Source organism: Musca domestica, unplaced genomic scaffold (assembly GCF_030504385.1).
Source record: "Musca domestica strain aabys unplaced genomic scaffold, Musca_domestica.polishedcontigs.V.1.1 1, whole genome shotgun sequence".
In the NCBI taxonomy this organism is placed as follows: Eukaryota; Metazoa; Arthropoda; class Insecta; order Diptera; family Muscidae; genus Musca; species Musca domestica.
Genome location: NW_026712114.1, coordinates 6616540 through 6760718, shown reverse-complemented (window position 1 = coordinate 6760718; position 144179 = coordinate 6616540). Strand labels below are relative to the sequence as shown.

At 34.7% G+C, this 144179-nt stretch overlaps 3 protein-coding genes across 7 annotated transcripts; 2 read left to right on the top strand and 1 right to left on the bottom strand.

Annotated features, from left to right (window-relative positions):
• The first annotated feature begins 35979 nt into the window (after positions 1 to 35979).
• LOC101887803 (acyl-CoA Delta-9 desaturase) lies at positions 35980 to 42139 on the top strand. Of its 3 annotated transcripts, none has more exons than XM_005185154.4 (4): positions 35980 to 36171; positions 40618 to 40909; positions 40984 to 41506; positions 41575 to 42139. In XM_005185154.4, the coding sequence occupies exons 2-4, from the start codon at positions 40633 to 40635 to the stop codon at positions 41891 to 41893; spliced, it is 1119 nt and encodes a 372-aa protein (XP_005185211.1). In that variant the 5' UTR covers positions 35980 to 36171; positions 40618 to 40632; the 3' UTR covers positions 41894 to 42139. The 3 variants fall into 3 exon arrangements, with proteins under 3 accessions (XP_005185211.1, XP_019892893.1, XP_005185212.1); XM_020037334.2 differs by lacking the exon at positions 35980 to 36171 and adding an exon at positions 37001 to 37176; XM_005185155.4 differs by lacking the exon at positions 35980 to 36171 and adding an exon at positions 37002 to 37180.
• A 10005-nt stretch (positions 42140 to 52144) lies between these two features.
• LOC101887512 (acyl-CoA Delta(11) desaturase-like) lies at positions 52145 to 119368 on the top strand. Of its 3 annotated transcripts, XM_011294909.3 has the most exons (6): positions 52145 to 52295; positions 52368 to 52497; positions 110972 to 111276; positions 116538 to 116874; positions 118082 to 118267; positions 118337 to 119368. In XM_011294909.3, exons 3-6 carry the CDS (start codon positions 110976 to 110978, stop codon positions 118653 to 118655), a joined length of 1143 nt encoding a protein of 380 aa, XP_011293211.1. In that variant the 5' UTR covers positions 52145 to 52295; positions 52368 to 52497; positions 110972 to 110975; the 3' UTR covers positions 118656 to 119368.
• A 2917-nt stretch (positions 119369 to 122285) lies between these two features.
• Positions 122286 to 124493, bottom strand: LOC101887344 (probable enoyl-CoA hydratase). Its single transcript, XM_005185151.4, has 3 exons — positions 124302 to 124493; positions 123464 to 124228; positions 122286 to 122678 (listed from the first exon to the last, which is right to left on the bottom strand). The coding sequence occupies exons 1-3, from the start codon at positions 124402 to 124404 to the stop codon at positions 122452 to 122454; spliced, it is 1095 nt and encodes a 364-aa protein (XP_005185208.1). The 5' UTR covers positions 124405 to 124493; the 3' UTR covers positions 122286 to 122451.
• Between the last annotated feature and the right edge of the window lie 19686 nt (positions 124494 to 144179).

The following is a 144179-nucleotide window of genomic DNA, read 5'->3' as shown; positions in this document are numbered from 1 at the left end:
TACTAGAAACCCGCATCGCAGTGGCCGAAAAATGGCTAGTGAGCTGAACATATCGCAATATTCCATTCGGCAAATATTGAAAAATGAGCTCGGGGTAAAGCCATTGAAATTCCAAAAAGTTCAAGAACTTGCACCGCAATAGAAAAAAATAGACTCAAATGAGCTAAAGAGTTGAGTTCTGGTGACCAACCGAATGTACACATTTTTAGCTGACCTCTTTGGCAAGTAAACACGATCATGTGGTTTGTTTAAAAACTGCTGGACAACGTTCGTTTTCTCATCGGAGAAAACTAAATTCGGCAGTTTACCACTTTCGGCCAAGGGAAGCAACTCTTTAGCTCTTTTGAGTGTATTTTCTTTCAGTTGCGGTGTAAGTTTTTGCACTTTTTGGAATTTTAATGGCTTTACTCCGAGCTCATTTTTCAATATTTGCCGAATGGAATATTGCGATATGTTCAGCTCACGAGCCATTTTTCGGCCACTGCGACGTGTGTTTTCTGTCAAGTCGCTTCTTTACTTTTAGGAAACATTTCCGCGGATGTTGCTGTTTTCTTCCGTCCACTTCCTTGACGTCGGGCTACGCCATCAGTATCACGGTAACGAGCGATGGTACGAGGCACAAAAGATTTATTCACATTTAAATGCTGGAGTGCTCTAACGATAGCCACTTGCGGTTTTACAGCCAAATTGGAAGAAATTACACTATCACGCTTGAATTCCATCACGAATAACTTGTTTTCTGGAAAATCCTCACCAAAATGCTTTTGTACGCTTGTAAACAATATAATGAGCTGTCACTGGAATATTTTTTACAACTTTCGGACGAGTGGCTTAGAAATAACAGCAGAAGTTGGGTGCAGTTTTTTCTTCTCACCCTGTACCTAGTGAGGTACATGGTCTCCTCCTAATATCTCAATGATGAATTCGATTATTTCGTGCACTGATCAAACCTAATAAACAACATTAATATGATGAGGATGATTAAAGAAATGACCACTCATTTGAAGAAACCCTCAAAAAAAAAGAAAATTGAAACCACAAAAATATTTGAGGTAATTTTATATAACCTCCTCCTCCCCCTTCGCTTGGATCCCATCATCAAGGCAAAGAAAAATCGAAAAAAGTATGGGTGTTACTGATACACATACAAAACATTGATAAATAAATAATCATCGTGTTCATTTGTCATAATTAACAGTTAAAATGAAATTAAGTTTCACTCGGCAGAACAGACAACAAGGTAAGGTAAGAAATGCAACCACATCAGACATTTAATGCTGCAACAACCACAACGAAAGCTGGTCCACAAATGAGATACGTCAAAACGCAAATTCACAATTGATCGAATGGGATACTGGCGCCAATAAAGACACACACACACAACAACCTCCCCAGAAACCAAAGGTAGAAGGTAAGTATCGGCGGCCTAATGAAATGAATAACCACAACTGGACATTGCCTTTGATTCCACACATTCTCTCTCTCCACAAGCTGTTCATAATTTCCATGACCATGGCGATGGGTTGGTGTAAATGTATGCCATGTCTGCCACAAACCATTTGTCTGTCCATCCGCCAGCTTGCCTGCCTGCCTGCCAGCCAGCCTGTAATTTAAAAGAGTTGTCAGTCACTCAATCCATCCAAATGACGAAGATGTCGGACCAATCGACTCAATTGCTATGGCTGGATGTGTGCATCATCCAGCAGCACTGCACCACTGAAGGGGGAGAAAATGGGAACACAGTGAAGATATCCTGAGGCGTGTTTTCCAAATTGTATTTTATATTATAAATATTTGGTCATTAATCACTTCGAGAGATGAGTTTCTGCTGTTGTTGTTGTGGATTTTTGTTACAGTTCGTTAGTCTACTGCTGGAGAATGGATGTAGTGGTGGTGCAATGGCAAGGTGCAAGGTATAGCATGTAAGTAGATAGTTTCGATTTGAAATTATTTTTCTAAAGTCGTTTATAAATCTTCTAGGGTTCTCCTAGGCAAGTAGGTTTCTGGAAAATGTCCTCTATAAAAACTAACATAGATAATAACCTCAGCTCTATATTGCTTCAGAGATTATATATGTTTTGATACAGACAAAACGCGACTGATCAAAATAAATGTTTTATACCCTAGGTCTTGCAATAGTATTATTGCAATAGTATTAAATTAGATCGAACGGGCCACCTGCCATACAACGGAGCAAAATTTTGAATAACCATGAAGGTCATAATCTCGGAATGAACATTTTATCAACACAAGACCTCATGTGAAGATGGGATATATCTGTCCACTACTTCCGCCCCCACAAATAGTTTAAAATTTTGAATAATGAAATGCTTATTCCTCTCAAAACTGATATCTATTTTTTCCCAACGAGATTTGATATGAATAACTCCTTCTCTTAACTACAGACATCAACAATGTATGCATATCGAATTTCAGGATGACAGCATTATCTGTTCACCCAATATTAAATTTAGTAGCATTTAGTCCTTTTTGTACAGTTAAAGTACGCATTTTTAGAATATTCTCTATATCTCAACCTCAAAAAAAGTGACCTTAATATCAAATTTCAGTACTTTAGCTATATTCCTTTACTTAAGACCAAATATAGAACTGCTTAGTACTTTTCGTACAATTTCCAAGACCACCCCCATATCTCAATTCCAGATACCTCAATACCAAATTTCAAGATTCAGGTCTTATCCTTCCACCTAGTAAAAAGTTCAGTACTCTTTGTACAAATATAAGACCCATTTCCAAACAACCTTCAAATCTCAAACGCAGATACCATCAGTAATCTAAATATCAAATTTCAGAATATTATCAGTATAGCTTCACCCAATACCAAATATAGTACCATTCAGTAGTTTTCGTACAATTATAGTTCACATTTCCGAAAGCACCTCCGGGTGCACAAGAACAGAGATCCTAATAGCAAATTTCAGATTTCAAGCACTATCTGTTCACCCAATACCAAATCATACCAAATATAGTACTATTTAGTACTATTCGTGCACTTGTAGTACACATTTCCAAAACCACACCTTTATCATAAATCTACTACTAACATTTACCCTAATACATCCGTTACTCTCATTATAAGCTTCAGAATTCTAGTTCAGCACTTTTGTCTAATGTAAAATAGTACATATTTACTACATTTTAGTACCCTTTTAGAACGAATTTCTAAAAACATAGCCACGACAATACTGACCCCTTCAAGATTATAGGTTTAGACGTTTGGTCCGGGCTTCTTTGTCTCGAATTTCAGACAATTCCGTAGATATATTGCAAGAAACTCATAAAAATTGTATATGGAATATATACAAACGCCGTGAACTTATAAGGCAATTGTTTCTAGAACTATCGGTTCACATATTGAACTACAAAACACGAACTGCAAAATTAATCGAAAATGTATCTAAAATCGTTACTATATCAATGTGCACGAGGTAAAACTTTATGGGGGCTATACGAAACGTGGATCAAAGGATTACCACCTATTACGAGTTCAAAATATCGTACTTCTCAAGTCAGGCCAAAAGACGTCCTTGATATGATTTTAGTTGGTAATTTTTGCGAAGTTTTCCAAGAGAAGAGACTGAAATGTAACATTTCGTGTTCGTAGTAGGCTAAGAACATCTTAAAGTTTAAAAAGTATCAGTCGGTTTTGCCCACAGATGTATATCCTTTGCCAATGTTCTGAACCTTAATGGGAGATGTTCCGAAAATGTTGGCCAATATTGACCACTTCGCATTTTATATAAATAATAATATTGAGGTGCTCAAAATCGAACACTTATTTACAATTCTATAGAAATAATTGTTAGACAAAAGTTTAACCAGAAGTAGTGAACCAAAATAGCTATTACATAACAGAAAGTTTGAGATACATGAAGTTTGATGAAAAGGAGGGGACCGATATATTTCATCTTCACACCAGATCTTGTCTTAGCACAAATATTGGGATGTGTAAAATTTTTGGAGAATCGGATACATCGTTTTAATATGTCGCATCTTTTCAGGGGATGTCCATATTTTTATATCCTCAGCCATATATCCTCATGCGGCCAAAACGTGGATCAAGGAAATAACGGTAGGACCAAATCTGATTTGGTCCAAACTTGGTACAAAGTAATATTATTGTCAAACATAGATCGAGTTCGGAGATGGGCAACATCTGTCATTTCCTTCTGGAAACTTCCCACAAAAGGTCAACATTTTTTAGGAAAATAATTTATCTCATAGAAAGAGATAGGATTTTTCAATTTTGTGCAAAGTTTGAAAAACCCAATATTTTTGTCAGTGCCAGGTCAGGTGCGAAAATGAGCAATATTGGCTCCATTAAGAACCTCCCCCACAAAGGGTCAAAATTTTAAATAATTATAACTCTTATAAAATGTTACGTAAGGGTCCTATTGACTTCAAATTACACACATCTCAATATATTTATTAGCACAAGATCTGGTGTGAAGATGGGATATATCGGTTCACTACTATCATAAAACGTTAAATTAATATTCAGACTTGGCATATCTCAATATTTCTATCAACACAAGGTCTGTTATAAAGATGGTAGAGATCGGACCATTCTTTCTGGTACCATCCTCACAAAGAGTCAAAATTTTGAATAATTTAATCGCTCGTAACATGTGAAACACGTCCGCGATTTCCATCAAACTTCCTGTATTTCAATATTTCTTTTAACCATAGATGTAATAAATATTAATAATGGTTCGAAAAGTAAAAAAGTGATTTGATCGAAACCCGCTTCACAGTGGCCGAAATATGGCTCGTGAGCTGAACATATCGCAATATTCCATTCAGCAAATATTGAAAAATGAACTTAGGGTAAAGCAATTGAAATTCCAAAAAGTGCAAGAACTTACACCGCAACCGAAGGAAAATAGACTCAAAAGAACTAAAGATTTGCTTCGCTTGGCCGAAAGTGGTGAACTGCCGAATTTGGTTTTCTCCGATGAGAAAACATTCGTTGTAAAACAGTTTGTAAAAAACAAAATGATCGTGTTTACTTGCCAAAGAGGTCAGCTGATAATGTTCACCTTCGGTTGGACACCAAAACTCAAGCTTTGGTCATGGTGATGGTGTGGGCCGCCATAACAGCTGGACAGTGTATTAAAGCCTTGGACATTCCATTCATTTCCAGCGCACTATGGCCACCAAAATCTACGGATACCAATCCGTTGGACTATTATGTCAGGTGTATTTTGGAAAGCAAGGTTGGCACTAAAACATACAAAAGTGTCGATCACCTCAAGCAAGCGCTTCGCCGGGAATGGGCCAAAATACCGCAGACATTTGGGCAGAGTGTGACGGTTTTATTGGCCGTTTGAAGGCCATAATTCATGCTAAAGGTGACCGATTCGGACAAATCTAAACTTATTCTAAAATTTGATGATATTTCCTACATTTTTTGCTTTCATTCAATACAATTTAAAAAAAATAAGGCGTTTGACTTTGTTGCAGTCTTTTTTATCTCCCTGTATGTAAACAATCTGACATTGTGTGTGGGTATACATCCGTTTTCAAACCCGACTGATACTTTTAACTTGTTTTCCACGATGTTGTATAACTTTAAATGCAAATATGTTAAATTATTTTGACATCATTCTCCAAATTCCATCCTCAACATACCTTCCCTCGTATTGGGTGTAAGGAAAAACCTGAAATGAAAACACAGCAAACACCATGATTAGTTGTTATTAATAACAATGAAATTATAAAGTGATCTGGTTATTGTTGTTTTAGTTTTTGTTGTTTCTCGTTGTTGTTGTTGTTGTCGTAGCTGTTATGGCTGTTTGCGTTTTAATAACCATTATCATTATGTACTTTAAAAACAGTTTACCAGTGCTCATCGTTGATGAATGCTCATCATTCTATGTGTTCCACTACGTGTCTCTGTCTGTGTGTAACAATGTGATGTTGTTTTTGTTGTTGTAGCGTCACTTAACTACATTTAAGCAAATTATGGCCAGGAAAACACGGCGATATAAACCAAAAAAAAGTACACCTAAATTAACTCATCATTCGTTTCATGATCAGCAAAAAAAGAAACAACGGCTTTGTCGTGGTGGTTATGGTCGGTCATCTTCTTTCTCTCGTTCTGCTCTGGTCTGCTCTGCCCGTCACCATAACTCAATTCTTCTCAATGGCTGCCATCATCGACATTATAACGAAACAACTTTTTCCATTCTTTCGTTTTACGTTACATTGCCATCCTCCGCCGGTTCGTCATTTTTACGTTAGCTTGTTATCACATTGTTTACTTTCAAGCGTTTATTATTAAGGAAATTAATCGACCAGTGTCAGACCAACAACATGTCAGACCATTAAGCAAAGGCGAACCACCAAACGAACGAACGAACGAAACAATCTCTTACTTTTCTGCAGAGCCTACTTCGTCACTCCGGGACAAGCTGCAACGAAAATATATGGCTTATTTCTTTTTTTTGTTGGGAAGCAACAGGTTGTTTTGCTTGTCGAATCCCTAAAAGAGGCAAAAATTGTCAGTACCTTGACATATTAACAAACAATTTATATGCAAATTAGAATTTGCAAGACACCACCACAGATCGGGAAGAAAAAACAAAATCCAAAGGAGTTTCACTTAACAATATATCTTCAATGAATGGTCCGTAATGGGAAGCCAGGCAAATTATGAAGAAAACAAGCTTTTTTGGCTGATTGCTTCACACCATCGACAAGGGAAGATTGAAGTCGGGCGCATGCTCAGAAAATATCGGACTTAAGAAACGGAATGCTAATTAATCCCAGAGAGTTTCAAAATAGTATGTTAGGCTGTAGTAGAAAATGATTGGTAATAATCGCCAACACTGATCGTCGTCGACATGGCTTAATCCAGTATTATATGGATGCCCAAGAAGATTTATTCACATTTAAATGCTGGAGTGCATGCTTGAATTCCATCACGAATTACTTTTTTTCTGGAAAATTCTCGTCAAAATGCTTTTGTTCGCTTGTAAACAATATAATGAGCTTTCACTGGAATAATTTTAACAGCTGTCGGACGAGTGGCTTAGAAATGATAGCAGTCTGAAGTTGGTTGCATTTTTTCATCTCACCCTGTATATAGAGGGCCGAAGTATTCAACTTCATCTAACACTGAACATTTGTTTCCAATTTTTGTGGGGAAGGTGCCAGATGAAGTGGGCCCATAGACTCCTTATTCACATCAGATCCCTGCTTGAGATAGATACTTAGATATATCGTAAGAATGGCTGACTTGTTTAGCAACTTATGCAATACATAAATATAGGGGTGGCACCAGAAAGGGTAGGTGGATATCCATCATCTTCACACCATATATTTTGTTAATAAAAATTTGGGATGTGTGAAATTTGAAGAGAATCGGGTACTTATATCTCAGTTTCTGAGATATACAATTATTCAAAACGTTGATCCGTTATGGAGAAGGAGGGGTGCGATTTATTTCATCTCCATACTTAATCTTGTGTTGGTAAAAATATTGAGATGCGCAAAACTTGAAGACATTTCACATTTTTAAGGAGCTATAATTATTCAAAATGTTGGCCCTTTGTAGGGGATGTACCAGAAGGATGTAGGCCAATGTATCCCATCTCCATACTAGATCTTGTGTTCGTGAATATATTAGGATGTGCCAGGTTTAATAAGAATCGGGTGCTCATTTCGTTTTTTACGAGCGTCATGGTTATTCAAAGTTTTAACCCTTTGTGGGGAAAGAACCAAAAGGAAGGACCGATGTATTTCATCTTAACACCAAACCTTGGGTTAATAAAAATATTGTGATGTGTGAAATTTGAAGAGAGTTGGATGCTTGTTTTGGGTTTTATAATCGTTTTGGTTTTTCAAAACTTTGACCTTTTGTGGGGAAGGTGTAAGTAGAAATGGTAACAGATCTTCTGTTAATGTACATATTGAGATTCACCAAGTCTGAATGAAATTGGATGTTAATTTTGCGTTTTAAAAACTTCGTGAATTTTCAAAATTTTGGCCCTTTGAAGGGGAGGTACAAGAAGGTATCCACATACACACCAGACCTCGCGTTAATAAAAAATATTGCGGTGTGTGCAATTTGATTACCATCGGACTCTTGCATCACATTTTATAAGAGTTATAATTATTCAATATTTTGACCCTTTGTGGGGGAGATACTTGATGGAGGCGACCGGTATTGTCCATTTTCGCACCTGATGCAAATATCAAGATATGCAAAGTTAAAGCAATATTGTATATCCTTTCTCTTTCTGTGCAGTAAAATATTTTCTTTGTCGACCTTTTGTGGGAGAGGTACCAGAAGCAGTAGACCGATGTTTCCCATTTGATAATTATATTACGATGTGCCAAGTTTGAACCAAATCGCATATTGGCACCCATAGAAATTGAGTTTTATGTCGAAACGTGAACGCACATTTAAAAGTTTATGTATCGACAGAGTCTAACGTTGTCGAAAATGTGGTGCTAGGCTTGGAATGTCATATAACAGGTGAGGGAGGTGGTATTTTTGGCTGAAGCATTCAAATAAATGTATGTCGGAAGGTAAACTTTCTGGTAAAGAGTTTAGATGTAACTAATATTTAGAAGAAAATGCACTCAAAACAGCTCTTTCCATCCACATTTGTGACTGTAAACTCAAAAATTTTATTTAAAAAAAAAAAAAAAATTGGATTTTATCACTTAATTTTTCCCTGCTGTATGATTTAAATTTATTTTATGTATTATGTCTCTTTGATTTGGCTTTCCGGGGCATAAATGCGTGACTATATAAAGCCTAAAAGTATGCAATGATTTTTGAAAAATATGAACAATATCAATTAAACGAAACGAGACACCCTGTCGAGTACCACCGAATACTTTACGTATTCGGTTAGACTTTATGTATTAGGTTATGGGGCCTACGGCTTGTTATTAAATGAACACAGGCGCTAAATATTAGTAGAGAAGAGCCAGTGAGTGAACGGCTAAAGTTAGAATAATTTTCAAAATTCTAACTTAAACCGAATTAGTAAGTCAATGCATGCGTGTCAATGTGGGTATGTAGGGGTGAGATAAGGTTGGATTTATGGATATTGGGTAAAGGGATAAAGAAAGAATTCTGATATTTGAAGGTTTTTTTTTAAAATTCGAATTAAAATGGTACGAAAAAATCCTAAAAAGCACCAAATTTGGTACTATTTAATTTAAAATGTAAATGGTCAGACCTAAAATATTGACATTTGGTATAAGAATTCGGTTTGAGAAGAAGGGGGTCTTGGAAATGTGTACTAAGTAGTACAATTTGGACTTGGTTGAGCTGGAAGTTTGAAATGTTGTTATTGGGGTCACTGTTACTGCGTAGGGTTATGAGTTGGAGGTGGTTTTGGGAAAGGAGCTAAAATGGGACGAAAAGTATTAAATGGTACTAAATTTGGTATTTGGATAAGCAATAAAGTTGGAAATCTAAAATTTGGTATCAGGAACACTTTTAGTGCGGTGAGGTTGATATTTGGAGGTGGATTTGGAAATTGGTACTAAATTGGTATATAGAAATGGGATACAGCATGAAATCCCAAATTTGGGTTTTTGAAAATTGAAACAATAAGTATACAAAAGGTACTGTATAAACATTTTAACCAATTTTCGCATCTGACCTTAATCGATATCAAGTTTTAACTATATAGGGTACTTCCTTCGTTCAGTATGAGATTTTAATATATTTATTTGGAAAATTGTAGAACTTTTGTGTAGGACTACCAGAAATGGTGGACCACCGCATTCACAAGCTGTAATTTACACAAACATGTTGGAAAGCACTAAAATTTGGGGAAATGCGGAGAACTCTTATTTAAAATATTCAGATTCTAATTAAAGACTGGTAAAAAAGTATTAATCGGTTTTTGCCGATAGATGTATGTATACCCTCTGCCAATGTTCGATTTTTGACTTCTTCAATACGATTCAATTCAAATTCGGCGATTCAAATATTTTGACTTCTGTTTTGATCATCCAATTGTTGACCCCTATGGAATAGGCTCCGAAGGAATTGGTCGTATCGGGTGTAAGTAAATATGATATAGATATTGCGATGTGCTACGTTTGGACTATATTGATTACTTCCTTCACTTCATATGAGATATGTGATAATTTGTAGAAAATGTTGAAATGTGCGTGAGCTACCAGTTATAGACGAACGGAGTATACCGAAAAATACTGGTATGGGCAAAATTACAAGAAAATCGAACATTTATATCAAATTTTATGCGAAATCATTAATTCCATATTCATTTCAGGTTTCTGGTTGATAAAAATATTTAGATATAGCATGTTATAAAGAATCGATGAAAGTATTGAAAATTGTGATCCTTTGTGGGTGAGGCACCAGAAGGGGTGTTAGCAAAAATGTTTGGAATTTGAAAAGAGTTGAATGCTTATTTCGTTTATTTTGAGCGTTCCGTTTTTCAAAATCTTGAAACCTACTTAGGGGTGGTACCAGAAGTTGATGAACTATTGAGATGTAGCAAATCTGAATGAAATCGAATGTCAGTTTCTCGTTTTATAAGCTTCGTGAATATTCAAAAATTTGACCCTTCTAGGGGGTAGGTACCAGAAAGAGTCCGCCGATATATCACATCCTCACAGCAGATCTTGTGTTAGTAAAAATAATGGGATGTGCGAAATTTGAAGAGAACTAGATGCTTACATCGAATTTTATGGTCGTTTTGGTTATTCAAAATTTTGACCCTTTGTGGGGGAGGTACCAGAAGAAATGGTCCGATCTCTGTCATCTTCATAACAGATCTTGTGCTATCGAAAATGTTGAGATGAATGAAATATAAAGAGAACCGGATGCTTATTTCGGATTTTATAATCGTTTTTGTTATTCTAAACTTTGACCCCTTTGCGGGGGAGGTACCAGCTGGAATGGTCCGATCTCTACCATATTCATAACAGATCTTGTGTTGATGGAAATATTGAGATGTACCAAGTCTGAATAGAATCGGATGTTAATTTCGTGTTTTATGAGCTTCATAATCATAATGCATAATCAAAATTTTGACCCTTTGTGGTGGAGGTTCCAGATGGAGTGGACCGACATATTCCATCTTCACACCAGACCTTGAATTAATAAATATATTGTGATGTGTGTAAATTGAAGACAATCGGACACTTACATCACACTTTATAAGATTTATAATTTGACGCGTTGTGGGGGAGATACTTGATGGAGTTGACCGATATTGTCCATATTCGCACCTGACCTAGCTCTGATGCAAATATTAGGATTTGCAAAGTTGGAGAAAAATAGGAACATTCTTTCGCTTTCTGTGCATAAAATATATTTTTTGAAAACTTCGATCTTTTGTGGGCGAGGTACCAGAAGGAGTAGACCGATATTGCTCATCTCCGAACTCGATCTGAGTTTGACAATAATATTACAATGTACCAAGTTTAGATAAATCGGATACTCCCTTCGAGAGTTATCGTCAGTCAGCTAGACAGACCTACGGAAATCGCTAGATGTCCTGAAACAGATTTTGTCCAAAGAGACCTAGAGTCTAAAACTGTTATTTCGATAAGGCACGTTTTGGCCGTATCAAATGATATATACCCTATGTAGCCATATTGTATAATAATAAGATGTACTAAATTGGGAGAGAGAGTGTGCCCATCTAGATGGAGGAACATACTGACATTGCTAGAACGACTTCAAATGACCACAAACAGATTTCTTTTTAAGAGACATAGAGTCGAAGCACACTATATTAGATAAATATTTGGCCTTATAAAATGATATATGTATACCCATAAGGCCGTGGTATAAAAATGCTATATTAATTTTCGGTTTTACACCACTGTGCAGCCATCAACCGGTATAAATTTTCTGATAGGTCCTAGGTATGTGTTATACAAATGTAGGCAGATTAGTTGCTGTTTCACAAAAAAAAACAGCATTGTCACCGAACACACACTCACATACACAGAGAGGAAAGAACGCGACACACGAAAAACGAAAACGTGGTAGCGGTGAACTTTGGATCCACTCAAAGATGTTAGACATTCACCCATTACTTGTTTATATTTGACTAGCATTTAGCAACCACAACAACAACGATAACAATAAAAATAAGAATAATAATAATTCTGATGTGGCTATGACTAAATGTGACATGCGATTCCAGACAATGGATAGCTCAGCGATCGAATGGAATTCAATAACTTGGCTATTGCTCGAATGACAGGCATGTAAAACTCGGGCGTAGACAGTTGGTAACAACAACAAAAATGTGTTAAATATTCTGTCTGATAATATTAAATTGGGTTATGTCATTTAGATAGGCAGCTTCTTCAAACAGGTTGGGCTGGGTTTGAAGCAGTTACACGCGACTTTGGCTAATGGCCATAATCGCCTGTTTGTGACCCCTTAAATTTAGGCAGAATTTTATTTGTTTGTGTACTGTTAGAAATTATATGTTTTTTTCTATTTGCCAAGCGTATAACAACAATAATAATATGTCTGTGACTAAACACGACATGCACTTCTAAACGACAGGTACACGTAATGATATTTCAATATTATTGCCATTTCGAAAACAATTTAAAAAATTACTCATCGTCGACAACTTAGGACAAAATATAACGGACTGAAGTCCATCCATACAAAGCGTTCAGACTGAGTGAAATTAATTTTTTTAAATGTTAAATTTTCAATACGTTTATTAGAACTTTAACCTTTTGAGGTCAAAAGGAAGCTTCATTTTAAAAATACTTTGAATAAACTAATTAGAAGTAGGTCAGCACACGGCTGGCTAGGCGGATTGGACAATGTATCATCATATAACAATCTCTTAAAAAAAACGAGATTTATGAACATTCTGAAATTATTTAATATGGTTGGAGTCCCAGAACCCATCATCAAACTTTTATTGAAATTTCCAAATTTTTGAAATCTCTCGAATAATCCTTGGAATTTTTACATTTTATGTAAATGGTGTCTTCGGGTATATTACAGATAACAATACGAGTATTATTTTGGTAGAAAATTTTAACAATCAAGCGAGTTAGAAAAATGGCCTTCGACCCTTTTCTAACTAAAACTAGTAAAGAAAGTCCTAAAGTCGGGCGGGGCCGACTTTATGATACCCTAAAACACTTTGCTAATTTAGTAGAGCTCCACATAACAATTAAAAGTTTTTATGGGAAAATTCCATCATACACGCTATGATTACAATTATAATTTAAAGTTCAAAGGACTACATATGCCGAAGCATTTGTATCTTTTAAATTCGGACTTGTATTGCCCATATGATGCACAATTAATTTGAAATAAGATAAAGATATATATGGAAGCTATATCCAAATCTGAACCGATCTCGATAAAATTTGGCAAATATATTTCTGAGCTGTAGTTGATATATTTCCCTGAATATCGTTGTTACGGAGTGCATATTTCGGCTGTGGGTAACAAATACAACAAATCGGATGAACAATATATATGGGAGCTATAGCTATATCTGAACCGATCTTCACCAAATTTGGCATACTACCTTCTAGACTCAATTCAGTCGTATGTGCCAAATTCCATCTCATTTGAGCAAATATTAGACGTTTGGTGGAAAATAAAAGGTAAATCGGACGAAGTTATATATGGGAGCTATATCCAAATCTGAACCGATCTCGATTAAATTTAGCAAAGCTATTTCTGAGCTGCATTTGATATATTTCCCCAAATATTGTTGTTACAGAGTGCATATTACGGCTGCGGAGGACAAAAATAACAAATCGGATGAACAATATATATGTGAGCTATAGCTATATCTGAAACGATTTGATCAATTTTAGCATACTTATTTCCGGGGCTAATTTGGTTGTATGTGCAAAATTTCATACTACGTTTGGTGCACAATAAAAAGCAAATCGGACGAAGATATATATGAGAGCTATATCTAAATTTTTACCGATTATCTCCAACTTCAATAGGGTTCTCCTTGGGCCAAACAAATATTGTTTGGAAAATTTCATCTCAATCGGATAATAAATGCGACCTGCATTTTGTTCACAAGAACACATGGATAGACGGACGGAAGGACAGACGGAGTGACATGCATAAATCAACGTGATGAAAGTGGTTCTATGGAGATCCTCAAAAGTAACTATGGGTCTATCTACCAGCCTTCTCTATGTTACAAGCAAATGCGCAAATATATAATTCCCTGACCATACTTTGGTGTAGGGTATAAAAACTTTGATGATCTGCATAGAATCACATTTGGAGTCGATTTATGCATATCCGTTAGTCCTACTGTTCATTTATTTTTGTAAACAAAGTACAGGTCGCGTCTATTGCCCGTTCGAGATGATCTGTCCAAGGACAAACCCTATTGAAATTGCAGATAGTCGGTCGAAATTTAGATCTTAGATGCACAAAATGAATATTGTGTAAGAAGATCTCAACATATTCAAGCTGTGTCATTTTAAATTACATTTTTTTTCTCTAAGTGTTAACGGCAAAACAATGCGCACACCTCCCAAGCATGTGTGCATCCGTTGAAGTCTAATCAATGACTGAATGCGAGAGAATATATACACACACGAATAGAGATCACCGCAAACGTACTGCTTTGTGCATCTATGATTTAGATATAACTCCCAAATATATATTCGTCCGATTTACCTTTTGTTGTGCATAAAATGTTTAATATTAGTCCAAATAGGATGGATGTAACATATACGACCAAAATCAGCGTAGAAGTAAGTGTGTTAAATTTGTAAATCGGTTCAGATAAAACTATAGCTCTCATATATATTTTAAATCGGATTTGTTATTTTCGTCTTCAACAGCCGTGATATGAACTCCATAATAATGATATTCGGGTAAATGCATCAAATGCAGCTCAGAACTACCTTTGTCTCAGTTCGGAAATACCTTTGTCAAATTTTATCGAAATCGGATTTGGATATAGCTCCTATAAATATATATTTACGCAATTTCAATTTTATTTAGCACCAAATGGTTAATATAAGTGCGAATTGAATGGATTTCGGCACATACAAACGAATTAGCCGGGAAGAAAGTGCTGTGCTTTGATTGATTTGCGTGAATATATGTTCAAACAAAAATGCCTCCGCAAATCTAGTAGAAATCGATTCACATCTAATGTGGAATGTGAAGGGTATCATAAAGTCGGCCCACCCGACTTTAGTCTTTATTTACTGTTTTTTTTTAAATTCAATATTTCACTTAACACCTTCTTGCTGAATGAGATCCTCCGTCCAGTTTTCAAATCGATAGACTCGTCTGCACTTTGATGACTCATTCTGTAATCTTTTAATAATTTTTATATGCGTAAATATGTTTACTGATTAAGATTGTGGGGTCGCAGACACTTAATTCGTAAACATGTTGATCAAATTGCCAGTGGACAGGCCAAAGGTTCAATGTATTTCACCATGAAGAAAATAATTTCTTTTCAAAATATAAATGATGAAACAACTAATAGGGCTTGAAACCAATTTCAAATACACTTCAAGATTCCCTTTGAAATTTTGATACTAAACTTACAAAATCGAAATCATGTTTGGAAATTGTCAAATACTCAGATTTATTTATCCATTTGTGCATAATGTGAAGATGAACTATAGAAAGAACAAGTAAAAAAGCTGTTAAATACCCTCCACCTCCTTTACGAAGAGGTGGACCTGCACAGACAATTTTCTGTCTTAGGCTGTAGTATCCATTACGAACTTTAAATACCAAATTTGAAACAATTCCGGCGAATAAATTCGCTAAAATCATGAAAATACCGAATATCGGGAGGTACCGTTATATGGGGGCTATACGAAGAGGTGGACCTGCACAGACAATTTTCTGTCTTAGGCTGTAGTATCCATTACGAACTTTAAATACCAAATTTTAAACTATTTCGGTGAATAATGTCGCTAAAATTATCAAAATACCGAATAATGGGAGGTACAGTTATATGGGGGCTATACGAAGACGTGGACCTGCACAGACAATTTTCTGTCTTATGCTGTAGTATCCATTATGGACCTCAAATACCAAATTTGAAACTATTCCGGTGAATAATGTCGCTAAAATCATCAAAATATCGAATATCGGGAGGTACCGTTATATGGGGGCTATACGAAGATGTGGACCTGAACAGACAATTTTCTGTCTTATGCTGTAGTATCCATTATGGACCTCAAATACCAAATTTGAAACAATTCTGTTGGAAAAAAGCCCATAAAATCATTAAAATACCGAATATCGGGAGGTACCGTAATATGGGGGCTCTACGAAGACGGGGACCTGCACAGACGATTTTCTGTCTTAGGCTGTAATATCCATTATGGACTTCAAATACCAAATATGAAACAATTCCGGTCAATAAATTCGCTAAAATCATCAAAATACCGAATATCGGGACGTACCGTTATATGGGGCTATACGAAGACGTGGACCTGCACAGACAATTTTCTGTCTTAGGCTGTAGTATCCATTAAGAACTTCAAATACCAAATTTTAAACTATTCCGGTGAATAATGTCGCTAAAATCATCAAAATACCGAATATCGGGAGGTACCATTATATGGGGGACTTTACCAAAACGTGTGGGGGCTACATGGTCCATTTTCAATACCAAAAGTCCTGCAGACATAACATATATTTGAGCAAAATTTTATCAATCTACTTCAATTCGTTCGGAAGCTAGAGTGATTTCCACAGACAGTCAGACAGACCGACGGACGGAGATCGCTAAATGGACATATAATTTTTGTGCCGATCAAGAATAAATATACCTTGTGGGATCTAAAATGTTTATTTCGAGGTGTTACGAAGGGAATGACAAACTTAATATATCCTCCATACTAGGGTGTGGGGCATAAAAACGCCGGCACGCGGGTTTCATGTCAAAACACTGGCACACGTGAGTAATATCTGTGATAAAATTCTGTGGTGTTTGGCCATTTAGAGTCTATCCAAAAAAAAAAAAAAAAAAAAAACGTTTTTTTGAAGTCTTCTGAACCTCCCCAGTGCATGAGTCCCCAAGTCCATATGAAGATAAACAAACCTTTTGGCTATTTTAGTCATATTTTTTTAATAAATTATTTTTGATAAATAGTATTTCTTCTCCTTAAATTTTAATATATTTATGGTCGATATAAATGTCTGCCACAATCTGGTCTCAAAACTTATCTCCCTCGAAAATTTGAGATGACTAACTACCAGGCCAAGTCCAAGCAAGTGGTTGGTTAAACCCTTTAAGTAATTAATTAAATTATTATAGACCCCATGATAAGACCCCAAGAATAAGACGAAGTTTTGCAGGTGTTACATCCGTTCAGCTAGTTATTGACATTTATTGCTTGGACTAGACTGGGTGCGTGTGCACACACAAATAAATACATAAATATCTAATCAATTCCGTAGCAAAATATTGACATTCAACTTGAACTGCGGTACATACTATTTTTTTTCGATTTGAGGGCTATGGGGTCCAATACAGGTGTTCAATTAGTCTGGTGGCAAAAATGTCGGTTTGAGGGCTGGGAGGTCCAACACAGGTGTTCAATTAGTCTGGTTCTATAGTAAGTTACCGATAAACAAGAGATAATTCGAACACCTGTAGGGCAATTCAGAAAATTTTTATTTTCTGTTCAGAGGAAATATTTCGGTAGATGATCTTCTTCTAAAAAAAAAATTTAAAAAAACTGTAAGTTCGAACAGGCCGAACTTTGAATACCCTCCACTATTTGGAACGAATTTGACAATTCTCAAAAACAATATAATCCGTTAAAACTTCTTTAAAATTTTAAAAACTTCTTTAAATTTTTAAAAATACCGAATGTAGCTATTGCATTAGGGTCTATTCGACGACATGAACCTGCGTAGGTAACATTTGTCATAAGTCATTACAATATTCAAATGCGAAACTTAAAAAAATCGGTTATAATGTCGATAAAATCAAAATACCGAATATCGGGAAGTACCGTTATATGGGAGCTATACGAAAACGTGAACCTGCACAGACAAAATTCTGTCTTAGGCTGTAGTATCCATTATTAACTTCAAATACCAAATTTGAAATAATTCCGGTAAAGAAATTTGCTGAAATCATCAAAATACCGAATACCGGGTGGTACAGTTATATGGGGGCTATACGAAGACGTGGACCTGCACAGAAAATTTTCTGTCTTAGGCAATAGTATCCATTACGAACTTCAAATACCAAATTTGAAACTATTCCGGTGAAAAATTTCGCTAAAATCAGCAAAATACCGAATATCGGGAGGTACAGTTATATGGGGGCTATATATAAAAACGTGGACCTACTTGGGCCATTTTCAATACCAAAAGTCCTGCAGACATAACATACATTTGAGCAAAATTTTATCAATCGACTTCAATTTGTTCGGAAGCTAGAGTGATTTCCACAGACGGACAGACGTATGATGGACAGACGGACGGACATCGTTAAATCGACTTATAATTGTATGCTGATCAAGAATATATATACTTTGTGGGGTCTGTGTAATGTGTATTTCGAGGTGTTACAAACGGAATGACTTAATATACCCTTCATACTATGGTGGAGGGTATAAAAAGGTATAACCAATAAGGAAAAGTCAAAAGGCGGGCGGGCCGACTATATGATACCCTACACAACTGCATATTTAGTGGAGCTCCCGTAACAAAAGAATATATTTGAAGTAGATCCTACCACCTATCAACACTTGGCTTAAAGGAAGGCAAATCCAATTCTAAATCGATTTTCACTAGATTTGACGAAATGCACTCCATTTGTGCTGATATTAGCCATTATTTGTACAGTAAACCTAAAATCGGATTAAGTATATCTATGGGAGATCTTAGCCGATCTCGCTAAAATTTGGCAAAGGTATTACCGAGCTCTATAAGATATCTGGTGCAAATATCATTGTTGTCAAATGCATATTACGAATGTGAGGAACTTAAAGACAAAATCGGATGAAACTTATATATGTACAGATTTTCACCAAATTTGATGTACTTGCTGATAGATGTGCCAAAATGCAGGTCATTCGTGCTGATATTGGCCGTTTGGTGCACAATAAACCCGAAATTATGTTGAAGATATATATGGGAGCTATATCCAAATCTGAACCGATCTTGATAAAATTTTGCAGAGGTATTTATGCGATGTATCTGATATGTGGTACCAAATATCGTTGTTGTCGAATGCATATTACGAATGTGAGGGACTTATACAGCAAATCGGATGAAACTTATATATGGATGCTACAGCTATATGTGAACCGATTTTCAGCAAATTTGATGTACTTGCTTATAGACCGAATTCGGTCGGATGTGCCAAAATGCAGGTCATTTAAGTTGATATTGGCCGCTTGGTGCCCAAAAAACCCGAAATCGGTTGAAGATATATATGGGAGCTATATCCAAATCTGAACCGATTTTGATAAAATTTGGTAGAGGTATTTCTGGGCTGTATCTGATATCTGGTACCAAATATCATTCTTGTAGAAAGCATATTACGAATGTGAGGGACTTAAAGACAAAATCGGATGAAACTAATATGTGCGAGCTACAGCTATATCTGAAGCGATTTTCACCAAATTTGATGTACTTGCTTCAAGACTGATTTCGGTTAGATGTGCCAAAATTCAGGTCATTTGGACGGATATTGGCCGTTTGGTGCACAATAAACCCGAAAACTGTTGAAGATATATATGAAAGCTATATCCAAATCTGAACCGATCTTGATAAAATTTTGCAGAGGTATTTCTGGGCTGTATCTGATATCTGGTACCAAATATCATTCTTGTAGAAAGCATATTACGAATGTGAGGGACTTAAAGACAAAATCGGATGAAACTTATATGTGGGAGCTGCAGCTATATCTGAACCGATTTTCAATTTCGATTTCCAAATTTGATGTATTTGCTTATAGACCGAATTTGGCCGGATGTGCTAAAATTCAGGTCATTTGGACTGATATTGACCGTTTGGTGCACAATAAACCCGAATTCGGTTGAAGATATATATATGGGAGCTATATGCAAATCTGAACCGATCATGATAAAATTTGGCAGAGATATTTCTGGGCTGTATCTGATGTCCGGTACCAAATATCGTTGTTGTCGAATGCATATTTCGAATGTGAGGGACTTAAAGACAAAATCGGATGAGACTTATATGTGGGAGCTACAGCTATATCTGTATATATATATCACCAAATTTGATGTACTTGCTTCTAGACCGATTTCGGTCGGATGTGCCAAAATGCAGGTCATTTGGGCTGATATTCGCCATTTCGTGCACAATTAACCCGAAATCGGTTGAAGACATATATGGGAGCTATATCTAAATTTGAACCTATTCTAACCATTTTCAATAGGGTTCATCCTTGGACCAAACAAATATTGTTTGGAAAATTTCATCTCAATCGAATAATAAATGCGACCTGCATTTTGTTCACAAGAATACATGGACAGATGGACGTACTGACATGCATAAATCGCCTCAGAAAGTGATTCTATGAAGATTCTCAAAAGTAACTATGGGTCTATCTCGCTTTCTTCTCCATGTTATAAACAAACGTACACAGACATAATACCCTTACCACTATGTGGTGTAGGGTATAAATATTGCCTTTTATTTAAATACACTTGAGTATATACATATTTGAGATACCTCATCAATAAAAAGTTGCAATGTGCATTATATTTTGAAATTAATAAAAAATTTGAAATAAATGTCTAAAATTTCCTCAGACAAAACGAAATTTCGTCTATTTTTGTCGATCACGTTGAAAACAAATGAATTGCCAGGAGAAATCAGTAGATTTAAATTTCTTTTTTTTTTTTTGTTTATTTTTCAAAATACTTTTGCAACCGTATTTTCCAAAGTCTAATGGAAAATAATTCGCGCTATCAGTAAGTTTGCTTGCCGGCCAGCCATCCAGCCAACCATTAATTTCGCCTTTCTCTTATCTCTGTGGGGATGAACAAATTCAATTACGGTTTAATTTTATTGGACCCAATGGCGGCGATTATGACAGGTTGATGATGATTGAAATAAAATAAAAAAGTACACAATCTAATCTCACGCGCAAATCGCAATACCCTTGAAGAATTTAAAAATATCCAAGAGACTAATTTCCAAATTGAAGGTCTCCGTAGAGAGGTACTGAAACTTTCCCCAACAAAATTTACTTTTATTTTGGGGCTCGAAATTTCATTGAGTTATGTTTCAGGTTTGTTTGTACAACGTTGGTTTTTCTTTAATAATAAAAAACGTTGTTTCACATTAAAAGTTGAATTCATTTTTTTCTCATTTTTATAACCTACACCACATAGTAGGGTGCATTTGTTTGTAACATGGAGAAGGAACCGAGATATACCCATAGTTACTTTTGTGGATCTTCATAGAATCCCTTTTTTTAGTCGATTCATGCATGTCAGTCCGTCCGTCCATCCATGTGAACAAAATGCAGGTCGCATTTATTATCCGATGAAATTTTCCAAACAATATTTGCTTGGCCCAAGGAGGAACCCTAATGAAATTGGTGAGGATCGTTTCAAATTTAGATGTAGCTTCCATATATATCTTCAACACGTTTGGGGATAATTGTGCAACAAATGACCGATATCAGTCGAAATTACCTGAATTTTAGCACATACGACCGAATTCAGTCAAGAACAAGTACTTAAAATTTGGTGGAAATCGGTTCAGATGTAGATATAGCTCCCATATATATGTTTCATCCGATTTGAGGTTTTAAATCCCCCACATGCGAAATATGCACTCCACAACAATGATCTTTGGTACCAGAAATCAGATACAACACAAAAATACCTATATGAAATGTTATCTAATAAAATTTTATATAGCTCCCATATATATCTTTTCCCGATTTATGCTTGATTATGCACCAAATGGCCAATATCAGCCCAAATGAACTGAATTTGGCACATCCGGCCGAATTCTTCCTAGAAACATGTACTTCAAATTTGGTGAAAATCGGTTCATATGTAGATATAGCTCCCATACATATGTTTCATTCATTTCATGGTTTTAAGTCCCTCACATGCGTATTATGCACACCACAACAATGATCTTTGGCAACAGATATCAGATACAGCTCAGAAAGAAGTGCCTAAAATTATGTCAAGATCGGCTCAGATTTGGATATTGCTCCCATATATATCTTTATCCGATACCAGGTTTATTGTGCACCAAATGGTCAATATCAGTCCAGATGAACTGAATTTTGATAATTCCGACCGAATTCAGTGTAGAAGCAAATAAATTTGGTGAAACCCGATATGTTATCCGATTTGGTTTTTAAATACCTCACATTCGTAATATGCACTCCACAAGAATGATATTTGGTACCAGATACAGATATAGCCCAAAAATACCCCCCTCAAATTTTATCGAGATCGGATCAGATTTGGATATAGCTCCCATATACAGTTTTATTATTATTTTTTTTAATTTTATTGAATGAAAGCAAAAAAAGGTCGGAAATAGCGTCCAATTTTAGAATAAGTTTAGATTTGTTCGAATTGTTCACCTTTGGCACGATTTATGGCCTTCAAACGGCCAATGAAACCGTCACACGCTGCCCGAATGTTGTTCTGTTGTATTTTGGCTCCTTCCCGGCGAAGCGCTTACATGAGGTGATCGACACTTTGCAAAACTTGCTTTCCAAAATATTCCAGTCCAACGGATTGGTATCCGGAGATTTTGGTGGCCATTTTGCGCTGGAAAAGAAGCGAGAAACCTCATATTGTAACCATTCTAGGGTGGCATATTCAAGGTCTGCTGCAAAATGTTTGCGTACCCAAGGCGCAATATTATTCGGCATTTATTCTGATGCCACGGTCGATTAATACGAACGGAAAGCGACCATCGGCTGTTATGGCGGCCCACACCATCACCATGGCCAACCGAAGGTGCACATTTTCAGCTGACCTCTTTAACAAGTAAACACGATCATTTTTTTTTGTTTACAAACTGCTGGACAACGAATGTTTTCTCATCAGAGAAAACCAAATTTGGCAGTTCACCACTTTCGGCCAAGCAAAGCGGTGTAAGTTCATGAACTTTTTGAAATTTCAATGGCTTTAACCCGAGCTCATTTTTCAATATTTGCTGAATGGAATATTGTTGATGTTGCTGTTTTCTTCCGTCCACTTCCTTGACGTCGGGCTACGCTACCAGTAACACGGTAACGAGCGATGGTACGAGGCACAAAAGATTTATTCACATTTAAATGCTGGAGTGCTCTAACGATAGCCACCTGTGTTTTTCCAGCCAAACATAAAGAAATCACACTATCACGCTTGAATTCCATTACGAATAACTTTTTTTTTCTGGAAAATTCTCACCAAAATCATTTTGTACGCTTGTAAACAATATAATGAGCTGACAGCAGTCTGATGTTGGTTGCAGTTCTTTCGTCTCATCTTGTACATCTGTCGCCAAAACCGACTGATATTTTTTAACTTGTTCCTATAAGTTTTCTTTCTACGTGCTTGTCCTTCATAGTTGACATAGCACCAGCTTTCTTGCAGGGATGTTTCCCCAGGCTGTCGTTTCCATCTGTTTATGTGAACCTTCCCTAACTGATCCAAAATATTAATGGCATACAAACATCCTGTTCCACAAGATGCTATCAAAATCTAAGAAGTAAAATATGACCGCGCCTCAAATATCGGCCAATTTTTAGTCTTTTAGTTATTTTAGACATAAAAACCTTTGTATGTTTGTGTACTATCTTGACTAGCTTCAGAAAATTTATTGGTCAATTTTATAATTACTTTAATGGCTTATTAATTTTTTTTAATTTCCTCAATACTTATAATATAATGTTATTAGGAATACTCCGTTTCAATACTTTGCGTTACTGCGAAGCATTATTTAAATAATTAATCGAAAATGTTCCCATCGATCATATCCTTTTTTGTTCGAATTTTATGTTGGGTTTCTTCAGTCAGACTTTTTTTTAAAAGTCATTTTTAACTTTTTTCCAATGTTTCTTTTTATTTTTAGATATTTGATTTTATTAAAATTGTATTTAATTTTGACCTACTTCAGTTAATATTTATTGTTTATAAATTTTAAAAACTGAATACCACAACTTTATTTAAAAAAATATATAGCTAATCATTGTAGATATGTCTAAGTAATGGCAATGATATGCTGAAGTATTATATATTTGGCAGGTCCGGTCTTACAATTTAACCTCAACATCGACGTAGATAAACTTAAGGTTTTATTGATTTGGAGTCAGATAGAAGTTGTCAAAAAGCAAAGAGAATGCTCAATGGAAACAATCATCAGTTATGTATTTTTATTAACCTCACGCATACAGTGGGCATTGACTTTTCTAGCCAACATTGATAAAAGTCTGACTTTTTATACCCTCAGGCTATGGCTACAGTGTGTGTGTATCATTTGATACGGCCAAAACGTGTCCCATAGAAATAACGATTTTAATCCGTAGGTCCCCCTTTGAACAAATTCGTTTCAGGACATTCGGAATCGATCAAAGGGGTGTCCGTTCGTCTGTGTGTCTTCCTGGCTGGATGAATCGCCCAACAAATTTCGAAGGGAGCATCCGATTTGGTCCAAACTTGGTACATTGTAATATTATTGTCAAACTTAGATCGATTGTCAAGATAGATGGCAATATCGGCCCACCCCTTCTGGTACCACCCTCTACAAAAAGTAAAAATTTGCACAGAATACAAGTCAAAAATTATCAGTCGGTTTTGCCGACAGTTGTATACCCTCAGCCAATGTCCGATTATTAAAATATATTTTGACTTGTGTTATGATTATTCAAATTGTTGACCCTCTATGGAGTACGTTACGAAGGAATGGGCCAATATTGTCAATTTCGTATCGAGCCTAAGTAAATATGATATAAATATTGCGACGTGCCAGGTTGGAACTATATCGACTACTTCCTTCACTTTATATGAGACATGTAATAATTTTTAAAAAATGTTAAAATGTGCGTAAGCTGCCAAGTATAGTCGACCGAAGTATTATATTTTCCTACTTCATCTAATACAGATTAAGATATTGGTATAGGCAAAATTACAAGAAAATCGAAGATTTATGTCTGATTTTATGGGATAACATAAATTTCATATTCATCTCAGATTTTTGGTTGGACGAAATATTTAGATATAGCAAGTTGTGAAGAATCGCTGACTTGTTTCGCAAGTTATGACAGATAAAAGTATTGAAAACTGTCACCCTATGTTTGTGAGGTACCAGAAGGGGTTCGCAGATATAACAGGGTGAGATGAAAAAAGTGCAACCAAAATCAGACTACTGTCATTTCCAAGCCACACGTCCGACAGTTGTTAAAATTATTCCAGTGACAGCTTATTATATTGTTTGGAAGCATACAAAAGCATTTTGTTGAGAGTTTTCCAGAAAAAAAAGTTGTTCGGGATGGAATTCAAGCGTCATAGTGTGATTTCTTTATATTTGGCTGGAAAACCAAAAGTGGCTATCGTTAGAGCACTCCAGCATTTAAATGTGAATCAATCTTTTGGGTCTTGTACCATCGCTCGTTACCGTGATACTGGTAGCGTAGCCCGACGACAAGGAAGTGGACGGAAGAAAACATCAACATCAGCAGAAATGGTTCGAAAAGTAAAGAAGCGACTAAATGGAAACCCGCGACGCAGTGGCCGAAAATGCCATCGCTCGTTACCGTTGGTAGCGTAGCCTGGCGTCAAGGAAGTGGACGGAAGAAAACAGCTACATTACCAGAAATGGTTCGAAAAGTAAAGAAGCAACTTGATCAAAACCCGCGTCGCAGTGGCCGAAAAATGGCTCGTGAGCTGAACATATCGCAATATTTCATTCGACAAATATTGAGATATGAGCTCGGGGTAAAGCCATCGAAATTCCAAGAAGTGCAAGAACTTACACTGCGACAGAAAGAAAATAGACTCAAAAGAGCTAAAGAGTTGGCCGATTTCACTTGGCCGAAAGTGGTGAACTGCGAATTTGGTTCTCTCCGATGTGCACCTTCGGTTGGCCACCAAAACTCAAGCGCCGAACATGGTAATGGTGTGTGCCGCCACAACAGCCGATGGTCGCTCTCTGCTCGTATTAATAGACCGTGGCATCAGAATAAATGCTGAATATTATCGCGAAAATATTCTGGAAGGTGTATAAAAGCCTTAGGCTCGCAAACATTTTGACCTTTGGCATTTCAACAGGACGCAGCACCATCGCACTCAGCACGCCCCACCCAAGAATGGTTACAAAATGAGGTTCCTTACTTCATTACCAGCGCACAATGGCCACCAAAATCTCCGGATTCCAATCCGTTGGACTATTGTGTCTGGAGTATTTTGGAATATTCTGGAGGGTGTATAAAAGCCTTGGGCACGTAAACATTTTGGCCGCAGACCTTGGACCTTCCAAAAGGACTCAGCACCATTGCACTCAGCACGCACCACCCTAAAATGGTTACAAAATGAGGTTCCTCGCTTCATTTCCAGCGCACAATGGCCACCAATATCTCCGGATACCAATCCGTTGGACTATTGTGTCTGGACTATTTTGGAAAGCAAGGTTGGAACTCAAAAATACCCAATGGTCGATCACCTCAAGCAAGCACTTCGCCGGAAATGAGCCAAAATACCGCAGAGCAACATTCGGGCAGCGTGTGACCAAAGGTGACCAATTTGAACAAATCTAAACTTATTCTAAATTTTAATGCGATTTCCGACATTTTTTGCTTTCATCCAATAAAAATTAAAAAAAAAACTGGTAAGCAAAGGCTACAGTCCAGCGGGGTCGACCGTTGAATACCCTACAACACTATAATAAACGATACAGTTTATAAAGGCGAGATACTCGAAAGAATTCCACAAGGTATTGTGACAAATAATAAAAGAAAACCATCAGGTTTCGTTCTCTAATTTTCGAATAATAGCAACTTTAACTAATTTGCTCATTTCCAATTTATTGGAAGATGTTGCACGTAAATGGTCTTCCTAGATCTGGATCCAATATATTTTCCAAAGACCTATAATCTCTCAGAAGTGGCAAAAGATTAACATTTGTTATTGGTTTATATTGACTGAAACGCATCTATATGAGATATAGACATTTGATTATATTCTTCAACGAAATCAGCGTTAACGAAATAGTCAGAAGTGCGTCTTTCCTGTATTTGTGAATTCTCCAAAAAGTCACTGAAATGGACCTTTTCGTATTTTGTCAACAAAAGTTGGCAAACTATTTCACACATTGAATATTTTTGGATGGCCATCCAAAACTGCTTGGCTTTTTGCAATGTCCGGTAACCCCCAATCAAATGCGCTTGAGGGTCGGGCGATAATTACGACCTGCTGACAATTTTGCAGTTTTTTGGTCCATTTCAACCCCTAAATATATGGCGATCATCTCCAAAAAGAGTAGGTTTCTATTCTGACCCTCATCTTACCCCCATGCAAAATTTCGTAAGGATCGGGCCATAAATGCGATCTGTATATGATATCCTGATATCCTAACTACTTAGTTTTGTTAGCTGTAGAAAAATTACCAAATGTTTAATTCAAAATGAAAATATGCCAAAAATATGACAAAATTGAAAAAATATGACAAAATGTTACAAAATCAATATTTTCATCTTTAGAGAGATATTTTTATGCGATTTTTTTAGACGTTTTTTTCTTTCCTGCCAAGAGGCCATTCTGAATTAATGAGAACTGCCGAAATCAGTTCAGCCGTTCTCGACATATAAGAGATCTTTCAAGCATATCTTCTTTGATAGACATATATATCGCACATATTTTCCTATATATCCGATTTGATGTATGTTAACATCAATGTAAAGATCAGAAGTAACCTTGTCATGGCTTTGTGATCTCGCCGGGATTTAAAATATTCGCGGTTTAATGAAAAATTTTGAATTTTTTCAATACAAAAGATATGGTCTATTTTACCCGCTAAATATTATCCGATGACCACCCAAATTGGTAGGCTTCTTCCCCGCCCTAAACTCTATATACACGCGAAATTTCGATTGGTCGATAATTGCGACCTGTATAGCTACTGCAAAATCCGAAATTTTTCCAGTATTTGGTCCATTTCAGCCCCTAAACATTTGGCGATCATCTCTAAAAGAAATAGGGTTCTATTCTGGTCCAAGCCCCACCTACATTCTAAATTTCGTGAAGATCGGGCCATAATTACGACCTGTAGAGTGATTACAAATTAACATGGACAGACGGACGGACGGACATTCATAGCTAGATCGACTCAGCTCGGCGAGCTAGGAAGATCCATATATACTTTCCTATGTGGGAAACCAATATTTCGAGGTGTTACATAATTTTTGGCCCAATCAAACTTATAATATAATTAGGGTGGGTGGATGAAGCACCAATATTGTCCCTTTTTAGCACCTCATTTTCATTTCGAAAGAGTCCAAAGTCTGGTTTTGAATATGGAGGTATTAATCTCCCCTTTTTTCTCGTTACAGTCGATATCTCGTGGATTTGGATATACCAGAGGTTATTCCCAATGTGTGAGTATTTCTGCTTTAGATGCATTGCTTTGACATATTTATATTCCAAACAATTCGATTTTAACAACATTTATCGTTTTAAAAAAAGAAGTACCTAGAAACTAGCCTACCAAAAATTGATGGCGAACACATCTAAATAGGGGCCTCCTAACCCGGCATCCAGCTCAACCATGTTTTTTCTTTAACGCAAAAACGAGCGGAATGCTATTATTAGAGACTGTCGTCCATCGGATCATCCTAGTTTGGATGTACAAAGGTGGATTTTGAACATACAGGGGCATGCCAGTCTAGCAATGCCATCAATATCAGCGATTCACTCACTCATTGATCTGGATGAGTACCACCTTAAGATTAAACCCCTTTATTCCATATGAAATTTTGTTTCAGTGTAGTTGGACATTATTTAAAATAATCAATAGCCATTGTGAATATCCAATGCGTCGGCGATCATATCTCCAAGTCTAAAAACACACTTCAACGAAAAACTCTTCACTTGGGGTGAGGATTAAAGTTCAGAAGATCGTATTCAAAATTTCAAAGGTACATAATTCTCAATTAACAACGCAATTTCTCTTTGGCGATAATGGAATGGATCGCAATCTATGAATTTGCCAATCTTTTCAGTTTTTTTTTTCTTTGCTTTCTTTCAGAGAAGCCACCACACACATAGCATAGCCACATTTGGGTTTGGCAAACGTGACAATGAATGCAACGCTTTTTTAGATTCCAAGCTAAATTATTGCCAACCATAAAGTAATTAACTAAATATTTGTTTATAGCGCATTTCTTAATCTCTCTTACTCTCTCGCGCCGCAGAAATGAATTATTAGGGGAATATTTTTTTATGAGGTGTATTAATTTAATCTGCCATGGAAGTGATGATTCCATGTTTCTATCGGATATGTGAAACTACGCTGTTGTAGAGACATATAAAAGTTGATAACATTTGTATAACAAAAAAATCTTGTTTGTTACAAATGACAAAGAAATCAATAATAGTTTTATTTGCAAAAAAAAATAAAGTGTTTGGCCGATGAACAACAAGTTGTTGAAAAAATGATAAGATAATCTAATCGGCTGGATTACGATATATCAAAAACTATTGAACTCTTTTATTAGACCTAATTTCCTTTTGATAGGAATAATCTCTTTTAACTTTGTTATATGTAGACATCTAGGCTTTGTACCCATATTCCAGGGGCTTTTTTAAAAACCAAATTTGATTTGTAATCCTAGAGAATATCAGAAGCCATTGCTGAAGAGCTCTGAAGGGTAGTTTATAAGTAACATTATTCTTCTATAAAAAGACATATTGATCCTCAATAGGAACGCTTAGTGATAAGAGCCATGTCTATGGCCAAAAAAAAAAATAAACAAGGAAAGAATGAGAATAATATACAACCTTCAAAATTTGGTTTTTGCAATTTTGACCTTCCAGAGGCCTTCTAAAAATAGAACATCTCGAAAAAGACGTTTGTGCATAAATGACGTTATAGAGACATTTGTCGCGGAGCTAAACCATCTCAGATGAAAATATCCCAGCTAACATTTTTATGAGACCTCTTATGTCCGATTTTTTGTCAAGACAAGGCCAAAATTGTCAAAATACATTTTTTATATATATATATTTTTTTGGTTTCCGATCTATAGGTACCAGCTTTAACAAATTATCAACTACAAAAGTATATCAAGAATTCAATTAACAAATTTCGAAAGCATCGGAAACTTGAGGAGAGATTTGTTCCGAATTTCAAAAAAACTCGTACAAAAATGTTTGCAGGGTTAATAGAGAATACGTGCGGATTTGTTTATACCTCTACGATGGCTGCCGTGGAAATATAACGTTTATAAATAGCATAAAATATACATTATACTATATTCTTCAAAAATATTAAAAAAAAAATTAAAACCCACAATTTAAGACCGCGGGGCGAACCAAATAAATAATAATTAATATTTTAAAAAATCCAATGTTCGTTCTAGAAAAGTTTTTGAAAATACGATATCGGTTTGGTTTAAATTTAAAAAATTAAAAATTAAGCTTAATATAATATAATTCTGGCAAAAATCCAGAAAAAAATCTAAAAAAAATTCACGTCTCTTGAAAGGATGAATTTTGTAAAAAAAAAAATTAAAAGGCTCAAAAAAATTATATTCGAAAAAAAATTATAAAAAAACATTGAAAAACATTATTTTAACAGTTTTTATTTTTCTGGAAACATTATCTACCATAGCTGCCGTGGAGATTATAACGATTATAAATCGTATAAAATGTTTATTTTATTCTTCAAAAGTATTTAAAAAAAATAAAACCCATGATTTATGTCCGGAGGATCTACTAAGAACAAATTTTTGCCATGAAGACCCTAAAAAATATTTAAAAATTCAATAATCGTCCTTTGGAAAAAAATCTTAAAAAACATTTTTAACGTTTAACATTCAGATGAATTCAGATTCTTAATTCACGATTTATGGAAGATATTTAAAAAATCAATAAAAATTAACTACTCCTGAAAAGGATTAATTTTTTAAAAGATTAAAAAAATTATATTCGAAAAAAACACAGTTAACTTAAAAAAAAACATTCCGACAGAATAAAGGCCTATAAAAAATTCACGAGTTTTAGAAGATATTTTAATAACCCCTAAAACCCCCAAATCCATGTAAAAATGTGGCAAAAACATCAAAATACCCAATATCGGGAAGTACTGTTTATGGGGGCTATACGAAAATATGGACCTATACACACAATGTTCCGCCACCGGAACTAGAACCCATTAGGACCTACATATACCAACTTTTAGACAAATCCGTGGAAAAATGTGGCAAAAATCATTAAAATGACTTATATCAGGAGGTACCGTTATATGGGGGCAATACGAAAACGTGGACCTATACATACAATATTCCGCCACTGGAGCTAAAACCTATTATGACATACCTATAACAATTTTTAGACAATTCCGTGGAAAAAAGTGGCAAATATCATCGAAATACCGAAAATCGGGAGGTACCGTTATTTGGGGGCTATACCAAAATGTGGACCGATATATCTCATTTTCAATACCAACCATCCTAGACACAATACAAATTGTTTTGCCAAATTTTGAATCTCTACGTGAAATAATGTTGGCTGTATCGTGATTTCTGGGGATCTATAAAATCCAAATTTTTACCATGAAGACCTTGAAAAAAATATTTTAAAAAATCAAACGTTCGTTCTAGAAAATTTTTTGAAAACACGATTTCGGTTCGGAAAATAGAAAAGATTATGAAAAAAATCCTCTCTTAAGTTTAAACATTATTTGGTACAAATTTAATAATTTTCAAAAAAAAAAATAAATTCCGTTAAAAATTCTGTTAAAATCTTAAAAATACCGAATGTAGCCGTATATTAGGGTCTATACGACGACGTGGAACTTCATAGGCACCTTTTGTCACAAGCTATTACAATATTCAAATGCGAAACTTGAAAAAAAATCTATTTATGATGTAGCTAAAATCATCAAAATACCGAATGTATTGAGGTGCCATGGGGGTTATAGAACGTGGACATACACAGACAATTTTCTGTCATAGGCTTTAGTATCCATTACGAACTTCAAATACACAATTTGAAATAATTCCGGTAAATAATGTCGCTAAAATCATCAAAATACCGAATATCGGGGGGTACCGTTATATGGGGGCTATACGAAGACGTGGATCTGCACAGACAATTTTCTGTCATAGGCTGTAGTATCCATTACGAACTTCAAATACCAAAATTGAAACAATTCCGGTAAATAATATCACTAAAATCATAAAAATACCGAATATCGGGGGGTACCGTTACATGGGGGCTATAGGAAGACGTGGTAGGTCCAAGGCCCATTTTTTGTCTTAAGCCGTAGTAACTATTACGAACTTTTAATATTATTTTTGAAACAATTCCGGTAAATAATGCCGCTAAAATCATCAAAATACCGCATATCGGGAGGTACGGTTATATGGGGGCTATAAGAAGACGTGGACCTACATGGCTCATTTTCAATACCAAAAGTCCTGCAGACATAATACACATTTGAGTAAAATTTTATCAATCTACTTCATTTCGTTCGTAAGCTAGAGTGATTTCCACAGACGAACAGACGGACGGACATCGCCAAATCGACATAGAATTTTATGCTGATCAAGAATATATATAATTTGTGGGGTCTAAAATGTATATTTCGATTTGTTACAAACGGCATGACAAACTTAATATACCCTCCATACTATGGTGGAGGGTATAAAAATAATCTGACAAAATAAAAAGCCTCTACGATGCCGTGGATCTGCATAGATTTTCTGTCTTAGGTTATAGTATCCATTACGAACTTCAAATCATTAAAATGCCGAATGTCGGGAGTTATTGTTACATAGGCCTATACGAAGGCGAGGACCTGCATAAACAATTTTCTGTCATAGACTGTAGTTCCCATTACGAAATCTAAATACGAAGTTTGAAACAATTCTGGTGAATAATGTCCCTAAAATCAGGGGGTACCGTTATATGGGGGCTATACCATATCGTGGACCAATATAGCCCATCTTCGAACTTGACCAGCCTGCAGACAAAAGACTGATCTGTGCAATCTTCTTGCTTCCTATCGTTATTAGTTTTGACTCTAGCCTGATTACAACAGATGGACAGACGGATAGACGAACGGACGGTCAGGGCTAAATCGTCTTAGAATTTTGCCCGTTGTTATGTCTAAAATTATTATCTCGATGAATTACAAACGGAATGAAGAATTCAATATACCCTCCATACTTTGTATGGTGGAGGGTATTAAAATAGCATTATTACACCAGCCAGTTAGAAGGACAGTACTAAATCGAATACAAATGTTCTGAAACAGATTTCATCCAAACATACTTTTACTTCGATGACTAAATCGTCATCAAATGTCCTGAAATGGATTTCATCTTAAGATGGAAGTAAAAACGCTATTTTGATGTGATATATACCCTTTGTAGATTTTTAGGGTATAAACAATAAATTGTGTATTGCCAGGGGAGCATTGCTTTCGCCTTTTCTTTACGAAACAAAAATTGTTCATCTCAAATTCGAATCTATTTATACTCAAATATCTATATGGTAATGTATTAACCGGTATCCAACATTTACAGCCCCAACATTTTTCAAAGCGTTTTAGGGAATTCTGTCATGTCCGCTGGATTCTTGTTCGGCCAAGTGCATTGTTTGTGCTAATATTAAGTATTTGCAAATTAACTAAACGCCCTCAACGGCTTTTATTTCTAATATATATATTTTTCTTGAACACAGCGCATTTCAAATAATATAACTCAAAAAACTCGAACCCCCCAACCATAATTATAGTTAACCTTGGTCATAATCTTTGGATTTAATAAAAATATACATATATGTTTTTTTCGCAAATTCCTATACACACACACACACGTTTTTAAAATTGAAAATTCCAGCAACAATAAAACAAATGAATAATATTTATTATTTATCCCATGCTAATCAATTAAAGTATGTTGTGTGTTGGCCCTATAATAGCAAAAACAAATACACACACCCGTGCAGAATGTTTGACCAACCAACCAACCAACCGACATGCCCAGTCGCTTGCTCCACGATAACTTAGATTTTACGTGTGTGTGTCCGTCTGGCTGTCAATTAGACTGGCTTTTTGGACGTCTGGTTAGTTGGTGGAGACTTCCACTGATTATTGCCGGGTAAAAATTTCTTCTTTCACCAGAAGAAAGCGATGAACAAATGTTCTGCGAATTGGTTTATCATTTGATAATACCTGATGTATATACGTACGTATACGCAAATGTGAAGATGATAACAAGTGGCGTACAGTGGTCTCTCGGTAAATCGAAACATTTCAAAATACCTAGGTATATAATGTCAATAAAAATAGGCGACTAATAATTAATTTTTACGTAGAACAAGAAAAATAGTATCAGTCGACGGATGTATACCCCAAGACTGAGAGTTGAGTGACCGATATATCCCAATTCCACACCAGACCTTGAAATAATTAAAATATTGTGATGTGTGTAATTTGAAGAGAACCGGATGCTTATTTCAGATTTTATGATCGTTTTGGTTATTGAAAACTTTGATCCTTTGTGAGGGAGGTACCAGAAGGAATGGTCCGATCTACAAAATCTTTATAACAGATCTTGCGTTGATGAAAATATTGAGATGTACTAAGTCTGAATCGAATCGAATGTTAATTTCGTGTTTTATGAGCTTCATGAATATTCAAAATTTTGACCCTTTGTGTTGGGGAGGCACCAGAAGGAGTCGACCGATATATTCCATCTTCACACCAGACCTTGGATTAATAAAAATATAGTGATGTGTGTAATTTAAGAACAATCGGACACTTACATCATATTTTGTAAGAGTTCTAATTATTCAAAATTGTGACTCTTTGTGGAGAGGTACCAGAAGGAGTGGACCGATATTGTCCATTTTCGCACCTGACCTAGCACGGATGCAAATATTAAGATTTGCAAAGTTGCAGCAAAATCGAATTATCCATTCCCTTTCTGTGCAGTAAATTATTTTCTTTGAAAATTTTGACATTTTGTAGGGGAGATACCACAAGGAGTGTACCGATATCGCCCATCCCCGAACTCGATCTAAGTTTGATAATAATATTACGGTGATCCAAGTTTTGATTAAATCAGATAATCCCATCGTTAGATCGACTTCAACTGTCCTAAAATAGGTTTGGTCCAAAGAGACCTAGGGTCTAAAACCATTATTTCGATGAGGCAAGTTTTGGCCGTAACAAATGATATATAGCCTCCTCTCTAGCCATATGGCTAAGATATAATACATTTGCCTTTAATGTCATCGCCCTAAATCATGCGATTAACCGTCTTCACACTATTTGGGGTTATGTTAATGCTCATGTCTATACAGACGAGTCCGATTCAATTGACGCATTGGAAGAAGTTACATCGAAGCATTTATTTGAGAATTACCGGCCGAAATGTTGGAAAGAATATGCCAAAATTGGATTAACCATTTGAGGCTCGGTCGTGCTCATCATGTGTTTGAAATAATCTTCAAACATTAAATATAGCTGCTGTTAATTATGCACAACCCACTGTACAACCTTTACAACCGATAAGAAAATACTATGCCGGCAGACGACAACAAATATTTTCGTGCATGCCGATTAATAAAACAAAAAAAGTGAATACTCATTTCCGAACAACGAAAAATTAGCCGAACTTGAGCAGTAAACACAATTGCAAAAAAAAGGAAATAATAAAATAATCTATTGATTGCGATAATAACTAAAAAAGAACTTGTGCTAATCTCCTCAAAAAGCAATAGCGCGCCTCAGCCAGTCAGAAGTATGAAACCTTTAAATACCGGTCTCCAGGCGATTGCAAGACAAGTTTTACGAACGACGCTAACGTGTCAACAACGCACGACAAAAAAGGTCTTCGATCAACGAAGACTCGGAAACTAATCCGGGAGAGAAAGTAACGAAAACCAAAACGCAATTGTGTGTACAGTACATCAGTGGAGCATAACTTAATTTCTTTGCACAACAAAGAGTACCCCCCAAAAAAAGTGAGTGAAATTTATCAAACAAAAACAAAGCACCAAGAATCGATGAGAATATACAGTTGTGTGAGCACGGAAGAGAGAGAGTGTGTGTTACACTGCCTTTACACGGTGACATTTTTTAACCATGCCATTTTTTTTTGTTGGTAAAAGGTGTAGAGAGACAAGGATAGAAGAAAAAATGGCACGATAAGCCACCGCACAGGGTTACATGCCATTTTCTTTGCATTTCTCTTTTTGCTTCTTCCGAATTTTTTATGATTTTGACATTTCATATCGTTTCTTTATTGTAATTTTTGATGCGTTTCTTTTATTGTGATGTTATGTTTTTAGTGATTGAATTGTATAGTGAATTATATGAAAATTAAAAAGTAAAGTATTAAAAAGTAAAAAAGAAAGTTAAAATAAAAGTTAATAATGCAATATTTAACACCTCAATAACTTTTTCCATCATTTCTTCTTTAGATTCACACATTTAATTTTAAATCACTTCTTTATAAATATCTGTTACAAACAATTAGCTCTATACGAAATACTGAATAAAATAAAATGTCAGAAAAAATGCCAAGCACTATTATCGTAAAATGCCACCGTGTAAAGGCGCGAAGATTTACGCAGAAATTTTAAAAGAGAATTGATAAAAATGCCAGCTAAAAATTGCACCGTGTAAAGGCAGTGTTAGAAATTTAATGAACTGAGAAAACTTTGCAAATTCTTTCATTATTATGTTTGCTTTGGCTGACCGACACATGTGCTTGCTTCGTGTTCTCTTTGCCAATTTAAACGACGTTCAACCCAAACAGCCGCCAGCCAGCCAGGCAACAAGAAATGCCACATAAAAATAAGATCAACTGTTCATTTGTATCTGGTGTATGGCGTTGAACGGGTGGTTAAATTACAGTTGTTCGGAAACGTAAACGTGACTTGAACAGAATAAAAGCACTCATTGAATAAAGAAAGAAATAAGCAAAAGAAGAGAGTTACAGGAGTAACCCAATTGACTGCACCCACGTATGTACGTGCAAAAAAGTATTTAAAAAAACAAAAGAAAATTGTGAATTAAAAAAAAAAAACTAAAAAGATAAACAAAAAATCTCTAGTGAAACATTAGAAATTCTATCCCCTCTAAAATGTGCATAAATTTTACGGCAAGTTTTCAAGGGCAAATCTTTGGCTGTCGCCTCTGTGGTTATTGTTCTCCCCTCTCTCCCCTTTTCATCTACTGTGTGCGGTTTTTTTTTTCTATTTTCTGTGTGCTAAAAGAAGTGAAAGAAGATAGTATTGTGAGTGTGTGTGATTGAAGAAATAACACGTCAACCAACAACAGTTTTTTGCCTGCCATTGTGGCGGGGAATCTCTCACGTCTCTGTTTTCTCCTCCTCATAGCTCCATTATTTCAAATATATTTTTACGGGTTTGCTTTACTTTACATTTTGGCCAACTTTCTATTTGGCTCACATTTGTAATGGAAAATTTTGTAAAGTTTCCTCACAAAATTTCAAAATCGAAAAAACTTACATTTCCCCCCAAAAATTGCAGCTGAAAAACCATTCCCCAAAAAATTTTCAGCATGACGTAAGAATTGCGAAAAACACAGTTTTCAAAAATCTTTTTCCCCGGTTGGAAAAATCACAGAAATCACACCAAGTAGGTAATTCTTCTCAAGATTAGCTTAGTTGGGATAGATAAGTGACCATGTGTGTGTGTCAATATATGAAGATGAGATTTAACAAATCGTGTGACTTTTATTTGTTCTTTCAACTACTATTTTTTGTTGTTGTTGGCGTTGCTGCTGTTGTTGTTTATTTTATTAAGTGTAATTTTTCAATTCTCAAAGTGTCAGTCAGCCAGCCAGCCAGCCTGAATTTGCTAACATACTGCCTGACTACAGTGGGAACACAATGAGAAAGCGCAAAGCGTACGACGCAATTTCCCAGAAAATTCTCATTGTGATGCCCTTATCAAGAGGCGTTAACAAAGGAGGGAAAGTAGGGTGGGCAGTGAGGAGGGTCTGCTAGTTGAAAAATAAATAAATAACATTTTTCCTAATTAATACTTGTTTATCTCCTGCTTAAATAATAATGGGCATGATTTAGATCTCTATGGGGACTTTGTAACCTTGTAAGGGGTACAATTGTGATTTTTACAAATTTAGCCTTGTAACTACTATCCGAATTTCTTAAAATTGTTGAAGTTCCAGAGAAATGTGACATGTTAAAACGGAATTTAACTCCAAATATAAATTAAAAAGAAAAAATCGGGTGGAAGGAGGTTCAAAGGGAGCTGTCAGTTCCAGTGCCCTTTTAACCGCATCCTTTATCCATATCCAGCGAAATATCAAGAACTACAAAAAGAACTATCCTAAACTCGAAAATTGGTCAAAGTAATGGTCCCATGTTTTTATATCATCCATCATAAAATGGCATTCCGTTCGGAACTCCTCGAAATATAGCTGGAAGCACCTTCAAACTATAAAATTCTATGTGGATTTTTCCATATCCATCGTTCTGTGGAAATCACTGCCTAAGTAACATTGAAAATGGAATATAAAGAGTCCAGATTTATAGATAGCCTTCATACAATGGTATTATTCGGTATTTGGGGTTATTGAGCCCAAATTTTCAAGAATTTTTTGACTCCTTGTGAAATTGTTTAAATGTAGGTCCACTTTTCATAGCGTCCACATACAAAGGTATCAACTGATTTTCGTTGTAACTAAATGAGCGCTTAACACGAAAATTGACCAAACTAGGTAGGAAGGATTTAAGTGACAATATAAATCTAACATTTCGAGCGGTATGGGGGTCCCAAATCCTTATATCCTCCATCATAAAATCGGGGGATGTAAAATTTGGCATTACGTTCGGAAGACCTCAAAACATTGCTTGGAAACCTCTCAAACTAAAAAATTCTATTTCAATTTTCCATATCCGTAATTCTGTCGAAATCACAATAGAGCCATCGTCAGAAAAATTTTAACTATGACATTTTACTACCTCAGCGCAAATGAAAATGGAGTATAAGAGCCCACATTTAGATATAGCCTACATACAATGGCATATCCCGATTTTCGGTATTTGGGAGGATCGTGCCTTTATTTGTTGGATATACAAGGGTTCTTCCCGAAAATTTAGGCTCTGCGAACTTATGTCATTTTTATTTGTGTTTAGTTACTCCACTTCTTGCGAGCAAAAATCAACCAATCTTAGAAATGACCAGTGGACACAATTCGAATTTTCCAACCAAATTGGAGGTATAGGGGCTCAAAAACATAGAATCCAGGTTCATGGATATTATTATAGGTGTTTTTATTTGATATATTGGCCTCCCAATAACGAAATTATAATAGCACCTTAATTGGAAACTTAAATATTCCAAGATTTGAAAAAACTTCTTATTAGGAATTATCCGACTTCAATGTTTTTTAAGGACCTTCAACACAATTTAAGTCGGTTTCTACGGTCATATGTGGTCAAACCTGAAATTTTGTTATGGGAGAAGTTACAATGAACTAAGAAGCCTATACTCTTATGGTCTACAGGAGTCTAACTCCACTACGAACTCCATATACCAAGCTTGAGATAATTCTGTTAAAAAATTGAGATAAAATCATCGAAATACCAAATATTTGAAGTAGTCATTACATATTGGATATACGAAGATAAGGACCCTTACAGACAATTTTCTGTCATGTGAAGTAGTATCCATTACGAACTCGAAATGATTCCGCTAAAAAGCGTGGCACAAATCATTAAAACAACGACTATCTGGAGGTACAGTTATAAAGGGCCTATATATCTAAATATGGACCTCTATAGGCAGTTTTATCCAAGGATGCTTCCTACATACAGCCAATTACGGTAGCTCGGCATAAAATTGTGACAAACTTAAATCTGCCAGTACAGTTATATGAAGGCTATACCAAAACCTGGACCTATATGGCACATTTTCAATACCAAAAGTCCTAAAATACATCTGAGTAAAATTTTATCAGCCCACTTCATTTCGTTCGGAGGCTGAGTAATTTCCACATATGGACAGAGAACCGAATGGACACCTGAAACATAGAATTTTATGTTGGTCAAGAATATATGAACTTGGTGGGGTCTAAAATGTATACATTGAGGTATTACAAACCCTTCATACTATGGAGAAGGCTATAAAAAACATCGTTAAAAATTCTCTGAGTCATAAGCTCACACTTGTGTATATGAACTATTAAGCAATTTTAAAAAATCTGAGGGAACAATTAGCATCCACACAAACCTCTATAATAGCTTGGGTTTTCATTGAGAAATATTACATGCATTTTAATTCATAAAGTTCATTTAATTCATTCATAAGACAATTGAATAATTTTGTAATTTTCTCCGCTCCCATCGACTTATCTATCATATTGTAATTATTGAATACAATTTAATTTACATTATTTAATTTTTTTTTCCTTTACAGTAAACCAACAACAAAATGCCACCACGCTCAACAACCGTTGCCAATAACGACGAACCTCTCGATACCACCGAGTTGGCTGGAGGTTCCAAACAAACCGGTGTTTTGTTTGAAGCTGATGCTGATACCGCCGATGGTGCCTTGGCCGCTGATATTACCCAATTCAAGAAGGCTGAAAAGCGTAAATTGAAATTGGTATGGCGTAATATCATTCTGTTCGGCTATTTGCATTTGGCTGCCTTGTATGGTGGTTATTTGTTCTTTGCCAAGGCCAAGTGGGCCACCGTTTTCTTCTGTAAGTGTCAATCAAGGATTTTAAAATGACAAACTTTTTAATAATGAAATACTTTGTTTATTTTAAAATTCTAGCCATCTTCTTGTATTCCATTGGTGTGTTGGGTATTACCGCCGGCGCCCATCGTTTGTATGCCCATCGTTCGTACAAAGCCAAATGGCCATTGCGTGTGCTGTTGATCATCTTCAATACCGTGGCCTTCCAGGATGCTGCCTACCATTGGGCCCGTGATCATCGTGTCCATCACAAGTTCTCTGAAACCGATGCTGATCCCCACAATGCCACCCGTGGTTTCTTCTTCTCGCATGTCGGTTGGTTGCTGTGCAAAAAACATCCCGATGTTGTAGCTAAGGGCAAGGGTTTGGATCTGTCCGATTTGCGTGCCGATCCCATTCTCATGTTCCAAAAGAAACACTACATGATCTTGATGCCTTTGGCCTGTTTCATTTTGCCCACCATCATTCCCATGTACTGCTGGAATGAGACATTTGTTAACTCCTGGTTTGTGGCCACCATGTTCCGTTGGTGTTTCTTGCTCAATGTCACCTGGTGTGTCAACAGTGCTGCCCACAAGTTTGGTGGCCGTCCCTATGACAAGTAAGTTCTTGCATTTGTTAATTAGGCAGAGGATTTCTAAACTAATTTTAATTGTTTTTGTGTTTTAGGAACATCAACCCCTCTGAAAACTCCTTGGTTGCCTATTTCGCTTTCGGCGAAGGCTGGCACAACTATCACCATGTCTTCCCCTGGGATTACAAGACTGCCGAATGGGGCAACTGGTCCATGAACTTGACCACTGCCTTCATCAATTTCTTTGCCAAGATCGGCTGGGCCTACGATTTGAAATCTGTTGCTCCCGAAACAATTCAAAAGCGTGTCTTGCGTACCGGTGATGGCAGCCATCATCTGTGGGGCTATGGTGATAAGGATTTGACTCCCGAAATTGAAAAGGACATTTTGACTGTCGACAAGAAAGATCTTTAAACGGAGATCGGTGAAAAGTGTCAAAACTAACGGAGACTCCACAAACTGACTCAGTTAACAAAAACAAAATCAACACAGGCTACCTACCAACATCAAGCACAAGAATAATCATGTCTACGTGTTAAAAGTTGTATTTATTAATATTTAGTATTTTTGTACTACCCCTAAGCTACTACTACTACTACTCTCTAACCAACTACAAATCTTATCTAGATACTATATTTTTTTATGAAAAAAAAAAAAGAATCCCTTGCCACTGAAAAAGGGAACATGTGATGAATTCAGTAGTTCTAACTACTACATAGTAAAAAAAAAACAATGAAACATTACCATAAATAATAAAAAAAACTCGCAATATTATTAAAAAAAAAACCAAACACCTGGACATCTCTTTCTTTCTTGATTAGCAAAAATGGCAAATACTAATCTTATCACGGCATGGTAACAATTTATGATGATGGCTGGACATGTGGCTACTGTTCTTTTGCTACCTCTGAGGGCAGCTAAAGACAACTTTGCCAATGGCTATGATAGGAAAATTCCTAAGACGTATTAAACAATAAAATTTAACATTTATATACGCAAACTGAAATGTCAAAAAAAAAATATCTCGGACACGTGAGCGATAAGACACGCCAAAACGTACGTATGTGCCAATGCATGAATACAAAACAAAAAAAGGCATCCCGACATCAATCGTCTATACTGTTTCCGATTTAGATTACCAACCATTGTTGTTTGGAATTTCTCATTGAAATATGTATCAGTCGAACGAAATTTCCTAAACTCTGACATACAATTCAAATTTGCATTTAATTCACATTTATTGGCAAATAAAAATGCAAATGCATTGCATTTGTAATTTGTTATACTTGTTGTTGCTATTGAAATTTAGCTACAAGTAAGTGCAGGGAAGCAAAAACAAAAAAAATATCAAATAAGTAAATAATGCATTATTTCATGATTATTTAAAATTATTTTTTGACTCTTCAAATAAAAACAGACATGTATATTGACCTTTTTTTGATAATTTAATAGGAAAAATAAAAGTCCTAAATAATCAAATACTTGAGTGATGCAATACTGTTAGAAAATGTATTCATCGAATAACGAATTTATTTAATTTGGAATGAAGATATTCTTAGCTGGTCATCACCATTTTTTGGAGAATATCGTTTAGATAGGGTTAAAACCTGAGAATTTTCTTATTAGGCTAAGGGATTAGATATCATTGACTTATCTCTGAACGGTTTTCGTTTAAAAATTTTGGGAATCGAAAGCGTCCTTTGTTAGGGGCCGAATTCTCTTATTCGATATTGAAAAAAAATGGACCGAAATAAATGAATATAGGGAAATTGGTTATGAGAGCAAAATTGTTTACATCCTTGCAGTTCTGGAACATATTAGAATTGAAAACTTCGCTAGAGACCCCTAAGTATCGAATTTTCGAGTTTTTATCAATGTAAAATGACCATATGGAAATTGATTTCGATCAAATTTTTCTTCGACATTGAATGCAAAAAATTGGTCTATTATTTGACCTAGTATTCGCAATCTTATTGTGTGCAAATCTCGCAGTTCAAAATTTCGAATTCCCATATAAACTCAAAAAAATGAAAGAATTCTTTCGCAATGTGCCAAATATAATTATTTGGGGATGATAATCGGTTCAGATTTATATATAGCATCCACTAGCGATGTAAACAGAAATGAATTTTGAAACAATTTCGGGGTGGACCAACTGACAACAGATTAACTTTTCCGTGTAAAATGTATAAATAATAACAAATAAGTAAATTATTGGAGAGGCCCCAGGGCGTCTGTCTACCCAGAGCATGTTGTGGAAATTGATACAAATTTAGATATAGTACCCAACCATTCTACGTGTGCCCAATTAGTGTTTGTATTTTGGATCATAGGATCAAGTTCCGACTGAAACAAAATTAAGTTTGGATCAAATCGGTTCGGATGATAACCGCCTATATATGTTCGAATTTTACTAAAGCCTTCTCAAAATTGGAGCGATTTTCAGGCGGAGTTTCTTTCTTTCTAGCGGCCCGTAAAGCTATCAAGTCATATGCCAGTAAATCGAGAGACATTCTTGACTGCAAGAAAGTTCTCATTGAAATGCGTGATTTCATTAAGCTTCGTTGGGCCCAGCAAGATAGTAAAATAGTGGAGAATGAAATGGCTGATGAACTAGCTCGACGAAATTCCCAGTAGATTGATCTACCGATAGATGAGACTGCTAAATCACCAACGAACTATTATGTCAGCTGCTTCAAAATCTTTCTCATAGAAGATGCCATAAGAAATGGCACTTGGACGATAATCTGCTAATAGCATCACCTGGCTAAGCAGACCACCCTGCTAACTATATTACCCTCTATAAACCCTTTTTTCCGATCTCGGCTATCACTAACAACTTTCTTCTTCCTATGATTAACACAATGTATTAAAGGTCTCCAAGTGAAATAGTTTCCGTGTAGCTGCATATCTTTAAACCAACCAACCCTCCAAATCATATTGTTCGATTTATAACAATGGGATTTTTTTGGTGCTACGCAGATAAATGGTCGATTATGAATCATACATCCATGAAAAGATTCCATCTTTATGACACTATTTGTTCCATAAATAATATTTTTAAAAATTGACATTTTGGGCTCTTATTATCTTTAAAAATAATTTCCAAAACAAAACGTGGTTATGACTACATTCCGCTAAAAAAAATATTTTAAGGGTTTTAAGCAAGTATTTTTACAACAAATGAAATTAATGACTCTAATCGGCCTTGAAAAATAACTTTATAAAAAATTTCTTCATTGGATTTTTCAAAAAAAAAAAAAAAAAAACACGTTCCAAATTAAAAAAAAAAAATAGATTATTTGAAATTTCTGTGGGATATAACAGAACAAATGGGGTGAAGAGAGGTCAACAACTTTTTGATAATCGTTGAATTGATTATCAGTAAAAGTATAAACTGTTAATAACTCATTAAAAAGGTTGTATATGTATGTAAGCAACAATTACGATTTTTGTTAGCACCAAATTAAAACCCAAGACAATGAATTATGAGTTTATTAAGTTTTAGTAACTTATATACCGGGCCACTACCATAAAATATAGGCTATGTAAAGTTTGTCAACGTGATTTTTTTCTAAAACCTGTATCTTGTTAAAATTATTGGCTAACAATGTAGCAATAATAACTGCATGGAAGTCATTCTAACTTCCAAACGAGTTGTTGTACGAAAATTAATTTTATTTTCGATTTTGTAGTTGTTTAGAGTTGGTTGACATGACATATTTGAGACTTTAGGCAATTAAATAGTCAATCTTATTACAATATGAATTTTTAAGAATATGAAGAAAAGGCTATATTTATTTGCAATTTAGTACTCATTTTGGCATTAGTCCCAATTTGTTGTATATTGAGGGACTTAGCAATATGATGAACATTAATTGTATTTGTCATTCAAAAAAATATTTTTAAATCAGTAAGGAAAGGTCAAAAGTTGGGCGGGGCCGACTATACAAAAACAAAAAAAAAATTATATGGCGAATTAATGTCAAGTATATCATACCAACTCTGTGACTTAGATAAGGATTATATTAAAAAATATTTATTGGAGCAATAGGAATACCGGACCAAGTTTCAGTTAAATATGAAAAAATCTATTCAATTTGGGCTGATATTACATATATGGTGAGCAATAACGTATAAAATGCTATATAAAATTTGGCAGATGTATTTTCAAGCAGTATGTGATGCTCGATATCATATATGATTGTTGTGGAGTGCATATTACGCATGTAAGAGACTTTAACACTAAATCGGATGAAACATATATATGGGAGCTATAGCTATATCTGAACAAATTTTCACCAAATTTGAAGTATTTGTTTCCATGATGAATTCGGTCGGAAGTGTCACAATTCACTTCATTTGGGCTGATATTAGCCATTTGGTGAACAATAAAAGTGAAATCGGATAAAGATATATTTGGGAGCCATATCGAAATCTGAACCGATAATAACCAATTTAAAAAGGGTTCGTCCTTGGGTCAAGCAAATAGTGTTTGTAAAATTTCATATCAATCGAATAATAAATGCGACCTGCATTTTGTTCACAAAAATGCATGGACGGACGAAGTGTCATGCATAAATCGACTCAGGAAGTGATTCTATGACGATCCTCAAACGTAACTATGGGTCTATCTTGCTTGCAAATGCACGAAAACATAATACCCTTACCACTTATCCTCTTCTATTGTGTGGTAATACAATGAAGTGGTGAAGAGAACAACGATTTTTCGGTAATCAATTCAACAACTAAAAGTATGACATTATAATAAATTATTAAAAAATTGTATATATAAAGCAATAATTTCCAGTTACTTCAGTATATAAAACCAACGACATTAAGTAATGAGTTTATTAGGTTTTAGTAATTTATATACCAGTCCACTACCATAATATATAGGCTATGTGATGTATGCCAACGATTTTTTTTTTTCAAAACCTGTATCTTGTGAAAATTATTGGCTACAGTGTAACTGCATTGAAGTCCCACTGAACATCCAAACGAGTTGATGTACGAAAATTAATTGTATTTAAATTTTTTAGTAGATGTTTAGATTTAGTTGACATGTCTGACACTATTTAAGACTTTAACTAATTAAATAGTCAATTTTATTGCAATTTGAATTTTTAAGAACATGACAAAAAAGCTTGCAAAATTTGAACTTTGAACTCGTTTTAGCTTTCGTTGTATTTTGGGGGGTACAGCAATGTGATAAATATTAATTGTTTTTTAAGTTCTAAGAGGCAGAGAAACACATTTCCAAATCACTGGTGAGCCAAAAATTAAGTCTTCTGCTTTTAGAAACATTTGTAATTTAATTTTATTTTTGATTCAGTGATGTTGGAATGGAATATCAAAATTGGTTCATTTTACTTTATTAAAGCTCAGGGGGGGGGTACAGAGAAATGTATTTCGAATCCACTTTTTAGAAGAAAAACAAAAGCTAATTTATCCATACAAAAAGTATAAATAATATCAGATTAGTAACCATGTTGGGCGGGCTTAGGTGCCAAAGCCCCCGTGGCATACGTCTCTTTGGAGATAAATTGTTCCTTTGTATAGATCCTAAAATGATTGCCGGCAAATTGTCAAATTAACCGCAACAATCTTTCTAAATTTGCAAAATTTCATTTGCAGGGTATACCAAAACGCTAAAAAAAATAATTTTTTTCTTATCGCGGAGCTGTATCTGCAAAATTCCGAAAGTTTCCTTCTAATTCTTATATTGATTATGAGATATAAAAAGTCATTATGAACTTCATTGCAAGTCCCTTTGGGTCCCTAAACCTTTTGTCTGTAAAAAAGTGGAAGTCTGATGAGCCGTGTGCTGTTGCAAGAGTTGATTTTGGAATTTAATTTTATGTTCAAGACGAGACATGCCTTTTGCAAAGGTGGCTTTAGTTCTGCCCGGCTGTGAAAACATAAACTTTACTCTGCAATAAGAATTTCAATTCCGTTGGAAAATCTGATTAGAATTTTATAAATATCAGAAATGCAGTGTTTTTTATGGTTTATATAGCAAAATTGTTTGCCCAATTAGATTTAATATTACAGACATTTCGATTTAAAATCGAACTTCGAATTCTGTGTGAACGTATCTGAATGGTTTGGTGTGGGAAGATATGGCCCATTTTCGAACTTTATGTAAGTTGGACCAAAATATTAGAATATGTAAGGTTTGGACTAAATTGTATATCCGCAGTCTAGTAAATAAATTGTGATTTTTTACCTATTATATTTTTGGAAATCTATTCAGGTTACTGTGACTAAATTTCGCACCAAATTAAAATTGCAGGACATTAAACCACCAACACGCTTATATAAAATGCGAACTAAAAAAAATATCACAGCTGTATCGGCAAGCGTTAATGATGACCATCAATTACCGATTCAGCGATGTTTGTGGAAATTGAGCCTATTTTACATTACAACGTGGACAATTTCGAGAAAGGATCTAGGTGTGAAGCATTTCAAAACACAGCTGGTGCAAAAATTGAAGCCGCACCATATATAAAAACTCTGATTTTTTGGTGAAGATCCACTTTTTGTCGAAAAGTTAAGTTCAGCAACGAAGCTCATTTTTGGATCAATGGGTATGTAAATAAGCAGAATGGTCGATTTAGGAGTGAAGATCAGTCAGAACAATTGCAAACGCTACCAATGCATCCAAAAAAAGTCACAGTTTAGTGCGGTTTATTGACTGATGGCATCATTGGACCATATTTCTTTAAAGATGCTAGGAATAGTAACGTAACTGTGAATGGTAAGGGCTGCCGTAAAATAATATCCGACATTTTTTGCTTAAATGCGAGACTGTGGCACATGCCACACAGCAGGCGTAGCAATGGTCTTATGTAAAGGAGAGTTCGGTGAACATTTTGCTCCACGTTCGGAACCGGTGAATTGTGGAACTATGATAGAGTATGCCAAAATTGGACTAAGCGGATGGACAATTTGAGGCACAGTCGCAGTCAATATTTGCATAAAAGGTTGTATTACTTTTACCTTAATTTTTGATATTTTTACCACTATGTTTCTATTTCTATTTCTAGCAAATATGATTTTAATGATTAATTAAAGGGTTTGTATAAAGCCAAAAGCAGAAAATTAAAATAAGGCTTACCTTTAAATCCTGTGTACTGGAATGCCGATGATGTAGTCTAATTTTTTGGATTGGATGGCTCCGAAAAGCATACATATGTTGCAGGCCCTTGTTTTCGGATGAAACCTATCTTTTAAGCCCAACTTGATTACAATGTGAACATTTAGAAGCCCACATCGTTCTTAATTTGGTATTCACATCCAAGATCATTATCATAATTACACACGATGAGGTGGAGCAAAAAACTATATTTTCACAGACGTCTAAGAATTCGGTAACTATCTTTTTCTTTTTTTTTTGTAGAGCTGCAACTGCACTGAAGCCCCTTCTGTACAGGTTTTTGAAGTACGCACACTTGGTTTTTTGAATGTTCCCGTTTGTCACACGCTCACCCCAACCGCACGAGGGGATGTTAAAAATATTATTTATCGAATCACAATCACACCGAAATCTACGAAGTGTTGATCCATGCTCAAATGAGGAAATACATACAGATATACAATTTAACAATACATCACGAAGCATTCGTACAATTTTTCTTAGAGCTTCAAACCCGCACTAGAACTCTTTTCTAAAGCACCAATCAACCGCAGTGATCAAAAAAAGTTTAAAGACTTTGAATTCCGTAGTACTGTTTCAACGGGAGAACAAGTTTCCAAAAATATCATTGATTGATTTCCCATCATGCCAATATCCATAACTAGCTCGAAGCAAGTTCACGAAAGTTCTTTGTCTTTAGAGCTCCTAACCCGAACTAGAGCTCACAATATTTCAACGCTCCAAAAACCACCCGCAGATGCAACACCAGAGTTGGATACACCTACGTTCCAAATTTGGCAATAAGATTCCAACGGGGAGCATGAAGTTGTGGAACATGGTTGCAAAAATGTCATTTATCAAAGTACAATTTCGCCAATATCCGCAGCTTGATCAATTATAGGAACCACAATTAGGAAATTAATCACCAAAGTTATTTGTCTACAGAGCTCCAACCCGCACTAGAACTCTTTATTTTTCAACGCCCGCGGAGGCGACACCATCATTTGATATACCCACACTCTAAATTCTCCAATAATCCTTCATCGTGGAGTGTAACGCCAAAGATTGCCTTTATTGTTCCAAATTCACACGGCAAATTCCTTTTGTTCATATTTTTTTCATTGTTTTCATTTGTGGTTCATTTGTGGTAGTGTTTTTACATAATTAGACCTGCAAATTACTGTTAACAAATCGTTTTTGTAATTTCATTTGTTGCAAAATGTTCAGTTTAAAATGAAGACGTTTTTACAAGTCACGGAACTGACGAAACGTACGCAAAAAAGGGCGGGAATATTCAACTATCGATAGCACTAGTTTTATCGTTCAACAAATAATCGATATCCATTTTACCAATTGGAGTCAACAAATTCATGAGAGACATCTGCAGCATTTCACGAAGAGCAAAGAGAAGCATTTAGCCAAGGCTTTCACCACACACATTAAATAGACTTTCGCTAATAAGAAAGAACTACAATAGATGTCGCTGTAAGATACATTGACATTTTATTTTTTGTCTTTTTACTCTTTTCGTTTCAAGAGACGACCGAAAAGATTTACAAATTTTTGACTCACGATCCAGAACTTTTTGCATTTTCCGCGAAACTCATATTTTCATGATCTTAAACACACTAAACCACAAAAATTGACATAAAGCTTCACTTTTCCACTCCTAAATCAAACTACAATAAGCGACGACCGAAAGGGTTACACCAACTTTTGATGCACGATCCATAGCTTCTTGCATTTTCCGCGAAACACATATTTTCAACATCTTAAACACAGTAATGCACCACAAAAATTGACATACAGCCCCATATTTTCGCTCCAAAACCAAATCACCTTTGCCAACAAACTTTGTTCACTAGGAGCTTGCAACGCCAAAATTTGTAAACACAATTTTTTAATGTTCTTTCCACTTTTCTATCGTTCCCTACTTTTTTATTGTTTATATTTTATGTAGAAAATAATTTTTTCTGCATTTTAGTTTGATTTTGTATTGATAAATGTCTTTATTTCAATAAATAAATTTCAACAAGACACGGAACCGAAAAAACGTTGACGAAGAATTAATCCGAACTGAATAACTATCGATAGAATGTCTTTCATTTAACTATCGATGGTACAAGTGACATCGTTCAACAAATAATCGATTTGCCTTTAGTGGAATACATACTATCATTTTTGGTGATGGCTTGTTATTGAAATATTAGTTGACCGCCAGTGAGACCGTTAATTTCTAATATTATACAAAAAGTAGAATTTGTTTTTCAATTTCTTAATATATTTTTTATATTTCAATTGCTAAATTTCTTAATTTTAATAAACACTTATTCGGTATCGATCACTTGGCCGAGAACAGCCATCAAATATATGGGAGACATCTATGGATTGTATAACGGAGCATAGAGAGACCTATAGTCAAGGTTTTCACCACATATACAAGTTAGTGTATTGATTCCCAAATAAATTCAATAGATGTCGCTTCGTATATATATATATATATATAGAAGAAATGTCATTCCGAATGAATTTTAATAATTTTTCATTGTTTATTTGTTGTATTTCAAAACTTATTAGGAATGGTGTTTATCTTCCGCATAATTCTACATATAGACAAACATAGAACGCCCTTAATTTCTTTTTGACTTTGAGTGTTTTAATTTTTCAATTTTGAACTTTATTTAAAAAGCTCAAATTATATAAAAATTAATTCATAACCAAGGTTTCCAAACTGTAAAACAAACTTTTTCGATAACGACAACCACAACGCATAAAAAAATACCAATTGGAATTGTTATAATGCCACAACTAGATGGCGTAACTCTAGAATACCAAATGACTATAATTTTTGATTTAATTAAAAAAGCTATACATTCCTAAAAAATTTATTTGGAATGGTGTTTTTTTTTTTGCACATACACTTTCGTATTTTGTCAGAAAAGATTCAACCTTGAGGTTATGCTCACTTTATGTCAGAATTTCTTCAAATTATATGCAATTAATCTTTCGGGCATACTGATTATTGCCAAACTATGATTTTCATAAAAAGTTGCAAATGTCTAGAGATTACAGGATTTATTTGGATCTAAATTGTGAATTTCACTGCATATATGGCAAATAAATCCTTATAAAGTACTTTATCTAATGTAAACATAACTCTACTCACTGAATTGCGAACTAAGGAACCCTAATTTTTTTGGGGAAAATGCTCTCAATTGTAAACAAAAAACCGGCTCTCCCCAATTTTATCCTTCGCTCTCGCTACTCTTTTTCACACAACAAAACAACAAAATCTTGCACATGCAATATTCGTTGGGGAGCATTACTAGTTTTATTACATCTGTTTTATGTGCTTTTTGCTCCACTGACCTTGGAAGCTTTCGTTCTATTGCTCGTGCGTATAAAAAAATAAATTGGAGAGACTCAAATTTTGTACGTGCATCCGTGTGTGTGTTGCTACTGCCTGCCATAATATCCATCCGTGTCTAAAAAATATACCGTTTTTTCTTGTGAATTCTGCTTTTAACAAAGTATTCGAGGAACAAAATGTTTTAAGTAGTTTAGCAACAGAAGAAAGAAAAAGGCACACAAACGACAACTAGAAACAAAAAAAAAACGAACGAACGAAGGCAAAATTGTAAAACTAATCATTGGATAAAATTTGCGAAATTTGTGGTAAGTTAAAAAGGAGTTGTATTCCTTTTGCAAATGTCATCATTACATAAAATTATACGAATTTCATCACAGGCAAGGAATTGAAAGAAGGGAGAAAATAGAAAACAGCACAAACGAAGTTTTTTTTTTGGAAAGCAGAGACTATTGTCCAAAGTCGTCGCCAGTAAATCACGTACAACTTTTTTGTATAACTTAAATTTTGGTAAGTAATTTACATATAGTTTATTTTTTTAAAGTTTAATAAGAGAATTGTTATAAAATTGGTATAAAATTTCTATATCCTGTTGCCAAGGGTAAAAGAAAACTAAAGACAAGTGTAAGGACAACAGCAAAAGCCTTATGGTTGCTTTTAATGTGAACACATCTGTGCGGCAAATGGCAAGTTAAGGCATATGTAGTAAGGGCAGGGTTACTTGCAGCGTGAACGAACTACTACATATTATACAATTTTTGATTGCCTGCCGGTTCTAAAGGGCACATTTTTATACACAGTATATCGGCATAATTATTTGGAACATATGAGAATAATAATTATAACAACATGTGGTGAAATATTCATCATGCTATCAACCATGGTACAATGAATTCAAGGTAGGGCAGAACTACCATATGATTTAAATTTTTTTATTTTTCTGGCTTAATATGTCAACTTCATTTGCTTATGTGTGTGTTTTCTTTTCAATAATAAAAAAAATGTTCAGAAAATATTCTAATTCGGGTGTTTTCAAAATGTTTATTGCAACGAATGCATCGACAAAATTTACAGTTTTTGTCGCGAAATAAACCATAAAAGATATATAGAACATGATATTGAAAAGAAATTTTGACCATTCATTCAGTTTTCGCGGTTTTAAATTATTTATTCAAAATCAATGCAACAAGATGTTTGCTTTTTTATTGTTTTGATAGTAATTCTGACATTACAAGCCAAACAGGTAGACCTCTATACTTGCAATTTTTTCAAAGTTGACCTACCTTCTCTTCATTGTACCATGCTATCAACTAGATGTCTATTGCAAAATCTCAGAAGAAGTGAATTAATGTTAATGAATGTGGAAAAGCTCTAAGGCCCAGGTATCGAAGTAGTTGACTGACTCAGGAATTTGAATTATATCGTTGAAATCAGAACCTCTAGGGCTTTACAATGTCCATCATATTGCATTGCCCGGCCATAAAAATAAATGAGAATAATGCAATGTTAGTTCCAGAACTTGGGAACTATAGACTTCTGCAAACAAAATATATTATTGAAAAAAGGTTTCCAAGTTTGGTAAAATCTCGGCTTAACTCCAATTTAGTAAAACTTTTTATTTTTTATACCCTACAACACTATGTGTTGGGGGTATTATAAGTTTGATTGGGCCAAAAATTATGTAACACCTCGAAATATTGATTTCCCATATAGGAAAGTATATATGGATCTTCCTAGCTCGCCGAGCTGAGTCGATCTAGCTATGTATGTCCGTCCGTCCGTCTGTCCGTCTGTCCGTCTGTCCATGTTAATTTGTAATCACTCTACAGGTCGTAATTATGGCCCGATCTTCACGAAATTTAGAATGTAGGTGGGGTTGAGTTCAGAATAGAACCCTATTTCTTTTGGAGATGATCGCCAAATGTTTAGGGGTTTAAATGGACCAAATACTGAAAAAATGTCGGATTTTGCAGTAGCTATACAGGTCGCAATTATAGACCAATCGACGCGGAATTTCGCATGTAGCTAGAGTTTAGGGCGGGGAAGAAGCCTACCAATTTGGGTGGTCATCGGATAATATTTAGCGGGTAAAATAGACCATATATTTTGTGTTGAAAAAATTCAAAATTTTTCATTAAACCGCGAATATTTTAAATCCCGGCGAAATCACAAAGCCATGACAAGGTTACTTCTGATCTTTACATTGATGTTAACATCCAACAAAACGGATATATAGCAAAATATGTGCGATATATATGTCTATCAAAGAGGATATGCTTGAAAGATCTCTTATATGTCGAGAACGGCTGAACTGATTTCGTCAGTTCTCATTAATTCAGAATGGCCTCTTGGCAGGAAAGAAAAAACGTCTAAAAAATCGCATAAAAATATCTCTCTATAGATGAAAATATTGATTTTGTAACATTTTCTCATATTTTTTCAATTTTGTCATATTTTTGGCATATTTTCATTTTGAATTAAACATTTGGTAATATTTCTAAGTAGTTAGGATATCAGGATATCAGATACAGATCGCATTTATGGCCCGATCCTTACGAAATTTTGCATGGGGATAAGATGAGGGTCAGAATAGATGCCTACTCTTTTTGGAGATGATCGTTATATATTTAGGGGTTGAAATGGACCAAAAAACTGCAAAATTGTCAGCAGGTCGTAATTATTGCCCGATCCTCACGCACATTTGGATGGGGGTTACCGGACATTGCAAAAGCCAAGCAGTTTTGGATGGCCATCCCAAAAATATTCAATGTGTGAAATAGTTTGCCAACTTTTGTAGACAAAATACGAAAATGTCCATTCCGGTGACTTTTTGGAGAATTCACAAATACAGGAAAGACGCACTTCTGACTATTTCGTTAACGCTGATTTCGTTGAGTTTCAGTCAAAAACCAATAATAAATGTTAATCTTTTGCCACGTCTGAGGGATTATAGGTCTTTGGGAAATATTGGTTCCAGATCTAGGAAGACCATTTACGTGCAACATCTACCAAAAAATTGGAAATGAGCAAATTAGTTTAAGTTGCTATTATTCGAAAATTAGAGAACGAAACCTGATGGTTTTCTTTTATTATTTGTCACAATATCTTGTGGAATTCTTTCGAGTATCTCGCCTATATAAACTGTATCGTTAATTATAGTGTTGTAGGGTATTCAACGGTCGGCCACGCTCGACTGTAGCCTTTGCTTACTTGTTTTTATTTAAATTTTTTCCAGTACTAGGTATTTTTACCCTGATACCGGGGAACTTATTTTTTTCTTGTGGGACGGAACCGGGACCCCAGATTTTTGACCCGAAAGTCCGGGGTTAAGACCCCGACTAGACCCGGATCCAATTACCCGATAAAGATAATATAGGTATCGTTGGAAAGCTTATGAAAATACGTACAGTTTGGAAGTTATAGTCAAATTATCGATTTTTTGGTCCCGGATTTTTTATAAAACCCCCAAAAAGTCGAATAAAGGCTCATTATGGAGGTCAACCAAATTGATGCAAAATTATTGCTGACACTTACGTTTCCAAAATGCTACAATTTGTGCTAATACCTTTTCTGGATCCACATCATGTGACCACTTGTTGGATAGGTATTTTCATAGAATTTCAAACGATAACTATATTGTCTATATCCGATAAGTGAACTTTCGGGTCAAAAATCTGAGGTTCCGGGTCAGTCGCCCAAGGAAAAAATAGTCTCCCGGAATCACCTACCTACAAAAAAATTCGAAAAAATGGAAGGGTTGTTACTAAACTAGAGTTGTTCCAAAATCACTTGGATTCTTGGAATTTTTTTTCTAAAGGTGGGTATTTGTACTCTGATCCCGGGAAAGTATTGTTTTCTTGTGGGACGGACCCGGACCCAATTAGACCCATATCTATTAAGCCGGTATGGACAATATAGGCATCATTTAAAAGCTTATGAAATATAATTATTGATTCTTTGGGTCCAAATTGGACATACCTAGAGGAAAAAATCTAAAGGCCCGGCCGAGTAATTTTAATATAACCTCCGAACCGTTTTAACGTTGATGTGACCACTCTTTGGATAGGTATTTTCATTAGCTTCCAAATGATTCCTATGTTGTCCATTATCGACTTAGTGACATATTAAACTCTGTTTTCTTCAGAATTATTTTATAATTGGTATTAGGAGATCGCAATCGCTACAACTTTCTATGATAGAAATTTGCCTGTACAGATCCACGCCTTCGTATAGCCCCCACATAACGGTACCTCCCAATTTTGAGGATTTAGCTACAATTTTAAATAGAATTATCTCAAACTTGATATTTGGAATGCAGTCTATAAATCGGTATTTTGATGATTTTAACTACATTTTTTTTAACAAAATTACAGGGTGAGATAAAAAAACTGCAACAAATTCAAATCACACAATTTTTGCATTTTTTTTAATTTCATTGAATGAAAGCAAAAAATGTGGGAAATAGCATCAAATTTTAGAATAAGTTTAGGTTTGTTCGAATTGGTCACCTTTGGTGCGAATTATGGCCACGCTGCCCGAATGTTGATCTTCGGTATTTTGGCACATTCCCCGCCAAGCGCTAGCCTGAGGTGATCGACACTTTGGTATTTTTTAGTGCCAACCTTGGTTTCCAAAATACTCCAGGCACAATAGTGCAACGGATTGATATCCGGAGATTTTGGCGGTCTGGTGTGCCCTGGAAATGAAGCGAGGAACCTAATTTTGTAACCATTCTTGGGTGGCGCGTACTGAGTGCTGGTGCTGAGTCCTATTGGAAAGTCCAACGTCTGCGACCAAAATGTTTACGTGCCCAAGGCTTTTATACATCCTCCAGAATATTTTCGCGATAATATTCGGTGTTTATTCTGATGCCACGGTCGATTAATAATCTCCGCTCGCGACCATCGGCTGTTATGGCGGCTCACACCATCACCATGGCCGGCGCTTGAGTTCTGGTGGCCAATCGAAGGTGGACATTTTCAGCAGACCTCTTTGGCAAGTAAACACGATCATTTTGTTTGTATACAAACTGCTGGACAACGAATGCTTTTTCATCGGGGAAAACCAAATTCGGCCGTTCGCCAATTTCGGCCAAGCGAAGTAACTCTCTTCATTACTTTTCGAACCATTTCTGCTGATTTTGCTGTTTTCTTCCGTCCACTTTCTTGACGTCGGGCTACGCTACCAGTATCACGGTAACGAGCGATGGTACGAGACACAAAAGATTTATTCACATTTAAATGCTGGAGTGCTCTAACGATAGCCACCTGCGGGTTTCCAGCCAAATATAAGGAAATCACGCTTGAATTCCATCACGAATAACTTTTTTTTCTGGAAAATTCTCACCAAAATGCTTTTCTACGCTTGTAAACAATATAATGAGCTGTCACTGGAAAACATTTGAAATCTGTCGGACGAGTGGCTTATAAATGACAGTAGTCTGAAGTTTGTTGCAGTTTTATCATCTCACCCTGTATTCGACAGAGACTATTTACTCTTCACTGCAGGGCTTTAAGCTGCGGGATAATACCTAAGTGATACAGCGCATAATAATTTAAATTAATTCTCCCATGGTTTCCATTTTGGGCTATTGTGCTAACGCAGAGTGTACTGTAGGCAAAGAACTTAGTGCACACTGAGTACAGACACCTGACCCAAGTGGAAATGATTTGTACATTGACTTTTGCCATTTACGCACGTGATAAGATTAGTTTTCTAGATCTGTTATCCTGCTAACCGATACTTGTACCTAATCGGACTAATTAACATATCTGCTCTACATTTGACATTAGGTGTGTACGATAACTTTCTTAGTAAAAACAAATAAGCCAAGGCTACAGTCGTTCGGGGCCGATCATGTGATACCCTACAACACTACAATATATTAGAAGTCCCCTTTTGTCCAAATCCATTTTGGAAGATTTCGCTTTTAAAATTATGTCACGGAGCACTGCCCAGATATTACCCCTAGCATTTTAACCAGGGACATTTGCCCAATATTTACGCGCTGTGCTATTAATTGTTGATGTCTGTTTTACAACTAAATATAATTCAATGGTTATCCAAAATGCTACAGGGAAGACCCTGTCCTTAACTCTCTTCTCAAGCGTGTCGATTGACTTCAATTGTGTGTGTGATCAGGAAATTGTTTCTGTTTTTGCTTCATTATTATAAATATTTTGCGATCATCTCCAAAAGCAAAAAGCCCCTCTGTATCTCCAAATTTAAGCTCATCTATATGATTTATTTGTCTATGATATTTGGCTATATTCGTCAACGAAATCAGCATAAACCAGTAAAGAAAGTCTTAAACTCGGCGGGGCCGATTTTGTAATACCCTACAGCACTTTGCTAATTTAGTAGAGCTCCACATAACAATTAAAAGTTTTTATGGGAGAATTCAATTATACACGCTATGATTATAGTTATGATCTAAAGTTCAAAGGACTAAATATGCCGAAGCATTTGTATCTCTTAAATTCGGACTTGTATTGCCCATTTGGTGCACAATTAATTTGAAATCGGATAAAGATATATATGGGAGCTATATCCAAATCTGAACCGATCTCGGTAAAATTTGCCAAATATATTTCTGAGCTGTATTTCATATATTTCGCTGAATATCGTTGTTACGGAGTGCATATTACAAATATGACAAATCGGATGAACAATATATATGGGAGCTATAGCTATATCTGAACCGATCTTCACCAAATTTGACCTACTAGCTTCTAGACTCAATTCGGTCATAAGTGCCAAATTCCATTCCATTTGGACAAATATTATACGTTTGGTGCACAATAAAAAGTAAATCGGACGAAGTTATATATGGCAGGTATATGCAAATCTGAACCGATCTCGTTAAATATAGCAAAGGTATTTCTGAGCTGTATTTTCCCCAAATATTTTTGTTACAGAGTGCATATTACGGTTGCGCAGGACAAAAATAACAAATCGGATGAACAATATATATGGGAGCTATAGCTATATCTGAACCGATTTTGATCAAATTTGGCATACTTATTTTGAGGTCTAATTTGATTGTATATGCAAAATTCCATATTATTCGGGCTGATATTACACGTTTGATGCACAATAAAAGGCAAATCGGACGAATATATATATGGGAGCTATATCAAATTTTTTACCGATTTTCTCCAATTTCAATAGGGTTCGTCCTTGGGCCAAACAAATGATTTTGGGCAAAATTTCATCTGGATCGGGCAATAAATGCGAACTGTACTTTGTTTATAAAATTACATGGACAGACGGACGAACAGGCAGACGGACGGACGGACTTGTATAAACCGACTAAGAATGTGATTCTATGCAGATCATCAAAAGGAACTATGGGTCTATCTCGTTTCCTTTTGCCTGTTACAAACAAATGCACAAAGACATAATACCCTGACCACCTTTTGTTGTAGGGTATAAAAAGCCAGAAGTTCAGCTATTCTTGAGATATAAGCATTCTAGCTAACATCCCCTTCCTTTGTATATACACATTGTATATATTTCGCTATAAATAACGGTCAGAATTTACGTAACGGTCAGAATTTACCTGTTCGTCTATTTGTGATTTCGCCGGGATTAAAAATATTCGCGGTTTAATGGCAAATTTGACTTTTATTTAATACAAATGTTATGGCCTATTTCACCCACTAAATATTACCCGATGGCCATCAATGAACCCGATGGCTTCTGCTCAGCCCTAAGTTCTAGCGCCATGCTAACTTCCCCTTCGATTGGTCGATAATTGCGACCTGTAGAGCAACTGCAAAACCAGGAAATTTTACAGTTTTTGGTCCATTTCATGCCCCTAACATTATCCAATCATCTCCAAAAGCAATAGGCTTCTATTTTGGCCCTAGCCCCACCTCCATTCTAAATTTCGTGAAGGTCAGGCCATAATTGCGACCTGTAGAGTGATTACAGTCGGACGGACGGACATACATAGCTAGATCGACTCAGCTCGGTGAGATAGGAATATCCATATATACTTTCATATGTGGGAAACCAATATTTCGAGGTGTTGCATAATTTTTGGCCCAATCAAACTTATAATACCCCCCCCCAAACATAGTGTTGTAGGGTATAATGAGTATATGGGTATAATTATATTATTTTGTGGCAACAAATTACATTATTCAAATTTTTGATTGAAAACTAACATTTTCACGTCCACCAATCGTGTCCTGATGATGCTTGATAATTTTTACTGAGACAATTTTTCCATTCAGATTTGCAAATTCTCATAAAATCAACTGTCAATTTTGTTCTGTCACTCTATCGCATTCATTTGGACTTTTGGGTTATCGAACAATATTTTGTAATAATTTGTACAAATTATTGGCTTATCGCATATAACTGTGAGCTTGACAGTGAAAATATTCCCACAATTGCATCCATAAAATTAAGAACATTTTAGAATTTAATCTATATTAGATTTCTGTTTTTGTTTTTAATAATATTTTCATTTATATTTTTAATTTTACTTATCAATTCTAATCCGAATTTCAATCTTCGCGTATGCATATAAAATTATATTAATTTATTTTTTTGAAACGCATATACATTGCTTGAAATTTCGATGAGCATAATATTGTTTTTTCCTAATCTGGACAATATAAATGATTAAATTTTAAAATGCATAGCGATTGGGTAGGTGTAAACCTATAAAACTTCCAGATTAAAACAATATTAATACTGAAATGGAATTCTTAGAATATTTCAGATATATTTGGAAATTTCGTTGTGATGAAATTATAAGGCATTACCGGATTAAACCAATATAAACTGGAAATCTTTTCGTTTTTATGGGACTTTGTTTAGGTTTTTATAACCTCAGTCATATGGCTAGAGAGGGAGGGTATATATCACTTGATACGGCCAAAATGTGCCTCATCAAAATAACGGTTTTAGACCCTAGGTCTCTTGGGACCAAATCCGTTTCAGTACATTTGGAGTCGATATAGCGATGTCTGTCCATCCGTCTACAACTCGTAACAACTCGATAACTTTTGAAGCAAGTATCCGATTTGATACATACTTGGCACATCGTAATATTATTGTCAAACTTAGATCAAGTACGGAGTTGGCCAATATCGGTCCACTACTTCTGGTACCCCCACACACACACACACACACACACACACACAAAATGTCAACAGTTTTTAAGAAAATAATCTACTGCACAGAAAGAGAACGAATAATCCGATTTTGCAAATCCTAATATTTGGATCCGTGTTAGATGATGTGCGAAAATGGACAATATCGGTCCACTCCATCAAGCACCTCTCCCACAAAGGTTCAAAATGTTGAATAACTATAAATCTTATAAAATGTGATGTAAGAGTCCGATTGTCTTCAATTTACACACAGCACATTATTTTTATTAACCCACGATTTGCTGTGGAGATAGGATGCATTCTGGTACCTCCCACACAAAATGTCAACATTTTCAAAGAAAATTTATTGCACAGAAAGAGAAAGGATAATACGCTTTTGCTCCAACTTTGCAAATCCTAATATTTGCATCAGTGCTAGGTGAGGTGCGAAAATGAACAATATCGGTCCACTCCATCAAGTACCACCCCCACAAAGGTTCAAAATTTTGAATAACTATAAATCTTATAAAATGTGATGTAAGAGTCCGATTGTCTTCAATTTACATACATCACAATATTTTTAATAAACCACGATTTGCTGTGAAGATGGGACATATCGGTCGACTCCTTCTGGTACCCCTACCCCACAAAGGGTCAAAATTTTAAGTATCCATGAAGCACATAAGACGCGAAATTAATATCCGATTCCATTTAGACTTGGAACATCAGAATATTTCTCTCATTACAGGGTCTATTGTAAGGATGTTAGAGATCGGACCATTCCTTCTGGTCCTTCGCCACATGGAGTAAATTTTTTGAATAACCAAAACGGTTATAGAATCTGTAATAAGCATCCGGTTCTCTTCATATTTCACATATCCCATTTTTTCTGCTAACATAAGATCTACTGTGAAGATGGTAGAAATCGGACCATTTCTACTGCTACCTCCCCCACAAACGGTGAACATTTTGAATATCCATAAAGCTCATAAAACGCGAAATTATCATCTGATTCCATTTAGATTTTGTAAAAATTTCCATCAGCACAAGACCTATTATAAAGATGGTAGAAATCGGACCATTTCTTCTGCTACCTCCCCCACATAGGGTTCAAGATTTTGAAAAACAAAACGTTCAAAGAAAGCGAAAAAAGCATCCAACTCTTCTTGAATGTCACAGCAAAACATGTCGGAAAGAACATCAAATTTTAGAATAAGTTTAGATTTGTTCGAATTGGGCACCTTTGGCACGAATTATGGCCTTCAAACGGCCAATGAAACCGTTACACGCTGCCGGGATGTTGCTCTGCGTTATTTTGGCCCATTCCCAGTGAAGCGCTTGCTTGAGGTGATCGACACTTTGGTATTTTTTAGTGCCAACCTTGCTTTCCAAAATACTCCAGACACAATAGTCCAACGGATTGGTATCCAGAGATTTTGGTGGCCATTGTGTGCTGGAAATGAAGCAAGAAACCTTATTTTGTAAGCACTCTTGGTGGAGAGTGCTGAATGTCCAAGGTCTGCGGCCAAAATACTTGCGTACCCAAGGCTTTAATACACCCTCCACCATATTTTTGCGATAACATTCGTCATTTATTCTGATGCCACGGTCGATTAATACGAGCGGAGAGCGACCATCGGCTGTTCTGGCGGACCACACCATCACCACACCATCACGCTTGAGTTCTGGTGGCCAACCGAAGGTGCACATTTTCAGCTGACGTCTTTGGCAAATAAACACGATTATTTTGTTTGTTTACAAACTGCTGGACAACGAATGTTTTCTCATCGGAAAAAACCAAATTCGTCAGTCGGCCAAGCGAAGCAATTCTTTTGAGTCTATTTTCTCTCTGTTGCAGTGTAAGTTCTTGCACTTTTTGGAATTTCAATGGCTTTACCCCGAGCTCGTTTTTCAATATTTGCCGAGTGGAATATTGCGATATGTTCAGCTCATTAGACATTTTTCGGCCACTGCGAAACGGGTTTCGGTCACGTCGCTTCTTTAGTTTTCGAACCATTTCTGCTGATGTTACTGTTTTCTTCCATCCACTTCCTTGACGTCGGGCTACGCTACCAGTATCACGGTAACGAGCAATGGTACGAGACACAAAAGATTTGGTCTGTGTTTACCTAAGCGGCGCCAGTCTGGTCTGCAAAATTCCTTCCAGACATGTAAGGAAAGACCATAGAGAGATTCTGAGGTATAAGAGAGAGCCTCTAGATCAATAAGCCCAATAAGCATCGAGAAGTATTCACTTTTTTGCTGTCACAGAAGTCATGGAGGAATACAGAATGAATACCGTACTCGGAGATCATACCCCTCTCAAGGCAGCTGTAGAACGAGAGCTACCACGACAGTAGTTTTGGAACAATTATGATTCGGATAGTGCAGTTTCGATTCGTATTGGTCTTGAATTGACAGCAGTGCGCAGAACACCTGCCCAGCATTTGACCCAGACCCACTGCCTACTCACCTAACTCCTGTATCGCTATGCACGAAAACTGTACAGGTCGCTCCCCTTTTGAATTTGATGCAAAATCAGGCTGAGAAAAATCAAAACGAACACAGCAAAAGGAGCTGCTACATAAACAGAGCAAAATTTAAGAGAAGTGGTTTTATAGCTGGTTTGTAATGAAACCATGAAACATCTGATCCTTTTTTTCAAATCTTGCAGCATTTTCCTGAGATTTATTCGCATTTGAATGCTGGAGTGCTCTGACGATAGCCACTTGTGGTTTTCCAGCCAAATATAAAGAAATCACACGACCACGCTTGAATTCCATCATGAATAACTTTGTTTCTGAAAAATTTTCACCAAATTGCTTTTGAAGGCTTGTAAACAATATGATGAGCTGACACTGGAATAATTTCAACGGCTGTCGGACAGCATAATAATAATAATTTCAACGGCTTACAAATGACAGCAGTCTGAAGATGGTTGCAGTTTTTTCATCTCACCCTGTAAATTCATACTCATGAATCTTTTCTTATATGAAAACCCATTTAATGTTATTCTTGATTCTTACCCTCTTTCCAATTGCTTCATAAATTTATAAATTGTATTGTTTATTAATCATACACATACACATAAGATTGATTGCCCTTTTGGATGACTGTAAGAAAGTCACGTTTGCATTTATTATTGATGAAATAATTGCTTTAGCTCCAATATTGATTGGCTTTTAAAGTTAATTAAGATATTTATATTTTACACCGATTTTAAGCACGTCTTATTGTTCTGGAGTGGCGACAACATAAATCGATTAAATATGATTATATCCAATTGCTTTTGCATCTAAAACATATTATTGAACTTCCCCATGCTTTAGTCATATGGTCGTATATGAAACATCATAAATCAATTAGGGTTCTATTTTTATCAACGAACGCCAGGTGAGTGGGGGAGGAGAAACCATTGGACGGACCGGACCGGACCTAACCTAGACAATCATTTGCGGTAGTAATCTAGAAAACTATTAAAAATAACAAATATTGCCGCTATCGTTTTATTGAAATTAGTCTGGAATTGGACATTGTTATCAACTTCATAATAACAAACTACAAAAATAGCCCTTTGATCCGTCTCGTATTGGGCATGACTATGTTTTCAGTATTAGCCATGGGTATTGGAAAAAATTAGAAATTTTTAGTATTAGACAAAATTAGCAATTTTTGAATTTTGGAAATTCTAAAGTTATTCTTAGATTGATTGTAAGGGGTACAAATGCCGTTCATTTTTCGCAAATCTAAAGGGAAGGTACATCCTTTGTAGAAACAGACGATTCCGCATAAATGAAATGAAAAATGTTCAGGAAAATATAGTCAGATTGTGTCGGTTGTTTGTTCAATTTATTTGGATTAGAAACAGATTCGGATTTTTGAATATTTTACAGGCTTCGGCTTGGTTTAAGGGTGTGTGACCTTCGGGACTACATACCGATTAGTCTTTCTTTATTACTTATGAAGCTGGAATTCCACGGCGGCGCGTTCTATGATACCGGATTGACCCGCAACAACAAAATCCTTGTTTCGGCCAGCGGCGCTAACTCTCAGTACATATACAGGGTAAGATTAAAAACTGCAACAAAGTCAAACGTCATAATTTTAAAATTTTTTATATTTATTTTATTGAATGAAAGCAAAAAATGTCGGAAATACCATAAAGTTTTAGAATAAGTTTAGATTTGTTCCAATTGCTCACCTTTGGCACGAATTATGGCCTTCAAACGGCCAATGAAACCGTCACACGCTGCCGAATGTTGCTCTGCGGTATTTTGGCCCATCCCCGGCGAAGCGTTTGCTTGTTGTGGTCATTGTGCGTTGGAAATGAAGCGAGGAACCTCATCTTGGGTGGCGTGTGCTGAGTGCGATAGTGATATGGTCCTGTTCGAATGTCCGAGGTCTGCGGCCATAATATTTGCGTGCCCAATACTTTAATGCACCCTCCAGAATATTTTCGCGATAATATTCGGCATTTACTCAGATGCCACGGTCTTTACTTTTCGAACAATTTCTGCTTATGTTTCTGGTTTCTTCCGTCCACTTCCTTGTCGTCGGGCTACGCGACCAGTATCACGGTAACGAGCAATGGTACGAAACACAAAAGATTTATTCACATTTAAATGCTGCAGTGCTCTAACGATAGCCACTTGTGGTTTTCCGGCCAAATATAAAGAAATCACACTATCACGTTTGAATTCCATCACGAGTATTTTTTTCTGGAAAATTCTCACCAAAATGCTGTTGTACGCTTGTAAACAATATAATATTCCGAACTAACCCGGTTGCGAGAGGGTCTACATTGGATCGAGTTGCAAGAAAGTAGTTCCCAGCGAGTCTGCGTCTTTGTCGTCATCGAAGTATAGATCTTCGCCGCAGTCTCCGGTTCCGGATTGAGCATTTTTTTGCAATTCAATTGCAAGGCACTCTAGGGTAAAATTGATGAGCTCAATTTATGAGTCGGAGGAACATTTTGATTGCAGCGGTGCAGGAAACCAAGCTTAATGAAAATTGCAGTCTACAATGTTATAATGAGTACAACGTATTGAGGTAGGATCGCACCAGAAGTGTGGGATTAGCGTTCTGGTTAAAACATTCTGCTTAATACAGAACCATGTAACCGGAGCTTGTATCTAGTGGAATATATGGGTTAGCAGTTAAGTGTGGAACTGCCGAGTTAGAGGTGCTTAATGTGAACCGCGTTATTTGTAGATATTAGCCCGCTGTTGGTAAACAACAAACGCCTGGCAGTAGTTGATTTTAATGCACACCATGAACTGTGGAATTCCGTCCTAATGATCAGAGAGGATCAACGCTGGCAGAGTAGATTGACTGTTCAACATTCTGAACGGAAAACGAGGTTGCCTCATCCGAGAGTGGCAATGTTCGTCAAACTTTACCATAGTGTCCTAGTCTGATAAATGAAGTGAACGCCGTATTTCCCTTAACCATGAGAAAGCACACTGGCCAGAATTCAGAGAGTTAACCAAACTTGTCTTCTAAAAACTGTACAACCTGAGAACTGAAACAGCGGGCCTCTTCATGACCATCTTCTTGAGGGCATACACGATCAAGAAATTCTATAAGAGAGAGCATCTAGATAAGAAACCTATCAGACACGTCTATAGTCTATCCTCCTTTTCCTCCCCCAATCCATTGCAGCTGAAGTACTATAATAGAAAAAATATAATCCATTATAAAGATACCCAAAATAATATCTAAACGATTTTCTAAACCATTATTTTAATAAAAGGTCATATTAACTGAAATAAATATTTGTTCCTGGCTCCAAATAACTACTAATTTTTGGCTATTACAAAGAATAATTACATATTTGTCGCCTCATTTGTGTCCTAGGAATAACGATTTATTTTGTGTAAGATGGCATTTTTAAAAAAAATCGGTTTTGTAATTCGATTTGTAAGAGTTTTTTTGCTGATTATTTCACATTATTCTTAAGCAGAATGTACTGTACCCGCAAAGGTGAGGGCACAGTGAGTGCAAACACGTGTCCTGGATATGGATATGCTCTATTAAAGACCTTTACCACCTGGGTGTCTAATATTATTTTATTATCCTGCTATCCAAAATGTTTCTATTGGTGAGAACGCCATGTGTTTGTGATTATGCATTTTTTTTTAATTTTACTGAAATTGTGGTAATGCAGATTCAACTGTAGCGAAAATAATGGTGCGCAAATTGCTTGAACACCTGTTTTGAACTTTATTGGACTGGTGTGGTGGTGGACAAGTGCACACTTTTTACCACCGCCGCATTCTGATAAGATTAGCTTAATCTAATGGAATTTGTTTGGAGTGGCCAAATAAAAATATCAAACAATACTTTTTCTTTTTTTTTGCTTAATTTTTTTTTTTAAATGTTGTTGCCAATCAATAATATTAACGATAAGAATATTATCAAAAAACGAACAACAAAAGAAATATGCATGCACTTAACAAATGTGCAAGATGAAATTATCAAATTTTGGAATTCCACGGCAACAAAGTTGGACCTCATTCTTATTGATTTAATTTTGTAATATAGAGATATCTGGAATATCCCTTTGTCCCTTTCTAGAATAATTGTGAGAATTGTTTCTCAGAAGAATGGTAAGGGCATTATGTTTTTGTGCATTTGTTGGTAACATGGTGAAGTAAGCGAGATAGACCCATAGTTAATTTTGAGGATCTTCATAGAATCACTTTTTGAGTGGATTTATGCATGTCAGTCCATCCATGTATTCTTGGGAACAAAATGCAGTTTGGATTTATTATCCGATTGAGAAGAAATTTTCCGAACAATATTTATTTGACCCAAGAACGAACCCTATTGAAATTGATGATAATCGGATCAGGTTTGGATATAGCTTTCCATATATATCTTCAACCGATTTGGGTTAATTGTGCACCAAATGGCCAATATCGGTACAAATGACCTGAATTTTGGCAAATCTTTCCGAATTCAGTGTAGAAGCAAGTACATCAAATTTGGAGAAATTCGGTTCAGGTATATAGCTCCCATATAAAGGGTGAGATAAAAAAAAAACTGCAACAAAGTCAAACGCCATAATTTTTACATTTTTTTAAATTTTATGGAATGAAAGGAAAAAATGTCGGAGATAGCATCAACTTTTAGAATAAGTTTAGATTTGACACGAATTCTGGCCTTCAAACGGCCAATGAAACCGTCACACGCTGCCGGAATTTTGCTCTGCGGTATTTTAACCCATTCGCTTCACCGCTTGCTTGAGATGACCGACACTTTGGTATTCTTTAGTACCAACATTGCTTTTCAAAATACTCCAGACACAATAGTCCAACGGATCCAAGGTCTGCGGCCAAAACGTTTGCGTGCCCAAGGCGTTAATACACCCTCCAGAATATTTTCGCGATAATATTCGGCATTTTTCTGATGCCAGGGTCGATTAATACGAGCAGAGAGCGACCATCGGCTGTTATGGCGGCGCGACCATCACCATGGCCGGCGCTTGAGTTCTGGTGGCCAACCGAAGGAGCACATTTTCAGCTGACCTCTTTGGCAAGTAAACACGATCATTTTGTTTGTTTACAAACTGCTGGACAACGAATGTTTTCTCATCGGAGAAAACCAAATTCGGCAGTTCACCACTGTCGGCCATGCGAAGAAACTCTTTAGCTCTTTTGAGTCTATTTTCTTTCTGTTGTGGTGTAAGTTCTTGCACTTTTTGGAATTTCAATGACTTTACCCCGAGCTCATTTCTCAATATTTGCCGAATGGAATATTGTTTAATGTTCAGCTCACGAGCCATTTTCGGCCACTGCGACGCGGGTTTCGATCAAGTCGCTTCTTTACTCTTCGAGCCATTTCTGCTGATGTTGCTGTTTTCTTCCGTCCACTTCCTTGAGGTCGGGCTAGGCTATCAGTATCATGGTAACGAGCGATGATACGAGACACAAAAGATTTATTCACATTTAAATGCTGGTGTGCTCTAACGATAGCCACTTGTGGTTTTCCAGCCATATATAAAGAAATCACACTATCACACACGCCTGGATTCCATCACGAAATTTTTTTTTTGGAAAATTCTCACCAAAACGCTTTTGTGCGCTTGTAAACAATATAATGAGCTGTCACTGGAATAATTTTTGCAGCTGTCGGACGAGTGGCTTAGAAATGACAGCAGTCTGAAGTTGGTTGTAGTCCCTCACATACCTAATATGCACCCCACAACAATGGTATTTGATACCGGACATCAGATACAGCTCGAAAATACGTATGCAAAATTTTATCGAGATCGGATAACTCCCACATATCCCTTTATTGTGCACCAAAGGGCTAATATCTGTCCAAATGGACTAAATTTCGGCATTTACGGCTGAATTCATGCTATATACCAGTATATATTTTTTATCTGATTTGGGGTTAAAATCCCTCACAGGCGTAATATGCACTCCACAACAATGATCTTTGGTACCAGATATCAGATACAGCTCTGAAATAAGTGTTTAAAATTTTATCCAGGTCGGCTCAGATTTGGATATAGCTCCCATATAAATCTTCCATATAAACGGAGATCAGTCTAAAAGCATGTGCTTTTTGGTAAAAATCGGTTCAGATATAGCTATAGCTCCCATATATAGGTTTCATCCGATTTGGTGTTAAAGTCCCTCACATGCGTCATATACACCCCACAACAATGATATTTGATACCAGTTCGAAAATACCTCTTGCTGATTTAATAGAGGCATTTTGGGAGCTTTGACTTTTCTAATTTTTCCTGAGCTAAACTCTGTCATTTACAAAAAGAAATCTTGAAGGAAATTTGCTAGTCCTAGTCGAGTGGTTGAAGAAAATTTCAGAAAGTAGAAATTTTTCATTTAGTCGCTTAAAACAGCACATCTGGCTCTGGTTCCATCTGTGGTAGAGACACCTTCCATTGGTCCTTAGCCAATAAGAAAATATTCATTTACATTCCAGAGAGATATTTCATCTTTTACAAAAGGATCTAAAAAATGTTTAAACATTTTGCGATATTTGAGCTTTTAACCTCTTTATAGCTCATAGTCCCTTCCATACGTTTCCTATAACCGCAAACACTATACACCACAATAATGGACAACTAAGCAGGTTCTCGTTATTTTTTTCTATATGCAATGAATATTAATTGTGTATTAAAATAAATTAATAATATAGTGTATATATTGTGGACACACAGGGGTTTTATGCAGTCAATTACTCAGTCAGCCCGTCAGACCTATACGGGATGGGGTGCAATACAAAACGACGAGTACTGAAATCCATATAAATACTAAATTAAAAAATAAAAAAAAAGGAAAAACTATATGGTATAGTGAACTTTTAATGAAATACAATGCGTCATTTGTTGTTAGCTATACGCACAGTGCCACACGAAAAACTTGCAATATCATTTCGGCTTCCTACGTACTCTCTCAGACGTTCTAAATTCTAATTTGAAATTTAAACAAAAACTATATTGATCCAAATATAATTATCTAATAGTGTAAACAAAAACATAGACACTATTATATCATAAGTATTTTATTGAAATCAATCGATGGAAGAAGAAAGGGTGTTGCCGGGTGATGAAGTAAGGGAATAGTTTTCTGATGCCTCATCCGTGTTATGGATCTATGTAAGTTTTATTTTTTATGTTTTAAATCCACAGGAATAATAAATTTTACTTTATTACAGAAGACCTTGAGCAAAATATTTTATTGATGGATGTTCAGGGGTAAAATTGAAAATCCCCATAACGACCTCAAATATCTTGAGCACCAACGGATTTGTTTAAATTACAAATCAAAACCCCGGAAATCTTCAAATATTGAATGGGGTAAATTTTAAAATAAATCAAATGAAAAATATATATGGAAGCTTAAAGGCATACTAAACCGGTAAGGAAAGGCCAAAAGTTAGGCGGGCCGACTATATTCTACCCTGCACCACTTTGCGTATTTAGTAGAGCTCCCGTAACAAAAAAAGTTTCTGTTGGGAATTTGTGTGGAGTAGATCCAACTACCAACTATGAACTTTATATCGGATAACGATATATATCGGAGTTATGTCCGATCTTGACAAAATTTGAAATACTTATTTTAGAGCTGTATCTGATTAAACATAGAGGGTGAGATACAAAAAAAAAAAAAAAAAAAAAAAAAAAAAAAAAAAAAAAACTGCAACAAAGTCAAACGCCATAATTTTTACGTTTTTTTTTTTTCTTTTAATTTTATTGAATGAAAGCAAAAAATGTGAGAAATGGCATCAAATTTTAGAATAAATTTAGATTTGTTCGAATTGGTCACCTTTGGCACGAATTATGGCCTTCAAACGGCCAATGAAACAGTCACACGCTGCCCGAATGTTGCTCTGCGGTATTTTGACCCATTCTCGGTGAAGCGCTTGCTTAAGGTGATCGACACAATAATTAAATCCAATTAAATGAGGAACCTCATTTTGTAACCTCATTTTGGTGCTGAGTCCTGTTGGAATGTCCAAGGTCTGCGGCCAAAATGTTTGGGTGCCCAAGGCTTCAATACACCCTTCAGAATATTATCTCGATAATATTCGGCATTTATTCTGATGCCACGGTCGATTAATATGAGCGGAGAGCGATCATCGGCTGTTATCACGGCCCACACCATCCATGGTGATGGCGCTTGAGTTCTGGTGGCCAACCGAAGGTGCACATTTTCAACTGACGTCTTTGGCAAGTAAACACGATCATTTTGTTTCTTTTACAAACTGTTGGACAACGAATGTTTTCCCATCGGGGAAAACCAAATTCGGCAGTTCACCATTTTTGGCCAAGCAACTCTTTAGCTCTTTTGAGTCTATTTTCGTTCTTGCACTTTTTGGAATTTCAATGGCTTTACCCCTAGCTCATTTTTCAATATTCACAAAATTGAATATTGGGATATGTTCAGCTTACGAGTCATTTTTCGGCCACTGCGAAGCGGGTTTTGATCAAGTCGCTTCTTTACTTTTCGAGGTTACGCTGCCAGTATCACGGTAACGAGCGATGGTAATAGACACAAATGATTTATTCACATTTAAATGCTGGAGTGCTCTAACGATAGCCATTTGTGGGCTTCCAGCTAAATATAAAGAAATCACACTATCACGCTTGAATTCCATCACGAATAACCTTTTTCTGGGAAATTCTCACCAAAATGCTTTTGTACGTTTGAAACAATGAAATGAGCTGTCACTGGAATAATCTTAACAGCTGTCGGACGAGGGGCTTAGAAATGACAGCAGTCTGTGGTTGGTTGCAGTTTTTTCATCTCATCCTGTATATATGGGAGCTATAGCTATATCTGAACCGATTTTCACCAAATTTGAGTACTTGCTTTTAGACTGAATTCGGTCGGAGGCCATTTGGACTAATATTGCCCATTTGGTGAACAATTATCCCATAATTGGTTGAAGATATATATTCGACCAACATCTAAGTTTAAACCGATTCTCACCAATTTAAATAGGGTTCGTCCTTGGGCCAAACAAATATTGTTTGGGACAATTATGTCAATCAGATAATAAATGCGACCTGCATTTTGTTCAGAATAATGCACAGACGGACTGACATGCATAAATCGTCTCAGATAATGTTTCTATATAGATCCTCAAAAGTAACTATAGGCATATCTCGCTTCCTTCTCCATGTTACAAAAAAATGCACAAAGACATATTACCCTTACCACTATGTGGTGTAGGATATAAAAATGTCATATTGTCTCTTCCGGATTCAGATTGTGAAATGTATTGAAAATGCGTTTGAAAGCATTAACCACACTGATTGATATGGCGTGATGAATATAGTTACAATTTACAAAGTCAATTTAGCCCTTACTCTTTCGACGCACAACTTTGTCCCTATACTACCTTTGCAAATTGCGGACCTTGTTAATAGTTGGTTGTTATTTTCATTACAGTCTATATTAACCTTTTGCTTCATTTGAAAAATCAACAACCTCCAAGGGGGTAGCCAAAGATCATCTGGATAAGGCCAATAAACCCTCTCTGGTTTGTGTTTTATGCCTTTTCAATTTATCGTAGATAGCTGTGGTTGAGCATATGACTGTCGAATGTGGCCTCAAAGGTTTCGGTTGACGGAATTCTCTATCCACCGCCCCATATACATTCAACTGCATTCTTACGTCCGCAGTCCACATAATAAAGATTTTGGTCATTAATTCCGCTTTGTAAAAGGCTACAGGAACTCAACCTAATACATATTTGCTCAATGATAGGACCCGAAGCCACATATAAAGGATATGGGATTTAAAAACATATTTCGTATACTTTATGGGAATTTGCCTTCTTCGATTTCTACGTATTACTCTAGACCAACTTGTGAAACTTGATAAATCAAGTGCGTCAGAAGTGCGCTACTTCCGTTGGGAAGAAGTTTTATCCGAAGAGCCTTTGCTACTTGCAAGCGTTATAGGCCTATATGATCAACTTTCTATATTCCTTACAGTAGAAGAGGAAAAACACAGCTCATTTTTCAGGCTGTGGAAATCTTGCAGGTGGCTGCCGGCTTATTACCGGCCCTGGTTGATGCCCTTATATCAACTTCCTCAAGTAACTTCCTCGGGGATTAATAAAATTGGACAGATAAAGCTAATCAAGCATGAGAGCAGATTGATTGCTACATATTCCGCATTATAACTGAGGATGCCCGTAACCGAATAAGAGGAGAGTGTCACAGTTCGCCAGACTTAAACATAGTGTCATCTGTTCTGATAGGCGACGTGACTTGGCAATACATAATTTTCCTTGGATCAGACCATCTACCGATAATTGTCTCCACAAGCTGATCGCCAGATTTCATAACCCTCGAATGCCGCACTTTCTCTAAGCATGGGAATGGTTCGCCGACCTTCGTATCATAGAACTACCCAACGCTTATGACATTCGGGTAGCGAAACGGGTATTTCTGGGACATCAATGCTGCAACCGCTCTACATATACCTGCTGGTACAATGCCCAAAATAAGACCAAATTTCACAGCCTGGGTGTCCCATGACTTATCAAAGGCATTTGATACAGTCAAGCACGCCACATTGTTTGATGATGTGGAGATAACTACCCACCGGCCATGTTCGAAACGTTGGATAATCAACTAAATGTGTGGATGCCAGTCGTATGTTGAATTCCAGAACAAGGACTCCAAACCCCATATTGTGAAACAGTGTATTCCCCAAGGTGCGGTGATGCCTCCAAAACTATATAACCTCTACCTTTGCGCCTTTCTGGAATTCTTAGCCACCCAGACGACAACATATGTGGATGATTGTACGATCATGGCGTTCCCACTCTTTATCATGTAGTCTGGGGAAATGAGAATACAGCTAAATGTGCAGGTCATGAAACATTGAATGTCGATAAAAAGAAAAAAAAAGATACTCAAAGTATTACCGTCGGCATTCCACCCTCCATCCATTGCAGCTGAAGAACGTCAGCATCCTAAACTAATCAGGGTAGGCCCAACTAAATTCAGGATGGTGCAGGCACCTCTACTCGACTGACTCTTAAGTTCTTTGTCAGTGAAGATTAGGGAAATTTTTTAACATGAAGTTAGAACCTGATTAGCAGAAATCGAGGTACTTGTTTTGCTTTTACAACAGCAACAACAACACCGATCATTCCCCAGTTGTTCAGCTTCTGCTAGGAACATTGGTTTCCCTTCGTTTATTAGATCAGCCTCGATGCCTCGAAAAATTCTTTATGTGACTAGAACTTCAAGAGAGTTGGGACATGTCGGACACTCTATTCGGATACGGACATCCCTATTTATCACATATAATGCGTATAAGTCATCTCAGTGACTCAGAACTTTTAATTGTTGGTCTGTTTGGAATGTTTGAATTTTCGTAGCAGATATATGTACTGCTTTGTACTAGCCAGGTCCTCAGAACAAAACAAGATAGTTTATTTGTCTGAATTCATAACGCTATATGAAGATCAAAAGATGCAATGTTCAGAATGGTATTTTATATGTTTCTTATATCTCTCCCGTGATATCTGCGTGTAATCGAGACATGGAGCATGAAATGACTTTTGAATGGATCAGAATTTTTTTTGGGTCTATACAAGAACTCTCTACCGCTGCATCCATGCTTCCATTTATTATACCAACATAGTACGGAGGGTATATTATGTGTGTCATTCCGTTTGTAAAACCCCGAAATATACATGTAAGACCCCACAAAGTATATATATTTTTGATCAGCATAAAATTCTATGTCGATTTACCGATGTCCTTCCGTCTGTGGAAATCACTTTAGCTTCCGATCGAAATGAAGTAGGTTGATAAAATTTTACTCAAATGTGTATTATATGCAGGACTTTTGGTAAAATTGGTCATGTAGGTCCTCGTTTCGTATAGACCTCGTCTTCGTATAGACCCCAATATAATGGCCATATTCGTTATTTTTAAGATTTCAATAAAACTTTTAACGGATTTTACTTTTTTTTTGAAAATTTCCAAATTTGCTCCAAATGGTGAAGGGTATTCAAAGATCGGCCTGGCCGAACTAATAGCTTTTTTTACTTGTTTTCAATATGTTGTTTTATAATATCTGAAAGTTGTCCTACCTACAACATGACCTATTGTTCACAGGGTTTCCTCACATAACATACTGTGTAGGGTACAAACAAGCGCTAAAATGGATTTACTTTGACTCTATATTTAGAAAATCATAGAAAATCCTCATCTAAATACAACAACAACAACAATGTCAATTAATAAAAAGCCTAACATTGACACTGAATTTCATTATCGTTGCACTCAACAAAGACACATCCTCTTTTCCATTTATCCACTTTCTTTTTCTTACGATTGCATTATTCGAATATAATTTCAATTCAACTTTTGAATTATATTCAATCTTTAAGAATAATATTGCAATAGAATTTGATTAGATTACAATAAGACCGACCGACCAGCAACTAATAGGTGAATACAAAATACATTGCGACAATGATACGTCGAGAGACACACAGGGGCAGAGTCTTTATGTGGAAAAATACACGTTGCACATTTTTGTATACAACACATTTTGTATACTACAAGGTAGTACGTTTTCCATTTCAATATTTGATGTCTATTTATGTATCTATCACGGTGTGTATGTATTTGTTTATTATCATTATACGCCCGGCGAGTCATATCCATTTTAAGAAAACCCCATTTGATTGTTTCTTTTCAAATGGGGAAATGAAATATACCCCCAATTTGAAACTTGAAACGGTTCACAGAACGACAGAACGACATGCCAATCGCCAAGAGAGTACGAAATTCATTTATGCGTTTTAAAATAATTGGACATAGTCCACACTTCTTGTGGCTTTAGAATACAACGACAATAGATAAATAAACAACAAGAAATTTTGCGATTAGCTTGATACTAAAACATAGTTTGTAGTCAGGCGTCTTTGGCGTCGTCACCATTCAAAAATTGTTTGATTCAATTTAGGTTAGGCAGAATATATTACATACACCCAAACACAGACAGAACATAGGTTCGATTTATTCGAACATTATTAGGGAACCTTAAAAAGAATTGTGCCATGGACACGTCGATCATGATGACATAAAGGACTTTAATTTTTGAAAATAAAGTACACTAGGAAACAAATGTAAACATTACTTTGTTGTTTCTTCGTGGCAATAAATCGGCCATAGTCCGTCTATGCTTTTGCGATTAGAATACTATGTGATAGGCAGACAAGAAATAAAATGGCAATGTACCTTTAATGTTTATGCTAAACTTCTTGACTTTGACCGTCGTCGTGTGGCAATGCAAATTTTTCAATTCGCTCAAATAGAACATATGCTAAAATGCAAAAAAAAAAAAAAAAAAAAAAAAATATTCGCAACTTACGTTCATACTGTTATAATATGTAAAGTGTGTTGGAAAATGTGTATATACTTTTTTTAATAAAAATATGACAATATTAATTTTTTTGGAATTATTGCGAAATATATATTTAGTGCCCAAATAGGAATGAGTTAAATTTTGGTTATAGCTCCTGTATGCACACAAAACACCCTTGAGTCCGCAAAGTTTGTTTTAAAACGGAGCAAGTATTTCAAACCTGTAGAAATACTGAAACAGTTGAAAAATGTGCCATTTCAAGTCCGGAACCTACAATAAAATTTGTATGCCCTTAACCAAGCCATATGGTTAAGGGTATCTAAAAAGGTTACATATCTTTTATAACTGCGAAAATATGTCCTCTCGAAATAAACATGTTATTAGACCCTAGGTCTTTTTGGGCGAAATTCGTTTCAGGAAATTTAGAGTCAATGTACCCATGTCCGTCTATTCCCCTGTCTATTAGTCTAGGTGCATGTTAACTGGTAAAGCAGTATTTGATTTGGTGTAAAATTGAAATAACTCTGCCAAATTTTATCATGATCGATTAAGACTTGGATATAGCTCCCATATACTTATATCTTCAACCGATTTCGAGTTAATTGTGCACCAAATGACCCATATCAGTCCAAAAGACCTGAATTTTGGTACATCTGACCGAGTTTAGTCTTGAAGCAAGAACATCAAATTTGGTAAAAATCGGTTGAGATATAGCTTTAGCTTCCATATATATGTTTCAACCGATTTGGTCTTTTAAAACCCTTTACATTCGTAATATGCCTTCGACAACAATGATCTTTGATACCAGATATCTTATAGAGGTCGAAAATACCTTTGCCAAATTTTATAGAGATCGGCTTAGATTTGGATATAGCTCCCATATATATCCTTAATCCAATTTCAGGCTTTTGTGCAAATATAGGCTAATATCAGTCCAAATGGAATTAATTTCGACTCCGATATATATTTTTTTAATATAATCCTTCTCGAAGTGATATCATGCACCCTATAGCAATGTTAATTGGATTAAAAGATGAAAGTGTCTCCGTCAAATTTATTGAAAATCACTTCAGAATTGGATATGCCTACAATATGTATATTAGTTCCATCTGAAACCTAATTATAGCTGCTCTAAAGCCAAATGTTGATAGGTGGTATGATCTACTTTAAATAAATTCTTTTGTTATGGGAGCTCTACTAAATATACATAGTGGTGGTGTAGGGGTATCATATAGTCGTCCCCGCCCGACTTTTGACTTTTCCTTACCGGGTTAAAGAATATTTTTTGAAGGACGATTTTTTTAACATCATTTTTCATTCGTGGATTTGTAAAAAAGGTCCAAATAAACGTGATTTTAGAGAATATTTTACAATGAATGAAGAAACGAGGATCTCTTTTTTAAGTATTAAATAAATCTGTTAAAAGATATTTTTCAAGGACTTTTAATTTAGATTTATTAAAAATATTTTTCAAGAAATAATAGTAATGCGGATTTTTTTTAAGGACCAACAATAAGGTGGATTTTTCAGAGAACTTTTTGTCAGGGATGGATTGTTTAAAGTGTATTTTTTTAATATTTTTTTGCACAAGGGCTATATGAAAAAGGTGGATTTTTAAGAATAATTCTTAGGAAGTTTTAAAGAGCGTAAAAATTCATGTTTTTAATAGACATAGATTCTATTAGAAACGGCGATTTTTAAAAATATATTTTTAAGCATTGTTATGAACGTGGCTATTTTAATGAACATTTCGTTAAGGACATTTGGGACATGGTTAATGAATTGTTAATGAATATTTTTTCAAGTACTATTAGAAGTGCGGAGCATTTAAAGAATATTTTTTCAAGGAGCAAACCTAACGAGGTTTTTTAAGAATATTTGAACAGGGACTAATAGCTTATTTCATTTATCGTTCCAATGTAGCTATCGTTACGTGAATCATTAAAAAAATGTTTCGCCAGGGACTGATAGAAACGTGAATTGTTTTGAGAGTAATTTTTTAAGGATTTTTAAAGAACACTTTTTCAAGGACTTCATAAAAAAAGAATCAATATTAAATATTATTAAAGGACTATTAGAAACGTGGATTTTTAAACGACTATGAGGTACTTGACTATTTAAATGAACATATTTTTTAAGGACTAAATAAAACGAGAATTAACTAAATAATACCTTTTTATAAAAAGACTATTAGGAAGAAAAAATACTATTATTAAAAAATAAACTTTTTTAGGATGTTTTATAGAACATATTTTTAACGAAACGTGGATTTTTAAAAAAATATTTTTTTATCCTACACCACGTGGTATTCAGGATATTATTTCTTTGTGTATTTCTTTGTAACAGGCTAAAGGAAACGAGATAGACCCACATATCCTTTTGATGATCTGCAAAGAATCACATTCTAAGTCAATTTATGCATGTCCGTCTGTCCTTGTATTTTTCAAAAAAAAAAAAAAAAATTACAGGTCGCATTTATTGCCCGATCTAGGTGAAATTTTGCACAAATTATTTGTTTGGCCCAAGGACGAACCCTATTGAAATTGAAGATAATCGGTCAAAGTTTAGATATAGCTCCCACATATATCTTCCTCCGATTTGAATTTTATTGTGCACCAAAAGTGTAATATCAGCTCAAATAGTTGCACATACAACCAAATTAGGCCTGAAAATAAAAAAAAAATTAGGCCAAATTTGATCGAAATCGGTTCAGATATAGCTATAGCTCCCATATATATTGTTCATTCGATTTGTTATCATACCTTCCACCTTGGAAAGGAGGGTATATTAACTTTGTCATTCCGTTTGTAACATCCTTAAATATTCATCGTAGACCCCATAAAGTATATATATATTCATAATCAGCATAAAATTGTAAGTCGATTTAACGATGTCCGTCTGTCTGTTGAAATCACGATACAGCCCATATTATTTTACGTAGAGCGCCAAAATTTAGCAGAGCTATTTGTATTGTGTCTAGGATGGTTGGTATTGAAAATGAGATATATCGGTCCAATTTTTGGTATAGCCCCCATATAAAGGTACCTCCCGATATTCGGTATTTTGATTATTTTTGCCACATTTTTTCACTGATTTGTCTAAAAATTGGTATTTGTTGGTCATAATGGGTTCCAGCTCCGGTGGCGAAACATTGCATGTGTAGGTCCACGATTTAGTATAGCCTCCATATAACGGTACCTCCCGATATTCGGTATTTTAATGGCTTTTGCCACATTCCTTCTAATGTTTCCTTTACCCTAAGGTGGAGGGTATTAAAAGTTTGGCCCAGCCGAACTTAATGGTTTTTTTTTACTTGTTTTTGTCCTCCGCAGACGTAATATTCACTCTGTAACAACAATATTTGGGAAATATATCAAATACAGCTCAGAAATACCTTTGCTAAATTTTATCGAGATAGGTTCAGATTTGGCTATAGCTCTCATATACATCTTCGTTCGATGGGATGGAATTGGGCACTTACGGCCAAATTGGGTCTAGAAACAAGTATGGCAAATTTGGTGAAAATCGGTTCAGATGTAGCAAGAGCTCATCCGATTTGTTGTATTTGTTATCCAGAGCTGTAATATGCACTCCATAACAACGATATTCAGGGAAATATATCAAATACAGCTCAGAAATATCTTTGCCAAATTTTATCGAGATCGGTTCAGATTTGGATATATCTCCCATATATATATTTTGCCGATTTCAAATTAATTGTACACCAAATGGGCAATACAATTCCGAATTTAAAAGATACAAATGCTTCGGCATATTTAGTCCTTTGAACTTTAAATCATAATTATAATCATAGCGTGTATGATTGAATTCTCCCATAAAAACTTTTAATTGTTATGTGGAGCTTTACTAAATTAGCAAAGTGGTGTAGGGTATCATAAATTCGGCCCGCCCGACTTTAGGACTTTCTTTACTGGTTAAATCTACTTTCAAAATACGATGTTTTTTCTGTAATTTTTCATGTTGCCGAGCATGATTTGAGGTGGAACTTTCAAATTTGTCATAATAGTTTGCATTGTGTCTAGAATTATTGTTATTAAAATATATCGGCACAGGAAGATTTTTCTCATAGAAAAATCACAGACTTGGGCATATTTTTCTTTGGAAAACTTTTCTAAAGATCACAAATGTGATCCCTGTTGACAGAGTTTTTATTTTTTTCGTAAAACACATTTCTCTAATCACCTTAAAAATTGTTCCGACTAAAGTTTACTCAAATAACACCACAAATTTGTTATAACTACCAGCCGATCGCATTACCCCAATCATCTACAATTGATTGCTTGAACAAACAAACAAATTATTTGTCCCGCTTAATCTGTAATTTGTCAATAGAATCTTTAAGTAAATAAGGCAATTTAATGGTCATTATATTTATAACAGCCCCTTGAATATTTATTGAATTATTACACGGCTAGCAGTCAACCAACTGCATGATAAACATATGGTGGCGGTGCGTACGCATTGGTAATCGACATTGTCAACACGAACGACGAATGAATGACGGATGAGACAGCTACCTTAACTGCCAAAAACAAACAACGAAAAACAAAATGAAAAACCAAACGTAATGTTCCGACACGTAATGCATAGTGTTCTTCTCATCACCCAGGCGAATTGTTTACAAAACTACGCACTGATGTGATGACGATGGGTGGGTACTCTCGCCGAGGAGATAACATTCTCCCAGCTCAACAACAACAGTGCACCTATTGCCTTGTACGTCTTTGGAACATTCGATATTTATTTTTCTATAGTAAATTCAAAACAATATTTCAGCTTCGGTTGCGGTCAAATTATTATTACCAAAGTGTCGTCCGCCAATGTTGTTTAATACCGATTAACATTGTGTCTGGAGAAAGATTGTCTTGAAATGTGAAATTGTTTTTTTTCTTTCTTTTCTTTCAAGCTGTTGAGATTAGAGTATAGCATTTCACCAAGTGTGCAATTAACACTGTGGCATATTCATATAGGTCCACGACTATAGGCAACGACGTGGGATTATTAGTCATATCCATTGAGGTGTAATGATAATAATTGTTGTAATTGACATTTTCTTCTGGTTAGGATTACGTAAAAATACAAAAATAATTTTGAACGAAAAATAATATGTGGAAAACTAAAATGACCCAATTTTTGCTTGGTCAAAGCTAAAGCAACTTTTGATTTTTTTTTAAATAATTAAATTTTGGCTAGTAGTCGATAGCATAACCATTATCTTTGATAGCAGCTGCACTCCTACGAGGCATTGAATCTATAACACGCTCAATTTGATCCTTGGGTGTGCTATTAGCCATTTTAAAATTTTTTTTTGGGCAGTACTTAAAAAACGAAAAGAAAAACACATACTGTTGTAAAAAACTTCTCAAAAAGGATTTATGACAAGCGAAATTGTCGAAGGAAGCAAAAAGCGATAAATATCACAGTAAAAACAACTGAAATTGCTGCGGTTATATGAATGTACAACAGTGTTGCTTTTGTTTTGTCCAAGCCAAAATCGGGTTAATTGACTTTACCAAACATTATTTTTTATATAAAATGAATTTTGGTTTTATGTTTTAGGTTTTTAAAAAGTGAATAAAGTACCTAATTTAAAACAAGAAAAACTTTCTCATTTTCTTAATTTTTGAAAAAGTTACAGGGCATTCATTCTTCTTGTAATTTCAGTTGCTTTAGTTTTGGCCACCAGTGTATATGCGTGATCAGCATAAAATTCTATGTCGATTTAGCAATGTCTGTCCGTCTGTCCCTCTGTGGAAAACACTCTAGCTTCGGAACGAAATAAAGTAGTCTGATAAAATTTTACTCAAATGTGTATTATGTCTGTAGACTTTTGATATTGAAAATGGGCCATGTAGGTCCACGTCTTCGTATTGCCCCCATATAACGGTACCTCCCGATATGCGGTATTTTGACGATTTTAGAGACATTATTTACCGGAATTGTTTCAAATTTAGTATTTGAAGTTCGTAATGGATACTACAGCCTATGCCAGAAAATTGTCTTTGCAGGTCCACGTTTTATAGCCCCCATGGTGGCTCCCTATATTCGGTATTTTGATGATTTTAGCTACATTATAAACAAATTTTTTTGAAAATTGCCAAATTTGTATCAAATGGTGGAGGGTACTTAAAGTTTGGCACGGCCGAACTTACAGCTTTTTTACTTGTTTTAAATTTTATTGATTGAAAGCAAAAATGTCGGAAATAGCATCAAATTTTAGAATAAGTTTAGATTTGTTCGAATTGGTCACCTTTGGCACGAGTTATGGCCTTCAAACGGCCAATGAAACCGTCACACGCTGCCCGAATGCTGCTCTGCGGTATTTTGGTCCACTCCCGGCGAAGCGCTGGCTTGAGGTAATCGACATTTTGGTATTTTTTAGTGCCAACCTAGCTTTCTAAAATACTCCAGACACAATAGTTCATCGGATTGGTATCCGGAGATTTTGGTGGTCATTGTGCGGTAAAAATGATGCGAGGAAACTCATTTTGTAACCATTCTTAGGTGGCGCGTGCTGATTGCAATGGTGCTGAGTTTCTGTTGGAATGTCCAAGGTCTGCGCCCAAAATGTTTGCGTGCCCAAGAATATTTTTTGCGATAATATTCGGCATTTATTCTGATGATTAATACGAGCGGAGAGCGACCATCGGCTGTTATGGCGGCCCAAACCATCACCATGGCCGGAGCTTGAGTTCTGGTGGCCAACCGAAGGGGCACATTTTCAGTCGACCTCTTTGGCAAGTAAACACGATCATTTTGTTTGTTTACAAACAGCTGGACAACGAATATTTTCTCACCGGAGAAAACCTAATTCGGCAGTTCACCACTTTTGGCCAAGCGAAGCAACTCTTTAGCCCTTTTGAGTCTAATTTCTTTCTGTTGCGATGAAAGTTCTTGCAGTTTTTGGAATTTCAATGCTTTACCCGGAGCTCATTTTTTAATATTTGCCATTTTTCGGCCACTGCGACGCGGGTTTCGATGAAGTCGCTTCTTTACTTTTCGAACCATTTCTGTTGATTTTGCTGTTTTCATTTTTTTTTGTTCATTTTCATTGCATTTGTTTGTATCAGGCTAAAGGAAACGAAGTAGTCCCATAGTTCCTTTTGATGATCTACATACATAGAATCACATTCTGAGTCGATTAATGCATGTCCGTCCGTCCGTCGGTCCATGAATTTTTGTAAACAAAGTACAGGACGCATTTATTGCCCAATCTAGATGAAATTTTGCACAAATCATTTCTGTGTCCCAAGCTCGAACTCTATTGAAATTGGAGATAATCGGTCAAAGTTTAGATATAGCTCCCACATCTATCTTCCTCCGATTCGCCTTTTATTGTGCACCAAACGTAATATAAGCCCAAATAGTATGGAATTTTGCACATACAACCAAATTAGGCCTGAAAATAAGTATGCCAAATTTGATTGAAATCGGTTCAGATATAGCTATAGCTCCCATACATAATGTTCATCCGATTTGTTATTTTTATCTTCCACAGCCGTAATACACACTCTGTAACAACAATATTTGGGGAAATATATTAAATACAGCTCAGAACTACCATTGCTAAATTTTATCGAGATCGGGTCAGATTTGGATATATGTAGCTCCCATATAAAATTTCGTCAGATTTGCATTTTATTGTACACCGAATGTGTAATATTAGTCCAAATGGAATTGAATTTGGCACTTGCGACCGAATTGCGTCTAGAAGCTAGTATGTCAAATTTGATGAAGATCGGTTCAGATATAGCTATAGCTCCCATATATATTGTTCATCTGATTTGTTATATTTGTTCCCCACAGCCGTAATATGCACTCCGTAACAACGATATTCAGGGGAATATATCAAATACAGCTCAGAAATATTTTATCGAGATCGGTTCAGATTTGGGATCTAGCTCCCATATATATCTTTATCCGATTTCAAGTTAAATTGTGCACCAAATGGGCAATACAAGCCCGAATTGAAAATATACAAATGCTTCGGCATATTTAGTACTTCGAATTTAAAATTATAATTATAATCATCCTGTATCAGCTTGTACGATTTAATTCTCCCACAAAAAAAAAAAAAAAAAAAAAAACTTTTAAGCTCTACTAAATATGCAAAGTGGTGTGTAGGGTGTCATAAATTCGGCCTGGCCCGACTTTAAGACTTAATTTACTGATTATACCCTCAGTTATAAGGCTAGAGATGGTATATATCATTTGATACGGCCAAAACGTGCCTCATCGAAATAACGATTTTAGGCCCTAGGTCACTTTAGACCAAATACGTTACAGGACATTTGGGGTCAACCCAGCGACCTCCGTTTGTCTGGCTTCCTCCGGAAGAGATTATCCGAATTGGTCCAAATTTGGTACATCATAATATTATTGTCAAACTTAGATCGAGTTCGGAGATGAGCAAAATCGGTCCACTCCTTCTGGTATCTCCCGCACAAAACAAAAAAATTCTGCACAGAAAGAGAATGGATAATCCAATTTTGCTCCAACTTTGCCAATCCTAGTATTCGCATCAGTGCTAGGTCAAGTGAGAAAATGGACAATATCGATCCCCCAAAGGGTCAACATTTTGAATAACTATAACTCTTATAAAAGTGATGTTCGAATCCGATTGTCTTCAAATTACACACATCACATTATTTTTATTAACCCAAGGTCTGGTGTGAAGATGACATTTATCGGACCATTCCTTCTGGTACGTCCGCCACAAAGGTTCAAAATGTTGAATATCCATGAAACTCATAAAACTCGAAATTAACATTCGATTCCATTTAGACTTGGCACGCCTCAATATTTCCATCAACAAAAGATCTGTTTTAAAGATGGTAGAGATCGGACCATTTCTTCTGGTACCTCCACCACAAATGGTAAAAGTTTTGAATAAACAAAACGATTATAAAATCCGAAATAAGCATTCAGTTCGCTTTAAATTTCACACATGCCATTATTTTTACTAACACAAGATCTGCTGTGAAGATGGAATATATCGGCCCTCTCCTTCTTGTATCTCCCCCACAAAGGGTCAAAATTTTGAATATCCATGAAACTCATAAAACTCGAAATTAACATTCGATTCCATTCAGACTTGTCACATTTCAATATTTCCATCACCAAAATATCTGTTATAATGATGGTAGAGATCGGACAATTTCTTCTTGTACCTCCCCCACAAAGGGTCAAAATTTTGAATAACCAAAACGATTATAAAATCCGAAATAAGCATCCAGTTCCCTTCATATTTCACACATCCCATTATTTCTACTAACACAAGATCTTCTGTGAAGATGGAATGTATCGGTACATGCCTTCTGGTATCTGCCCTGCAAAGGGTCAAGATTTTGAATAAGAATGAAGCTCATAAAACGCGAAATTAACATCCGATTCCATTCAGACTTGGAACATTTCAATATTTCCATCAACACAAGATCTGTTATAAAGATGGTAGAGATCGGACAATTTCTTCTTGTACCTCCCCCACAAAGGGTCAACATTTTGAATAGCCAAAGCGATCATAAAATCCCAAATAAGCATCCGCTTCTCTTCATATTTCACACATCTCATCTTTTCTACTAACACAAGATCTGCTGTGAAGATGGAATGTATCGGTCCATTCCTTCCGGTATCGGTCCAAAATTTTGAATAAGAATGAAATTAACATCCGATTCCATTCAGACTTGGAACATCTGAATATTTCTATCAACAAAATATCTGTTATAAATATGGTAGTGATCGGAAAATTTCTTCTTGTACGTCCCCCACAAAGGGTCAAAATTTTGAATAGCCAAAGCGATCATAAAATTCCAAATAAGCATCCGGTTCACCTCATATTTCACACATCAAATTATTTCTACTAACACAAGATTTGCGGTGAAGATGGAACGTATCGGTCCATGCCTTCTGGTATCTGCCCCACAAAGGGTCAACATTTTGAATAATAAGTTGTAATATTTATAGCAGACTTAGGTCAGATACGAATTTGACGATATTGGCCAACTGCTACGGAACCTCCTCCCCCCATAAAGGGTCAACAGTGTGAATAATTATAAATCAAGTCTGAGGGTATACATCTGTCGGCAAAACCGACTGATACTATTTTACTTGTTTTTTGTTTTTTTTTTTTTTTTTTGAAAATTTCGACCTAGGGACGTACTAGAAGGAGTGGACCGATGTTGTCCATCTCCGAACTCGATCTAAGTTTGATAAAAATATTACGATGTACCAAATTTGGACCAAATCGAATACTCCTTTCGAGAGTTAACGTGCGCACCAGCCAGACAGACAGACGAACGGACGGACGGACATCGCTAGATCGATTTTAATTGTCCTAAAACGGATTTGGTTTAATGAGATCTGGGGTGTAAAACCATTATTTCGATGAGGCATGTTTGGCCAAACTGTAAAATTAATCCTTCTAAGCGTTATCTTTGATGGACGTTTTTATTTGCTCGCCAGTGTTTGATAGAACAAAACGATAGCGAGCGGTAGAAGTATTTGCTCATTTTTTTAGTACCGACCAGTCACTCGCTCATCGATATTTTCGCCAAAAACGATTATCATCATCATCATAGTGTGGTCGTCGGCGTCGTTGATGTCGCTGTTGCTGCCGTTGTCGTCGTCGTTGTGGTGTTCGGTGCTGCTGCGATATTATTATTGGCGAACCACTATTTCCAATCTCAACCAGCCCCGGTGCGCACCCACCCGCCCGCCGCCTTGCTAACCTTTCGACGAGCCATAAATGCAAACACACAAAGCACAGGAGGAAAATCAAGCGTTTTATTTGTTATTAAGGCAGCAAACAAAATTTAGCTAAGACCAGTTTAAATTGAACTACCGGAAAGTGAAGTCAAAACGAAGGACGGTAAATTAGAAGAATAATCGAAAAAAGGATTTGTGTTCTCTTCAAACGAAGAAAAAATTCTTTGAATAGAAAAAGAAACAAAATTTACAAAAAAAAAACCTAGCAAAAAAGGTCGTCAAACGAAAACGAACATAAAATTTTTTATGAAATTTTTATTTTAAGAAACGAACATTCACAACAACACACGCAAGTGCCAAATAATAAAGGTTAGTAAAAAGGTTAAAGAAAATTAAAAAAAAAAAAAATGAAAAAATATTAAATATTAAAATATTCCAATTAAGAACTGTGTAAAGTGAATTGAGTGAATTTTTATAATTAATTTGTTGTGCATTGTGAACTTCAAAAGGACATTCAAGGACAATGAAAGTACCTAATATAAGAGTCGATGGTGAAATTTTTTTAGTATTTATTTTTTAAAAAAGAAGTGTTGATATTTTTTGGAATATTTCTATTAAAAACTCAGGCTTAGTCCCATCATTGTTGCTTTTGAAAAAAACAATGTTAAATTTATTAGTGAAGATTTTCCAAAACCCCAACATCCTTCTTGTATTTCAAAAAGTATTCAATTCGTTGTTGTTATTGCCACTGCTGCCATTTTCATTGCCTTGTTACTGCCCTCAGTGGCGGAGGTGATTGAATGACAATTAAAAAAAATATTCCATTCACAAATGTAGTGTTGTCTGACTGACTGCCTGCCTGGCTGCCTATCAGTTTGTCTGTCTGCCAGGCCTGGCCTGCCTGATTGTGGAAAATCTTAAAGTGCGCCATAAATAAAATTGCAGAACAATCTCAACATTAGATTGTGCTGAAAATAATGGATGCTATTAATTTAATAATAATATCATTATTTTCTTTTTGATAATTCAATGATTTTTTTTCAAGGTTCAAGGCAAATTTTTTGAAGCCGCTTTAAACAAAAATTAAATAAATTCCCCAATTTTTCCAATAAATTATTTAATTTCTGAAAACATTCAACATTAATTAATTTTCAAAATCGAAAATTCTTGTTCTGCTTTTTAGAAATGCAACTCATTTGAGATTTGAAATATGGAATTGCACATTAGAGTCAAATGTCTGTAATGGATATTTGACGTAATAGAAATGCAATTATATATTTTCAAAAAAAACAGAACAAAAATTTTCGGTTTTGAAAATTAATTAATTTTAATGCTAAATATTTTCAGAAATTAAACAATTTATTGGAAAAATACAGTTCAGAGAAAACAGAAATAGATATGCGACATTGAAAATTTATTAGACTTTTTTTCAAAAAGTGTGATTTTTGAATAAGTCAAGGAAAGTTTTTCAAAAAAAAAAAAAAAAAAAAAAATAATAATAATAATAATAAGAATAATAATAATATGAAACAAGTTTAAAAGCAGCTAAGTTCGGAACCGAACTTTTAATACACTCCTCCATTTGGAAGGAACTTACAAAGTTTCAAAACAAAAATCCGAAAACCACCACTTAAATGTAAACCGTTATATGGGGACTATACAAAGACATTTACGAAATAGGCGGGTACTACAGCCTACGAACTTTAAATACGATACTTGAAACAATTCCAGTGAATAATATCGCTAAAATCATGCAAATACCGTATATCGGGAAGTACCGTTGAATGGAGGCTACACGAAAATGCGAACCTGCATACCAAATTTTTTGTCATAGGCTGTAGTACCCGTTGCGAACTGTTAATACGAAGTTTGTAACAGTTCCGGTGAATAACGTCGCAAAAATCATCAAAATACGGAATATCGGGAGGTATCGTTATATGGGGGATATACTAAGACGTGAACCTGCATACGAAATTTTTTGTTGTAGACTAGTACCCATTAAGATCTTCAAATACGCAAAACTTCAGCCTTTTATCTCAATACATTCCCGGCGAAGCGCTTGCTTGTGATGATCGATACTTTAGAATTTTTTAGTGCCAACCTTTCTTTCCAAAATACTCCAGACACAATAGTCCAATGGATTGGTATCCGGAGATTTTGGTGGCAATTGTGCTGGAAAAGAAGCAAGGAGCCTCATTTTGTAACCATTCTTGGGTTGCGCGTGCTGAGTGCGAAGGTGCTGAGTCCTGTTGGAATGTCCAAGGTCTGCGGCCAAAAAGTTTGCGTGTCTGAAAGTCTGATGCCAAGGTCGATTAATACGAGCGGTGAGCGACCCTCGGCTGTTATGTCGGCCCACACCATAACACCATGGCCGGTGCTTGAGTTCTGATGGTCAACCGAAGGTGCACATTTTCGCCTGACCTCTTTGGCAAGTAAACACGATGATTTTGTTTGTTTACAAACTGCTGGACAACGAATGTTTTCTCATCGAAGAAAACCAAATTCGGCAGTTCACCACTTTCGGCCAAGCGAAGCAGCTCTTTAGCTCTTTTGAGTCAATTTTCTTTCCGTTGCGGTATAAGTTTTTGCACTTTTTGTAATTTCAATGGCTTTACCCCAAACTCATTTTTTAATAATTGCCGAATGGAATTTGCGATATTTTCAGCTCACGAGCCACTGCGACGCGGTCGCTTTTTTAATTTTCGAACCATTTCTGCTGAGGTTGCACTTTTTTTCGTCCACTTCCTTAACGTCAGGCTACGCTACCAGTATCACGGTAACGAGCGATGGTACGAGACACAAAAGATTTATTCACATTTAAATGCTGGTGTGCCCTAAGGATATCCTCTTGTGGTTTTCCAGCCAAATATAAAGAAATCACTCTATCACGCTTGAATTCCATCACGAATAACTTTTTTTTGGAAAATTCACACCAAAATGCTTTTTTACGCTTGTTAGCAATATAATGAGCTGTCACGGGAATAATTTTAACAGCTGTCGGGCGAGTGGCTTAGAGTGGATAGCAGTCTGAAGTTGGTTGCAGTTTTTTTTTCATCTCACCCTGTATATACTCTGTAGGGTCCATCTTGAATATTTCGAGGAGTTACAAACGGAATGACGGAATGCTAACGCGACTGAGCCTCCAATGATCCATCCGCTTAGTCTAATTTTGGTTATTCTTTTCAAAATTTCTTCTGAAATCTCACGAATAAATACTTCAATGTGAGCTTTAACATAGCCCCTCAAAATCTGAAAATATGGAATTCAAATCAGAAAAATGTTCCCCTCTTTTGAGTTTCGTTGTAACCCCTCGAAATATAAATGTTAGACCCCACAAAGTATATATATTCTTGATCAGCTTAAAACTCTATGTCGATTAAGCTATGTCCGCCCCTCTGTGGAAGTTACTCTAGCCTCAGAACGAATTGAAGGAGGTTGATAAAATTTTGCTCAAATGAGTGTTTGGTCTGCAGGACTGACTATTAGTATTGAAAATGAGCTATATAGCCCCCATATAACGGTACCTCCCTATATTCGGTATTTTGCCGACATTGTCCACCGGAATTGTTTCAAATTTCGTATTTAAATATTTTAATGGCTTATGACAAAAATTGCTTGTGCACATCCACGTTTTCGTATGGACCCCAATATAACTCCCTATATTCAGTATTCTTAAGAACAGAACAGAACAGAATTGTTAACCGATTTTTTGAGAATTTCCAAATTTGCTCTTAATGGTGGAGGATATTCAAATTTTAGCCCGGTCAAGCTTACTGCTTTTTTGCTTGTTAGAATTTCGCTCGAGATCGGTTCAGATTTTAGATAAGCCAGTATTCCAAAAATTGTATGTTAACATGCATGTGAAAGTAAAGAGGATTAGAGACCGTAAAATCCATTATTTTGTGAACTGATACTCCTGCCATGGGAAAATTAAAGGGATCTAATTTTACTTATTTTAGAGTATTCTCCGTAAATATTATTATGTCTCAAAACCAAATATTTTTCTTCATTCCACCCTAATGTGCAAAAACCCCTCACACATACACACGTATAATGCTCCTCACAGATCATAATTGGCAAAAATAATTTACTGGTTTTAGATGCCGGCATCATCATCAGCATCAACAAACAAACAGTTTTAGAAAAATTCTTTTATCCATCACACCACCAAAACAGAGGAGGCAGAAAAAAACTACCAATACTTATTTTCGAATACCCATAACCTTCACAAAAAAAAACTTGATTTAGCCAACGGTAACCAAAAATTAAAAAAAAAGAGAAAAAAATCTGCAAAAATACACCTTTGTATGTATGTCAGTAAAGTTCAAATTTGTTTAAATTCTATACAACTGGGCAATTTTATGCTTGTTTTGTGTTACAATGTCAAATTGACAACAATCTCTGTTGCTGGTTGCTTTAGAAGGAGTGGAGTGGTGGGGATGGGAGGGCAGTGACGATGTTGATAATCAGCAGACAAAGTGGTAAATTAGACATGCAAAATATTTCGTCTTTTTTAATGTCGAATATAATTAATTTTTTGTTTTTTTTTTTTTTTTGCTATGTTTCTTTTCAAAAGGAAATTTACACTAACCGTGGCAGTGTGTGTGTGTGTGAGTGGTGGAGGTTAATTAATGTGCAAAATTTGTGAGAGACCCCTTTGCCGACCTTTAGTGGGTCAGAAGTATACCCCAAGAACTTTTAATTTTGTCATTTGGGTGGTATAAAATTTTTGCATTGAAAATTGCAGAATATGGTCCAAAGCTATATAAAGAAATAAGAGGTGTTAGTCGTGTTATGTCGTATGTTTTCAGTTTTCTTTTGTTCAGAGACCCTTAATGAAATTTGATTTAGAATATTATTTATTTTGACCTAATATGCAAAAAATGCAGTTTGTTGGGAGATTTTGACTCATTTTTGAAACATTAAAAATTAACGTAAAAAATGTAAATAAAAAATTTCTAAATTAAATATTGAAATTTCTTAAACCATTTTTATAAAAAAGTATTATACCTAGTTTACAGTTTATTCTGAGACTTATAGTGAAATTTTGTGTAGAATATTTCTTCCTTTGATACGGATCGTCTAAAACTAAGTTTCATATCACTTTTAGGCATCGATTCGAAAAAAACAAACAATTTTTGAGCAAAAAAGTTGTTTTTTTTTTCGATAAAATTGACACGGATAGTAATGTAGATATAGATTTGATGCCGTTGGGAACACATAGTGAAATTTTACGTAGAACCTTTCTGCCTTTGACATCACCTCCCTAATATTACGTTTTTGGACCTTTTTTGCATAAAATCAGATAACATGCATCTTTAACCCTAAAACGTGTTTTTAATGATATATAATGTAAATATAGATGTTATGTCGTTAGGCGGAACTCATAGTAAAATTTTACATAGAACTTTTTTGGCTTTGACGTCATTCCTCTAAAATGACGTCTTATGGAATTGAAATGGCGTGTGATGGCTTTATCGCTGTTTATAATTTTTTTTTACCGATTTTCGGCATTTACGTAAGTTTTGTTGTATTCCGAGACCCATCGGAAAATTTGATGACGAACAATTCTGTAAAATATATTGATTTGATTCAAACACATCTTAATGGAGTTTTTGTAGGTTTTTGAAGATGAGAACCCAAAAGAACACTTTAATGTCTAAACAGAGGGTTAATTTGCTTTACAAAAATATTCTCTGGACTTTTGCCAGAAATATTGCCACAGACACTATACATCTAAAATGCATAGTTTCTAGAGGAATCCTAATTGGAATAATTAAAAAAAAATAAATAAAAACGCACCCTACTTTGTTATTCCCCCATACAAACTTTCAAAAGGCACACACGTGTGGAATCCTTGCATTTCCGTATATGGTGTCGTCGGCAGATAGCAGTACGAGGATTATTTTTGGTCATACATTTTAACCCTCAAGCGAGTCAAATTGGGGTTTCTTTGGGTATAATCTAATTGAATCACATCATCGAGTATTTGTAGGTTATTGAAGATGAGGACCCAAATGAACCACTCAATAACCCGACTGAGGGTTAATTTTAATTTATTATTATTTTTTTTTACAAAAGTATTATCCGAATTTTTGCCAATAATATTGCCAAAGACACTACATATCTAAAATGCAAAGATTCTAAGGGTATCGTAAATAGTATATTTTCAAAAACATAAAAATTGGGCGGAACATTCCCACCCTATTTTGTTTACTTTCCCATTTAATGTTTCGTAAGGCCCGTCGGCAATATTACAGATAACAATACGAGGATTATTTTAGTCATAATTGTTAACCCTCAGGCGAGTCATCAAAGGGGTCTTTTTGGCCCTTTTCTTAAAACTTCCTTTAGACGGGATAAATATTCTACAACGTTATTTGCCATAAAATTCTACTATAGGTTGAAGAATACATCAAAAGTCTAAAGCTTACATAAACACCAAAAATTCTATAAATAAAAATCACATTTTAGGGTTAAAGCCGTACTGTTTTTGACTTTATGCAAAATTGTCCTACAAAGCATCAATTTAGAAGGACGATGTTAGAGAAAAACAGTAATGAAAGTCTTAAAGTCGGGCGGGGCTTCTAGACTCAATTCGGTCGTAAGTGCCAAATTCCATCCCATTGGGACAAATATTTGACGTTTGCTGCACAATAAAAGTTAAATCGGACGAAGTTATATATGGAAGCTATATACAAATCTGAACCGATCTCGATAAAATTTACCAAATGTATTTCTAAGCTGTATTTGATATATTTCCCCAAATATTGTTGTTGCATAGTGCATATTACGGCGGCGGTGGACAAAAATAACAAATCGGATGAACAATATATATGGGAGCTATAGTTATATCTGAACCGATTTCGATCAAATTTTGCATACATATTTTCAGGCCTAATTTGGGTGTATATGCAGAATTCCATACAATTCGGGCTGATATTACACGTTTGGTGCACAATAAAAGGCAAATTGGACGAAGATATATATGGGAGCTATATCTAAATTTTGACCGATTATCTCCAATTTCAATAGGGTTTGTCCTTGGGCCAAACAAAAGATCTTTGCAAAATTTCATCTGGATCGGGCAATAAATGCGACCTGTACTTTGTTTACAAAAATACATGGACAGACGGACGGACAGACGGACATGCATAAATCGACTCAGAATGTGATTCTATGCAGATCATCAAAAGGAACTATGGGTCTATCTCGTTTCCTTCTGTCTGTTACAAACAAATGCACAAAGACATAATACCCTGACCACCTTGTGGTGTAGGGTATAAAAAAATGTTCTTTATCAAATTTCACAATGAGTCACCAAAGAAAAGAAATCTGTATTTCCATTACAAATCAAAAAATGTTAAATTCGGTTTTGGAAAAAAAAACCTATGTTTTTTCATGGATTTTTCTTTGATCTTTTTTCGATTTAACACATTAAAGTAATATAAAATGTCGTTTTTTAAAAAAAAGTGTCAACAGAGAAAGTATTCTAAACCAAATTTCACCATGAGTCTCAGAATAAATTATATATTTAACTACAATGGTTTTTAAGAAAATTACATGCGAAATTAAATGATTCAGATTCTTTACCACACATTCTTTTTTTTTTCACATTTCACGTGGCCATATTCGTCCAGGTCAAAGAGTTAATGTTTGTATGCCATAAATTTTATTGACGAAATTTCAGAAAGTTCAGATAAGAAAATTGTGGAAATTTTCTGCCATACAATGGAAGTAAACGTTAGGTTCATTTTATTTGTGGAAATAAAATCATGGAATTTCCAAGAGTTTTAATTAAAAGGTTGTGGGTGGTTTCTCTTGTTCTGATGTTGATAATAAAATTTATGATTATGAGACACGAAACATTGCCTACAATTTGGGGGCGATATTTGTATGTTTTAAGAGTTTTAACTGTAGAGTACCCTTCTTCTTTTTTCCAATTTCATTTGAAATGTTACAAAAATGAGAAGATTGACATTGGAGGAAATATTAACTTTTAACATTCGACATTGATTGTTTAGCCTTTGTGTGTGTGTTTTCCCCGTCAAAAACCAAAGTCGTTGACTCTATTAATTTTCTAATAAAAGCTTGGTTTCACTTGAGTTGAATAGTTCTTTCTTGCCTGACCTTTGTTTCTTGTTGTTAAAATTATATGTTGTAAATTTGTTAAAAAAAAAACACAATTATACTAAACATCATTAGCGTCACCGCTAAAATTATAATTTCGTATTTTATGACACATTAGCACTCCAAAGAACACATATTTGATGTTGATGGTATAACAAAAAAAAAAAAAAAAAAAAAAAAAAAAAACTGGTAAAAAAGCTGTAAGTTTTGGCACGAATTTGGAAAGTTCTCAAAAACAATAAAATCCTTTAAAAATTCTGCTAAAATCTTAAAAATACCGAATATAGCCATTATATTGGGGTCTATACGAAGACGTGGACCTGCATAGGCAATTTTTGTCAAAAAAACATTAGAATATTCAAATGCGAAACTTTAAAAAATCGGTGAAAAATGTAGCTAAAATCATTAAAATACCGAATATCGGGAGGTACCGTTACATGGGGGCTATACGAAGACGTGGACCTGCACAGACAATTTTCTGTCTGAGGCTGTAGTATTCATTACGAACTTCAAATACCAAATTTAAAACAATTCTGGTGAATAATATCCCGAAAATCATAAAAATACCGAATATCGGGGGGTACCGTTATATGGGGGCTACGCGAAGACGTGGACCTGCACAGACAATTTTCTGTCTGAGGCTGTAGTATTCACTACGAACATCAAATACCAAATTTGAAAGAATTCCGTTGAATAATGTCACTAAAATCAACAAAGAACCGATTATAGGGAGGTTCCTTTATATGGATACGAAGACGTGGACCTGCACAGACAATTTTCTGTCTGAGGCTGTAACATCTATTTCGAACTTCAAATACCAAATTTGAAACAATTCCGATATTATATGGAGGCTATACCAAAACCTGGACCTACATGGCCCATTTTCAATATCAAAAATCCTGTAGACATAATATACATTTGAGTAAAATTTTAACAATCTACTTCAATTCGTTCGAAAGCTAGAGTGATTTCCACAGACGGACGACATCGCTAAATCGACATAGAAATTTATGCTGATCAAGAATATATATACTTTGTGGGGTCTAAAATGTATATTTCGAGGTGTTACAAACGGAATGACAATCTTAATATACCCTCCATACTATGTATGGTGGAAGGTATAAAAAAATCTACGTGGAAATGACTAGTATAGATACTGTTTCTATTTCAGGAGCTCAATTCAATTCATTTCTACTTTTTTTGCTTTTTAGAAAAAAAAAGCGCTTTGAAAGGTCATTAAAAAATTCCCGCTTCAACCAATTTTATGTTGCCTAGTGTACCATTCATCCCCTTAATTTGTGTAATTTTATCAAAACAACTACTTAGGTTAATGGCGCTAAATAAATTGGACTGTGCATATGTGACCCCTGCATTACAGACAACCGCCATTATTAACCCCTATTTATACGTTAGAATCAAGGTAATTTTGCTGTGCAAGCCCACATTTATTTTTGCCAAGAAATTACAAATTAATCATAATTTTAATAATTATATGTTAATTATTTTTAGATTAAATGAAATTATAAATAAATACACATGAATGGACAAGAGATTTCTACACTCAAATAGCAAAATGTTTTATTCGTGCGATTTAAGAGACATAAATGGAAGGCTTCCTTAGGAAAAGAAAATTCTGAATTTAAATTTCTATTAAACAAGTTAAAACGTATCAGTCGGTTTTGCCGACAGATGTATACCCTAGGAAAATGTTCGATTATTTAAATATATTTCCTCTTCTGTAATGATTATTTAAATTGGTGAGCCTCCATGGAATAGGTTCCGAAGGAATGGGCCCATATTGTCCATCTCATATCGGACCTAAAAAAAATGATATAAATGTTGCGACGTGGCATGTTTGGACTATATCGACTGCTTCCTTCACTTTATATGAAGAACGTGATAATTTGTAGAAAATGTTAAAAGTGTGCGCGCTGTACCAAATATAGTCGACCGCGTGCTTCATCTAATACAGATACATACATATGGTATTGGCAAAATTTCAAGAAAATCGAACATTTGTACCCAATTTTATGCGAAATCATAAATTCCGATAAATTTCATATTCATATCAGGATTCTGGTTGAGAGAAATATTTAGATATAGCTAGTTGTAAAGAATCGCCGACTTGTTTCTCAAGTTATGACGTATATAAGTATTGGAAATTGTTATCCTTTGTGGGTGAGGTACCAGAAGGGGTTCGCAATTTTCGAAATTTGATTGGATGCTTATTTCGCTTTCTTTGAGTGTTTTGTTTTTTAACATTTTGAACCCTATATAGAGAAGATTCCATACGAAATGGTCCGATCTCTACCGTCTTTATAACATTTCTTGTGATGGAAATATTGAGATGCACCAAGTCTGAATGGAATCGGATGTTAATTTCGCGTTTTATGAGCTTCATGGATATTCAAAATGTTTACCTTTTGTGTGTGTGTGTGGGGGGGGGGGGGGTTCCAGAAGAAGTGCATCGATATATCTTATCTTTACAGATGATCTTCTGTTTGTAGAAATAATGGGATAGTGGGAAATTTTAAGAGAGTTGGATGCTTATTTCGCGTTATTTGTGGGGGAGGTGCCAGAAGGGATGGTCCGATCTCTACCATATTTGTAACAGACCTTGTGTGGATGACAATATTGAGATGTGCCAAGTTTGAAGGGAATCGGATGTTTCTTTCGCATTTTAAGAGCTTCATGGGTATTTAAAATTTTGACACTTTGTGGCGTAGGTACCAAAGAAGGGCGCCGATATATCCCATCTTCACAGTAGATCTTGAGTGAAATTTGAAGAGAACCCGATGCTTATTTCGGATTTTATGCTCGCTTTGTTTATTCAAAACTTTGACCCTTTGTGGGGGAGGTATCAAAAGGAATGGTCCGATCTCTACCGTATTTGTAACAGACCTTGTGTGGATAGAAATATTGAGATGTGCCAAGTTTGAATGGAATCGGATATTAATTTCGCATTTTTAAAGCTTCATGGGTATTCAACATTTTGACACATTGTGGGGTAGGTACCAGAAGTAGTGCGCCGATATATCCCATCTTCGCACCAGATCTTGGGTTAATAAAAATATTGTGATGTTTGAAATTTGAAGACAATATGTTACAGTTTATTAGAGTTATAATTATTCAAAATGTTGACCCTTTGTGTGGGAGGTACTTGATGGAGTGAACCGATATTCACCATTTTCGCACCTGACCTAGCACTGACGCAAATATTAGGATTTGCAAAGTTGAAGCAAAAGTGCATCATCCTTTCTCTGTTTTTACAGTAAAATATTTTCTTTGAAAATGTCGACCTTTTGTGGGTCGAACTCGTCTAAATTTGATAATAATATTACAATGTACCAAGTTTGGACCAAATCGGATACTTCCTTCGAAAGTTATAGTGCGTACCAGCCAGCAGACAGATGGACCTCGCTAGATCGACTCCAAATGTCCTGAAACGGATTTGGTTTAAAAAGACCTAGGGTCTTAAGCCGTTATTTTGATGAGGCACGTTTTGGCCATATCAAATGATTAATACGCTCTCTAGCCATATGACTTGAGGGTATAATTAAGAAATATTTTTTAGGGTTTTCTGGGACCATAGATGCAATATATATTTTTTTTGATATATAATGAAATAGAGATTTCTTTTCTTTTGTAACTTATAGTGAAATTTGATAAAGAATATTTTTGTCTTCAATAACAACCATCTCAAATGATGTTTTGTAGGCGAATTTTGCATAAACTCGTCTGAAGTACGGGTTTAACACCAAATTGTGATTTTTATTTTTTGTATATTCCTGGCATTTAGGTAAGATTTAGACTTTTAGAAATTATATATACCCTCTCTAGCCATATGGCTGAGGGTATAAATAACAGTTTAGTTTTCCGGAGGATTAAGGTTTTCCCATAGAAAGACGTTAATTCAGCCTTTTTCGCATTGAAAAACTTTATTTTAGACAGGATATATTGGGTTTTTCATAGGAAAACTATAATACATATATTTCTAATTTTAAATGTGTTTCGCAATAGTATGAGGTGTGTGGCCGCTCGGACTGATTCCTGAAAATGGAAAGTGCACACACCATCAATTGCTCGTATTTATTACAAATATACATATCAATCCATATGTAATTCAGAGAACAATAGAAAGCAAATAATTGACGCCCCAACACGTGTTGCTGTGATGGGAACTTGAACAGTCAATCGGTATTATATTCTAACATAGACGACGACAACCTGATAATAGACTAAAGCGGCTGCGTCTCTAATTTATTATTAATATCATATTCCATAAATAATTATATTCATTTATGAGCAGTGTATTTAACAACGGAAAAAAAGACGGGGACTAAATATGAATGAAGCAGGCAGAGTACCCTGTCAACAACCACAATTTGAATTCTATTCAGAGTTCATTATTTTTTTCGCTATAAGCGGGTAATTGTAGGGAAAATTATATACATATATATCGATCGGCATCACAGCGAATCCATTTGCATTGTATTAATATTCTAATAATTTCGAAACTACTTAACGGTATTTTTTTTAATTAATTCCATTTCCGCTTGATTTGATTTAAAAATGATGATGAAAACGTGTTGATATATAGATAGGAGAACTTGGATTGGACCCAGCTGAATTGTGTGTTTCCATAGGGAAATGTTGAAATCGGGCCAGTTGGATTGAGTTTTTCTGTAGGAAAACTTAAATTCGGGTCAGTTGAATGACGTTTTCGATAGGGAAATTTAAATTCAGTTCATTTATTTGGGTTTTCTAAGGGAAAAACTTGTTACCAGTCCTGTAAAATACTTGCTACAAAAACGGTGATTCAGTCCTCCGGAAATTGACTTTCTATTAGAAAATCTCTTGGCTGAATTATATTTTCCATAGGAAAACTTGTTAAAGGCTTAGGTGATAAAATAAAAGGTCAAACGTCTATTGTACTTTTGAACCCCCAAAAAATATGTAAATAATTATCAAAACCAGAATATAGCAATCAAGTTTAATTGCGTGCTGTAAAGATACTAAATAATATAAAATATTGAAAATTCGGATTTGTTAGCGAGTAGCCAGGCAAAATAATTTTTACGTGTGGGGTATAATAAAATATAATAAAAAATATTGAAAATTCAAATCTTTAGGAACCTTTAAAAATAATTACGTTATGTGTGGAGTATAAGGCCAGCCAGGAAAAAAAATCAGACAATTCTCATCATCTTTGGTTAAACTCAATCAGGTTTATAACCAAATTTTGAATTTTTGATTTTTTATTTTATAAAAATCAAAACAAATGTGAAACAGTTTTTTGAAACTAATAAATTTGAGTATGAAACCAAAACAAAATATCCCACAAAATTTGAAGCCAGGAATCAAAAAAAGAACAACCGAACTTTGGATGCCCTCCACCCCACAACCGAACTTTGAATGCCCTCCAATAAAATCCGTTAAAAATTCTGTTAAAATCTTTAAAATACCGAATGTAGCTGTTATATTAGGGTCTACACGACGACATGGACCTGCATAGGTAACACTTGTCATAAGCCATTACAATATTCAAATGTGAAACTTAAAAAAAAAAAATCGGTGAATAATGTACCTAAAATCATCAAAATACCGAATATCGGGAGGTACCGTTATATGAGGGCTATACGAAGACATGGACGACCTGTACAGACAAACTTCTATTTTAGGCTGTAGTATCCATTAAGAACTTCAAATACCAAATTTGAAACAATTCCGGTGAATAATGTCGCTAAAATCGACAAAGTATCGAATATTGGGAGGTACCATATGGGGGCTATACGAAAACGTGGACGACCTGCACAGACAATTTTCTGTCTTAGGCTGTAGCATCCATTACGAACATCAAATACCCAATTTGAAACAATTCCGGTGAATAATGTCGTTCAAATCATCAAAATACCAAATATCGGGAGGTACCGTTATATGGGGGCTACACGAAGACGTGGACGACCTGCACGGACAATTTTCTGCCTTAGGCTGTGGTATCCATTACGAACATCAAATAACAAATTTGAAAGAATTCCGGTCCGGACAAAGTACCGAATATCGGGAAGTATCGTTATATGGGGGCTATACGACAATACAGACAATTTTCTGTCATAGGCTGTAGTATCCATTACGAACTTCAATTGCGAAATTTGAAACAATTCCGGTAAATAATGTCGCTAAAATCATAAAAATACCGAATGTCGGGGGGTACCCTTATATGGGGGCTATTCGATGACGATGACGTCATTGGCTGTAGTATTAATTACGAACTTCAAATACTAAATTTGAAATAGTTCCGGTAAAGAATGGCGCTAAAATCATCGAAATACCGAATATCGCGGGGGGGGGGGGGGGCGTTATTTGGGGGCTATACGAAGACGTGGACCTGAATGGTTCATTTTCTGTCTAAGGATGTAGTATCTATTACGAACTTCAAATACCAAATTTAAAACAAATCCGGTAAATAATGACCGTTATATGGGGGCTGTACGAAGACTTACATGGCCCATGTTTAATACCAAAAGTCCTGCAGACACTATATACATTTGAGTAAAATTTTATCAATTTACTTCATTTCGTTCGTAAGCTAGAGTGATTTCCACAGACGGATAGACGGACAGATGGACGGACATCGCTAAATCGACATAGAATTGTATGCTGATCAAGAATATATATACTTTGTGGGGTCTAAAGTGTATATTTCGAGGTGTTACAAATGGAATCACAAATTTAATATAATCTCCATAGTATGGTGAAGCGTAGAAAAATCAGAATCGAATTTCGACGGTCTTGCTTCTTTTATGTATTTGAATTTGCATAAAAATTCAAAACGTTTTATAGTGAAACGTATGTATTTGAGTAAGAAATAAAAGGTTTTTGTAGCCAGGAACCAAAAAGGAAGAAAAAATAGACAATCGTCAGATTAATTACCATCATCTTTGGTTAGATTCAGTCAAGTTTTTAATCAAATTTCGGATTGTTTTTCATCTTTTATTTTCAAGTTTGCAAAAAAATTCTAAAAATCATCTTTTATTTTAAAATTTGCGTATAAATCCAAAAAAAAAAAAAAAACTTTGCACACGTTTTTCAAATAGGTAGTAAAACAAATGTTTGAAATTAATATATTTGATTATGAAACCAAAACGAAATATCCGACAAAATTTGTAGCCAGGAACCAAAAAGTAAGAAAAATCAGACAATCGTTTCAGATTAATTGCCATCATTTTTCTGTTGGTTTCAATCAAGTTTATATTCAAATTTTAAAATTTAGAATCTTTTATTTTCCAAAATATGCATAAAATGGAAATAAATGTATAAGAATGCAAAAAATTATGCACACGTTTTTCAAAACGTTTCGTAGTGAAACTATGAAGGGTTCATTCAAATCTTGTCTTTCTTCTACTTCAATGATGCCAAATTCGAGGTCATCTCATAACGGTTTGGTGTGTGAGACAAAACACGTTTTCACACCGATTTAAGTGTCTCAATTTGACGTAGATTTAAATTGAATTTGAAATATGAAAACAAGTTTAAAATATCGCCAGAAAATGCGTTTTTTAAACCGGCTCTACTTATTGCCTTGAATTATTTTATGATGGTCTATGTGTTTTTAATGCAGCTTGTCGTTAAAAACCAGAATTTATTCTTGGTAACATGAAATCTTTATTTGAATTGATTTTTATTTAATATTTGAATGAAATTTCATGATAATAAAGTTTGCAACAACTGTTGCTGGAAATCATCTGGTAACATAAAAGTTCTGCAAAAGAAGGCGGTTTGAGATGAAAAACCCGCAACCAATTTCAGACTGCTGTAATTTCTAAGCCACTCGTCCGACAGCTGTAAAAATTATTCCAGTGACAGTTCATTATATTGTTTACAAGCGTACAAAAGCATTTTGGTGAGAATTTTTCAGAAAAAAATTATTTGCGATGGATTTCAAGCGTGATGGTGTGATTTCTTTATATTTGACTGGAAAACTACAAGTGGCTATCGCTAGAGCATTCCAGCATTTAAATGTGAATTTTGTGTCTCGAACCATCGCTCGTTACCGTGATACTGGTAGCATAGCCCGACGTCAAGGAAGTGGACGGAAGAAAACAGCAACATCAGCAGAAATGTACGAAAAGTAAAGAAGCGACTTGATCGAAACCCGCGTCTCGCAGTGGCCAAAAAATGACTGGTGAGCTGAAGATATTGCAATATTCCATTCGGCAAATATTGAAAATGAGCTCGGTGTAAAGCCATTGCAATTCCCAAAAGTGCAAGAACTTACACCGCAACAGAAAGAAAATAGACTCAAAAGAGCTAAAGGGTTGCTTTGTTTGCCCGGAAGTGGTAAACTGCCGAATTTGGTTTTTTTCCGACGAGAAAACATTCGTTGTCCATCAGTTTGTAAACAAACAAACAAAATGATCGAGTTTAACCAACCTTCGGTTGGCCACCAGAACTCAAGCGCCGGCCATGGTGATGGTGTGGGCCGCCATAACAGCCGATGGTCGCTCTCCGATCGTATCAATCGACCGTGGCATCAGAATAAATGCCGAATATTATCGCGAAAATATTTTGGAGGGTGTATTAATGTCTAGGGCAAGCAAACATTTTGGCCGCAGACCTTGGATATTCCAACAGGTCTTAACACCATCGCACTAAGCACGAGCCACCCAAGAATGGTTAAAAATGAGGTTCCTCGCTTCATTTGCAGCGCACAATGGCCACCAAAATCTCTGAATACCAATCCGTTGGATTATTGTGTATGGAGTATTTTGGAAAGCAAGGTTGGCACTAAAAAATACCAAAGTTTCGATCACCTCAAGCAAGCGCTTCGCCGGGAATGAGCCAAAATACCGTAGAGTAACATTCGGGCGGCGTGTGACGGTTTCAAGACCATAATTGGTGCCAAAGGTGACCAATTCGAACAAATCTAAACGTGTTCTAAAATTTGATGCTATTTCTGAAATTTTTTGCTTTCATTCAATAAAATTTCCAAAAAAAATGTAAAAATTATGGCCCTTGACTTTGTTGCAGTTTTTTTATCTCACCCTGTATATGGGCAACCAATTTTTGATATATCTTTATTTTGGAAATCGCAATCCTAAATATTTTGATTTTTCGGCTCATCTTTTAATTTGGACTGCTTTAATTCTTTTATGGCGGACAATTTTTTTTCACAAATCAGGTGATTGCATGCCATCAGCTTTTAAGGGCATTTCGTCTGATTACCTTTCACAGATTTCTTCACAATCTTCACTCCACACTTTTTACCCAGCCCTTAACAACAACGGGGTCAAGAAACTTAACTATTGATTTTAATAAAATTTAAACCGATAAAGTAAAAGCACGAGCTCGATCATGAATTTATGAAAATATAACTAAGTTGTTTCATATCATACCTAACGTGGCGCTCGTTTTATTCCAGCTTCATTAGGGTTTTTTTGTTGCTACTTAAACATCAGACAACCTCAAATTGATATCAAAATTTATTCTCAAAATGAAGGTTACTTTTATTATTAAATTAACATTTTTGACCCTCAATACTTTGAATCAATCGATTCTTAAAAATATTTATAAATAATAAAACAAAAAATCAACAAATATTTAATTAAAACAAAAATAGGTACCTATTTATTTAATAAACAAAAAACAATGTTATTCTTTAGATTTGGGAACTTTTTTGCCGGTAGGTAGTTCAATACACTTTGCCAAGAAAAAAATAACAAAAAACAACAGACAAGCTCATTGAATGACTGTCGTCGGCAGTCTACGTTTGTTTTTTGTTTTCATCCACTACAACGAAACTAAAACTTTTTGCTGCATTGTTACACTAAAATAAAACAAAGCAAAAAACCTCAAAACCTTCTATCTGCCGATCTCTGCCGCACATTCAAAACGACCCCCCCCCCCACACACACACAAATAATTCGCACAAAATTAAAAAAATCAAGTTCAAGATTATCTCTCTGTGCCGCCGCTATTTATTTCTCGTCGCACATGGCGTGTTTATACTTCCTCTACCATGTCCCGCTTCGACATATTCATATGTTTTTGACCTAGCCCCCACCCCACCGCGCCATAATGATCCACATTAATGATGATGGTTGGAACATATGATTCTGTTGTTTGTTTATGTGTGTGTCTCAAAGTCGACACCTAAACGGAGGAACAATATCTGTAGACGTCGTCATCTTTTCGTTGGTCTGACTCTCTATCAGTTACCCATTTAGCAGAGCAAAATGTGAATAGAAAACACCGCAAGCGGAGATGAAACTTGGAATGGAAAGTATGTAGAAAAGTGGGGTGATAAGATAACTAGAGTTACTAAATTAATAATATGGTGTCTTTTATTTTTCAAATAAAGTGGAATATAGTAATAATTATACAGGGTGAAATAAAAAAACTGCAACAAAGTGAAACGCCATAGTTTTTATATATATATTTTTAATTTTATTGAATGAAAGCATAAAATGTGTCGGAAATAGCATTAATTTTTAGAATAAGTTTAGATTTATTCAAATTGGTCACTTTTAGCACGAATTCTGGTCACACGCTGCCCGAATGTTGCTCTGTGGTATTTTGGCCCATTCCCGGCGAAGAGCTTGCTTGAGGTGATCGACACCTTGGCATTTTTTAGTACACAATAGTCCTACGGATCGGTATCCGGAGATTTTGGTGGCCATTGTGCGCTGGAAATGAAGCGAGGAGGTGGCGAGTGCTGAGTGCGTTGGAATGTCCAAGGCCAAAATGTTTGCGTGCCCAAGGCTTTTATATATTTTGCAATATTTGCCGAATGGAATATTGCGATATGTTCAGCTCACGGGCCATTTTTCGGCCACTGCGAATGTTGCTGTTTTCCTCCGTCCACTTCCTTGGCGTCGGGTTACGCTACCAGTATCACGGTAACGAGCGATGGTACGATACACAAAAGATTTATTCGCATTTAAATGCTGGAGGGCTCTAACGATAGCCACTTGTGGTTTTCCAGCCAGATATTAAGAAACCACACTATCACGCTTGAATTCCATCACGAATAACTTTTTCTGGAAAATTCCCACAAAAATGCTTTTGTACGCTTGTAAACAATATAATGAGCTGTCACTGGAATAATTTTAACAGCTGTCGGACGTTTGTTGCAGTTTTTTCATCTCACCCTATATATTTATGCTTAATTTCCTTGACTATCTCTTGAATATAACTTTTATGGTTATTTTATGCCATCACTTTTGGTGAAAGTTGTGGCTAATTATTTCGCTAATAGAACAATGGGTCTCATTATAAATTTGCCATAATGATGGTTGTCGTGAAAATTAAACCCTGAGAAAAAGCCGCTAATCATTCAAAATCACCAACGTTATTAGTTCATTAACATTTCTCTAAAAACACTGGGCAACAGATAGAAGTAAACCCCGTTATGATCAGCTGGGCCCTACTTTTAATACCCTATAATCAATATCTACAAAATATCACAAAAATAGCCAGATAAAAACGCATTTAAAGATGAAAATCGTACTTAATATGAGTTTCGGTAAATTTCACCCACAAAATTTTATTTTAGAAGGATGAGGCTAAGGACAAGAATGTTCTTTATCAAATTTCACTACAAGTCACCAAAGAAAATATATTTATATTTCCATTTTATATCAAGTAAACGGCTCATTCAATGTTGTAAAAAAAACGAGAGTATTTCCTAATGATCTGTTTTTTGGTCTTTCTTTTCGATTTGATATCTTAAAGTAACATAAAACTTTGCTGTAGACAAAAAGTGTCAAGGGAAGAAATATTCTACACCAAATTTTAGTATAAGTCTCATAATAAAGTATATATCTATATATAATAATTTTCAAGGAAATTACATTCAAAATTTATATATTACAAGTTGAAAATATTTGCTTTTGTTTCTGACTGTTAGTTTTATATATCTTTGATCTGAGGCAAAATCTTCCATAATACTTAAAATTTTGTTGCAAGTGTCAAAGGAGGAAAAATTCTATATCGAATTTTATTATGAGCCTCTGAAGAAATGAAATGTATTAATCTAATACATACCATAGAAAACAATCATGAACTTTCGTTTATAAAAAAATCTTTCTTCATTTTTAACAAAATTGGCCCTATTTTAAAATTTACTGTAAGTTTTCTTTCCATTTCGCGGTTCAACAGCCAATTTGGGGTTCGGGAATACTAATTGAAGTAACTCAAGCCATCCATAAGATCCCAAAGTTAAATATGAATTGTTGCCAACAAAAAACTTATTTTGGTCTGTGATCTGCAAATTAAAAATTATATTTATAGATCACAACCCCAAAAGGTTATAGGTTCTCAATTTTCGTATTTCGAATTCTCATTATAGAAAACTTGTACTTATCAATATGGAACCACGTTTTTAAAAAGTCCGTATATAAAGATTTCTCTGATTTTAGTTATTTTCAAGATCTTGGTCATTTTTTCCATATTTTATTGGGGCCTCAAGATCCTAGGAGACTTTGACTGTTTTATCAATATATAAAAACTACGCCGATTTCTCTTCAAACTTTGCTTTCTTTCCACCTGCAAATAAAGCACAAATATTAGATAATTTTTTTAAAAATACTAACTACTTACCTTAACTTATTATCTTCGTTACATTGTTCCATGTTCTACAAAAGTCGTCATCACAAAAGTTATAGATGCCAAACTTTTGTGATGACGACTTTTCTAGAACCTGGAATAGTGTAACAAAGATTTTTAACTTCTTAAATGTGAAAGAATTTTATCCTGCGTTATCTTGTCTATATATATTTAAATGTTGTTTTATATATTCATTCAATGTTTGCATTTTGTCTGATGTTTATGTTTGCCTTGACCGTTCTCTCAAAAACTTGATGCTTGATAAAGCTGGGTCAATGTATGGCTTGGTCTTTGCTAACCGCTTTACAAAATCTTCTCTAACCATCTTATGATCTGCTTAGAGAAATCTTATTCAGTCAGTTTTAACTGATGCTTCCATACTACCATCACTTTTATGAATATTGTTGAATCTCTATTTTATTTATCCATATCTGAACAATGACCGAACGCATAGAAAGTCGGAGTTATGTTTTTCCGTATTCTTGAAAGAAGATTCAACCGAGGTGGTCACATTTTTGAGAAAGAGATATGGTTTTATGCTATATATGACCTGAAAAAAAAAACACACGAAAAGAATAAGCTGTTTTAAATTTATAAAGTATTAATACTCACCTACATCCAATAACCGCATAGAAAGTCGGAAATACATTTCACCTGCTTGAAAGAATAGTGGAATATACTTGGCCGCATTTTGGAGAAAGGAGAAACAGTTTTTACACCACCTGAAAAAAATCATAAAGTCATCAAGAATTATTTTTTTTTTGCAATGATAATATTGATATAGTTTAAATGTGTGTGTGGTTCGGGACTATCCTCGTCGAATTTTCGACCATTGAAAATGTCCTTCGAGGTTTTGAGACCTGAAAAATAATAGTTCATAATGCTATCGTTGTGGTGGTTTTACTTCTCATATGATCTGAAAAAGTTGTCCTCAAGGGAGAAGCCTGATTGTTTTGTATATCACAAATCTTGTGCTGATTATTTGATGTGGTAATGTCACTGGAAATATCAGCAATCAAATAGGCAATTAGAAAATTTTTGGCTCATCCCTCCTCAATCCCATCTATGTAAAATGTGGTATAAACATTATTACCTAAAAGATTTTAATTATTTTCATTAGAGCACTTTAAATCTAGAATTTACTTCAACTACTAACCTTCATTTTTTCGCATTGGTAAATATTTACATTTCCAAAACATTTGTATTTAATCCATTTTTGTCGGAAATCATTCACACTTGATGATACATCCAAATATACAAACATACATGTCTACCTACACACATATATTATATGTTTGGATGGCGGCTGTATCATTACCGGTCTTTTTTTCTTCATGCAAAATGGAATCATCAGCTGGATGGCTGGCTGGCACATATCAGGCCACCTTTTTCTACCACCAACAAAAAACAAATATTCTTATTCCTCCAGCAATGTCATGATACTCTTCGCCATGACTCTCAGACATATAACCGGGGGAGAGTTCTCTTTTATGCTTTCTTTCGGAGAGCTTTTGTTTTGTGAATTTTTTTATAACAAAATTAATGTTTTGCTAATTCTCTGTGTACTGGATGGATGAATGTTGTTGTGCACACACAGCCACACACTAGTTGGTATGGCGGCTTTGTGAAATGGAAAGAAACAACACGCCACTCGGAGGTCTCTCTTGCTTTGCTTGTTACTCTCTCCAAGTGGTTGTGTTCTCCAACACATTGACTGACGTACATACTCTACTCTGCTGTAGGCTAACGTCATTTGAACAAGAATTGTTTATAGTTGCATCGTATGATTTCATATAGCTCAAGCGTTTTTCCCTGTTAGTTTTTGAGCAGCAGGCCAGCACGCCACTCGCCACTCTGTTAGATTGCCAGCCAGCCAGCTAGCTAGGCAGCCAGACAGCCCGTCATTCAGTAAACCAGCCAGCTGGACGTGGACAAACTCATATGAGTATACATACTTACATATACCATAGAGGAGGCTAGTAGGAAAAAAAGCGTAACAAACAACTACAACCAGAGAAGAGGTTGTTGGATGAAGAAAGGTATCAGGATTTTGCTACACGACGAATGTGATGTACCTGTACCTCTCCAGTAGTATTCCTGCCTGTCAATAATACATATATATACTGCGTCGTGTCGTGTTTGTGTTTGAGTGTGCATGATATATTAGTGGAAAATTTTGTTGGCTTTTTGTGTTTTATTCATTGTTTGAAAAGAACTAAGAAGCGAAAGGTAATTCTGCCATTTCAACGCCTAAAATTTAATAATAGAAATCTAATTTTGTTGTCCTGTCAAAAATATCCTTTAAGAGTGAATAAATTTGCCAGTGAAAAATGTAAAAATTTCATGGTGTTGTCTTACCTCTGTGTGATGACAAGCATGCCTGCCGACTGAGTGTATTACTTAATCGCCCAGTAAAAAATTAAGAACTTTGCAAAAAACTGGATTTGTCAATTAAAAAAGATTATTTCTTGATTAACTTAAATAACTTAATTAATTTTTCTCTTTCTCTTTCCGTTTTTGTTTTTCTGTTTACAGCAATATGCCGCCAAACGCCGCTCCCCCCACTCCAGCATTATCTGAATCCCTTTTGGCCAGTGCCAACATTGATGGCGCTAATCCAAAAGTTCTGCACGAGGCCACAACTGGTGTTCTCTTCGAACAGGATGCCGAAACCATCGATGGTGGCTTGGTTAAGGATATTGAAAGATTGAAAAAAGCCGAAAAACGTAAACTGAAATTGGTGTGGCGTAATATCATTGCATTTGGTTATCTGCATCTGGCTGCATTATATGGAGCCTATCTAATGTTTACATCAGCCAAATGGCAGACCATCGTTTTTGGTGAGTATGAAAGATTTTAAACAAAAAAACACGTTGTGTGTGTATGTTTGTAATTGAAATTGGCTTTCGTTGACGTAAATCATAGTGAAATTTTCAAAATTACAATAATGTGTGGCGTAGTTAGTGTGCAGCAGGTCCAAACAAGTTTTCATTTGCAGTAAAAATTGTTTACGTCCAGACTGTTGCTGCTGCGGCGGGATGCAAATGGAAATTTTAATTGTGCCAACGTATAATTGCGTATGAGCGAAAGCACCAAACTATGGAGCGTATATTAAGTTTGTTATTCCGTTTGTTACTCATCAAATTATAATTTTCGTTCCAATCAAAGTACAGTTCTAAGTTACAACCACTCTATTGTCCTAATCACTTGTGATAAGACCCTAAAATTTACACGGAACTATCAAATATTTGCAGATGGGTCAATTTCGAAGATGGGCGAAATTTTTTCAAGACAACGAATACCAAGTTTCGACAGATCCGGTTTCTATTCCTTTGGTTTGTCAATACAGTTTGATTAAAAACATTTTTAAGATTTTGCCCTATAATATAATTTGAACCCAATTACTCCTCCTCCAGCAATGTCATGCTGCTCATTACCATGACTCTCAGACATATAACGTGGGGAGAGTTATCTTTTATTCTTTCTTTCGGAGCCTCTACAGATCCGGTTTCTATTCATAATAATGAAGGGTTTATATTTTGTGTTAAATTTATTTCGAAAAATGAATTCCCTTATAAGAATACAATCAAATTTTAAATTTCCTCCACTTCTGATCCATTTTATTTAAATCTAATTATTTGTCATTTTAAACTTGCAGTGTAAGAACAGGACATCTTGCTGTTACATATAGAATATACCTAAATAAAAATAGAGTATCGTTAGTCAAATTTAAATATGATTTACATTATTCCACTATTTATTGTTTTTTTTTGTTTATCTATGAGGATACATCCCGATTTTTGCTACATCCCGATATTTGCTATATAATTTGAACCCTATTGGATTCCAATTTGTAACTTCCTCGTCTTACTGATATCAAAAATTTTTTCAATTTATATCAATCTTTCTCATGTTCTATTTTGATAATGATTTACATTATTCCGCAGTTTATTGACATTTCGTTTAACTATACTTCTTGTTGTGTCAGCAATTGATATGTTATAATACAACTATAACAAATTCAATTACCTATTACGGTGTATGACGCAAATTTATAACAATTTGTTGTTCAGTTGTAACTGTGGAATGTTTTCCTATTGATAAGCAGCAAGCAAGCATCATACGTAGATAGTAATATTTATGAATTGTTATTTTTCTTAGGAAAATTACAAAATCTAATATTTGTTAAAAAAATTTCTTTGTCGTACTATTAAACATATTTTGAAGGTCTTGGTTATGTTTGCAAGTTCAGTTCGTTAATTTTTTAATTAACAAGTTAAAAAGTATCAGTCGGTATTGCCGTCAGAGATATACCCTCAGCCTATGTTCGATTATCTAAATATATTTTGACTAGTGTTAAGGTTATTCAAACGTTTGACCCTCTATGGAGCAGATCCCGAAGGAATGGGCCATTTCCTACCGGACCCAAAATATGATATAAATATTTCGACAGATGTGCCAAGTCTAAATGGAATCCGATGTTAATTTGGCGATTTATGAGCTTCATGGGTACTCAAAATTTCAATATTTTGTGGGGGAGGTACTTGATGGAGTGGACCGATATTGTCCATTTTCACACCTGTCCTAGCACTGACGCAAATATTAGGATTCGCAAAGTCGGAGCAAATTCGGATTAGCCTTTCTCTTTCTGTGCAAAAAATTTGTTTTTTTTTTTTTTTTTTTTTTGAAAATTTCGACCTTTTGTGGGGGAGGTACCAGAAGGAGTGGGCCGATATTGTTCATCTTAACACAAGACCTTGGGTTAATATAAATATTGGGATGTGTGAAATTTGAAGACAGTCGGACTCTTACATAACATTTTATGAGAGTTGTAATTATTCAAAATTTTGACCATTTGTGGGGGAGGTACTTGATGGAGTGGACCGATATTGTCCATTTCCACACCTGCCCTAGCACTGACGCAAATATTAGGATTTGCAAAGTTGGAGCAAATTCGGATTATCCTTTCTCTTTCTGTGCAAAGAATATATTTTTTGAAAATTTCGACCTTTTGTGGGGGAGGTACCAGAAGGAGTGGACCGATATTGTTCATCTTAACACCAGACCTTGGGGTAATATAAATATTGGAATGTGTGAAATTTGAAGACAATCGGCCTCTTACATAACATTTTATGAGAGTTGTAATTATTCAAAATTTTGACCATTTGTGGGGGAGGTACTTGATGGAGTGGACCGATATTGCCCATTTTCACACCTGACCTAGCACTAACGCAGATATTAGGATTTGCAAAGTTGGAGCAAATTCGGATTATCCTTTCTCTTCCTGTGCAAAAAATATATTTTTTGAAAATTTCGACCTTTTGTGGGGGAGCTACCAGAAGGAGTGGACCGATATTGCCCATCTTCGAACTCGATCTAAGTTTGACAAAAATATTACGTTGTAGCCAATTTGGACCAAATCGGATACTCCCTTCGAGAGTTATCGTGCGCACCAGCCAGCCAGACAGACAGACAGACAGACAGACGGACGGACGGACGGACGGACGGACATCGGTAGATCGACTTCAAATGTTCTGAAACGGATTTGGTCCAAAGAGACCTAGGGTCTAAAACCGTTATTTCGACTAGGCACGTTTTGGCCGTATCAAATGATATATACCCTCTGTAGCCATATGGCTGAGGGTATAAAAAAGAACGTCCCCTGTTATCCCTCATAGCTACTGTAGAATTATGAAAACGTTAATTAGTAATTAGCGAAAAATTGTTTTTCAAATGGTTTTAAAGGGACTTCGTCAGTTGCTCTTTTTGTTTTGGGGATATTTTTTATATATTCCCTCATTACTCCATATTTTCAACAGCAAAACTGTGTTCCATTATGACTAACATTTTCCTGCATATACAAATTTCCAAGAGTATCTCTCAAACTTTGTATGTTTCCTGAAGAAATCAAATGAATGAAACCGGAGTTGAATATCAATGGAATTGAATTCACAACCTCAATTATTTTTATTAAAAATCCATAGGACGATTCATGAGAAGGCGACCTTCGCGGTACGTCAGCATAGCCAAACACTTTCGTTGCAGTACCTGCTTGGATGTCGGGAGTCATCCAAGCCATTATATTGTGGATACAACTCTCCAACCTACACAGGATGAACCTACACAATCAAGGGTGCGAGGTCCAAAGCTAAAAGAGAGTGTCTAGAACAAGAAGCCTATCTGGCAGGTCTGAGTAGCATTCATACTGATGCTATTAACAATTAGAGTGTGAATGTCGCCATCAGAGTCCATACCCAACCATTGCGGCTGAAGAAGAAGGTGGGCTGCCCAGACAGGGAAGACAGCAGGGAAGTTTTCGGCCCAAGTTCGTTCTGGATGGTGCTGCCCACGCAAAACCCTTTCAAAACTACCTAACTCACTCCTGAATATCTTTGAATGAGACCTGTGAAAGTAGCCGGTTTTTTAAATTTTAGTTTTAAAATTTGATTAGCAAAAATCGGACGTTACGGTGCTGGTGTAACAAAAACAACAAACTTTGAATGTAGTTTCAATCTCTAATGAGTTAGGGGACGAATGCTATCTGCTTCCATTTATTGCTTGCCCTTTCGGAATAGTCCCTTTGAACGATGCCGATGTAATAGCTAGGCAGATCTCATTGAGATGCTAGAATCCACCTTTGCTAGTTTATTTGCCTTTTATTTCCCATGTTATTACTATGAGGAGAAACCGAAAATAGTTTGATAGTATCTCCAATATAGCTTAACGAAATCACTCGAAAATTGTTGTTCTTCAGTCGCTCGAAATAATGAACCCAAATGCTTTAATGGTCATTAAAATTCCGACTCCTGAAATGATATTTTCAAGGTTTTGTCTTCCTTATGACAAACATTTCACTATCTTCTCATGTCCAATATGTAAAAACCCCTGACTAGCACTAACTGAATTAATAATTTCTTCCTGTCTCAATTTTTAATAAAATACCAAAAACTGGAGGTTTGGCATCGAATTGAATAAAGTGGGTACCAGTTCCCTTTACTTGACAAGACCACCGTAAGATACATATGATTTACATTGACGATGGCACCAGGCTCATTTCAAATTTTTTTACTTGCAAAGCTAGTACTCCATCCAACGCTGGTATCGAAGAGTTGAAAAGATTATGTTTTGGCTACAACATCATGAAGGATAGGACACAAATTAATATTATCGTCAGAAATTAGATATAAATGGAAAAGGAAATCAAAGAGAATAACAATTTATATGAGTTCGACAAAGAACAAGAACATATGAATATACATAGCATGTTGGAAATCGATTTGCGTTCTTTTAAAGTTCGGCTATCTCATATGTTGGTTTTATTTTCCATACATATCGATCTATACAAATTCCATTACGTATTCTCGCCCCTGAATTTTCGAATTCAGTATCGAATCGATATGAATTTGAATGCATACATTTCATCTGGTTTCAATTTGAAATTTAAACAGCTAAATATCAAATATTGAATTTAGACTTTGTCATTATAAAAATGTGAGATTTACCTCAATCTGAAATTCAGATATAAAAATTCATTTCAATCGAAATGTTTGGCCCCATATTTCTAGAAAAATATCTTGATATTAGTAATTACGTAGGAAAATTTTTGAGGTATCTCACGTTAACAGTAATTCAAAAAGGAAGCTTGAGAATAATATTGAAGGTGGTAACCAATTTTGCAACCAGTAATATTTTCAATCGCTACAGGGAAAGGTGAAAACTGTAATCTTAATATGTAATTATTAGATTGTGATTAATTGGGCAATTAATGTATCAGATCCATTTACTGTAATTGACGACAAGAACGATTCGTAATATATATATTTTTAACGTAATAATTATATATAACTGTAAACAAGCAGTATAATTAAATGAGATTTGCATATTTAATACAGACACTAGATTTGAAACTTACTCATAACAAGAAAGTACCAGAATTACCTTTGTATTTATTTGTGTATCATATAGTTATACTTACCTCTTTAACTGAATGATGCCAGTTATTGATCTATAGATCGATTTAAAATCATTATCAAAAAATAGCCTTTTTTCTATCAATTCCAAAACAAAATCTAATTTTATATTGTTTTCCTTCTATTTCTAGCTTTTGCTTTATATGTTGTCTCCGGTCTGGGTATTACGGCCGGTGCCCATCGTCTGTGGGCCCATAGATCCTACAAAGCCAAATGGCCATTGCGTTTGATTTTGATGATTTTCAATACGATTGCATTCCAAGATGCCGCATATCACTGGGCCCGCGATCATCGTGTCCATCACAAGTATTCGGAAACTGATGCTGATCCCCATAATGCTACACGTGGTTTCTTCTTCTCGCACATTGGTTGGTTGCTGTGCAAGAAACACCCTGAAGTCAAGGCCAAGGGCAAGGGTGTCGATTTGTCGGATTTGAAAGCTGATCCCATTATTATGTTCCAAAAGAAGTGAGTATTGTGACAAATGATAAAGCTATTCGGAGCAGGGACGAACTCTTTAGTTTAAATCGAGATTTGGTAAAATCAAGATTTCGAGTGCGAACCCGCACCAAAAAATTTGTCTAATTATAGACTAACAAGTTAAAAAGCATCAGTCGGTTTTGTCGACAGATGTATATCCTCAGTCAATGTTCGATTATTTAAATATATTTTGACTTCTGTTATGTAAAAATTTTAGTATTTGCAAAATTTGAAGGAAATCGAATCGATTTATATCCAATTTTGTGCGAAATTATAAATTTCGATAAATTCTATATTTATCTCAGGTTTCTGGTTGAAAGAAATATTTAGATATAGCAAGTTGTTAGGAATCGCTGACTTGTTTCGCAAGTTATGACAGATATAAATATTGGTAATTGAGACCCTTTGCGGGGAGGTACCACATATATATCATCTTCACAACAGATCTTGTGTCAGCAAAAATGTCTGGATATGTGAAATTTGAAGAGAGTTGGATGCTTATTTCGTTCTTTGAACGTTTTGTTTTTAAACATCTTGAACCCTATGTGGGAGAGGCACCAGAAGGTATGGTACAATCTCTACCATCTTTTCAACATATCTTGTGTTGATAAAAATATTGAGATGCACCTAGTCTGAATGTAATCGGATGCTAATTTCACGTTTTATGAGATTAATTAATACTCAAAATTTTGACCTTTGGTGGGGGAGGTACCAGAAGGAGTGGACCCGATAATACCAGACCTTATGTTAACAAAAATATTGTGATGTGTGTAATTGAAGAAAGCTAGATGCTTATTTCAGATTTTATGATCGGTCTGGTTATTCAAAACTTTAACCCTTTGTTGTGGGGGAAATACTAGAAGGAATGGTTCGATCTCTACCATCTTTATAACATATCTTGCGTTTATGGAAATATTGAGATGTGCCAAGATCAACTCCAAATGTTCTGAAACGAATTTTGTCCAAAGAGATCTAGGGTCTAAAACCCTTATTTCGATGAGGTACGTTTTGGCCTTATCAAATGATATATACCCTCTCTAGCCATATGGCTGGGGATAATGTAAATATAGACGAAGAAATACTCTCACCGCTTATCATCAAATTGCTGCAGGATCATAATATAACCGTCCTTGCTCAAAATGGATTTTAAATTTCATGTTTTTAAACAAATTTTCTTTTCTTTTTTTATATTCAGATACTACCTGATCTTGATGCCCATTCTTTGCTTCATTTTGCCAACCATGATCCCTATGTATGGCTGGAATGAAAGTTTCATGAACTCCTGGTTTGTGGCCACCATGTTCCGTTGGTGTTTCATTCTCAACATCACCTGGTTGGTGAACAGTGCTGCTCACAAATTCGGTGGCAAACCCTATGACAAGTAAGTTGTTATCCAATTTGCAAAATAATTTCAATTCCTAATTAAATGTTATTACCACCCCTCCCCTAGATACATCAACCCCGCTGAAAACAAATCTGTGGCCATCTTGGCTTTCGGTGAAGGCTGGCACAATTATCATCATGTCTTCCCCTGGGATTACAAGACCGCTGAATTCGGCAACTATTCCATGAACATGACCACTGGCTTCATTGATTTCTTTGCCAAAATTGGCTGGGCCTATGACTTGAAGACCGTGTCGGCTGATATCATTAAGAAGCGTGTCAAGCGTACCGGTGATGGTTCACATGCCACCTGGGGTTGGGGCGACAAGGATCAGCCCAAGGATGAAATTGATAATGCCATCATTATCAACAAGAAAGATGAATAAATCGTTAGACTCTAGCAAAAGACGTCCACACAACACACACAGAAATCAGGGAAAAAACGAAAGGAAAAAAACGTGCTCCTAAATACAAACTGAACCAAAACTGAAAAGCTATGAGAACTAGAAGAATGAAAACAAATACCAAAAAAAAAAAAACAAAACAACATTTTTAAAATGACTTCTTTAAATTACAAATCAAAACAAAAACAACAACAAAATGTCCTTTAAGTAAAACAGAGAATAATAAAGATTTAATCACATTGAGCTGCTAAACAAACACCAGTGAATTCCAAGAAAGAAAAAAACAAATGCTTGCATGATGCACTGATCTCACCACCTATTAAGAAAAGAAAATACCACCACCAAATAATTCACCTGCAGCGAACAAATAGCCAATCAGAAAAATTTTTGGGAAATAAATTCACAGCATGCTTTTTGTCCTTTTGTTTTAGTCGAAATGAAAATAAAAACAAACACCCATTACTGTTATGTCTGGCACATTAATTAAACAGATTAACCACCCAGCCTACACATTCATCATCAACCCCACATCCTCCCCATGTCGTCGTCCTGTCCATATGAACTTGAATGAACTTGTAAAGCAACAAAACAAAAACACAAGAAGTAATCAAACCAAAATCATTATTATACTAACAACTTTTTATTATTGTGTAATTGTAAAAGCGTAATTTATACATACAAGAGATAAAAAGGAACAACTAACACCTACCACACGCTTCGGGGATGAGATGAAACCGAAAAATCTATCAAAACAAACGTGTTTAGTCTTAAGGAAACCTACAAACTACTCTTTTAACGGAACCCGGCGTTGTTGTGTGCAAAAGAAAACTTGCATGCCAGCAAAGGGTATCATATTTGGGGGTATAAATATACCAAAAAACAAAAAACCAACCAACAAACAGCCAAGAAGAAGAAGAACCCAATGTGCACGATATTCCAACTTCATCCATATAATTCCCAAATTTGCACATTTCAATAAGCCGTGGTTTGCAAACCAAACCCCCATTTGAATTCTTTTACTTTCAGTTTTCTTTTTCATTTTCTTTCTTCATTCAAAATTATCTATGTTTAAATTTTATTATAGATGTTGGAGAAAATAACAAAAACAAAAAACCACACAAATGTAAAACATCAAAAAAAGAAAAAGGAAACTATTTACTAATATTTTTTCGTATTATTATCATTATCATTATAATTACTATTATTATATATAATAAATATAAATAACTTGTTATCATAATATTTCCTCTATCATTCCTCTCTGTACCTATCCCACATTTCCTTCCAGCCCCTAGTCCTTAGCCCCTCTTCTCTAAATCCCAATTCGTCTGAGATGATTGGTGAACCATCTTTTTTTTAAAAACACATACAAATTTGTTGTTATTATCTCTATGAAAATATGAATAAACAATAAATATTAAAAAAATATAACAAAAAAATAAATGTTTAAATAAGTGTAGTTTTTGTATGCATGTCATGATACCTTTATGAATTTTTTGTAAGCGTTTTAAAAAAAGTATGAAGATGAGCGAGACCTGCATTATTAACAAAAAAACAAACAACAAACATTCATTCAACAACAACTATTGTGTACTTGTGTCATACATGCATTCTATAACATAACAGAATACTAAAAATAATAACAACAAGCAAAACATCAGCAACAAACAAAAAATACAAAACCGAAATTAATAAATCTATTGGATACCAATTTGTTAGAGCTCTTGAAAGAAACAAAATAATAACAACAAAACCAAATAAAAAAATGAATGTGTTTTTTATTTTACTTTGGAAATTTGGTTAACGGAAAAGGATACAACATATAAAACAGTGATAGTACATCTAATATAGCGCTACAATGAAATCTTTAGGGAGTGGAGTAGGTGGGAAGAACTAAAAAGTGATTGGGCTTTCCAAGACAAGAGAGAAGTGTGAGAAGTTGGGATAACTATTGAGAATCCGAAATATCATTAATACAACTTATTTATTTGGATTTTTTTTGGCCGAAACCAATATCAAAAAGGGGAAATACATTGATATTGCAGGTGATTTAGTTCAAAATTGGGACCAAACCCACCTAAGAAACACCGGAAATCAGTGGGTAAGGGTTATTTGGGAGCTATACCCAAATGTGAAGCGATAAAGGTAATTTTCATTATTTAAAAATATAAGAAATACTGGGAGAGACAAAAAAACTGCTGCAAAGTTAAACGACATAATTTTCCTTTTTTTTTAATTTTATTAAATGAAAGCAAACATGTCGGAAATAGCTTTAAATTTTAGAATAAGTTTAAATTTGTTCGAAATGGTCACCTTTGGCACGAATTATGGCCAATGAAACCGTCATACGCTGCCCGAATATTGTTCTGTGGTATTTTGGCCCATTCCCGGCGAAGCGCTTTCTTCAGGTGATCGACATTTTGATATTTTTTAGTACCAACCTTGCTTTCCAAAATATTGAAGACACAATAGTCCAACGGATTGGTATCCGGAGATTTTGGGTGGCAATTGTGCGCTGGAAATGAAACGAGGAAACTCATTTTGTAACCATTGTTGGCGCGTGCTGAGTACCATGGTGTTGAGTCGTGTTGGAATGTCCAAGGTTTGCGGCCGAAAGGCTATAATATACCCTCCAGAATATTTTCGCGATGATATTCGAGATATAATAGCGAGAAGATAAGTGTAATTAGAAGAGTGGTTTGCTAAACCAGGAAATGGCTTTGGCAAATTTGTAAATAATGATGGCATCTACGCTTTAGAAAAACATTAGAGTGTTTATGTCCCACCAAAAGAACAGCCTATGGCTTTAGCTTGACAGCGTGGTACATCTGCATAGTAGATGTTCAATCGTTTCTACCGCTTCTTCGTCCTCACATAGTCTACAGTAGTACAGGGACTAACGTTATCCTATCTAGAGGTCTGATTTTGAAGTGGACAGTCAATATGACCAATACTATTCTTAGATCGGAACTATTATTTAATAAAAGGAGGAAGCACGTTCTTTTTTGAGATTGCCGGACAGATGGTCCTAGATATCATGCAACCGGTTTCCACATGTAAGCTTCTTCGATGAGAGCCTTTTTTAATCTAATCTTACCGTATTGAGCTAATTCATCAGCCATTTCATTCCCCACCATATAACTATGTCCTTGGACCCAACAAAGCTTAATGAGCTCAGATATTTTAAGAACTTCTTGCTTGCAGTCCGGAATTACCCTCGATTTGATGGTAATTTTGATTCCACAAATCGGGTTTCATCACATACCTGATACTGTGCCATCACAAAGGAATTCAAAATGTCATAATACATTGTCTATCGAGAATTCCCTTAACACAGTTCGAGTGACGAACAAAGACCTCCTCCCTCTCTCGCCCACCTGCAATCTCTATAAGTAAAAAAAGTTTTCAATTCTTGCACAGATTTTTAAATGTCCTCCTAAAACATTTAAAAATCCATGCATTGCAAATTTGGTAAAATACCAAAAATCAAGGCATATTTTAGGGCGCATAAATAATAAAGCAAGTACGAAGCGCCACCTAGTAACTTTCAAACTTGTTAAAAATTCACATTTCTTTATAACTCCATTCGCATAGATATCAAAACATATCAGCTTCATCTCATGAACCTTAGTTCATTAAAGTCTTCTTCTGTTTTATATTTTTCCATTACAAATTAGCAAATTTGTTTTTTTTAATTATAAAAATATTCGTAAGCTACTACTTGTCCGACACATTAATAACATTTCAATTACAACAATAAATAAATTAAATTTGTTCTTTATTCTTTGGCGGCACTTTCATCGGTTTCATCCGATTTTTTCTTTTTATCAGCTTTTTTCTTTTCCTTTTCTTCTTTCAGACGTTTCTCTTCTTCAATTCGTGCCCGTTCCTGGGCCTGTTTTTCGGCTTCTTTTTGAGCGGCGGCCTCGGCAACCATTTGATCATCCCAATCAGCCATTGATTTGTCACGCTTCAGCCATGAGTCACGATTGTGTTCTTTGAAGGCTGTAAAAGACAGAGGATAGAAATTGAAACATTATTTATGGGAACATAGGAATAAGATTTAGGGATTTCTAGTAAATAAAATAGAACTCTATTGGCCTTCAATAGGTCTTACAGAAATGAAAAACATTTAAAGTAAATCTGTCGATGATGACTTTAGGACGTCAAAAGAAAGATACTTTTTACTTGAAAAGTAAAAAAGTACTAATTACTTGAAAAATTAGAGGAGTTATATAAAAACTGATAATTTCAGGACAGCTCATGCCCTTTTCTTCGTGTATTAGGAAAGTTATGAAATATTTTTTTCTTTATGAAAAGGTTTTGAACTTGTTCTAAATTTAGTATCAATATAACGATGTGCCGAATTTAGAGGATGTTCCGTTAAAAAGTTATCGTGTACAAAGACAAAAAAATTAAAACAAAACTACGAGGAAGGTTTCATCTGATGAGAAGCATAAATCCAATAATAGGTTTACAAATCCGGCCGAAGCCCGCAAAATATTTTAGACTAGAAACTGCAAGCTTACGGAAAAGATATTTTAGTTATATGGGAAAGAGGAGAGTGAGTCCAATGAGGTAACCTCAATTTTTTTCTTCGGTCATCTTCCCCAAAAACTCATTTTCCATTCCGCCAAACATAGCACATGTGTACGATATATTCAAATATATATTTCGAATTGTAATAAAGGGGTTATAAAATCCAGGAAACTTTTCGCTTCTCAATTTTAAATAACATTCATAACACCGTTTTTATACTACCATTAAAATCTGCATTGATCAATACTCACTTTGATTAAACCACGTAATACCATCCTTCATTTGATCAATAATATCCTTCGACGTATACATAATCTCATTTTGTATGGCTTGATGGAAATTGGCTGCCTCAAAGACGGACGAATACAACGAATTCCGATCATGATTTAATGCACTTTGTGGGAATTTAGCCAAGGCATGAGCCAATTCCAAAGCTTTAACTAGAGCATTTCCCGTTGGTACAATACGATTGACCAAACCAATGGCATGTGCTTCTTCGGCATTAACTTGGCGGCCGGTTAAAATTAAATCCAGAGCACGTGCAAATCCAATCATGGCCGGTAAACGTGCAGTGCCACCATCAATGACGGGTACACCAAAACGACGATTAAAGAAACCCAGTACCGCCGTTTCCTCCATAACCCGCAAATCACACATCAAAGCCAATTCTAAGCCATTGGCCACACAATAACCATTGATGCCACACACCACGGGTTTGTGTAGATGGCGACGCGTTGGTCCCACCGAACCTTCGGGCATCATTAGCATTTCCATGGACACCTTACCCTCGTCGTTGGCAGCCATTTCCAGAATATCAAATCCGGAACAAAAACTTCCACCCACACCATAAAGAACTGCAATGGGCGATGTGTCATCTGCCTCAAAGGCACTGAAGGCTTCACACAATTTAGCCGCTGTCGAGGCATTAATGGCATTTCTTTGTTGTGGTCTATTTATACCAATCATGGTAATGTTTTTCTCCTTATCCACCAATATGGTTTTCTCCTCAGCTTGAGCTGTGGGAAGTAAATCGCAAATTTGCGTGCAAATTATGTCATGCCAAAGTAACGTTGATCTTGCAAAACTTACCTTCGCCATCACGCAGACAGTTGGTGGTGGTAATTGTTCTTTGGGCCACAGCTTTTTTAAGATCGCCTGACCGGCATAATTGTCTGGTCAATTGTCGCAACATTGTATATTATTTAGGAACCTCTGCACTCCACTTGCCTTGAGTGAATCGATTAAAACAAACAAACCACATAAAAATGCAAGGGATCAAGAGATTGAAAAATAGCCAATGCAGGGATCAATAGATTGAAAAACGTTCAATACAGGGTTCCACAGATTGAAAATCGACAGTTTAAAATCAAAGCAAATAGATTATGGGATGTTCACAGTGTGTAGAAAAGCCGTTGTAAAATTCAAGAATTTAAAAAAGATTTCTGAAGAAAATGCTGTTATGGTAGATTTCTAGGTTTTTCTTTTAAAGATAATGCAAGGCAATTTTACCAAAAAACAATTCAAAGAGACTACCAATATGTTTTAATTTATCTCCTTTACAAATTAAGTACATGCAGTAGATTTACTAAATCGGGTAAACTATAAACGTACAATAAGATCATATTTTGAACGAAATTCAGATCTTTTCATTTAGAAATGAGAACAATTGTTGCATCATATTTTGTTTACTTCTGACATGTAGCAAGTATACATAGCCTTAAGCTGAGAATACATAAAGCGCTTATCTGGCTGGCTTAAGTCATCGGCTGGCTTCTTCGGAAATGAACAAAGGAGCCCAGGGCTAAAATCGAACTAAATAAACCTAAAACTCCATTGTTCGTCTACGAAGAAGCCAGCCGATGACTTAAGCCAGCCAAATATGCTCTTTATGTATTTCCAGCCATAGAGCTGCATTTCAGTAGTTTTATGATACCATGAATAAGTATTTTGAAAATTTTAAAATTTCTGTTGTGTATTTTGATAAGAATTCAAATATGATCAAAGAATTGCCTATGGCTAAAGCAGTGATCACAAATAATAACTAAAAACGCTGAAATGTCATTATTTACGGAGTTATGGCCATTTTAAAGTTTTCATTAATTCATGCCTAAAAAAGTGATCACAAATAATAGCTAAAAACGCCGAAATGTCATTATTTACGGAGTTATGGCCATTTTAAAGTTTTCATTAATTCATGCCTAAAAAAGTGATCACAAATAATAGCTAAAAACGCCGAAATGTCATTATTTACGGAGTTATGGCCATTTTAAAGTTTTCATTAATTCATGCCTAAAAAAGTGATCACAAATAATAGCTAAAAACGCCGAAATGTCATTATTTACGGAGTTAGGCCATTTTAAAGTTTTCATTAATTCATGCCTAAAAAAGTGATCACAAATAATAGCTAAAAACGCCGAAATGTCATTAATTACGGAGTTATGGCCATTTTAAAGTTTTCATTAATTCATGCCTAAAAAAGTGATCACAAATAATAGCTAAAAACGCCGAAATGTCATTATTTACGTAGTTATGGCCATTTTAAAGTTTTCATTAATTCATGCCTAAAAAAGTGATCACAAATAATAGCTAAAACGCCGAAATGTCATTATTTACGGAGTTGTGGCCATTTTAAAGTTTTCATTAATTCATGCCTAAAAAAGTGATCACAAATAATAGCTAAAAACGCCGAAATGTCATTATTTACGGAGTTATGGCCATTTTAAAGTTTTCATTAATTCATGCCTAAAAAAGTGATCACAAATAATAGCTAAAAACGTCGAAATGTCATTATTTACGGAGTTATGGCCATTTTAAAGTTTTCATTAATTCATGCCTAAAAAAGTGATCACAAATAATAGCTAAAAACGCTGAAATGTCATTATTTGCGGAGTTATGGCCATTTTTAAGTATTCATTAATTCATGCCTAAAAAAGTGATCACAAATAATAGCTAAAAACGCCGAAATGTCATTATTTATGTAGTTATGGCCATTTTAAAGTTTTCATTAATTCATGCCTAAAAAAGTGATCATAAATAATAGCTAAAACGCCGAAATGTCATTATTTACGGAGTTATGGCCATTTTAAAGTTTTCATTAATTCATGCCTAAAAAAGTGATCACAAATAATAGCTAAAAACGCCGAAATGTCATTATTTACGGAGTTATGGTCATTCTAAAGTTTTCATTAATTCATGCCTAAAAAAGTGATCACAAATAATAGCTAAAAACGCCGAAATGTCATTATTTACGGAGTTATGGCCATTTTAAAGTTTTCATTAATTCATGCCTAAAAAAGTGATCTCAAATAATAGCTAAAAACGCCGAAATGTCATTATTTACGGAGTTATGGCCATTTTAAAGTTTTCATTAATTCATGCCTAAAAAAGTGATCACAAATAATAGCTAAAAACGCCGAAATGTTAATATTAAGGGAGTTATGGCCATTTTAAAGTTTTCATTAATTCATGCCTAAAAAATTGATCACAAATAATAGCTAAAAACGCCGAAATGTCATTATTTACGGAGTTATGGCCATTTTAAAGTTTTCATTAATACATGCCTAAAAAGTGATCACAAATAATAGCTAAAAACGCCGAAATGTCATTATTTACGGAGTTATGGCCATTTTAAAGTTTTCATTAATTCATGCCTAAAAAAGTGATCACAAATAATAGCTAAAACCGCCGAAATGTCAATATTTACGAAGTTATGGCCATTTTAAAGTTTTCATTAATTCATGCCTAAAAAAAGTGATCACAAATAATAGCTAAAAACGCCGAAATGTCAATATTAAGGGAGTTATGGCCATTTTAAAGTTTTCATTAATTCATGGTTAAAAAAGTGATCACAAATAATAGCTAAAAACGCCGAAATGTCAATATTAAGGGAGTTATGGCCATTTTAAAGTTTTCATTAATTCATGCCTAAAAAAGTGATCACAAATAATAGCTAAAAAACGCCGAAATGTCATTATTTACGGAGTTATGGCCATTTTAAAGTTTTCTTTAATTCATGCCTAAAAAAGTGACCACAAATAATAGCTAAAAACGCCGAAATGTCAATATTAAGGGAGTTATGGCCCTTTTAAAGTTTTAATAATTTCATGCCTAAAAAAGTGATCACAAATAATAGCTAAAAACGCCGAAATGTCAATATTAAGGGAGTTATGGCCATTTTAAAGTTTTCATTAATTCATGCCTAAAAAAGTGATCACAAATAATAGCTAAAAACGCCGAAATGTCATTATTTACGGAGTTATGGCCATTTTAAAGTTTTCGTTAATTCATGGTTAAAAAAGTGATCACAAATAATAGCTAAAAACGCCGAAATGTCAATATTAAGGAAGTTATGGCTATTTTAAAGTTTTCATTAATTCATGCCTAAAAAAGTGATCACAAATATTAGCTAAAAACGTCGAAATGTCATTATTTACGGAGTTATGGCCATTTTAAAGTTTTCATTAATTCATGCCTAAAAAAGTGATCACAAATAATAGCTAAAAACGCCGAAATGTCAATATTTACGAAGTTATGGCCATTTTAAAGTTTTCATTAATTCATGCCTAAAAAAAGTGATCACAAATAATAGCTAAAAACGCCGAAATGTCAATATTAAGGGAGTTATGGCCATTTTAAAGTTTTCATTAATTCATGGTTAAAAAAGTGATCACAAATAATAGCTAAAAACGCCGAAATGTCAATATTAAGGGAGTTATGGCCATTTTAAAGTTTTCATTAATTCATGCCTAAAAAAGTGATCACAAATAATAGCTAAAAAACGCCGAAATGTCATTATTTACGGAGTTATGGCCATTTTAAAGTTTTCTTTAATTCATGCCTAAAAAAGTGACCACAAATAATAGCTAAAAACGCCGAAATGTCAATATTAAGGGAGTTATGGCCCTTTTAAAGTTTTAATAATTTCATGCCTAAAAAAGTGATCACAAATAATAGCTAAAAACGCCGAAATGTCAATATTAAGGGAGTTATGGCCATTTTAAAGTTTTCATTAATTCATGCCTAAAAAAGTGATCACAAATAATAGCTAAAAACGCCGAAATGTCATTATTTACGAAGTTATGGCCATTTTAAAGTTTTCATTAATTCATGCCTAAAAAAAGTGATCACAAATAATAGCTAAAAACGCCGAAATGTCAATATTAAGGGAGTTATGGCCATTTTAAAGTTTTCATTAATTCATGGTTAAAAAAGTGATCACAAATAATAGCTAAAAACGCCGAAATGTCAATATTAAGGGAGTTATGGCCATTTTAAAGTTTTCATTAATTCATGCCTAAAAAAGTGATCACAAATAATAGCTAAAAACGCCGAAATGTCAATATTAAGGGAGTTATGGCCATTTTAAAGATTTCATTAATTCATGCCTAAAAAAGTGATCACAAATAATAGCTAAAAACGCCGAAATGTCAATATTAAGGGAGTTATGGCCATTTTAAAGTTTTCATTAATTCATGCCTAAAAAAGTGATCACAAATAATAGCTAAAAACGCCGAAATGTCAATATTAAGGGAGTTATGGCCATTTTAAAGTTTTCATTAATTCATGCCTAAAAAAGTGATCACAAATAATAGTTAAAAACGCCGAAATGTCATTATTTACGGAGTTATGGCCATTTTAAAGTTTTCATTATTTCATGCCTAAACAAGTGATCACAAATAATAGCTAAAAACGCCGAAATGTCAATATTAAGGGAGTTATGGCCATTTTAAAGTTTTCATTAATTCATGCCTAAAAAAGTGATCACAAATAATAGCTAAAAACGCCGAAATGTTATTATTTACGGAGTTATGGCCATTTTAAAGTTTTCTTTAATTCATGCCTAAAAAAGTGACCACAAATAATAGCTAAAAACGCCGAAATGTCAATATTAAGGGAGTTATGGCCCTTTTAAAGTTTTAATAATTTCATGCCTAAAAAAGTGATCACAAATAATAGCTAAAAACGCCGAAATGTCAATATTAAGGGAGTTATGGCCATTTTAAAGTTTTCATTAATTCATGCCTAAAAAAGTGATCACAAATAATAGCTAAAAACGCCGAAATGTCATTATTTACGGAGTTATGGCCATTTTAAAGTTTTCATTAATTCATGCCTAAAAAAGTGATCACAAATAATAGTTAAAAACGCCGAAATGTCATTATTTACGGAGTTATGGCCATTTTAAAGTTTTCATTATTTCATGCCTAAACAAGTGATCACAAATAATAGTTAAAAACGCCGAAATGTCATTATTTACGGAGTTATGGCCATTTTAAAGTTTTCATTAATTCATGCCTAAAAAAGTGATCACAAATAATAGCTAAAAACGCCGAAATGTCAATATTAAGGGAGTTATGGCCATTTTAAAGTTTTCATTAATTCATGCCTAAAAAAGTGATCACAAATAATAGTTAAAAACGCCGAAATGTCATTATTTACGGAGTTATGGCCATTTTAAAGTTTTCATTATTTCATGCCTAAACAAGTGATCACAAATAATAGCTAAAAACGCCGAAATGTCAATATTAAGGGAGTTATGGCCATTTTAAAGTTTTCATTAATTCATGCCTAAAAAAGTGATCACAAATAATAGCTAAAAACGCCGAAATGTCATTATTTACGGAGTTATGGCCATTTTAAAGTTTTCATTAATTCATGCCTAAAAAAGTGATCACAAATAATAGCTAAAAACGCCGAAATGTCAATATTAAGGGAGTTATGGCCATTTTAAAGTTTTCATTAATTCATGCCTAAAAAAGTGATCACAAATAATAGTTAAAAACGCCGAAATGTCATTATTTACGGAGTTATGGCCATTTTAAAGTTTTCATTATTTCATGCCTAAACAAGTGATCACAAATAATAGCTAAAAACGCCGAAATGTCAATATTAAGGGAGTTATGGCCATTTTAAAGTTTTCATTAATTCATGCCTAAAAAAGTGATCACAAATAATAGCTAAAAACGCCGAAATGTCATTATTTACGGAGTTATGGCCATTTTAAAGTTTTCTTTAATTCATGCCTAAAAAAGTGACCACAAATAATAGCTAAAAACGCCGAAATGTCAATATTAAGGGAGTTATGGCCCTTTTAAAGTTTTAATAATTTCATGCCTAAAAAAGTGATCACAAATAATAGCTAAAAACGCCGAAATGTCAATATTAAGGGAGTTATGGCCATTTTAAAGTTTTCATTAATTCATGCCTAAAAAAGTGATCACAAATAATAGCTAAAAACGCCGAAATGTCATTATTTACGGAGTTATGGCCATTTTAAAGTTTTCATTAATTCATGAATGAAAAAGTGATCACAAATAATAGCTAAAAACGCCGAAATGTCAATATTAAGGGAGTTATGACCATTTTAAAGTTTTCATTAATTCATGCCTAAAAAAGTGATCACAAATAATAGCTAAAAACGCCGAAATGTTATTATTTACGGAGTTATGGCCATTTTAAAGTTTTCATTAATTCATGAATGAAAAAGTGATCACAAATAATAGCTAAAAACGCCGAAATGTCAATATTAAGGGAGTTATGGCCATTTTAAAGTTTTCATTAATTCATGCCTAAAAAAGTGATCACAAATAATAGGTAAAAACGCCGAAATGTCAATATTAAGGGAGTTATGGCCATTTTAAAGTTTTCATTAATTCATGCCTAAAACAGTGATCACAAATAATAGCTAAAAACGCCGAAATGTCAATATTAAGGGAGTTATGGCCATTTTAAAGTTTTCATTAATTCATGCCTAAAAAAGTGATCACAAATAATAGGTAAAAACGCCGAAATGTCAATATTAAGGGAGTTATGGCCATTTTAAAGTTTTCATTAATTCATGCCTAAAAAAGTGATCACAAATAATAGCTAAAAACGCCGAAATGTCAATATTAAGGGAGTTATGGCCATTTTAAAGTTTTCATTAATTCATGCTAAAAAAATTGATCACAAATAATAGGTAAAAACGCCGAAATGTCAATATTAAGGGAGTTATGGCCATTTTAAAGTTTTCATTAATTCATGCCTAAAAAAGTGATCACAAATAATAGCTAAAAACGCCGAAATGTCAATATTAAGGGAGTTATGGCCATTTTAAAGTTTTCATTAATTCATGCCTAAAAAGTGATCACAAATAATAGGTAAAAACTCCGAAATGTCAATATTAAGGGAGTTATAGCCATTTTAAAGTTTTCATTAATTCATGCCTAAAAAAGTGATCACAAATAATAGCTAAAAACGCCGAAATGTCAATATTAAGGGAGTTATGGCCATTTTAAAGTTTTCATTAATTCATGCCTAAAAAAGTGATCACAAATAATAGCTAAAAACGCCGAAATGTCAATATTTACGGAGTTATGGCCATTTTAAAGTTTTCATAAATTCATGGCTAAAAAAGTGATCACAAATAATAGCTAAAAACGCCGAAATGTCATTATTTACGGAGTTATGGCCACTTTAAAGTTTTCATTAATTCATGCCTAAAAAGTGATCACAAATAATAGCTAAAAACGCCGAAATGTCATTATTTACGGAGTTATGGCCATTTTAAAGTTTTCATTAATTCATGAATGAAAAAGTGATCACAAATAATAGCTAAAAACGCCGAAACGTCTTTATTTACGGAGTTTTGGCCATTTTAAAGTTTTCATTAATTCATGCCTAAAAAAGTGATCACAAATAATAGCTAAAAAGGCCGAAATGTCATTATTTACAGAGTTATGGCCATTTTAAAGTTTTCATTAATTCATGCCTAAAAAAGTGATGACAAATAATAGCTAAAAACGCCGAAATGTCATTATTTACGGAGTTGTGGCCATTTTAAAGTTTTCATTAATTCATGCCTAAAAAAGTGATCACAAATAATAGCTAAAAACGCCGAAATGTCATTATTTACGGAGTTATGGCCATTTTAAAGTTTTCATTAATTCATGCCTAAAAAAGTGATCACAAATAATAGCTAAAAACGCCGAAATGTCAATATTTACGGAGTTATGACCATTTTAAAGTTTTCATTAATTCATGCCTAAAAAAGTGATCACAAATAATAGTTATGGTCATTTTAAAGTTTTCATTAATTCATGCCTAAAAAAGTGATCACAAGTAATAGCGAAAAACGTCGAAATGTCAATATTAAGGGAGTTATGGCCATTTTAAAGTTTTCATTAATTCATGCCTACAAAAGTGATCACAAATAATAGCTAAAAACGCCGAAATGTCAATATTAAGGGAGTTATGGCCATTAATTCATGCCTAAAAAAGTGATCACAAATAATAGCTAAAAACGCCGAAATGTCAATATTAAGGGAGTTATGGCCATTTTAAAGTTTTCATTAATTCATGCCTAAAAAAGTGATCACAAATAATAGCTAAAAACGCCGAAATGTCATTATTTACGGAGTTATGGCCATTTTAAAGTTTTCATTAATTCATGCCTAAAAAAGGGATCACAAATAATAGGTAAAAACGCCGAAATGTCAATATTAAGGGAGTTATGGCCATTTTAAAGTTTTCATTAATTCATGCCTAAAAAAGTGATCACAAATAATAGCTAAAAACGCCGAAATGTCAATATTAAGGGAGTTATGGCCATTTTAAAGTTTTCATTAATTCATGCCTAAAAAAGTGATCACAAATAATAGGTAAAAACTCCGAAATGTCAATATTAAGGGAGTTATAGCCATTTTAAAGTTTTCATTAATTCATGCCTAAAAAAGTGATCACAAATAATAGCTAAAAACGCCGAAATGTCATTATTTACGGAGTTATGGCCATTTTAAAGTTTTCATTAATTCATGCCTAAAAAAGTGATCACAAATAATAGCTAAAAACGCCGAAATGTCAATATTAAGGGAGTTATGGCCATTTTAAAGTTTTCATTAATTCATGCCTAAAAAAGTGATCACAAATAATAGCTAAAAACGCCGAAATGTCAATATTAAGGGAGTTATGGCCATTTTAAAGTTTTCATTAATTCATGCCTAAAAAAGTGATCACAAGTAATAGCGAAAAACGTCGAAATGTCAATATTAAGGGAGTTATGGCCATTTTAAAGTTTTCATTAATTCATGCCTAAATAAAAAAGTGATCACAAATAATAGCTAAAAACGCCGAAATGTCATTATTTACGGGGTTATGGCCATTTTAAAGTTTTCATTAATTCATGCCTAAAAAAGTGATCACAAATAATAGCTAAAAACGCCGAAATGTCAATATTAAGGGAGTTATGGCCATTTTAAAGTTTTCATTAATTCATGCCTAAAAAGTGATCACAAATAATAGCTAAAAACGCCGAAATGTCAATATTAAGGGAGTTATGGCCATTTTAAAGTTTTCATTAATTCATGCCTAAAAAAGTGATCACAAATAATAGGTAAAAACTCCGAAATGTCAATATTAAGGGAGTTATAGCCATTTTAAAGTTTTCATTAATTCATGCCTAAAAAAGTGATCACAAATAATAGCTAAAAACGCCGAAATGTCATTATTTACGGGGTTATGGCCATTTTAAAGTTTTCATTAATTCATGCCTAAAAAAGTGATCACAAATAATAGCTAAAAACGCCGAAATGTCATTATTTACGGGGTTATGGCCATTTTAAAGTTTTCATAAATTCATGGCTAAAAAAGTGATCACAAATAATAGCTAAAAACGCCGAAATGTCATTATTTACGGAGTTATGGCCACTTTAAAGTTTTCATTAATTCATGCCTAAAAAAGTGATGACAAATAATAGCTAAAAACGCCGAAATGTCAATATTAAGGGAGTTATGGCCATTAATTCATGCCTAAAAAAGTGATCACAAATAATAGCTAAAAACGCCGAAATGTCAATATTAAGGGAGTTATGGCCATTAATTCATGCCTAAAAAAGTGATCACAAATAATAGCAAAAAACGCCGAAATGTCACTATTTACGGAGTTATGATCATTTTAAAGTTTTCATTAATTCATGCCTAAAAAAGTGATCACAAATAATAGCTAAAAACGCCGAAATGTCGTTATTTACGGAGTTATGGCCATTTTAAAGTTTTCATTAATTCATGCCTAAAAAAGTGATCACAAGTAATAGCTAAAAACGCCGAAACGTCTTTATTTACGGAGTTTTGGCCATTTTAAAGTTTTCATTAATTCATGCCTAAAAAAGTGATCACAAATAATAGCTAAAAAGGCCGAAATGTCATTATTTACGGAGTTATGGCCATTTTAAAGTTTTCATTAATTCATGCCTAAAAAAGTGATGACAAATAATAGCTAAAAACGCCGAAATGTCATTATTTACGGAGTTGTGGCCATTTTAAAGTTTTCATTAATTCATGCCTAAAAAAGTGATCACAAATAATAGCTAAAAGCGCCGAAATGTTATTATTTACGGAGTTATGGCCATTTTAAAGTTTTCATTAATTCATGTCTAAAAAAGTGATCACAAATAATAGCTAAAAACGCCGAAATGTCATTATTTACGGAGTTATGGCCATTTTAAAGTTTTCATTAATTCATGCCTAAAAAAGTGATCACAAATAATAGCTAAAAACGCCGAAATGTCATTATTTACGGAGTCATGGCCATTTTAAAGTTTTCATTAATTCATGCCTAAAAAAGTGATCACAAATAATAGCTAAAAACGCCGAAATGTCATTATTTACAGGAGTTATGGCCATTTTAAATGTTTTCATTAATTCATGCCTAAAAAAGTGATCACAAATAATAGCTAAAAACGCCGAAATGTCAATATTAAGGGAGTTATGGCCATTTTAAAGTTTTCATTAATTCATGCCTAAAAAAGTGATCACAAATAATAGCTAAAAACGCCGAAATGTCATTATTTACGGGGTTATGGCCATTTTAAAGTTTTCATTAATTCATGCCTAAAAAAGTGATCACAAATAATAGCTAAAAACGCCGAAATGTCAATATTAAGGGAGTTATGGCCATTTTAAAGTTTTCATTAATTCATGCCTAAAAAAGTGATCACAAATAATAGCTAAAAACGCCGAAATGTCAATATTAAGGGAGTTATGGCCATTTTAAAGTTTTCATTAATTCATGCCTAAAAAAGTGATCACAAATAATAGCTAAAAACTCCGAAATGTCAATATTAAGGGAGTTATAGGCCATTTTAAAGTTTTCATTAATTCATGCCTAAAAAAGTGATCACAAATAATAGCTAAAAACGCCGAAATGTCATTATTTACGGGAGTTATGGCCATTTTAAAGTTTTCATTAATTCATGCCTAAAAAAGTGATCACAAATAATAGCTAAAAACGCCGAAATGTCATTATTTACGGGAGTTATGGCCATTTTAAAGTTTTCATTAATTCATGCCTAAAAAAGTGATCACAAATAATAGCTAAAAACGCCGAAATGTCATTATTTACGGAGTTATGGCCACTTTAAAGTTTTCATTAATTCATGCCTAAAAAAGTGATCACAAATAATAGCTAAAAACGCCGAAATGTCAATATTAAGGGAGTTATGGCCATTTTAAAGTTTCATTAATTCATGCCTAAAAAAGTGATCACAAATAATAGCTAAAAACGCCGAAATGTCAATATTAAGGGAGTTATGGCCATTTAAGTTTCTTAATTCATGCCTAAAAAAGTGATCACAAATAATAGCTAAAAACGCCGAAATGTCATTATTTACGGAGTTATGGCCATTTTAAAGTTTTCATTAATTCATGCCTAAAAAAGTGATCACAAATAATAGCTAAAAACGCCGAAATGTCATTATTTACGGAGTTATGGCCATTTTAAAGTTTTCATTAATTCATGCCTAAAAAAGTGATCACAAATAATAGCTAAAAACGCCGAAATGTCATTATTTACGGAGTTATGGCCATTTTAAAGTTTTCATTAATTCATGCCTAAAAAAGTGATCACAAATAATAGCTAAAAACGCCGAAATGTCATTATTTACGGAGTTATGGCCATTTTAAAGTTTTCATTAATTCATGCCTAAAAAAGTGATCACAAATAATAGCTAAAAACGCCGAAATGTCATTATTTACGGAGTTATGGCCATTTTAAAGTTTTCATTAATTCATGCCTAAAAAAGTGATCACAAATAATAGCTAAAAACGCCGAAATGTCATTATTTACGGAGTTATGGCCATTTTAAAGTTTTCATTAATTCATGCCTAAAAAAGTGATCACAAATAATAGCTAAAAACGCCGAAATGTCATTATTTACGGAGTTATGGCCATTTTAAAGTTTTCATTAATTCATGCCTAAAAAAGTGATCACAAATAATAGCTAAAAACGCCGAAATGTCATTATTTACGGAGTTATGGCCATTTTAAAGTTTTCATTAATTCATGCCTAAAAAAGTGATCACAAATAATAGCTAAAAACGCCGAAATGTCATTATTTACGGAGTTATGGCCATTTTAAAGTTTTCATTAATTCATGCCTAAAAAAGTGATCACAAATAATAGCTAAAAACGCCGAAATGTCAATATTACGGAGTTATGGCCATTTTAAAGTTTTCATTAATTCATGCCTAAAAAAGTGATCACAAATAATAGCTAAAAACGCCGAAATGTCATTATTTACGGAGTTATGGCCATTTTAAAGTTTTCATTAATTCATGCCTAAAAAAGTGATCACAAATAATAGCTAAAAACGCCGAAATGTCATTATTTACGGAGTTATGGCCATTTTAAAGTTTTCATTAATTCATGCCTAAAAAGTGATCACAAATAATAGCTAAAAACGCCGAAATGTCATTATTTACGGAGTTATGGCCATTTTAAAGTTTTCATTAATTCATGCCTAAAAAGTGATCACAAATAATAGCTAAAAACGCCGAAATGTCATTATTTACGGAGTTATGGCCATTTTAAAGTTTTCATTAATTCATGCCTAAAAAAGTGATCACAAATAATAGCTAAAAACGCCGAAATGTCATTATTTACGGAGTTATGGCCATTTTAAAGTTTTCATTAATTCATGCCTAAAAAAGTGATCACAAATAATAGCTAAAAACGCCGAAATGTCATTATTTACGGAGTTATGGCCATTTTAAAGTTTTCATTAATTCATGCCTAAAAAAGTGATCACAAATAATAGCTAAAAACGCCGAAATGTCATTATTTACGGAGTTATGGCCATTTTAAAGTTTTCATTAATTCATGCCTAAAAAAGTGATCACAAATAATAGCTAAAAACGCCGAAATGTCATTATTTACGGAGTTATGGCCATTTTAAAGTTTTCATTAATTCATGCCTAAAAAAGTGATCACAAATAATAGCTAAAAACGCCGAAATGTCATTATTTACGGAGTTATGGCCATTTTAAAGTTTTCATTAATTCATGCCTAAAAAAGTGATCACAAATAATAGCTAAAAACGCCGAAATGTCATTATTTACGGAGTTATGGCCATTTTAAAGTTTTCATTAATTCATGCCTAAAAAGTGATCACAAATAATAGCTAAAAACGCCGAAATGTCATTATTTACGGAGTTATGGCCATTTTAAAGTTTTCATTAATTCATGCCTAAAAAAGTGATCACAAATAATAGCTAAAAACGCCGAAATGTCATTATTTACGGAGTTATGGCCATTTTAAAGTTTTCATTAATTCATGCCTAAAAAAGTGATCACAAATAATAGCTAAAACGCCGAAATGTCATTATTTACGGAGTTATGGCCATTTTAAAGTTTTCATTAATTCATGCCTAAAAAAGTGATCACAAATAATAGCTAAAAACGCCGAAATGTCATTATTTACGGAGTTATGGCCATTTTAAAGTTTTCATTAATTCATGCCTAAAAAAGTGATCACAAATAATAGCTAAAAACGCCGAAATGTCAATATTAAGGGAGTTATGGCCATTTTAAAGTTTTCATTAATTCATGCCTAAAAAAGTGATCACAAATAATAGCTAAAAACGCCGAAATGTCATTATTTACGGAGTTATGGCCATTTTAAAGTTTTCATTAATTCATGCTAAAAAAGTGATCACAAATAATAGCTAAAAACGCCGAAATGTCATTATTTACGGAGTTATGGCCATTTTAAAGTTTTCATTAATTCATGCCTAAAAAAGTGATCACAAATAATAGCTAAAAACGCCGAAATGTCATTATTTACGGAGTTATGGCCATTTTAAAGTTTTCATTAATTCATGCCTAAAAAGTGATCACAAATAATAGCTAAAAACGCCGAAATGTCATTATTTACGGAGTTATGGCCATTTTAAAGTTTTCATTAATTCATGCCTAAAAAAGTGATCACAAATAATAGCTAAAAACGCCGAAATGTCATTATTTACGGAGTTATGGCCATTTTAAAGTTTTCATTAATTCATGCCTAAAAAAGTGATCACAAATAATAGCTAAAAACGCCGAAATGTCAATATTAAGGGAGTTATGGCCATTTTAAAGTTTTCATTAATTCATGCCTAAAAAAGTGATCACAAATAATAGCTAAAAACGCCGAAATGTCATTATTTACGGAGTTATGGCCATTTTAAAGTTTTCATTAATTCATGCCTAAAAAAGTGATCACAAATAATAGCTAAAAACGCCGAAATGTCATTATTTACGGAGTTATGGCCATTTTAAAGTTTTCATTAATTCATGCCTAAAAAAGTGATCACAAATAATAGCTAAAAACGCCGAAATGTCATATTACGGGAGTTATGGCCATTTTAAAGTTTTCATTAATTCATGCCTAAAAAAGTGATCACAAATAATAGCTAAAAACGCCGAAATGTCATATTTACGGAGTTATGGCCATTTTAAAGTTTTCATTAATTCATGCCTAAAAAAGTGATCACAAATAATAGCTAAAAACGCCGAAATGTCATTATTTACGGAGTTATGGCCATTTTAAAGTTTTCATTAATTCATGCCTAAAAAAGTGATCACAAATAATAGCTAAAAACGCCGAAATGTCATTATTTACGGAGTTATGGCCATTTTAAAGTTTTCATTAATTCATGCCTAAAAAGTGATCACAAATAATAGCTAAAAACGCCGAAATGTCAATATTACGGGAGTTATGGCCATTTTAAAGTTTTCATTAATTCATGCCTAAAAAAGTGATCACAAATAATAGCTAAAAACGCCGAAATGTCATTATTTACGGAGTTATGGCCATTTTAAAGTTTTCATTAATTCATGCCTAAAAAAGTGATCACAAATAATAGCTAAAAACGCCGAAATGTCAATATTAAGGGAGTTATGGCCATTTTAAAGTTTTCATTAATTCATGCCTAAAAAAGTGATCACAAATAATAGCTAAAAACGCCGAAATGTCATTATTTACGGAGTTATGGCCATTTTAAAGTTTTCATTAATTCATGCCTAAAAAGTGATCACAAATAATAGCTAAAAACGCCGAAATGTCAATATTAAGGGAGTTATGGCCATTTTAAAGTTTTCATTAATTCATGCCTAAAAAAGTGATCACAAATAATAGCTAAAAACGCCGAAATGTCATATTACGGAGTTATGGCCATTTTAAAGTTTTCATTAATTCATGCCTAAAAAAGTGATCACAAATAATAGCTAAAAACGCCGAAATGTCAATATTAAGGGAGTTATGGCCATTTTAAAGTTTTCATTAATTCATGCCTAAAAAAGTGATCACAAATAATAGCTAAAAACGCCGAAATGTCATTATTTACGGAGTTATGGCCATTTTAAAGTTTTCATTAATTCATGCATAAAAAGTGATCACAAATAATAGCTAAAAACGCCGAAATGTCAATATTAAGGGAGTTATGGCCATTTTAAAGTTTTCATTAATTCATGCCTAAAAAAGTGATCACAAATAATAGCTAAAAACGCCGAAATGTCATTATTTACGGAGTTATGGCCATTTTAAAGTTTTCATTAATTCATGCCTAAAAAAGTGATCACAAATAATAGCTAAAACGACGAAATGTCAATATTAAGGGAGTTATGGCCATTTTAAAGTTTTCATTAATTCATGCCTAAAAAAGTGATCACAAATAATAGCTAAAAACGCCGAAATGTCATTATTACGGAGTTATGGCCATTTTAAAGTTTTCATTAATTCATGCCTAAAAAGTGATCACAAATAATAGCTAAAAACGCCGAAATGTCAATATTAAGGGAGTTATGGCCATTTTAAAGTTTTCATTAATTCATGCCTAAAAAAGTGATCACAAATAATAGCTAAAAACGCCGAAATGTCATTATTTACGGAGTTATGGCCATTTTAAAGTTTTCATTAATTCATGCCTAAAAAAGTGATCACAAATAATAGCTAAAAACGCCGAAATGTCAATATTAAGGGAGTTATGGCCATTTTAAAGTTTTCATTAATTCATGCCTAAAAAAGTGATCACAAATAATAGCTAAAAACGCCGAAATGTCATTATTTACGGAGTTATGGCCATTTTAAAGTTTTCATTAATTCATGCCTAAAAAGTGATCACAAATAATAGCTAAAAACGCCGAAATGTCAATATTAAGGGAGTTATGGCCATTTTAAAGTTTTCATTAATTCATGCCTAAAAAAGTGATCACAAATAATAGCTAAAAACGCCGAAATGTCATTATTTACGGAGTTATGGCCATTTTAAAGTTTTCATTAATTCATGCCTAAAAAAGTGATCACAAATAATAGCTAAAAACGCCGAAATGTCATATTTACGGAGTTATGGCCATTTTAAAGTTTTCATTAATTCATGCCTAAAAAAGTGATCACAAATAATAGCTAAAAACGCCGAAATGTCATTATTTACGGAGTTATGGCCATTTTAAAGTTTTCATTAATTCATGCCTAAAAAAGTGATCACAAATAATAGCTAAAAACGCCGAAATGTCATTATTTACGGAGTTATGGCCATTTTAAAGTTTTCATTAATTCATGCCTAAAAAAGTGATCACAAATAATAGCTAAAAACGCCGAAATGTCATTATTACGGAGTTATGGCCATTTTAAAGTTTTCATTAATTCATGCCTAAAAAAGTGATCACAAATAATAGCTAAAAACGCCGAAATGTCAATATTTACGGAGTTATGGCCATTTTAAAGTTTTCATTAATTCATGCCTAAAAAAGTGATCACAAATAATAGCTAAAAACGCCGAAATGTCATTATTTACGGAGTTATGGCCATTTTAAAGTTTTCATTAATTCATGCCTAAAAAAGTGATCACAAATAATAGCTAAAAACGCCGAAATGTCATTATTTACGGAGTTATGGCCATTTTAAAGTTTTCATTAATTCATGCCTAAAAAAGTGATCACAAATAATAGCTAAAAACGCCGAAATGTCATTATTTACGGAGTTATGGCCATTTTAAAGTTTTCATTAATTCATGCCTAAAAAAGTGATCACAAATAATAGCTAAAAACGCCGAAATGTCATTATTTACGGAGTTATGGCCATTTTAAAGTTTTCATTAATTCATGCCTAAAAAAGTGATCACAAATAATAGCTAAAAACGCCGAAATGTCATTATTTACGGAGTTATGGCCATTTTAAAGTTTTCATTAATTCATGCCTAAAAAAGTGATCACAAATAATAGCTAAAAACGCCGAAATGTCATTATTTACGGAGTTATGGCCATTTTAAAGTTTTCATTAATTCATGCCTAAAAAAGTGATCACAAATAATAGCTAAAAACGCCGAAATGTCAATATTAAGGGAGTTATGGCCATTTTAAAGTTTTCATTAATTCATGCCTAAAAAGTGATCACAAATAATAGCTAAAAACGCCGAAATGTCAATATTTACGGAGTTATGGCCATTTTAAAGTTTTCATTAATTCATGCCTAAAAAAGTGATCACAAATAATAGCTAAAAACGCCGAAATGTCATTATTACGGGAGTTATGGCCATTTTAAAGTTTTCATTAATTCATGCCTAAAAAAGTGATCACAAATAATAGCTAAAAACGCCGAAATGTCATTATTTACGGAGTTATGGCCATTTTAAAGTTTTCATTAATTCATGCCTAAAAAGTGATCACAAATAATAGCTAAAAACGCCGAAATGTCAATATTAAGGGAGTTATGGCCATTTTAAAGTTTTCATTAATTCATGCCTAAAAAAGTGATCACAAATAATAGCTAAAAACGCCGAAATGTCATTATTTACGGAGTTATGGCCATTTTAAAGTTTTCATTAATTCATGCCTAAAAAAGTGATCACAAATAATAGCTAAAAACGCCGAAATGTCAATATTAAGGGAGTTATGGCCATTTTAAAGTTTCATTAATTCATGCCTAAAAAAGTGATCACAAATAATAGCTAAAAACGCCGAAATGTCATTATTACGGAGTTATGGCCATTTTAAAGTTTTCATTAATTCATGCCTAAAAAAGTGATCACAAATAATAGCTAAAAACGCCGAAATGTCAATATTAAGGGAGTTATGGCCATTTTAAAGTTTTCATTAATTCATGCCTAAAAAAGTGATCACAAATAATAGCTAAAAACGCCGAAATGTCATTATTTACGGAGTTATGGCCATTTTAAAGTTTTCATTAATTCATGCCTAAAAAAGTGATCACAAATAATAGCTAAAAACGCCGAAATGTCATATTTACGGAGTTATGGCCATTTTAAAGTTTTCATTAATTCATGCCTAAAAAAGTGATCACAAATAATAGCTAAAAACGCCGAAATGTCATTATTTACGGAGTTATGGCCATTTTAAAGTTTTCATTAATTCATGCCTAAAAAAGTGATCACAAATAATAGCTAAAAACGCCGAAATGTCATATTACGGAGTTATGGCCATTTTAAAGTTTTCATTAATTCATGCCTAAAAAAGTGATCACAAATAATAGCTAAAAACGCCGAAATGTCATTATTTACGGAGTTATGGCCATTTTAAAGTTTTCATTAATTCATGCCTAAAAAAGTGATCACAAATAATAGCTAAAAACGCCGAAATGTCAATATTAAGGGAGTTATGGCCATTTTAAAGTTTTCATTAATTCATGCCTAAAAAAGTGATCACAAATAATAGCTAAAAACGCCGAAATGTCATTATTTACGGAGTTATGGCCATTTTAAAGTTTTCATTAATTCATGCCTAAAAAGTGATCACAAATAATAGCTAAAAACGCCGAAATGTCATATTACGGAGTTATGGCCATTTTAAAGTTTTCATTAATTCATGCCTAAAAAAGTGATCACAAATAATAGCTAAAAACGCCGAAATGTCATTATTTACGGGAGTTATGGCCATTTTAAAGTTTTCATTAATTCATGCCTAAAAAAGTGATCACAAATAATAGCTAAAAACGCCGAAATGTCATTATTACGGAGTTATGGCCATTTTAAAGTTTTCATTAATTCATGCCTAAAAAAGTGATCACAAATAATAGCTAAAAACGCCGAAATGTCATTATTTACGGAGTTATGGCCATTTTAAAGTTTTCATTAATTCATGCCTAAAAAGTGATCACAAATAATAGCTAAAAACGCCGAAATGTCAATATTAAGGGAGTTATGGCCATTTTAAAGTTTTCATTAATTCATGCCTAAAAAAGTGATCACAAATAATAGCTAAAAACGCCGAAATGTCATTATTTACGGAGTTATGGCCATTTTAAAGTTTTCATTAATTCATGCCTAAAAAAGTGATCACAAATAATAGCTAAAAACGCCGAAATGTCAATATTAAGGGAGTTATGGCCATTTTAAAGTTTTCATTAATTCATGCCTAAAAAAGTGATCACAAATAATAGCTAAAAACGCCGAAATGTCATTATTTACGGAGTTATGGCCATTTTAAAGTTTTCATTAATTCATGCCTAAAAAAGTGATCACAAATAATAGCTAAAAACGCCGAAATGTCATATTTACGGAGTTATGGCCATTTTAAAGTTTTCATTAATTCATGCCTAAAAAAGTGATCACAAATAATAGCTAAAAACGCCGAAATGTCATTATTTACGGAGTTATGGCCATTTTAAAGTTTTCATTAATTCATGCCTAAAAAGTGATCACAAATAATAGCTAAAAACGCCG

Bases quoted from the DNA above. Each gene is read 5' to 3' on its own strand.
- LOC101887803 (XM_005185154.4), top strand. From the start codon at position 40,633: ATGCCACCACGCTCAACAACCGTTGCCAATAACGACGAACCTCTCGAT. The intron at 40,910-40,983 runs GTAAGTGTCAAT...TTAAAATTCTAG, and splicing joins GTGGGCCACCGTTTTCTTCT to CCATCTTCTTGTATTCCATT. The intron at 41,507-41,574 runs GTAAGTTCTTGC...TTTGTGTTTTAG, and splicing joins GGTGGCCGTCCCTATGACAA to GAACATCAACCCCTCTGAAA.
- LOC101887344 (XM_005185151.4), bottom strand. From the start codon at position 124,404: ATGTTGCGACAATTGACCAGACAATTATGCCGGTCAGGCGATCTTAAA. The intron at 124,229-124,301 runs GTAAGTTTTGCA...TACTTCCCACAG, and splicing joins CTGTCTGCGTGATGGCGAAG to CTCAAGCTGAGGAGAAAACC. The intron at 122,679-123,463 runs GTGAGTATTGAT...TGTCTTTTACAG, and splicing joins TATTACGTGGTTTAATCAAA to CCTTCAAAGAACACAATCGT.
- LOC101887512 (XM_011294909.3), top strand. From the start codon at position 110,976: ATGCCGCCAAACGCCGCTCCCCCCACTCCAGCATTATCTGAATCCCTT. The intron at 116,875-118,081 runs GTGAGTATTGTG...TTTTATATTCAG, and splicing joins ATTATTATGTTCCAAAAGAA to ATACTACCTGATCTTGATGC. The intron at 118,268-118,336 runs GTAAGTTGTTAT...CCCCTCCCCTAG, and splicing joins GGTGGCAAACCCTATGACAA to ATACATCAACCCCGCTGAAA.